The sequence below is a fragment of the Cervus elaphus genome, chromosome X (assembly GCF_910594005.1).
Source record: "Cervus elaphus chromosome X, mCerEla1.1, whole genome shotgun sequence".
NCBI classification, from domain to species: Eukaryota; Metazoa; Chordata; class Mammalia; order Artiodactyla; family Cervidae; genus Cervus; species Cervus elaphus.
Window position 1 is genome coordinate 27390584 of NC_057848.1, and position 136032 is coordinate 27526615.

Below are 136032 nucleotides of genomic sequence, written 5' to 3' on the forward strand. Positions count from 1 at the left end.
GGGGAGTTAGAGCCCCCCCCCCCGCCCCGATCAGACCCTGGTCCTCCCCCGGCCCTTCACCCTCCCACCTCCATCTCTAACCAAGCCATCCGAGAAATCAGATGTTCCCCTCTGGCCTCTTCAAGGAGATGTCCTGGCCATTGTGCTCTTGTAGGACATACAGAGCCTTCGAGATAATCGTGGCAGAACAAAGTTGCTTCCTGAGGCAAATGCTGCCCAGCAGGCCCCGCCTCGGGCCCAATTCCTGGGGAGAGGGGCAGAGGTGACAGTCCTCAGCTGGATCCTTCAGGTAACGACTTGGTTGAGACCCACCACCCACTGGGGATGTGCCAGCTGGGACAGAACATCCAGCACCAGGTATCTGGTTTCAAAAGCACCTCGGTAGTCATGGCAACGGTCCACCGGCCAGCCCTTGAGGCTCTAGGGACACTCAGGGGACACTGAACAGATGCATGTGGGCTGCCCATACCAAGGAGCCATTTGGCAGGGAAAGGGCGTCCTCTCCTCTCCACCCTCACCAGTGTCTTTAAAGACCAGACGCCTTTTAGGTGACAGGGGAATGAAACTGGTGTCTAAGGAACACGTTAACAAACAGGAGAGAGTGCAGAGAGAGTTAGTCTCCACAGGGCAACTCCAAAGCAGAGTCCTCAGCATTTGTCAGGGTCGCCCACCCCTGGGTGGGCCCGCTGGTTCAGACATCATCATCTGCATGAAAAGCGCACTTCAGGGCTGAAAGATGCCAACTCCAGGGCCCATGCACCTGAGATGCCATCAGGGGAATCATGGTTCCCAATGGCCCCAGGTTTCTCCATGGGTGACAGACACTTGACACTTCAGTAACCCTAGCTGCTAAGGACATCTAAGCCATCCCCTGGCTCTGAGGGAAGAGTCACTAACAACATTCTGTTGAGAACTCAACTTTTGTGTTTCTTGTGGGCGTTTCTTCACCTAGACGCACCTCGCCTTGTTCCACAGAGGATCTGAAGGGATGTGGCTTCCTGTGACCTGCTGTCAGCCTGGCAGTCACAGATGTCATGGTGAATTAGTGCTCTGGCCTTTGGATTTCCCCATCAGTCTGCTAGGTGTGTGTTTAATATGACTCTGTCTCCCTGAAGCCAGCTACCTCTGGGGATACTCACTGGTAACCCCAGTGCCTTGCCCGGCACACTGGTCAGAAGCTTGCCCTTTCTCCCAGTCGCCCGCCCATGCTTGGAGCCAACATCCCAAAGCAGACAACCATTCTCCAGCCAACTGTGAGTATGATGGATTTCTTGGGGGTCACTTCCCCCCAACATTTTATTTTGAAAAGTTTCAAACCACAGAAAAATTACAAGACTAGTACAATGACCCCTACATCCCCGGCCCCTAGATATTCGCTCCAAGCCTTTGAAAGTAAGTTGCAGAAAGCATAACATTGCATAAAATCGAATGCTCATATTCATAATACTGAAGCCTGTAACTTCAAAGGCAGGGACAGCCTTCTGTGTCATCACCCTGTCATCACACCCAGGACACTGAGCACTGATGACAGAATGCCATCGGTCAGTGCATGTAGATGTTGGGGAGGGGGTTGGTGGTCATAAGCCCCTTCTTCCCACACTTGAATGCATCTTCTCCATAGGCGGGCATCTTCGGCAGGTGTGTAAGTGGGTTAGGAACAGGAAGGCAAAGTGGAACTGAAGCACGTCACAGACTTTGGACCAGAAGTGGCCTGTGAGCTGCTGGAAGAGATGCCACTGCGCGAGCTCATGGTCATAAAGCTTGAGGACCACAAAGCCGAGGCAGGAGAGCACGCCCAGAGCCAAGTAAGTTCCCGAGGAAGTGTCGCCGTGGCACCCCTGGGTGTGCAGGGCCTGGCCCACGGCAGCTGCAATGTGCAGGCCCAGCGCCAACTCAAACCCACGGGAGTGCAGCAGGGCCAGGCTGTAACTGCACAGGGAGAGGCCCTCGACAGCCAGGAAAAGCCAGGGCTTCCAGCCCCTGTCCAGGCAGAGGCACCAGGCCACTGGCCATGCGAAGATAGGTAAGGTGAGCCACTGGTCCAGCACGGCAGTGGGCCGTGTCTGCATCCCGATGCGCAGCCACTGGACTGGGCCATAGACCAGGGCCATGCCTGCGAAGACGTCCTTCAGGTAGCGAGCCCTCTGCCTCTCTGTGAGGCCTCCCGGGGCACAGGCCTGGCTCCGCAGCCAGTACACCCCTAGGAAAACGTAGGCCATGTTAATGAGGGAGTTGAAGGGCATGGCCAGGAAGGCAGGGAGGCTGGTGACTGGGGCTTCTGCGTAGTGCTCATAGCCCACTTGGACAGAGACACGTTCAAAAATACCAGTGTGGACGGTGGCCACGCAGAGGCAGCTGGCCAGGGCCACGTGGAAGAGGGCCTGCCCCGACTCAGGCTTCATCTGGAACCCTAGGTGTGGCCCCAGGATGGAGAGCTTCACAAAGCAGCGCCTTGGCTGTTATTTCAGAATTCGGATAAACGGTTTCTTTTTTTTTTTCTTTTTTTGCAAAACACTCCTCAGCCTCCCAGCTGAGCCAGCAGGAAGAAGTCCCCGTGATTTCCGATGCAGATGCTGCGACCTTGCCCCAGTGGAGGTAGCGGCCCCGAAGAAGGCAGCGGTTCTGCTGATTGGTTGGCACCAGTGGAGGCCCGTTCTGCCTTCTTCCTTTGTGGTTACAAAAAAGAGAGTGGGTAGAAAGAAAACCATCCAAAAAAGCGCCTCCATCTTCCCAATTCTCAGCCTCAGGCTCTACCAAAGTTTTCTTTTTTTTTTTAGTTTTACCACTTTATTGCTACCAAGCCATCTCCCTCCACCCTCGTGCACACACGCTCAGTCATGTAATCCCATGGACTTCAGCCCGCCAGACTCCTCTGTCCATTGACTTTTCCAGGCAAGAATACTGGAGTGGGTTGCCATTTCCTTCTCCATCTACCAAAGTTTTCATCATGACCGTCTCTCCTGACACCTATGCTGTTCTTTCATCTGCATATTATGAAAAATCCTGCTCCTCATCTGTTCCCCTAGAGCCACTGCATTTAGAAACTTAAATCTTCCCTAGGTCTGTTGTTAAAACTCAGGATATGCTTTGTCACCTCTGTGGTACTACAAACGTGGAGTTTTCCAAGCCAGTCCCAAAGCACTTTGAACTAAACTCCCAGTTAAATTAGAGACATTAGCTGTGGTCCAGATTCTGGAATCTAAGGCAAGGGAATGGTGGGGCGGGTTGGGGGTGCAGACAGGAAGGAAGGGCTCGGCTGCTTAGTGGGTGTGAGGCCAGGTAGCAGAGGGAGCCATACCCCCAGGCCTGCCAACCTGGGTCACCCCCTCCCCCGCCCTCCCCTGAAGTGCCACACCTTCCAAAATCACCTTCTGTCCTTGGCTCACACGAAAACCTTCCATTTTCTGAAGTCTCGGAAGCAGACAGATAATTTAAAAACAATGTGGACTTTTCATGGACTGTCAACTGTTCCGGGGCCAGCTGTGGCATGAGTGGGCCTCGTTGCCAAGAAATGTATTAATATTAACAAGAGAAGAGGTTCGGTGCCCTGAAGATGACTCAAAGCCAAGCTGGCAGGCAAGCACATGGGTGTGGGGATGAGAAGAACCGTCTGTGGTCAAACCCTGGCTCCCCCACCTACTAACCCTGTGATCTTGGGCCTTAACCCTTCTGGGCCTTAGTTTGCATACCTGTAGAATGGGGATGTACATCCTAGCAGAGTTGTTGTGTGACCTACATGAGTCCTTAGGTATGCAGAGCACTGTTTATTTTTGAGGCCCCTTGTCCCCTCCTGCAGTTTCGGCCCTGAAAGGGCAGGGCCTGGTCTGATCCTGGGCCCTCCCTCCCATGCTTAGCAAAGACCTGCTAATTTCAGTTCAAGCACAAAATTAACACCTCTCCTCTGTCCTCATCCTGTTTGCCATTTCATTGCTCTGACTGGCCCTGGGGCCCACCTGTAAGATCCGGGAAGTGGCTGGCTGGGCCTCATGGTGACCCTCTCACTCCCCTCCCGCCTCCGGGGGGGCCTGTTGTTAAGGGGAACAGCATTTCCATGAAGGAACTGAAGCCCTTGTCCTGACCCTCATCTCAGCCCGTGCCACTGTCGTGCACCTCCCCGTTGCAGCCTCTGGTGAAGGAGGAGTCTTTAAGTCGGGGGGCTGTCCTTCCCCCAGGGTTCCCACTTCCAGGCTCGCCACCACTCACGTGGTCTGCACACAGCAGCCCCCAGCAGCCCCCTAGAGGACCGCCCCTGTTTAACACCCTTCAGTGGCTGGCTCTCGGCTCACACGTGATCATGCCCCAGCCTTTTGGCCAGACACCAAAGTGCCATGCTCATACAGTCCTGTGAGTTCCCAGGCATAAGTCTGTCTTCCTGCCCTCCTCTGCCTGGCCTGCTGAAGCCCTCAACTCAGCTCTCACTTCCTCTCCAGCACCAGCACTTCCCCACTCAGCTCCCGAGTCCAGCGGGGATACCAGCTGAGGCCTCACCTGGTGTCTCCAGGTCCTCCCCTGACCCCACCCAGGGTCTGAATCCCTGGTGTGAAGAGCCAGGCTTCTGGGGCCCCAGGCCACCAGCACTAGCCTGACCCTCCTGTCTACCAGCCAAGCATGGAGGAGAGCTGCGGACAGGCAGTCCAACACTGTCCGCTTGCTAGAGGAGGAGGTCCAGGAAGGGCGTTGAAAGGGACTCCTCTCCGGCCGCTGGGCAGAGGTTGCTTGAGCCCTTGTGCAAGCTGAAAGCGACATGTTAGCAAACCAACTTCCCAAGTCCACTAGGAAGGCCAGGGCAGGTCTCTTATGGCCTAAGTCCTAAGCTGCTGTGACCCTTGTGACATGACTCTCAAAGTTCTTCCCAGTTTACCCTGCCTGGCACATGAAGGTCCAAGGGCTCACCAGCATCACCCTTTCCCCTGGTCTGGTTCTGGGCTCGCTGTGGAGGGAAGTCCTGCAAAACCCAACAATCCCCGGGCTGAGGGGTTAAGATGCGTTCCTTAAACTCTTCTGCTTTCTCAGTCTGTATGCATTTAAGCAAGAGCCACTGTTGCCTGTCACAGTGGTGGCTTCTTTAACCTGTATCCCTTATGACAACTGCCTGTTGTGCCTGTGACTACCCTGACCACCGTTGTTCCCTTTCTGCAGGTAAGGGGATGCCAGTCTGAAGGCTGTACCACGGGACACCAGCAGGAGAGCTCAATCTGAGCCACCTGGATGCCCAAGGAGCTACCATAGTAATTCTTGAACTCTGAGAACAGAATCCTTGCATGTGGGCAAGGCTGCTGGGAACCTGCAGCTCAGTTTCCTTATTTGAGAGGGGAAGGACTTGGCCAGAGAGGTGACGTGAATGGCCAAGGTCACTTAGGACAGTTGGTGGCACAGAAACACAGGTGAGGGTTCTTGTCCCTTGACTGTGTCACAGGACTCGTTGGCCTGTCCTCAAACAAATGCTTCCAAATCCATAAACTAAAACAGAGAATTACAGCACAAACTTAATATGTTTAAAGATAGTTATTAAAATATTTTTGATAATGTATGATATAGTAATAAACGTGCTTCTTTACTAACATGTTAAATTACAGGATCTATGGGCAGGTTGAATAACTACAGTAATTTCAAATGAGTTATTCTGTACTAACTTGCAGTTTAGCTAACTTTCAGGCTGTCTAAAAGAAAAGCTATATGATCTCAAATATTGTCATTTCCCTTGGTGACACAATCACCAGGTTAACGCTCTGTGCTTTGTTACCTACACTTTAGTTGCGGGAAAAGCCAAATTTTGCCTAGAGGCTGATAAATGTAAAGATCAAATAAAAATGAGAGAAACTGGAAAAACCATCTGTTGTCATTCCAAGATCCCGGAAAGCAGCGCATTACAGCCTGCACCGTCTGGGAGTGAGCTTGGGGCGGCGACCAGACTGGCTCCTGCAAGATTTGGAACATCAGGATGATGTACCCACCTCTCAAGATTGTTGTGAGAACTTACAGTATTGGCGCGAAAAGGCCAGCGATCACCATCCGGGTATTTTGCCTCTCTTGCTTTGCTGGGGGAAATTCAAATCTCAAAAAAGGGCGGACCCTAAAGGCGGTTGTGCGCCTGCGCGCGGGGCGGGGCCCAGGGCTCTGGGAAGCAGGCGGGGCGGGGTGACGTGAGGCGACGCGGGGAGACGCGGACCTCTCCCGCGCCCGCCCGCTCGTCTCAAACACTGCCAGCCTGGCCGTCCGCCCGGCGGGCAAAGAGGCGGGGGCCGGCCCGGCGCGCGGTAGCCCGGTTAGTTTTCTTGGGGCGACGGCGGGGTCTCTGCGGCGCCCCCACTTGGGGGCGGGGCATGAGGCCTGGGAGCTTGGGAGGGCTCCGCCCCCAGCGTCGCGCGCCAGGCCGCGTTATCGCCCACGCTCGCCCCGCCCCCGGCTCCCCCCGTGGCGGGCTTCGGGCTGCTTCCCTGGAGCCAGCTGGGTGTGAGGAGGGAAAATGTCCGCTCTCCGATCCGAAGCCTGATATTAGTGTCTCCCGTCAGGCACTCTCTGCAACCTGTGTCCTGTCCCCACTGCTAGTTAAAACGATTCCTCTGGCAAGTGTCCCTTCAGCGACCCGGGGGGCAGTTCCCAAGGGGGCGGGGCCAACCGCGTCTGAGGCATTCTCATCCGGGCATTCCCCAGATGCCGCAGCCGCCATCTTTGTTTTGTGCTGAAAGTCGCTATTGACGCCCGCGGACGGCCGGGCGAAGGGAAGTGGCAAGATGGCGGCTCCCAGAACGGAGGCGTGGAGGCGCGCTTCGGCAGCAACAGAGCTGGGCACGCCTGTGCCTGACCCGAGCGCAGCCTGACCTCAAGCCTAGCGTGCAGCGGCCCCGGTCCCTTGCCGCGAAACAGCGCGGAGTTCTTTTAACGGGCCTTAGCCGGGAGGAGAAGCCTGCGAGGGCGGGGTGGGGTGGGTGAAAAACAGTGACGTCGTCCGACTCCGCCCCCTCGCCCGACCACCGCTGCCGCCATGTTTAGTTGTTACTTCTTCGCACAAGATGGCGGCTCCCAGGGAGGAGGCATGAGCGCCCTGCCGTTACCGCTCCTCCTGCCGTACAGTTGCCACTTCGGGGCCTAACTCTGCCTTTTTGAAGCGGCTCCTGTGGAAAGGAGTCATAAAGAGGAAAGCGAGGATCGGACGCTGCCTTGCGTTTGGTTTGCAGTGGAAGAACTGACCCGGGAGGAAGAGAATAGGGGGGAAGGGGGAGCTAGTTTCAAGATGGCGGCTCCCAGGGCGGCAGGCGCAGCCTGAGCAGCAGAGGCGGACTAAGGGTAGACGCTGGAGACCTCACGAGCCATACGGGGCGAGTATCTGAGCAGCCCTCAAGAACTCAAGCTCGTTTCACTGGCCTCTGGCGCGCCTCTATTCCTTACGAGTGTCGAGGCTGTGAAGGGAGCGGCCTCTACACTAAGCGCTGGGCGGGGAAGCGGGACGGTCTCAAGATGGCGGCTCCCACAATTGTGGTGTGAGCGCCGGCGGGGCTGAGACAACCGCTGCGCTTGTGGCTCCTTTCCACCCGCCCCGGAAGCCGGCCAGTGCAGGGGACTCGGGGGGTGTGGGAACCGGGCCGGGGCTCCGCCATTTCCGGCAGGGGAGGGCTACGACTGAGGAAGGGAGGAGAGAGAGGCGGCTCAAGATGGCGGCTCCCAGGGCCTCCCGCTCGAGCCTGTAAGTGGGAGCTCCCAGGCAAGTAGTCAGGGCGGCGGGACTCGACGGCCTCCAGCTTCTCGGGTCCAGTCGCTTGACAGTTTCAAGAGGCTCTTGACAAGACGCGGTAAGCGAGAAGAAGGGGAAGAGGAGAAGGGAAGGAGAAAATAGTTAAGATGGCGGCCTCCATGGAGCCGTCCACCGCTGTGTGAGGAACACTTTCTCAGTGAGAGCCACCTTAGACGAAAAGGGGTGTGTGTGAGTGGAATTGGGGGGCTCCCTTCCCACTTGGCGACTTTTCTCCACCGCGCCCTTTCCCGGAACTATGGCTTCGGCCGTGTCAGCCGCCAACTCGCCAGCGGTGCTCTTGCAGCCCCGCTGGAAGCGAGTGGTGGGCTGGTCGGGTCCAGTGCCCCGGCCCCGCCACGGCCACCGCGCCGTGGCCATCAAGGAGCTCATCGTGGTGTTTGGCGGCGGCAACGAGGGGATAGTGGACGAGCTGCACGTGTACAACACGGGTGAGTGTAAAGCCCGCTGGGTCCTCGAATCTTTCCCTCCCTCCATCTCCTCCCTCTCCCTCCTTTCCTCTCCTCCCTCCTCCTTCCCTCCTCCCTTTCTCTCTCTCCTTCCTCTCCTCCCTTCCCTGGCTGCCCTCTTCCCCCTCCTCCAGCCGCACGGGACTCCCCTCCGAGACCCTTTGCTCTGCATGGCTTGTCTGTTCTTCCCTGCTCTTGTCCCCATCCTGACACCTCTGCTTCTCCTGCCTTCGAAGGGGGTGTCTTTCAGTATTGGAGAGGAACCCTCTAGGCCAGCTGGTGAGGGAGCGGGGGCGGCGCCCGCGGTGGTGACTTCAGACAAGACACCGTTACCCCCGCCAACTAGGCGGGCGGATGCGTCCCTTTGGCGCAGAGTCCCACCCCCTTTCCCCCCCCCCCCCCCAATGCCTGCTAGGCTCTTCCTCATCTCTGGTGCGGTTTGGGGAGCAGTGACAACTTTTCGATGACAGATGAGGTCGCCGTCTCGAGAAAAGGGGCAGAGTTGAGCGGCCTCAATCCTGACCCAGGGATGGGGTGGGCGGGCGGTGTGCCACGCTGGGGAACTGTCGTCCTGGGACCCCACAAATCCGACGACGCTGCCGTTCCCCACTTGCAGTGTCGACGCCTGCAGTGTTTCCTTTCCCATGGCCTGTGGTCTGGATCTGGGGCCTTTGGCTGGAAGAGAGGGATTCGTTGTGGTCATCGTGCAGTGGACCGAGGAGGTTACCCTGCCCATTCCCAGGCCGCCCCTAAACCTGAGGCTGGGTTCATTGGGAGGAGTCAGGTGCAGTCAGAGTCGAAGACCGCGGTGTGTCCCTGCCTCCGGGTGTTGCCACCAGGCTGACTTGCTGTGGTCCTGTTGTCTGGTGCCCCTGCTTGGTCTCTAGAGCTTCGCCGCATTCTCGTGCAACCCCTCCCCCGTGGTGGCCAGTTGGTACACCTGGTGCCTTAGTGGGCCCCAGTTGCCTGTTGAATGGAGGCTGGTCCGGGGAGAGGGACTGAGCGTTCTCACTGGGGGCAGTGGGCCTGGGCGCGCTGCGTTCCGTTCCGTTCCAGAGCCTGAGAGGCGGAGGCGGGGCTGCTGCAAACCCCCTCCCGGCTCATAGTGTGCTTTTAGCAAGCTCTCCTCCACAGCTCCAGGTTGCCTTGGGGTCAGCCGCGGCCAGAGTCTGGCTTCTAACCCATTTCCCCCTGCCAGCTCATCTGTCAAACTACTTTGGCCACCTAGCCGTCCTGTCCCAGGGTTCTGGTGGGCCGGGGTCCTCGGGTCTGGGCACCCCGTGTTCTTCCCCCCCACCCCCGCTGCCGCCGCCCCCAGCTCCGAGGTTGCTCTGAGCTAGGCTGTTGGTCAGTGCGCTGAGGGTTGGACCCGAGCTTTCCCTCTGTTGAGTGCTCCCCGCCCGCGCCTCCCTTGAGGCACAGAGTTCAGTGTGATTGCGTCTTGTAAGTGGTTGACCCTACAAAGTTGACTTTCCGAGGCTGGTGGGTTGCTGGTGGCCCTTCACATTCTGGGTTGGAGCACCTGTTGCCTCCAGGGAGGCTGGGCTGGCTGCTGGAGCTTGGTGCCAGCTTGGACAGCTGCGGCGGCAGCGATTAGCCCAGTAAGGGAAGGCCGAGGGGCAGGGCTGTTTTTAGAGAGGCCGGTGTGCTCAGCAGAACCTCCTCAACCCCTTGGACCACCTTCCTTCTTGTAAGGCCTGGAGCAGGTTCCTTGGCACGGAACGCCAATTTTAGAAAGTAGGCCAGGGGCCTAATTACCATCAGCTCCAAAGGCCACTGCTTCTTGGGGCCTCTTTGTCGACATGCGTGTATTAAACTGAGTTGACCATTTCGGCATTCACTCATTCCCCCTCTGGAAGGGTAGTAGTGGTAGTGGTAGTGGGAGCCAGCCTTCCAAAGGGCTGCAGCCCTGGATTCCTCCAGGGTACCAGTTCAGAAAGTGCCCTGAGAACTCCCTTGGCGACTTCTCGCTGCTAGTGAATGCGGCTCTCCGGTCCTCACCGCATGTTAGTGTTTCCTGTTTGACGGAGCCTCGAGCTTCTGCTGTTCTCAGAGAGCCAGGCTTGGTGTGGCCTCTCTCCCACCAGCCGGGGCACAGATGCCCAGCATCCTTCTTAGGGCATCTTCAGTGCTGCCTTGACAGCCGGCCTCCTGCTTACCTTGTGTCTTGTGTCTTAAATGAGGTCAGAGCATATTCTCTAGCTTCTCCTGTAAGAGGAATGCACAGAGAGACTCATCATTCAGAGAGAGTTCCCAGTTGCTAAGACAAAAGACCCTAGGGGGGCATGTGCCTGCTTTGCCATCTCGGGCAGCTCAGAGATCGGGGGTGATGGGGCTGGGGGTGGCAGGTGTGCACTGAACTGGAAGGGGGTGCATGAGGAAGTGTGTGTCTTTCCGCCTCGGTGGCGGTGGAACACTTCCCCAGCCTTTGGGAGACCCATCCTCGACCTCAGGGAAGTTTCTGGCAACACCAAAGTGGATCACCCAGGGGCCCTGGCCCTGACACGGTGGGGTGAGCCCTGGTGTGGGGAGGCTGTGGCTGCTGGGCGAAGCAGCAGTCGAGGCGGGTCTGCCTCAGTGGTTCTCCAGCGTCCCCAGCTGATGACGCCAGAAGGAGCTTTGGAAAGCGGCTAGTGAAACTTCCTCGTTTTCGCACACGCGGACCCTGGGGTCTCAGGCGGGACGTGCTGGGTCCAGGGTCACCCTGTTGGCTATCTCGGCCTTCAGTTCGGTTATTAAGTGCAGGCCCCCGCTTTGGGGATACCTCCCGGGCGTGTTCTCCTTGGGGCTAAGTGGTTACTAAGTTGAGCTTATCTCCAACCTGTTCACTCTCTGTTCCCGGCCTTTCGCGTTCTCACAGGCACTTCCTGCCTGGCCCCGCCGGTTTCACTTGTTGGGAAGTCCTGTTCAGCCTTCAAGGCCCTGGCTCCCGTGTCACCTCTTCTGAGAATCATCTCCCCCACTCCGTGCCTCCTAGCACCTGCCACCGCCTGCACCATGCAGGAAGCAGGGCGGGGGGGGGTGGGGGGCGCTGGGCCACTTCCTCCAGGGTACAGACGTCTCTTCCTAGCCTCCCTCCCAGCCGAGAGTGGCGGCAAGCCAGAACTGAGGGGGGCGGAGGGACCTGCAGGGGTCGTGCACCACCCACCCCCCCTAGATGAGTGAGGGGTGATAGGATTAGGGGACAGCTGCCATCTCAGGGCAGAACCAGGCTTCAGCCCGGAACCCGCGCTGCCTGACAGCCTGCTCCTGCCTGGAGTGTTCTAGAACGAGGTCAGCCCCTCCTGGGTGCTGCAGAATGAGCTCTTGGGACGTCACTGGTCCCTTTCACCCAGCCCCTGAATTGGGTGGCAGGTGACCCGACACCTGTGGGCCCATCCCTTTCCCGTGTAGTCTCCCCCCGGCCCTCAGGGAGGCACCTGGTGGTCCCTTTTATTCAGGGACAGGGTTCTTGTCTCGTGTGTCTGTTTGACCCTGTGAGCTCTGGTCAGTTACTTCCCCTTTCGGCCTCTGTTCCTGTGTCCAGTTTTAAAAAGTTTGGTGGCTCAGATGGTCAAGCATCTACCTGCCATGTGGGAGACCCGGGTTCGATCCCTGGGTTGGGAAGATTCCCCTGGAGAAGGAAATGGCGACCTGCTCCCGTACCCTTGCCTGGAAAATCCCATGGACAGAGGAGCCTGGTAGGCTACAGTCCATGGGGTTGCAAAGAGTCAGGTGTGACTGAGCGACTTTATTTTCTTTCCCATGTCCACGGAGGGAGGTTCAGAGGTCTGTGTCGGCATTTATTGTGGGAACTTGAATGTAGCTCCTTTGGACGCTGTGTCAGCCATCTCCCCCCAGTTTGTGTAGGGCTGAGGGCTTAAGCCTGGAAAGCTGCTGCTCTTCTCAGTTTGTTTTTGCACCTTGAGGAAGGATAAGGCGGATCTCCGGACTCTGGGGCCAGGGTGCACGGAGCAGGCAGGGGAGACGGAGGGGAGTGCTGGGCGTCCCCAAGGCCCAGTGACTCCCCTGACCAAGGGTGGGACCCACAGCCCGTTCCAAACAGCTGTGTCCACCTGGGAAGTGGCCAGCCAGGGTGCCTTTATGCCGGGAGGTGCAGTGTGCTTTGGGATGAGGGGGCAGGTCTCTTCCTCCTTGAGGGTGAAGCTGTGGGAGTCCGGTTACCCAGCATGGAGAGGGTGGTAGGGACTGGCCCCTGTCATGCCCTGGGAGGGGCTCCATTGGCGCTCAGGTCCCTTCCCTGCCCACCGTCTCCTCAGTCCTGATTTGCTCGCCTGTGTTTGACCAAAACTGATGGAGGGGCGTGGAGTCAGGTTTGCAGCTGGCTGCTGGTTTGAGGTGTCTGGTGAGAGTGCAGTGTGTGTTTCAGGGGATGGCCCTTCAAATAATACAGGACAGGAGGAGTTCCTCCAAAGAGGGCAGTGTTTTCCCTGTGACTTTGCCAGGAAGCCCTGGCATGGCAGGCAAGGGATTGGTTGCCTGGTAGGTACGGGGGTGCCAGGCGGAACAGGGGCAGTTGGGGAGCTCCACCCTGGCTCGAGGCGGTGGACTTGAGGCAGCTTCCAGGGCTGGGAGGCTGCCCGCCACCGCCTCTGCCCGTATTCTGGAGGAGGGAGCTGTGGACCGTCGCCGGGGAAACCACAGCAGAGCTCGAGCATGCCCCCACGGCTCTCCTGGGCCTGTACTCGGGTTGCTGCCCCTGGCCTGCAGCATTCGCTCTTTCAGCCACTGAGACGTGCAGCCTGCTGTGGGCCTCCGGGAGGGTAGCTTGGGTATTAGCTGTTTCTTTCTTTCCAAGTCCCCATAGAGTGGCAGGAGGTGGCTCCATCTCCAGAAGCTGACAGATTCTCTTGTCAGTGACTTCCTGCTTATTAAGATGACTATGATGAGAAGCAGGGTGACTTTGGGGTGGTCTCTGAGACCAAAGGGTTTGGAAGATGGCTTAGAGGGTCAGCAGTTAGATGCTCAAAGGAAGAAGTCCCACATTCTTGGGAAAAGAGGCGCTGCCTTAGCCTGTCCTTTCTTGGACTGTATTTTGAAGGCTGGTGAGTTTAGGGAGGCAGAGGGGGGGTGGTTTTGGTTCTGGTGGCTCCCAGGGTGTTCTGACTTCTGCTAACTTTTGTCCCCCAGCGACCAACCAGTGGTTCATCCCGGCTGTGAGAGGGGACATCCCTCCTGGATGTGCAGCCTATGGCTTCGTGTGCGATGGGACACGCCTGCTTGTGTTCGGAGGGATGGTGGAATATGGGAAGTACAGCAACGACCTCTACGAGCTCCAGGTAGTGTCCTGCTTGTCAGAGCGTGGGCAGGCCCTGTGCCACCCAGACCTTCTTACCCTAGTCAGGTGCACCCTCCCACCCCCAGCAGCCCCTCCGTATGTGACAAACAACCCAGCTCACCCTTGAGTTAATCACTGAACCTTGATTTTGCAGGCAAGCCGGTGGGAATGGAAGAGACTGAAAGCAAAGACGCCCAAAAATGGGCCTCCTCCGTGTCCTCGACTTGGGCACAGTTTCTCCCTTGTGGGCAACAAATGTTACCTGTTTGGGGGTCTGGCCAATGATAGTGAGGACCCCAAGAACAACATTCCGAGGTGAGGCATTGTCCTGTTCGTGTGGAATCCCATGAAGGCTGGGGAGCTTGCCCACACAGCAGTCAATTTTGCTGTACCAGGTCCCTTTCATTTGTGAAACAGGAGAGTTTGGTTCCCCCAACCTTGCCTTGGGCTGGTTCCTGCTCCTCAGACCCAGTTTAGAGCTGGTCCTTCTTGGTGCCTGCAGGCTTCGTGATGGGTATTTTCCAAGGGCCTTTCTAAAGTCTGTAGGTAGTCCTGAGCTGGTGCTCCCTTTTCACCTCGGAGGTCCTCATGTCATGTCCAGCTTCGTGCAGGGCAGCTGAGCACACCCCATCCTGCTGCTCCCCTTCCACTCGCACCCCTCCTTAGGGGTGAGGACAGAGGTAGAAGGATTTGGAGTTCGTGTAGCGTTAGCCCCGCTTTGTCTCCTCAGGAGTCTGCCATTCCCTCGTCAAAGCGGGTGGCCTGCCCTAACCTGACCTTTCTTTTCCAGGTACCTGAATGACTTATACATCCTGGAACTGCGGCCGGGCTCTGGAGTGGTAGCCTGGGACATTCCCATCACTTATGGTGTCCTGCCCCCACCCCGAGAGTCTCACACTGCAGTGGTTTACACCGAGAAAGACAACAAGAAGTCCAAGCTGGTGATCTATGGAGGGATGAGTGGCTGCAGGCTGGGGGACCTCTGGACCCTGGATATCGGTATGACGTGGGTGTAGCTGCTCCTGTGGTCTAGGAGTGCAGCTGGGCAGCTGGCGTGGGGTGTTGTGGTGGGGCTGTCGCAGAGGGGGAGTGTCCTGCCTAGAACCCTACTTGTGACTGGGTCAGGATAGGACCTATCTGGGGCTGTCCTCTTTGCCCTGAGCTTGCAGTGTTTAAGAAAGCGCAAGGCTCTGTTGACCGAGTCGATCTGCTAGCTTGCAGTAGAGTGAGGGGAGAGGGAATGGCCTAGAATGACGTTGTGTGGGTGAGGTAGCATGAGTCCCTATCAACTCGTCAGTGGTCACGGTGTTCCGGGAGCAGGGCCCCCTGGTCTATCCCAGTCAGAGGGGCTGCCCAGACACGGTGAGACCCCTAGGGACTATTTGGGCAGGTCGACAGGCAAGGAATCAGGAGTTTAGGCTGAAAGGAGTTCAGGCTTTTGACCTGAAGAAGGTGGAGGAGAGAAGGTGACCGACTGCACAACTATAGAGGGTTAGGTGGTCCTGTAGCATTGCGTCAGCATTCTAAAGAGATCATTTTGGGCACAGAATTCCTAGCAGCCCTGGGTCTGTAGAGGGTGGAGCTGACGGTGGGTGAGTGCTTCTTGAGTGGGAGCTGTTATGGTTCGTCTGGAGGGTATGGCGATGGCTCCTACCCCCAGCCCCAGCCCTGGTTCATAGCAGGTGCTCGGGAAAGACTGCTTGGGAAGTGCCAGAGCTTGGTGATCAGGGGGGTTCTCAAGGCCTGTTGGGAGGACAGGTGTGCAGTTCTTGTGCTGTGTTAATACCTGCTTTCCAGAGCCTTCCCCATGTCTGGGACACAGCCTGTGGGCCAAAGGGCACGTGTCCAACCCGCTGTGAGTAACCTTCTCTTCCCACTGCTCCGCACAGAGACTTTGACGTGGAATAAGCCCAGCCTCAGCGGGGTGGCACCTCTTCCTCGAAGTCTCCACTCGGCCACGACCATAGGAAACAAGTGAGTAGCCAGCCGTGGCTTTTTTCTCTTTGTAGCCCCCACCTCCCACCCCCATGGGCTCACAGTTTCGTTCTAGCAATCCCTGAGGCCTGAGGAGACCTTTCTTTGGTTGGGCTGGCATTCAGCAGCCCTGTCTTCCCCTTATGACCCTGGGGGACCAAAAAAAAAAAAAAAGAGGGTAGAGGGACACAGATTGTTCTAGATCCTCTGCAGCAGCAGCTGAGTGTCTTTGTCAATGCCAAGGTCCCAGAGTGAACGTAAGGATGATGGGGACAGAGTGGAGCTTTGCGTGAGCTACACCGAAGCTCTGTGCGCTGGAGGTGACACAGTTCTTGTGAGGGCTGAGCCACCAAGGCAGAGAGGGCCACGTTCAGAGCTTTGTGCATCCCGGGGAGAACTAGAGGACCCAGGGTGTTCAGGACATTCTGGATGGAAGAGGTGGCCTCGAGCTTGGCACCTCGTCCACAACCGTCTCCTACTCTTCCCTCCCTCGTCCCAGAATGTACGTGTTTGGTGGCTGGGTGCCCCTCGTCATGGATGACGTCAAAGTGGCCACACACGAGAAGGAGTGGAAGTGTACCAACACCCTGGCTTGTCTCAACCTGGGTATGGCCTCCTCGGGCTCAGCGCGGCCTGCAGAGGGCTGCGGGAGGCTGGCCCACCTCAGCCTGCGGGCTGTGTTGGGGCCGCAGGGGGCCGAGCTGCTTCTAGGCCGTGCCTCTGGAACTCCGCGAGGCGTAGCCAGTGGTCTAAGCGCCCTGAGGGACGCTCCTTGGCGTGTTTTGAATAGGCTCTTCCTCACCGGCATAACCACGCAGTGCCTCCCTCTCATTTCCTGTTGGTGGTTTCTCACCCACCCTGCAGGGACCACGCTATAGATGTGAGCATTGCTTATAGGTTCCTTAAAAACGGAGCACACAGGACGGTGGCCTGCTCTACGCAGCGCAGTGCCTGGCCCTTGTGTTTTCTCTGTCCCGGAGACCATCCCATCCTCGCAGGGCAAGTGGCTCATTCTTTTGAATTGCGCTCGTGGTGTCAAAACTTGCACCGACGCTGCTCCGTGAGTATCCTTGCACCGTTCTCACCACGTTCAGGTGTATCCGAAGAGGGACAACCTAGAGGTAGCCTTGCTGGCAGGGGGATGTTACTGGACATGCAGATGTCCCTAGCGGTGCTCACCAGGCCGGCAAAGCCTACGCTCTTCACCAAGCCCAGTAGGTGCTTGACTTCCCACGGGCCAGCTCCCGGTCCCCTCCCCTGGCTCACCCTCAACCCTGGCTGCAGCAAAAGGAACATCAAGCTGCCAGGCACCTTCTGGGTTAAGTTTGCCTTTCTCTTATCTTGAGTGAGGGTATGTATTTTTCTTTTCTGAGATCTTCTGTCACTATTTCCGTAACTTGCGTTCCTCTTTGCCCATCTCTTTCTAGAGGCTTTTGTGTTGCTCCATGTGCAAGAAGGGGAACCTTTGACTGTGTCTCTCATGTAGTTTTCCCAGTTTATAGTTTGTGGTTTCTAATTTTGTACAATCTTTTTGCCATACAGAATTGTATTTTTTTTGTTTTTGTCTTCGTCTTACTTTAGTAATCTTGGATGACTTCCTGATTTTAATTCCCCATCCCTGACAGCAAAAGGCCAAAGAGCCCCTGAGGGTTGTCAGTTCCTCTGTGCCCTGCTGACTTTCACATCCTGTCCTCCCCAGATACCATGGCTTGGGAGACCATCCTGATGGATACGCTGGAAGACAATATTCCCCGGGCCCGTGCTGGCCACTGCGCAGTAGCCATCAATACCCGCCTTTACATTTGGAGTGGGCGTGACGGCTACCGAAAGGCCTGGAACAACCAGGTCTGCTGCAAGGACCTTTGGTACCTGGAAACAGGTAAGGCCAACTAGAGAAGAGCTTCCACACCTGTCCCCAAAGTGTCTGCCTCTCCCTCCTCACCAGTGATGCTCTCTTATAGAAAAGCCACCACCTCCAGCCCGGGTACAGCTGGTGCGAGCCAACACTAACTCCCTGGAGGTGAGCTGGGGGGCCGTGGCGACAGCCGACAGTTACCTTCTGCAGCTCCAGAAATATGACATTCCTGCCACGGCTGCCACTGCCACCTCCCCCACACCCAATCCAGTCCCGTCTGTGCCTGCCAACCCTCCCAAGAGCCCTGCCCCAGCAGCAGCCGCACCTGCCGTGCAGCCGCTGACCCAAGTAGGCATCACGCTCCTGCCCCAGGCTGCTGCCGCGCCCCCGACCACCACCACCATCCAGGTCTTGCCGACGGTGCCTGGCAGCTCAATCTCCGTGCCCGCCGCAGCCAGGACTCAAGGTGAGCCGGGCGCTCGAGGGCAGGAACTGGCTCACCCGGAGGTGGCATGCCTGAGCGGGGGCTGCTAGACCGCACGCCTGGAGGCCGTTAGTGCAGACCGGAGGCTGAGTGCTGTTGCGGAGGCCTGGTCCTGACCTGCAGAGACTGTCCCCGAGCGGTGCTGGAAGGGCGGGAGCTGAAGCCCAAGCAGATCCCGGAAGTTGCTCACTTCGGCCCCTTCTCTGAGCAGGTGTCCCGGCTGTGCTGAAAGTGACTGGTCCTCAGGCTACCACGGGAACCCCGTTAGTCACCATGCGACCTGCCAGCCAGGCTGGGAAAGCCCCCGTGACCGTGACCTCCCTTCCCGCAGGCGTGCGGATGGTTGTGCCTACACAGAGCGCCCAGGGGACGGTAAGGAGCCAGGGCAGGGCGTGGTGGGACGTTCTTGGTAGTGGCGCACTGGCAGGGTTTGACTCCCACCCTGCGCTAGCACCTTTCATCCAGGGCCTGGAAAGTGCTGATGAGGCGACCTCAGCACTAACTTCAGGATTAGTAAGCTGACACCTCAGAATGATCTCCTCGCCATCTGATCTCAAGGGCATGTTAAATGTGTATTTTCTGAGGGGAGAAGCTAGCCAGCTGGGGTTTGACATGGGCCTGGTCAGTGGTGGGAGTCCAGGTCTGGGGTCAGTAGAGCAGCACCTGGCTGTCCTCAAAGCCGAGAGGTGCTGCTCCAGGAAGCAGGGATTGGAGCCGCCTCGGGCCTGGTGTCCCCTGTGGGCTCACACTCCTTGTGTCCCTTGCAGGTCATTGGCAGCAGCCCACAGATGAGTGGTATGGCTGCGTTGGCAGCCGCGGCTGCTGCCACTCAGAAAATCCCTCCTTCCTCGGCACCCACGGTCCTGAGTGTCCCGGCTGGCACCACCATCGTCAAAACCGTGGCCGTAACGCCGGGCACCACCACGCTCCCAGCCACTGTGAAGGTGGCCTCCTCACCAGTCATGGTGAGTGTCCCTTGGAGCTGGTTCTGAGCTCACAGCCTTGGGGCTGGGGGTTTCTGGATATCGTCGTTACACAGTGGTCACTACTTCTGGCTTTTGGACCAACCATGGAGGATGGTGGTCCATGGTTGGTGCTTGGTGGGGGCTGGGGAATAAGCTGGCAGCCATGGGGGTGTGGCTGCCTTGTGGCCAGACCTGTGGCCCAGTGACCTCCCTTGTTTCACTAAAGGAGAGGTAAACGAAACTGAGCTTGGTGGACATACACAAATGCGCAGGGGCCAGCTCTTCCCCCCACCAGTTCTAGGTCGAGTCTGGGGTGCTTTGTGACCTACCCACCACTCTTCTCTGCGATCTCCAGGTGAGCAACCCAGCTACTCGCATGCTGAAGACTGCAGCTGCCCAGGTGGGGACCTCTGTCTCTTCTGCCGCCAACACGTCTACTCGTCCCATCATCACTGTACACAAGTCTGGGACTGTGACAGTGGCCCAGCAAGCCCAGGTGGTGACCACAGTGGTGGGTGGGGTCACCAAGACCATCACCCTGGTGAAGAGCCCCATTTCGGTCCCAGGAGGCAGTGCTCTGGTGAGTGACCACCACCAGGAGCGCCCACCCCAGGCCGTGCCCTTGACCAGTCTCTGGATCACTATTTTTGGTGCTCTGTCGTTTCGTTTTTAGATTTCCAATCTGGGCAAAGTGATGTCAGTGGTCCAGACCAAACCGGTTCAGACTTCGGCAGTCACAGGCCAGGCGTCTACAGGCCCAGTGACTCAGATCATCCAGGTGAGCTTGTGGACCCTAGACTGGGACCCTGCCTAGATGAGCTTGAGTGGCTCAGAAGGTCCTGTTGCTTGGTTCTGTCACTTGCAGTCTTCAGAATAGTCCAAGCTGCTTGGGCTGGCAGTGAATCCTGGCCAGACCAGACTCACCATTAAACTTGCAGTTCTTCTAAAAAATGACAGAGACACCTGAAGTTAGCATAGCATCATAGAGCAACCAGACTTCATTAAAATTCAACAATGACAACAAAGCCACACTTTGCATCCCAGCAGTGATGCCCATTCATCTCAGCCTTCCTCCCCCCATGCGTTTTCTCCTTACAGACTAAAGGACCCCTGCCAGCCGGGACCATCCTGAAGCTGGTGACGTCTGCAGATGGCAAGCCTACTACCATCATCACAACCACGCAGGCCAGCGGGGCAGGGACTAAGCCTACCATCCTGGGCATCAGCAGTGTGTCCCCCAGCACCACCAAACCCGGCACCACGACTATCATTAAGACCATCCCCATGTCGGCTATCATCACACAGGCGGGCGCCACGGGTAGGGGCCTTCCCCGGTGTGCTGGGGAGAAAGCAGGTGAGGGGGTAGCCAGTCTGCATCGTCTTTCCGTTGAGGTTTTCCTCTCTGCTCCACCCTCTCTTTGCCTCTTGTGTAAGATTTTCCCGTCTGCTCTGCCCTCTCCTTGCCTCTTGTTTACGATTTGTCAGGAGGTAGCAAGGGTACGGCTGCAGTTCGTACTAGGTTTTAATTGAGGGGCAACAGGCGTAACTGTTTGAAAAGAGGGCCCGAGAGAAGCGGGCCTGGGTGGGAGGCTGGCACTGTCGCCTGGCCCTTCCTAAAGCCAGGCTGCCCCCCTCTCCTCTAGGCGTGACTAGCAGTGCCGGCATCAAGTCGCCCATCACCATTATCACCACCAAGGTGATGACTTCTGGAACTGGAGCCCCCGCCAAAATCATCACAGCCGTTCCCAAAATCGCTACGGGCCACGGGCAGCAAGGAGTGACCCAGGTGAGGTGTGCCCGGCCCTGTCCTCCCCGAGGGTCTAGCCCGGGACCGCAGCAGACCACGAGGGGCCTGGGAGGGGCAGCAGAGGGTCTGCTTTGGCCAGCCCCCAAGTGACACGGGGGCCCTTTTCTCTGGTTTTCCAGGTGGTGCTGAAGGGCGCACCTGGCCAGCCAGGCACCATCCTCCGCACTGTGCCTATGGGGGGCGTCCGCCTGGTCACTCCCGTTACTGTCTCTGCTGTCAAGCCGGCTGTCACCACACTGGTTGTCAAGGGCACCACAGGTATGGAGGCCTCAGGGTACAGGGCCGTGAGGGCAGGGTCGGGGTGTGCCCCAGCCCCACTCACCTGGGGAGAACAGCCGCACCAGCCGTTGACCTCCTCCCACACCCGCCTCCTTCCCCGCCTCCAGGCGTCACGACCCTGGGCACAGTGACAGGCACCGTCTCCACCAGCCTGGCCGGAGCTGGGGGCCATAGCACCAGCGCCTCGCTGGCCACGCCCATCACCACATTGGGCACCATCGCCACCCTCTCAAGCCAGGTGATCAACCCCACTGCCATCACCGTGTCAGCAGCACAGACAACGCTGACAGCGGCCGCTGGGCTCACCACGCCCACCATCACCATGCAGGTAGGGCAGTCGGAGCTGCAGTGTGCCGGCGGGCCCTTGGTTCCCCTCCCGCATGTGGCACCCATAGGATGGTTACTCTGGAGGTACATAATCGCGATTCTTAGTCACTGCCTGCTAGTCTGTCAAGTTGAGATGATATATCTCAGCCATGTTTAGCGTTTGAGCACTAGGTTCTTTGTGCATCTTGAGCTGAATTCCTGGTGAAGTGGTGAAGCTGGCCTTGGCACAGCACAGGGTCAGCCAGGTTTTCCCCCCACCCCTGCCCGACCGAGGGCTTGCCCCAGCCTAGGCCCTGCTCCTCCACCCATTCCCGGTTCCTTTTCCCTGGTCCCTGAGCCAGTCAGTGTCTTGGAGTGAGGGTGAGCAGGTCCTAGACTTGCCAGGGCTTTTGCTTTAGGTGCCAAGCCACTGGTCCCAGGGGGTACTGCAGGTTGGTGGCAGGGGCAGATGCGGGAGGATGGGCAGCAGCACTAACTCCCCGTGTACCCTCTCCCCAGCCTGTCTCCCAGCCTACCCAGGTGACTCTGATCACAGCCCCAAGTGGAGTGGAGGCCCAGCCTGTGCACGACCTCCCAGTGTCCATTCTGGCCTCCCCTACTACGGAACAGCCCACGGCCACGGTCACCATCGCTGATTCGGGCCAGGGTGATGTGCAGCCCGGCACTGTGACCCTGGTGTGCTCCAACCCGCCGTGTGAGACCCACGAGACGGGCACCACCAACACAGCCACCACCACTGTCGTCGCTAATCTGGGGGGGCACCCCCAGCCCACCCAAGTGCAGTTCGTCTGCGACAGACAGGAGGCCACTGCTGCTCTTGTGACCTCCACGGTGGGCCAGCCGAATGGCAGCGTCGTTCGTGTCTGCTCCAACCCGCCATGCGAGACCCACGAGACCGGCACCACCAGCACAGCCACCACCGCCATGTCCGGCATCGGAGGCGGGCCACGGCGAGACATCCGGCTCGCCTGCGCGGCCACCACCATTCCCACTGTAGTCCGGGTCAGCGTGGCTGCTGGGGCGTCAGAGGGAGCCCAGGTTTCCATCAAGCCCGCATGCCAAACCCGTCAGACGAGCGCAACCAGCACCACCATGACTGTGATGGCCACCGGGGCCCCGTGCTCAGCCGGCCCGCTCCTCAGACCAAGCGTGGCCCTTGAGGCCGCTGGCCGTGGTGCCACTCTCTTACAGCTGGGGCCCCTGAGTGCCCAGGTCAGGCCCAGTGGCGAGGAAGGGTCCCTCGCCAGCCTGGGCCCACTGGTGTCCGTGGGGCGCCAGCTGGAGGTGCATCACACGCACACGACCAATACGGCCACTGTGGCCCGCTCTGCCATGGGTGCCGGGGAGCCCCACGAGCTGCTGGGGGCCCCCACACTGGTGTATGAAAGCTCAGCCAGCGCCTCTGTGACTGCCGCGGCTCTGGAGGCACTGCTGTGCCCCTCAGCCACCGTGACCCAGGTCTGCTCCAACCCCCCGTGTGAGACCCACGAGACGGGTACCACCCACACACCCACCACGGCCACGTCCGGAGGGGCTGCAGGCCAGCCAGAGGGTGGGCAGCAGCCTCCCACCAGCCGGCCCTGTGAGACGCACCAGACCGCTTCCACTGGCACGACCATGTCCGTCAGCTTGGGCGCCCTGCTCCCAGATGCCACCCCCTCCCACAGGACCCTGGAGTCCAGCCTGGAGGTGGCGGTGCCGCCCGCAGTCGCCCCCCAGCCCGGCGCTTCATTGCTCACTCCTTTCCCGACGCAAAGGGTGTGCTCCAACCCGCCCTGTGAGACGCACGAGACAGGCACCACACACACGGCCACCACTGTCACCTCCAACATGAGTTCCAATCAAGGTAGGTGGACACAACCAGCCAGGTCCCCGCAGGCTCCCAGGCCCAGGGCTCACCAAGAAGCCTGCAGTTCAGTTCTGTGCAGCCCGGTTGTATGGTACGGGCAGGTCTTCCAGGCAGCCATGTTTTCTGGTGGCAGAGCTGGGTGGTAGCCCTGCTGGAGGAGGGCCTGTCACCCCGTTCTCTGCTTGCCCCATCAGACCCCCCACCACCTGCCGGCGACCAGGGAGAGGTGGAGAGTACCCAGGGCGACAGTGTGAATATCGCCAGTTCCAGTCCCATCACGACAACAGTGTCCTCCACGCTGACACGGGCTGTGACCACCGTGACACAGTCCACGCCAGTCCCAGGCCCTTCGGTGCCGGTAAGAGCCCAGGAGGGTCCCTGTGACCTGGACTGCCTGGGCCCATGTTGTTCCTGAACTGGACACCAGGTGGCGCTGTTGCTCCAGGCATGCGCCGCTCCTGGCCCCGTTTCCAGACCATAAAAGGGCAGTTTCTCGCCTAACAGGGCAGGGCACAGGAGGCCCCAGTCCTTGGTGGGTGTCCTGTGGGTGATTTTATTGCTGTAGCTGGTTCCTGTGGCTCATCACTTGGCTATGGAGTAGCACAGGAGGAGTTGGTGGGCCCCTTTCATGAGACCAAGGGGTCTCTCTGGGGTTGGGTTAAAATGGGCCAGTGGGTCAGAAGTCTCGCCTTGCCATGCCTCCTGCCGCTCAGTGATGTACTGTCCCTGTCTGTCAGGCAGGGTTGTGGCAACCCATTGAGAATGCAGATCCCGACCCACAGGGAAAGATGAAGGTCTGCCTGGTTTCTGTCTTCCTCTCCTCCCCTCTGACAGGGCTTCTCTCCCTTTCTAGAAGATCTCATCTGTGACTGAGACTGCCCCAGGGGCTCTGACCACCGAAGTCCCCATCCCGGCCACGATTACAGTGACCATAGCCAACACAGAAACTTCTGACATGCCCTTCTCTGCTGTTGACATCCTGCAGCCCCCAGAGGAGCTCCAGGCCTCGCCAGGGCCGCGCCAGCAGCTTCCGCCACGGCAGCTCCTGCAGCCTGCCTCCGCGCCCCTGGTGGGGGACTCCGCCGAGGTCCTGTCAGCCTCCCAGAGCCCTGAGCTCCAGGCCGCCGTGGATCTGAGCAGTACAGGGGACCCGTCTTCAGGCCAGGAGCCTGCCAGCTCGGCTGTGGTGGCCACTGTGGTGGTCCAGCCACCGCCACCCACCCAGTCTGAAGTAGACCAGTTGTCCCTCCCCCAAGAGCTGATGGCTGAGGCCCAGGCGGGCACCACCACCCTCATGGTGACAGGGCTCACCCCAGAGGAGCTGGCAGTGACTGCTGCTGCTGAAGCGGCTGCACAGGCCGCAGCCACAGAGGAGGCCCAGGCCCTGGCCATCCAGGCCGTGCTCCAGGCTGCACAGCAGGCTGTCATGGGTAAGTCCTGCACGTAGGCCAGCTGGCTCAGCAGGCTATCCTTGCTTGAGGCCAGGGGGTAGCCCTGAGGGAGGGACAGGCCGCTCAGGGGTAACGAACCACGCTTCAGGCACCTCCCTCCAGGCGACCTGAGCAAAGGGAGCTTGTTTGCCACCAGGATGGCACAGTATGGCCTAACCGGAACCGAAGCTGACTTTGGTGCACAGACAGGAGGCGGGTCTTGCCAGGGGGAAGGCAGGGGAGAGGTCTGGGGGACAGGCTCTGAGGGCTGGTGTCCAAGGATCCTGCCCGTCGCTCTGAGAGGGCAGTGGTGGTGGGAAGCCGGGGCTAGCGTCCCTCCTAAGTTGTCGTCTTCTGCCTCTGGAGCAGGCACTGGGGAGCCAATGGATACTTCAGAGGCGGCCGCGGCAGTGACGCAGGCAGAGCTGAGCCACCTGTCAGCCGAGGGCCAGGAAGGCCAGGCAACCACCATCCCCATCGTGCTGACACAACAGGAGCTGGCCGCCCTGGTGCAGCAGCAACAGCTCCAGGAGGCGCAGGCCCAGCAGCAGCAGCACCACCTGCCCACAGAAGCGCTGGCCCCTGCCGACAGCCTCAATGACCCAACCATCGAGAGCAACTGCCTCAATGAGCTGGCCGGAGCTGTGCCCAGCACCGTGGGCCTGCTGCCCCCCACGGCCACCGAGAGTATGTGGGACCTTGCCTGGCCACGGGCGGGTTGGCCTGCAGCCTCGCTCCCCTGGGGAAGTCAGTTGACTGGGGAAGAAAGTCTTGTGAGTGGGGTCCCAGGTTCCTCGGGGTAGAGGGCCCTGTCGTGTAGCCCGAGGGAGGGGCTCCTGTGCAGAAGGCCCAGTCTCCGGGGCCTTTCCTGCTGATGCCTTTTTGTCCTTCCCAGGCCTGGCCCCGTCCAACACATTCGTGGCCCCCCAGCCGGTCGTTGTGGCCAGCCCTGCAAAGCTGCAGGCCGCGGCCACCCTGACGGAAGTGGCCAATGGCATTGAATCCCTGGGCGTGGTGAGTCTGGAGTGACAGGGTGTTGGGAGCGGGCTAATGAATCCGGACTCAGAGGGTGTCCTGATCACTTCTCCCTCTCTGCCTTCCAGAAGCCGGACCTGCCACCGCCACCTAGCAAAGCCCCTGTAAAGAAGGAGAACCAGTGGTTTGACGTGGGGGTCATTAAGGGTACCAATGTGATGGTGACACACTATTTCCTGCCACCCGAAGATGCTGTCCCAACTGATGTACGTATCCCTGGGAGCCAACACCCTCAGGTGGGCAGGGACTTGTGAATCTCCCAAGGGATGCTCTCTCCGTCTCAGGGCTGACCCCTCCTCACCCTATCCCCTTTGCAGCCTTTGAAGCAGTGGCAAAGCTCAGCCCTGGCCCCCCTCGCCCTGTCCCCCCTGGTCATGACGGGGCTGCCATGGCTGCCCTTTGCCCACCCCACTGTCGCCATGGTGGAAAAGTGCTCCACTGATTCCTGCAGCCCTCTCAGTGGTGGGCTTCACGTCACTCTCATCTCTCCTGTTCGCCTGATCTCTCCCTGTAGGATGACTCGGGCACCGTGCCCGACTACAACCAGCTAAAGAAGCAGGAGCTGCAGCCAGGCACCGCATATAAGTTCCGCGTCGCCGGGATCAATGCCTGCGGCCGGGGGCCCTTCAGTGAGATCTCAGCCTTTAAAACATGTCTGCCTGGCTTCCCGGGGGCCCCGTGTGCCATTAAAATCAGCAAAGTGAGTCTTGTGAGATCAGCCTCTGTCCTCAGCTAAGTCCGTGCTCATGGGGCTTTCTTCTTTGCTGCTCTGGGTGGGGGTAATTTGGGAGGGGCTCCTGAGATATAGGCAGAGTCCGGTGGGTCTGGGCTGAAGCTTCTTGGCCTCTCCCTCTCTGACACAGCGTGAGCCATGACTAATGTGCTCATTCACCTAATCCTCTAATGCCTAAACTCCCTGATGAGGTCTGGGCCTGTGACTCTCCATTTTTCTGATGGGGAGACTGAGGCACCAAGAGGCTAAATGACAAGCCATTTGTTAGGTGACAGAACAGGTCTAGGAAAGTGTTTGGAGTCCCGGTTCATTTTGCCATTGTGTCACGCTGCCTTCTAGGTGGGGGCAGACGAAGCCATCTCTTTGGAGCTCCTTGAGCTCTGCTGTGAAATAGGTTTGTTGTGTCAGGAGCGGGGTGAAGAAGGAGCTGTCAGCTCTGGAAGCTTCGACTCGGTCTAGGTTCTCTGTTCTCCGACAGGCAGGGGAGGAATAAGTCACAGAGGCTGAAGACGGCCCCCTTGGCCTCTGCTTCCTCTGTTTTAGAGTCCAGACGGTGCTCACCTCACTTGGGAGCCGCCCTCTGTGACCTCCGGCAAGATCATCGAGTACTCAGTGTACCTGGCCATCCAGAGTGCGCAGGCTGGCGGCGAGACCAAGAGCTCGACCCCGGCGCAGCTGGCCTTCATGCGGGTGTACTGTGGGCCCAGCCCCTCCTGCCTCGTGCAGTCCTCCAGCCTCTCCAACGCCCACATTGACTACACCACCAAGCCCGCCATCATCTTCCGCATTGCCGCCCGCAATGAGAAGGGCTATGGCCCAGCCACCCAAGTCAGGTGGTTGCAAGGTGGGTGTGTGTGGGGCTCACTCTGGGGAGGGAGAACTCTTGCCAGCCGCTGGCCTGGTGAGCTTGACCCTCTGGGGTGGGTGGATCCCACACCTCGCCTGGTGGAGAAAGCTCCTTGGGGGGCTGTTGGAGGGGGGTGGGCATGGGGAGGGCCAATAAGACCTGCAGCCAGAGGTGGGGGGTGGGCGCCCAGGCTTCGGGCTGCTCTGTCACTTGGGGGGGCAACAGCAGAGGCCTCTAAGCTGCGTCCAGAATGGCCCTGGGGGGTGGCATGCGGGTGGCCAGGACCCTGGGGCACATGCCCACTGGAGGGGCCGGCATACTCGGTGCCCGGCTGCGCTGTGCTGGGTGGCGTCAGGGCTGCCCGCCCACTCCCCCCCTCTGCTTTCAGAAACCAGTAAAGACAGCTCTGGCGCCAAGCCGGCCAGCAAGCGGCCCATGTCGTCTCCGGAAATGTAAGCAGGGGGTGCCTTTCCAAGAGCCTTCTGGGGCCGGGAGTAGGCAGACCCCGAGAGCAAGGAGCAGTGGGGACAGCTGGGCCCTGCTTCTCCTGAAACGTGGGGGGCCGCCCAGCCTGGGGGGCAGCTGGAGCTCTGGCCAAGTTCCGCTCGCTTCACCACGCAGACCCACGCTGACCCTGTCTTTTTTTGCCTTTGCCTCTCATCTTCCAAGGAAATCCGCGCCAAAGAAATCGAAGGCAGACGGTCAGTGAGAGGCAGCTGCCCGGCGCCTGGCTTCTTCTCCAGCCTCCCCTCTGCTTCAGGACCGCCGCCCGCCCCAACTGCCCGGCGCGCACTCCGCCCTCACGAGCCAGCGGCTGCCCTCCTCTCCCCCTCCTCTCTCTCTGTTTTTACAAGAATCTTGAGAAAGCACATTTTACCATGGCTGCGGGGCAGGGGGGAGCGGAAGGCAGATGCTAAAGAGCGAGTGAGGGAGTGGGTGCCCCCCCTTCCTCCAGGGAGCCCTCGAGGGAAAGACTGAAACGCACTGGAGCAGACGGAAAGCCTGCCTCCAAAGTCTACACGCCCCTTGCTGTTGCCCTTGGCTCCAGGGATCAGCTAAGGCCCGAGGAGTTGGGGGGGGCGGGGCGCTTGTAGAAGCACCCCCTGGCCCTCTTCCCTGCCTCTAGTCTCAGAGGCTTGGGGGGCATCCCCCCCCAAACCGGGTATCTGTCTGGTTCTATTTTCTTTTGTGACCTTAGCATTTCTTGCCATGTGATACCTGCCTGTCCTTTTGGCTTATCCAACCCTGCCCTGCCTGGCAGTCCCATGGGAAGCTGACCCGTTTTCTCAGAGGCCTTCGTCCTCCCATCCCGTCCTCCCTCCCCTCCTCTTACCCGTTCAGAGAAGAAAAAGCGAACGAAAAAGCAAGGGGTGGAGAAGGAGCCCCGGGGTGGCCTGAGCAGTGTTCTGTGAAAACCTCCTGACGCCCACCTGGGGCCTCGAGGAGCCCTCCCACTGAGCCTGGCTACGGCCTCTCTGGGGTCGGGGTTGGGGGCCACATCACCAACTGCTGCATTTGTTGTATTTTTTTTTTAAGTTGAAATGGGTGAAGTTAACAGTTTTATTGTAATTTTAGTCTTAGCGTGTGGGGTTTTGTCCCTTTTTTGTTGTTGTTAGTTGTGTACAGAATGTGTATCTTTTTCTGTTGTCTTTTTTTTTTTTTTTTTTTTTACCTTTTCTCCTTGGCAAAGCCTTGGCAGGGATCTTTCTGGACGAAAAAGTGAGGGGTGGCCAGGGCAGGAGGAGTATGGCATTTTCCCTGTGGGTCTGGTGTCTGCTGCCCAGTGCGATTTTCTTCTTTCTGGCCCCTGCCCTGTGCCCCTCTGCCTGTCCCCAGGCCTCTGGGATGACGGAGGGTGAGCGGTCAAATCTTGCCCCCCTCATGGGTTGTGGCTCCAACATCTAGAGGCTTGAGCTTTAGAGTCTACTAGAGCCCAGAGTCAGACTTCCTGAGGATGATGGTGCAAAGGCGTGGGCATGACCCGATACCCAGTCCTGGGTCTGTGGCCCTCTCCACAACTCCCAGGCTCCCTCCCTGGCATGAGCGCTTAGAGCATCCAACACCCACAGCTGCCGCTTTCCGTGGCCACCCTCTCTGGGCAGGGCTGGCACGCAATGGACAGGAACCCGGCCTCTGAAGCTGCCTGGGATGACAAGTCGTGCAGTACCATCAATGCTACAAAGTTGGGCTCTGGGTTCTGCTGGGAGTGGCTAGTCCAGTGTCAGCTCTGCCCCATGTCCAAGGTTTTTTGCAAGGAGTGAGACTTGGAAGCAAGTCGCACCGAAGGATTTGAACCGAACAGCCGATGTCTTCAAAGCCCCTTCCTCTGCCCTGGAGATGCAGCTGGGGCTGGGAAGACCCCAGCCTCTGCAGACCCCTGCCCCCAGCCCCCACCCTCTGGGGCCTCTGTTGTATTATAGTATATTTCGCTGTGGAAAACGTCACGTTTAGTCACCTTGGAGCCCACCGCCTGATCCCATTGTCTTCCCCCCAGCCCGATCCCTGAGCGCCCTCCGATCTCTCTGTTTCTGGAAACAGTACGCCCATTCATTATTGTAGAGTAACCCTTGTGACTCAATATTACCATAGTGCGATGTCGTTTTGTGCTATTTTGAACAATTAAAAGACTTTTTTTGAAATAACGACCTGCTGTGTTGCTGTGTCCGGGACTCCCACGGGAGGAGGCTGGAGGCGGGAAGCTGGGCCCTGTGGGGCTCACAAACCACCCTCCTCTGTCCAGGAGTGTTTTGCTCCCAGAATTCTGCCTCCCTATCGCCTCCCACGGCCCAAAGTTTGTGCTGCGAGCTGTGCCCTTGGCAGCGAGCTGATCTAGGACCTGGTTTCCCCCAGAAGATCCCACAATGGCAGCCGGAATGCAGGGCACAGGCCAGAGGGGCTAAAGGGGCCAAAGTTGCTGCTGACTCCCTGTGTGGAGGCATGTTACCTCCCTCTTCTCCCTCACCACAGGACAGGGGGCAACCACCACCCTCCTTGGACCGAGAGCTCACAGCCCCTAGGACAGACCAGCATCACCAGAGGGACGCCCCTGTGGTCAGAGGGCACTGCTGGAGTAACTCCTGGCCTTGCTCTTTGTGCACATGGGTCAGGGTCCCCAAATAAACAGTCCCACTGTTGGGTTGTGGTGCCAGGGCTAAGATGGTGGTGTAGCCAGGGGCAGGCAGGCAGCATCAGTCCTCAGTGCCAACCAGGACAAAGGCCCAGAGGGCCAAGTGGGGTCGCCAGGGCTTGGCACAGCCTCGGTGCCAGAGAGGACCAGTGAGGCTACTGCCCCACTGACATGGATGGGGCTCGGACACTCCTCTGGTACCAAAATCCAGCAGGTAGGGATGGAAAGTGGTCAACGCACAGTTTGGGAAAAAAAACTAGAGACAATTCAAGTTTTAAAGACAGGACTGGGGGACTCAAGACCTCGAATCAAGTGCCCTGTTCCTCGGAGCCACATCACATTTATTTAGTGTCTTGGCAAACAAAGTATTTGTTGTGCTCTGATGAAGTCAGCCTCCTGTGTCCCTGGTCACATCTCCCATTTTATTACCTTAAACTATCTCTTATTTTCTTGTACAAGGGGTGTCACCTAGCTGGAAGTCATAGACCTGCATAGGCCTTGGGAAAACATCTTGGTGTGTGCACAAGCAGTGTTCTGAACTTGTGCTGACCCAGCGTTCCAAGGTCCACACTATGTTTTTCCTTAGCTTAGCAGGGCATGACGACCCCAACTCATCAACCCGATGTACTTTTATTTGGGTTATGCTGTATTGCTATATTTTATTCTTTGCCCATGGGGTTTTTCTCATGGCTTAGAACAACAGGCAGCTGACTATTATCCCCTGCACCTCTCCACTCAGGGCACACCATGGCACCTCACCCCAGTGCATGCTCCTTTGTCCCTGGTACCCTCTCTGTTGGAATCATGGGGTCTTGTGAGCATGGGGTCCTGTTGGTCCCTCACCATGCCAACTCTGACCTGACTCAGAGCCCAGGCACCTCATGCCTCCGAGGGGCCCGGATGGGGGTGGTGGGGGCAGGCAGAGGCCCAGGGAGAGTGGTGGGCACATGTAATTCAGGCTACAGCAGGGGGGGCAATGTCCAGGGGTGGGAAGATGTGGGCCAACTGTGGGGCAGAGAGTCTACCTGAGGGACTCCAGAGAGAAGTCACGGGGTGAGGAGCACCGCCCGCTTTCACCTCGGGGTTGCCCCATGACCGACGGCCATGTCTGAGGCTGGAACTTCAGAACCCTCCCCGGAGCAAAGCTCATCCTTGGCTAGGCATGTTACAGGAAGGCAAGGGAAAGCTGGGTAGAAGGGATACACCAGGAATAATGATGGGCATCTGCAGCTGGGTGGCTGATACCAAGCCAGCTGCGACCCCAGCCGGGACCGCCCCCCAAGCACGAGGTCACATGGGGGGCACACAGCGGCCACAGGGTGTGCTGACCTGCAGGGCGCCCATGGTCTCATCGGGACAAGAACACGGCGCGCCAGGCTCCTGTCCCTGGGCTGCACGGATGAGGCAAGAGGCCCAGTTACATCTCCGGCAAACAGGGTGCCCCCCTCTGAAGCCCAAGCTTCCCCAAGCCCCCATAGGAGTCCAGGGTCCCGGAAACGGCCCCTCCACATAATTCTTCCATTGGCTGAGCAAGAGGAGGAAGTTTGACCCGCCTTCTTCAGAGCACCCAATGTAATCGGACAGTCCGGAGAGGCAGACTGGGTGCTGGAAGGTCTCCCTGGAGAACTCTGGCTCTGAGGACCCTGCTCTTCACTTGCACGTTTCCCGCCTGACTGTCGAGTGGCATCTCTGGGGTGAAGAGGTCAGGGGCTGTGGAGCGGATTCCACAGAGACAGGACTTGCCCGCCCTGTGGGGTCACAGGTCAGAGGGGTCTCAGCGTTCAGGCATTTCCAGCTGTCTCTTCTCTTGGACTTCCCTGGTGGTTCAGACGGTAAAGAGTCTGCCTGCGATGATGGAGACCTGGGTTCGATCCCTGGGTCAGGAATATCCCTGGAGAAGGGAATGGCACCCACTCCAGTGTTCTGGTCTGGAGATTCGCATGGACGTAGGAGCCTGGCGGGCTACAGTCCATGGGGTCGCCAAGAGTCAGAAGTGACTTCACTGTCACTTTTTCCTCTCCTGAGCACCTGGACTCATGCCCTGCCCCGGGGGGCCCCCCTCAGGCGGGGAGACGTGGCTGGAGGAGGGAAGACAGCCCTGAGTTCCCTCTTTACCCCACCTCCCACCCCAATCCCAGAATGTCCTGCCAACTCACCCAGCACTTCCCACCACTAGGGCATTAAGCGGAGGGCGCCCAGCAGAGGAGCTCCAGCGGCCTCAGCTTCCCTCGCGGGGGAGGGGGGGGGGCGGAGGGTCCGCCCGGGGGGCGTGGCCGGAGGGTGGGGGCATGGCCGTGAGCCAGCCAAGCCCCGCCCCCGCTGTGGGCTTGGCCCCCGGGCCAGGCGGAACCTAGCGGGGTAGAGGTGGGTGGTGCTAGGCTGGGTCAGCTGAGTGACAGTCACGCGACCTCACTCCGCTCCGTGTGGCTTCCTGGAGGAGAGGGAGTGATGAGCCGGGGTCTCCGAGTGTGGCAGGCCAGTGCTGGGCGGCCCGGGCAAGGGGTGAGGGCTGGGGGTGGTCGGTGTTGTCCTGGAGGAGGCCGTCCAGGACGGGGGGCGGGGACGGGGGGGGTTCAGTCCCAGGGCCCATCTTGGTCAGGAGGGCAGACCTGCCTCGGGGGGCGCGGGGGGGGAGCTTCCCGAGGCTCCGAGTCAGGCAGCCCTAGGGGGCCACTCGAGCCTGGGGTGACCTGCGGCCCCGGTGAGTCCACCGACGGGACGGGCACCCGAGAAGACGGGGCGGCCTGTAGGGGAGCCGTGTCTCCAAGTCTCTGTCCACAGGACATGGAGAAGGAACAAGAGACGCTGCGGGCCTGGAAAGAGCGCGTGGCGCGCGAGCTGGATCGCGTGGTGGCTTTCTGGCTGGAGCACTCCCACGACCAGGAACAGGGGTGCGCGCCTCGCCCTTCTGGGGGCCTTGGACTGGGTTCTTCGCACCTCTGGAGCCCCTGTACCTCACTCTGGACTGACTGCCATCTGTGGGGTGCCGCCCCCAGCCCCCGCCCCCACCCCCATCCCCGCGAACTCGGCTAATGTCAGCGTGTCCCGCAGGGGCTTCTTCACGTGCCTTGGTCGCGACGGGCGGGTGTACGATGACCTCAAGTACGTCTGGCTGCAGGGGAGGCAGGTACGGACGAGGCGTGCCCGGGGGCGCCCGGGACTGGAACCGGCGCGCTGGGTCCTGCCTGAGTTCGCACACCGGTCAGGGATCGCGGGCTCACCGCCCTCCTTCCCACGGCCCTGAGGACGGCGGCTCCCCACTTGAGCCACGACCCCTCCGCTCCCCCCCCCCGCCCCAACCCAGGTGTGGATGTACTGTCGCTTGTACCGCCAGTTTGAGCGCTTCCGCCGCCCGGAGCTTTTGAATGCAGCTAAAGCAGGTGCCCTCCCTCCCCGTCCCCGTCTCCCCAGAGGCCACTCTCGGTGATCCCCGCAGCCGCGCGGTACTCCCAGTTGCCTGCTTGCCAGCCGGCTCTGGAAGCCCCCCCTCAGGGCGCCCAGTGCCCACTGATGGGGAGGAAGGCACCGTCTGGGGCATCCCCAACGCGCCTTCCAGCGCACCACCTTCCTGACCACCAGGTGGCGAGTTTTTGCTGCGTTATGCCCAAGTGGCACCTCCTGCAAAGAAGTGTGCCTTTGTGCTGACCAGGGACGGCCGCCCAGTCAAGGTGCAGCGGACCATCTTCAGCGAGTGTTTCTACACCATGGCCATGAACGAGCTGTGGAGGGTGACGGGGGACGCGCGGTACCAGGTGTGGGGGAGGATGGGCACGCTGTACATCTCTGTCCCTCACCTTCGCTGGCTCCTGGCACCTGGGTGCGGGCCAGATCTGTCCTTAACATCAGTCCTTTCTCTGGGCCCACAGGGCGCAGGGCTGCCAGTCACGCCCACTGTTACTGCTGTTACTGTCACTTTGTGTCCTCCCTCCCCCAGAGGCCCTCCCTCAACAACCCCCACAGGGGCCCTGGGCACCGTTCAGTTCAGTTCAGTGGCTCAGTCGTGTCCGACTCTTTGCAACCCCATGGACTGCACCATGCCAGGCCTCCCTGTCCATCTCCAACTCCCGGAGTTTACTCAAACTCATGTCCATCGAGTTGGTGATGCCATCCAACCATCCACTCCTGTGTCTTCCCCCTCTCCTCCTGCCTTCAATCTTTCCCAGCATCAGGGTATTTTCTGAGTTGGTTCTTCGCATCAGGTGGCCAAAAGTACTGGAGTTTTAGCTTCAGGATCAGTCCTTCTAATAAATATTCAGGACTGATTTTCTTTAGGATGGGCACAGAGGTGTTACCAAACCAGACTTGGGCCCATGTGTGGTGAAGGCAGTCCACTGACACCAGGTGGTGGGGAAGGAAAGTACAGCATTTATTCCAAAGGGACAGGGTAGGTCCTGCTCAAAACACCTTTCAGAGAAGGGTTTAGGGCAAAATCAAGGAGGAGGTCGAAGGGCACCTGATCGGCTTAGGAACATTCTTCTGATTGGCTGGTGGTGAGATAACCAGGAGGGAGTTACATGATCCACTTTCTGGTACCAATGGTCTGTGCTCTATGTGCCACTGGGCATCATGTACTTAAGTTCTTCCCCCTGGTGGGTGTTTTAGTTATGTGCAAAACAGCTCAAGGATACAACTCAGGATTTTATTTATGGCTCTTGGGGAAGACTTTAGTCTAAACTCATTGTTTTGTCTTGCTTATCTGTTTTCCTTTGTTTCTGCATTTCCTCACTTCTCTGATTAAATATGCTCCTTGGAACTTGGAAAGGCCTAGGAGGCTAAAGCTTTTCAACAAACAAGAAGTGGGGGACCCTGGGAGATCAATTGCCTGCACCCCCCCCCCCAGGTTCTGCAGGGTCCTGCCCAGAGGGACCAGCCCTGCCCTGGCTAGGAGGGTGCTCCTCCCTGGCCCCATCATCTTTCAAAGCTGACCTCACTGCCTGGGCACGGTCTGCAACCCCCAGCCCAGGAGCCCTAGCACCCAGCCTGGGGCCAGGCCTTGGTAGGGGTGTCCTAGGAGCTCAGCCCAGGGGACCTGGGCGGAACAGACTGGATGGGCTGCAGCCTCAGCCTGGGTCTCCCCTCCCCCCTCCCCCCGCAGAGCGAAGCCATGGAGATGATGGATCAGATCGTGAGCTGGGTGCGGGAGGACCCCTCCGGGCTGGGCCGGCCCCAGCTCCCTGGGGCCCCAGCCTCAGAATCCATGGCGGTGCCCATGATGCTGCTCAACCTGGTGGAGCAACTCGGGGAGGCGGACGAGGAGCTGGCAGGCATCTCCGCGGAGCTGGGGGACTGGTGTGCTCAGAGGATTCTGCAACACGTGCAGGTGGGGGCAGGAGGTAGACACTGGTTGCCAGACCAGTCCTGGGGGGCTGGGGCACAGGGTGACCACCATTCCCCACCCCCAGGCCCACACTCACCCCCGAGCTCAGTCATCTCCAATTCTTTCTGACCCTATGGACTGTAGCCCACCAGGCTCCTTGGTCCATGGGGATTCTCCCAGGCCAGAATACTGGAGTGGGTTGCCATGCCCTCCTCCAGAGGATCTTCCCCACTCAGGGATTGAACCCAGGTCTGCCGCACATTGCAGGCAGATTCTTTACCATCTGAGCCACCAGGGAAGCCCACTCATGAGCTAGGGGTCTATTTTACAGATGGGGAGACACAGGGAGGTGTGGCCCAGAACCCTTGGAAAGGGTGGGGGAGGACCCCAGGGATCCAGGTGGGGGTGAGGGCAGGAGGGTGGGGTCCAGACCCCCAGGCCCATCAAGGAGCTCGAAACCCAGACCCAGCTTCCTCCCAGGCCTCTGGACAGCCAGGTCAGCCCAATCTCAGTCTCCCCATTCAGTGTCTTCTGGGGCCCAGGCCCAAAGCAAGTTCCAGACCCTTGGGAGGGAATCAGCTCCTCAAAGCCCCTCGCCCACCCCTGCCAGCCCACCCAAGCCTGCAGATGGGGAGGGAGGGGGCAGAGGGGGGTGCTGAATGCTGAACCCCCTTCTGCTCCTCCCTCTGCAGAGGGGTGGGCAGGCTGTGCTGGAGAATGTGTCAGAGGATGGTGAGGAACTCTCAGGCTGCTTGGGGAGACACCAGAACCCAGGTGAGGGGTTGGGTGGGCTTCAGATGTGGGAACTGCCTGCCTCCCTCCACACTGGGCACTGAGGACCTGGCAGAGAAGCAGGGATGGGCCTGCCATGCTGGGGGCACGGCTCAAAGCAGCCCCCACTGCTGGCAAGAGAGGAAGGGAGTCAGCATGCAGCGCAGGGGGCTGGAGCCCCCTACCTGGGGGAGACCACACTACCTGCCTTACCCTGAGCCCTTAACCAGGCCACGCGCTGGAGGCTGGCTGGTTCCTGCTCCGTTATGCCATCCGAAGAGGTGATGCCAAACTTCAAGCCCACGTGATCGACAAGTTCCTACTGTTGCCTTTCCACTCTGGATGGGACCCTGAGCATGGTGGCCTCTTCTACTTCCAGGATGCTGATGGCCTCTGCCCCACCCAGGTGGGAATGTGCCCAGGGCTGTCCTCAACCCATTTCACAGAGGAGGGGGGCCCAGGGAGACCCCAGTGGTCCTCAAGCTCACACACACAAGGAGACACATGTCCCTCCATTTTGGAAAGGCTCACTGGGTGATTCTAAGCCATCAGCAGTGGGGGCAGATTTGGTCCCTTATGTCTGTGTGATTATACCTTGATCCCACTGAGGTCCACAGAAGGTGGCTGAGTTGGCCACCGGCAGGAGCTGATTGTCCAAGGGGCTCTAGACAGACCAATGAGACAGCCAGGGTTTGGATTCCAGGGCTCAAGGGGAGCCTGGCCCAGACCTGCCCTTCCGGCTCAAGAAGCTAGTGCCAATCTGCTGGGCAGTCAAGGCCTCCATAGTCGTCCATGCCACAATGAAGCTCCAAGTGCCTGGGCCGGATGGAGTCTTAGCCAGGGCCTGAATGATGGGGGTGACCTTCCTGCTGAGAGGGGTGGCGGAGGGTGGTACCCAGGCTTCCAGATGCCTCCTCTCTGCTCCCAGCTGGAGTGGGCCATGAAGCTCTGGTGGCCACACAGTGAAGCCATGATCGCCTTCCTCATGGGCTACAGTGAGACTGGGGACCCCGCCTTGCTGCGCATCTTCTACCAGGTGGCTGAGTACACCTTCCGCCGGGTAAGTGCTGCTTCTTGGTCTCAGCAAAGGTGTGGAGACTGCAGACCGGGCGGGGAGGGCGAGTCTTCCTACACATCCCCCGCTTGCCCCTCAGCAGACATGGAGGTCCCGGCCCCAGTACCCTCTGTTGAGTCAACAGAGCAGCCCCTTCCCCACTGGAGCTCACATTTTGCTGGCACTGGGACTGACCATAAACAAGTAAACAAGCAAACAGAGATGGGGATGAGAGCTCTGGGAAATACAGCAAGGTCAGGGGGCTGGGGGGCTGCTGATGGGAAGGAAAAAAGCTGGAAGGGGTGCTCAGCAAAGAGGGGTCAACCTGACTCTGGGGTTCAAGGGTGCTGGGGCTTTGGGAGGGGAGGCCATAGGGCCCCAGGCCAAGGTAGGGAGATGGCGTGGTGGCTGTCATCCTGGCCAGTGAGCGGGGGCCTGACCTGGGGTGGAAGATGCAACAGGAGCAGGGCTCAGAGTCTGGTTGAATGGGAGGAGTCTGAACTGGCCACAAGTGTCTTGAGTGTCATAAGGATATAGATGATATATACTGAAAGCCACAAGGCAAGGTGAGCTTTGAGGACAGAAAGAAAAGAGAAGAGGGAATAGGAGGGCCCAGCAAAGGAGACAAGAATCAGTTGTGAGGCAGGAAGGAAGCCAGGGACACCCCCCACCACTAGAGGCCTGAGTGTAATGAGTGGAGTGATGACCTGTGCCAGCCATGGCTGAGAGGCACCTTGGGGGCTGAGCCTGAATGAAGGAAAATTCCCAATGTGTTTCGAAAGCCACAACTCACTCCATCAGTAAACCCTAGTACAGGAGGGATTACAACAGGGGGGTCTTACTTGGTGGTCTGTGGGTTTTGTGACCTGGGAGAAAACTCTATCTTTCTTTACGCTAACCTCTAACTGAAATCCGGTATTTGCTTCCATCATGAATGAAAGCACAGTGGTATTAGCAGTGTCTGACTTCATCACCAGTAGACATCCCAAATGTGTTCATGTTACATTGTAGTTCAAGGGGCATCTCCCAGTATTGCACACGCTCATCATTACTTCCAAACACAACAGTCACAAGACCCGGGGTGATGTATGTTAATACTGAATGCATTCAAAAGAACCTGTGTTCGAGGCCATCGGGGTTAACTGCATAAAGTGAAATTTAAGGAATAAATTGTCAAGAAAGAGAGATGGCCATCGAACAATCAGGAAACTTATAAACAGATCAGTCATTATGCACTGATCATCATAACAGAAGACAGGAAATTCAGACATCCACAGAAATGCTGGACAGGAAAACAGTTCAATCTGTCCGTGTCAGATCACATAGTTGAATAATAAGTGAGAACATGAGCAGTGTTACTGGAAAGATAGAATGAATAGATATAGAACTAGTGTTACCTGCTATGAAGAGGAGTAGACCTATTCACAGGTCGACATTTAAAAAGACATTTTTATAGTGTACTTCAGTGTCACTGACTTCTTCCACAGTCCTTCTGAGAAGGGATTCCACTCACGTCTCTATCTGGGGAGGAAAGAGAAGGGTCTAGGCCAGGGCTTTGGAGTCTACCCTGGAGCATCTGCAAGGAACTGTGGGCAAGAGAGAAGAAAGAAATTCGGAATGGGTCAACACAGCTGCTGGGCAGGGTCAGGCTTCAGGGGGCTCCAAGGGAGAGGGAGATGTGTTTGGGACCTGTGACAAGCAAGGCTGGAGTCAGCTCAGTGCTAGATATCTACAGTCTCATCAACTGGAAGACGGGCCTGTGAAGCGGAGAACAGGAACTCAAAGGGAATCATCTGTTAGAAAGTTACATGACAGGTCAGCACTTCTATTCTCTTTCTTTAAATCAATTCTGTTGAAGTGCAATGAATATTTTAAGTATCCATTTTAAGTATTCAGTTCACTGAGATATAGCAATGTATATATCTGTGTTTAGTACCTAAGTTGTATCTGACTCTTGTGGCCCAATGGACTGCAGCCTGCCAGGCTCCTCTGTTCATGGGATTTCCCAGGCAAGAATACTGGAATGGGTTGCGATTTCCTTCTCCAGGGGATTTTCCCGATACAGGGATCCAACCCAGGTGTCCTGCATTGGCAAGCAGGTTCTTTTGCACAGAGCCACCAGGGAAGTCCCATATATATCTGTATAACTTCCAGCATACTCAAGATACGGAACTGTTCCATCATACCCAAGCAGGGTTCTTTATTCCATCTTGCAAGGTTTCATCTCACAGTCAGCAGCCCCTTTCCAAAGTGGGGTATCTAGGTGCCCACTTCGGCTGCAGAAAAAGGAAAAGAGAAAGCCCTTTGTGTTCATATTTGTCCAGGACACGGGATCTAACAGCACTGGTTCTGTAGTTATGGTATCTGGGATCTGCCTGGGCTCTGATCCCGGGTAGCGCTTTAGTGGGACGGGTGAACACTTATTCCCCAGGCGTTTGGCATCTGGGTAGCTCCTGCCGGCGCTGCCTGTCACTGCCTTGTTATTGCAGTTTCGCGATCCAGAGTACGGGGAATGGTTTGGCTACCTGAACCGAGATGGGAAGGTCGCCCTCACTATCAAGGGGGGTCCTTTCAAAGGTGAGTGGGGGACAGGGCGGAGCTGCAGGGGCTCAGGGCACTTGGCTGTCCCTAGCCCTCCCAACCCGCTGTCCCGCCTCTCCCCGTAGGCTGCTTCCACGTGCCGCGGTGCCTGGCCATGTGCGAGGAGATGCTGAACGACCTGCTGAGCCGTCTCGCTCCTGCCTCGGCCCTCAGCGCCCGGCCTCCGCCCGCTGGTCCCGCCCGCCCGGGTGCAGAATAAAACGAAGCCTATTACACTGTCTGCGTGTGTGAGCTTCCGTGGGGTTGCGGGAGTGGGGGTAACGCCCGCCGCCTTTGGCTGGAGAGCACCTGCTCGCCCGGCCAGTGACCCACCCGGAGCTCTGGAACCTCCCACCTTGACAAGAGGCCCGCCCCGCGCCGGGGCTCGCCCGGCCATTGGCCCGCCCCGCATAGACGCCCCGCCCTGCTCTTGGAGCTCCCTGCACATTGGCCAAACACCCAGGAGGGTGGGTCCGACAGTGCGCCACTTCCGGCCGGTGGCCGGGCCAGGCGCGCACCGCCTCTTCCGCCGCCGCCCCCGCGATCCGGGACCTAGCTCCAGCCCTAGCCGTGGCCTGGCAGCCCCGGTGTTGCTCCGGAGCGTGGCGGCAGCTGACTGCGCGTTCACGACCCGCTGGGAACCGCGAGCCTCGCCGCCGTTATGAACATCCGCAATGCGAGGGTGAGGGGCCGGGTCCGGAGACAGTCCGCGCCGCGTGGGAGCGGGGCCTGGTGGCCGCGTGCGCATGCTCCTGAGGGGCCCGGCCGAGCCCCAGGGCCGGCCGCCTGGAGCGCCTGCGGCCGCCCGGCACGAAACAGTAAAGACCACCGTTCCCATGGGGTTGGCCCTCCCCACAGATGAGGCCAGGGGTTCAAGGCCGGGGTTGCGAACCCCTTCTTTCGGGGATGTCGGGGCTCCGTGGGGTGGTGTTGGGGAGCTTCCTGGCGCTCTCACGTCCGTTCCTGGAACCGTCAAGTTTTTGCCCGGCGGCCCTGGGCCAGGCATGTGCAGAGACAGATAGTCCCAGCTCCCGCCCAGATCTGGGGGTGGGGGTGGGGGTGGGGGGTCGGTAAGCAGACAGCGAGCAGGGCTCCAACAGAACCGAGGCCTACTTAGTGCAGCCCCAGGCCTGACCGCATTCCACTGCCCTCCCTCGCAGCCAGAGGACCTGATGAACATGCAACACTGCAACCTCCTGTGCCTGCCTGAGAACTACCAGATGAAATACTATTTCTACCATGGCCTCTCCTGGCCCCAGGTGGGGCGGCTGTTGAATTTGGGGACTGGGTCAAGGAGGCCAGGGAATTCCCACCCTGAGTTGGCTGAGACCATGAAGAGTCCAGGGCGGGGGGCGCCTGGGTGAAGGAGGCCCTGAGGGTTGGCTTCAGCTGGGGTGACTGGGGGTGGAAAGGAGGTGTCTGAAGACGGGAGATGAACAGGGCCAACCTAGAAGCAGAATTACCACCTGTCTGCCCACCTCTTCCTGGTTAAGAACAAGGGGCACTGTGTGGTATGGGAAAACAAGGCCACCTTGCCTGGAGGTCAGGAGCTGTCACTGAACTCCACCCTGGGCTGCTGTCCATCATGGCCAGGGCAAGAGACAGGCGGTTTGACCAGGTGTCTGCTAAGGGCTCCTCCAGCTCTGATAGAAACTTGTTTTCTGCCTCCTTTTTCCTCCTGTCTTCCAGCTCTCGTACATCGCCGAGGACGAGAATGGGAAGATCGTGGGGTACGTCCTGGCCAAAATGTGAGTCATCAGGGACAGAGAGACAAGACTGGCGCCTGACCTGCGGGTGGGGGAGAAGGGACACTGACATTTGCACATGTCTGATGGAGGCTGCCTGGGTTGGGTTTTTTTTTTTTTCTTTTTGAAATGAATAGACTGTTCTTTAGTTCAGTTTGAGCTTTAGAGGAAATGTGAGTGCAAGATACACACCCCTCTCACATAACTCCTCCCCTGTCTTCCCTGGTTGCCTCTCTTACTAATATTTCCTTGTACATCTGTTACAATATTGCTACATCATTATTAAAGTCCATAGTTCACAGTAAGTTTCATCCTTGGAGTCATATGGACAAATGTATAACAACATGTGTTCACTTCTATAGTATCACACAGAGTAGTCTCACTGCCTGCCGAGTTTTCCTTACGCCACCTGTTCATCCCTCCTCTCTCCCCAGGGAACCACTGATCTCTTTACTATATCCATAGTTTTGCCTTTTCCAGAACATCCCACAATTAGAACATACAGTGTGTGGGCTTCCCAGGTGGCTCAGTGGTAAGGAATCTGCCTGCCACTGCAGGAGACACAGGTTCGATCCCTTGGTGGGGAAGATCCCCTGGAGGAGGAAATGGCAACCCACTCCAGTACTCTTGCCTGGAGAATCTCCATGGACAAAGGAGCCTGGTGGGCTACTGTCCATGGGGTCACAAAGAGTCAGACACGACTGACTGCGCACGTACCTCAACATACAGTATAGCCATTTCAGACTGCCTCTCAGTCTTTTGTATTGAAGTTTCCTCCATGTCTTTTCCTGGCTTGATAACTCCCTTCTTTTTAGCACTGAATAGTGTTCCATTGATACTGCACTTGTCTTTTGTCTGCTGCCTGGGGTCTGGAGAGCCCTGACTCTCCCCTACTTGGGTCTGGGGGCACTGTGGGGTTTGCTCCTAGCCTCTCTTTTCTTCTTGCTCTAGGGAAGAAGACCCAGACGATGTGCCCCATGGACATATCACCTCACTGGTGCGTAGGACCGCCCCCCCCCCCGGCTCTGGTGGGCGTGGAAGTTAGTTGGAGCCACCTCTGAGGTCCCACTTTTCTGCCCCCAGGCTGTGAAGCGTTCCCACCGGCGTCTTGGTCTGGCTCAAAAGCTGATGGACCAGGCCTCCCGAGCCATGATCGAGAACTTCAATGCCAAATATGTCTCCCTGCATGTCCGGAAGAGGTGGAAGCCGGGGTCAAAGGAAGGGGCGTGGGGGCTACTGTCTTGATTCGGGTCCTGGGCAGCCTTGGCTTTTGGAGAAGACTGGGAGGTGGAATTCGTGGGGAGGGGGACTGGGAGGAGGGGCAGGACCTGGACATGCTGTCCCTGTCTGGCCTGGCCTGTAGAGCTCAGCACTGCCTTGTTCCCCTACAGTAACCGGGCAGCTCTGCACCTCTATTCCAACACGCTCAACTTTCAGTAAGTAGATCTAGATGTTTCTAATGGGAATGGGACAGTCCCCAGGTCTGGCTTGCCCAGGTGGCTGAGATGGGCTGAGCTACCTTCTAGGCATGAGGGTGGGCGGCAGCTGGAGCTAGGGACAGGCTGTGGCCTCCACTTGGAGACAGTGACACCTATCTGCCACCATCTGCTCGAGACGTGTTGTGGGTCTAGAGGACATTTAGTGTTTCTTGCTGGGCAGAAGACGACTACCTGCTGCTGGTGGGGGCCAGGTGAAGGGCAGCATGGTGAAGGCGTTCAGAAGTAGAGACAAGGACCCAGGACAGGAACAGGACTGAAAGTGACCAGGCACCTAGAAGCATCTCAGCAGAACCAGAAGAAAGGGTAAACCAAAGCACATTGGTGCAGGAAGGGTGCAGCAGAGGGGTCTAGAGCCCTGGGTGTCCCAGTGGGCGAGAGCAGTCCGCTCAGTGTGCCCAGCACAGGACACAGAGAGCCTGGCCAGGAACTGCCCTGCCCAAGGCGTTGTGGTGAAAGCCGCTGGGATGGGCTGTTTGTGGAGAGCCCACTGAGACAGCCTTAGCTTCAGCTCGCTTAAGGAAGGGAAGGACCTACAGGCTGGGCATCTGAGGATCTTTGACCTGGATGCAGACGCCCCTGCTGGTTGACAGTTCCCGGGTCTGAAGGCTGGCAGGGCCTTTCTGGGCCGTCCAAGAACACCAAGAACAGAGGCCACAGCACCCCCCCCCCCCATTTCCAACTGCTTGGCATGGGAGGCAGCCAGACATGCGTGCCCAGGAAGTGACAGGGAACTGGACAAGGAGGGGGAGGGTATTGCCACATTCAGGGGCGACGGTTCCCAGGAAACCACAGACACACATCCTTGGGAGCCAGGTTAGGGATGAGGGGTGGTGGCAGGATGCCAGGGGTGGGAGGGAGTCCAGCTTACTGTTGGAGAAAGCAGACGGAAGGCCACGTCAGAAACGTCTCCAAAGGGCCTTTGGGGGGGCACTGACACCCTGTCCCACTGGCAGATAGCAATAGAGGGTGGAGGAGAATTGCCCCCAACTCGGTTTCTCCTCCTCTCCACCCTCCCCCCGCCCCCAGGATCAGCGAAGTGGAGCCCAAATACTACGCTGACGGGGAAGATGCATACGCCATGAAGCGGGACCTTACCCAGATGGCCGATGAGGTGAGTCTGGTGGGGCCAAGGCCACCGGCCCCAAGCAGGCTGAGCGGGGTGGCCTGAGGGAGTTGGAGGTGTCCTGGTCCTCTTCACCTCAGCTGACAGGTGGGGAGCCGGACCTTGGCGGGGCTTTAAAGAAGGCTGTCATTGGGCCAAGGCTCCATTTTCTGAGGAGGAGGCCTGTCCTGCCCAGAGGCCGCTGTGACAGGACAGTGGGGAGGCATCTGGACGTGCTGAGGCGCGGGGCTGGGGATGGCTGCGGCCGGCTCCAAGGCTGAGGAGACAGTCAGGGTTCTGCCCAAGGCTCCACAGGGGCCAGGGCCATTCAGAGGGCTCCACAGAAGCCGCGTGAGGGCGTATGAACACCTCCACTTCATTGAAGAGGAAACAGGCCCAAAGGAGGCAGTTGCTGGGACTAGCCCTGGGTCTCCCAACGCAGTCCTGTGTTTCCTGCCCTGCCTGCCCCCCCAGCAAGGGACCAGAAACAGGCAGTGGGAGCAGACCCTTGTGGTCTAGAGACTTAGGCCCTGTCTCCTTCCTCCCGCCTCTCCCGGGCTTCCGGTGGCAGCTGAGGCGGCACCTGGAGCTGAAGGAGAAGGGCAGGCATGTGGTGCTGGGCTCCATCGAGAACAAGGTGGAAGGCAAGGGCAACTCGCTTCCGAGCTCAGGGGAGGCCTGTCGTGAGGAAAAGGGCCTGGTTGCGGAGGACAGCGGTGGTGACAGCAAGGACCTCAGCGAGGTCAGCGAGACCACAGAGAGCACCGACGTCAAGGACAGCTCAGAGGCCTCTGACTCGGCTTCCTAGAGCCCGCACCTGCTCCCCTCCCTGTCCTGGCCTGCCCATCCTATCCTCACCGCAAGAGGTTTCACAATAAACTTCACCCAGTGGCCTTGGGGAGTTCACGTGTGCGAGTGTGCACCTTTTGGGTGGTGTGTGGATGCCCCGCTCTGGCTCTTGTGTTCCTCTGGACGTGGACCTCACAGCCTTTTGGCACAGTGTGTCCTGCAAGCCCTCCTAGAAGGGAAGAGCTTTGTCAGGGCTTTGGAGAGGTCTGATGGCTTGGAGCCATCTTTGGGTCTGGGAGGGTGGGGGAAAGAGACCCTGGAGTTCTGGAAGCCTTCTGAGCCTTGCTGTGCTGCTGCCCTGCCAGGCTCCAGATGTGGGAGTTCAGCTGCTCATTGACCTTACCTACCATCTCAGTAGTGACCCAACCAGCTCCCCAGTTCCCCAAGCCCTGGCAAGTGTCCTTGATTCCTCCCTCCCCTGCAAACTAAAAGGTCTGCCAATTTTGTGTGTTTGATCACTGTGATACCTCTTGAATCTCCTTCCTAACGGTTTTAGATTCACAGAGGTGAGCAGATAGTACAGGGTTTCTGTGGATGCACGCCCCCCCCCAGTTTCCACTATTAATATTTTTACCTTTCTTCTATCTTTTTAATTGGAGGCTAATTACTTTATTATTAATAACATTTTGTATTCTTACATTTGACCCAATACTGATACATTATAACTATAGTTCAGGGTTTACATTTCCTTCTGCATTGTACACTCTGGGTTTTGACAAATAACATCATGTCATTTCATGCAGAATGCTGCTGCTGCTGCTGCTGCTAAGTCGCTTCAGTCGTGTCCGACTCTGTGCGACCCCATAGACGGCAGCCCACCAGGCTCCCCAGTCCCTGGGATTCTCCAGGCAAGAACACTGGAGTGGGTTGCCATTTCCTTCTCCAATGCATGAAAGTGAAAAGTGAAAGTGAAGTCGCTCAGTCCGACTCTTCGCGACCCCACGGACTGCAGCCCACCAGGCTCCTCCGTCCATGGGATTTTCCAGGCAAGAGTACTGGAGTGGGGTGCCATTGCCTTCTCCATTCATGCAGAATAGACGCCTAAAATTTGCTCCAGTACCTTTCATCCCTGCTATTCCCTCTGGCTGCAGCACCATTGTTTGCTGCCCCTCCTCCCTGGGCGGGCTGCCTGGGCCGCCCACCTCCCAGCGGAGCTCAACACTCCTTGCCTGTCACTACCTTATGCCCCTGCTACCGCAGATGGCACACTGCTCTCCTGCTACGCTGAATAATTCGCTACCAGAGGTTGGAGCTCCTGTCTCTCTCTGGCTGGCGCCTGCCACGTGATCAACAGGCAGCCTGGTAAGCGGAGACCAGTGGGCGGGTGGGGAATTGGAAAACGCGCCTGCGCGGGCCTGTGCGCCGCCGCCGGCTCCTGGGCCGGCGAGGGGGAGGGAGGCAGTGTTCTGATGGACTCAAATTTCTGCCTCGCTCCGCCTTTCGTGCCAGGCATCAGTCCCTTTCGATTCGCCTACGGAGCCGGCTTCGTTCCCAGGCTCTGATTGGTCCGGCGGCGGCTGGGCCGGGCTCCGCGCGGAGGGCGGGGCGGGGCGAGCGGCGGAGCATGCGCATTACCTCGGCCGCGCCCCAGCGCAGGCGGGCAGGAGCCGGCAGAGGCTCCCACGGCCCCTTGCGGGCCTCTCCTTCCTCTCTCGTCCGACCCGCGCTCTACCCCCACCCCCCGCGCCCTGCGGCCCAGGCGGGCCGGCTGAAGCTCGGCCGCCCCTAGGCGGTCGGGTTTCCTGAGCGGAGGCGGGAGCTGCGGCGAGGGCAGAGGGCAAAGAGGGGAAGCCGCAGGCCCGGGTGACCCTTGGGGCCCAGCACTTCCTCCGCCTCTGCAGGACTCGCCTCTGGAGCGGTCGCTTCAGGGCCATCGGGACCACCTGAGGCCGGAAAGCTGGGGGTGGAAAAGCAGGAATGCCTGCCCTCTAGCCGTGGGACTGTGGGTGGGTTCCGGGGAAGTTTTCCTTGGCATGAGCCTATACACCGAGGTGCACAACCTGACGTAGGCACCTGGTAACAGCCTCGCCACCGATCTCATCTCCCTCTGGTCCATTCTCCGCGTAGCAGACCTGACCCCGCCTCCTCCCGGACCAAGTATTCACTCGCCAACCGGTTTAGCAGATCTGGTCCTGCACGGATGTGGTCCTGCCCTTCTGAGCAGTTTAGATCCTCCGAAGTGGAACAATAGAGCTGAGGATAGAGCGGGCAGTACGGCCTTAAATGCCAAAGAAGCGTTTGGCCAGTACTAGTGACTCAAAATTTTACACCAGTGGCCGAATGGGGCATCACGTGAATATTTCTGGAGGGATAAAGCAAAAGGACAGAAGGAGAGTAGGGGCCGAGGCCAGTTCAGCAGCCGTTTCTTGCGGGCTTGAGCCCTGTGCCTGGCTCTGCTGAATGGGGGAGGGACTTCGGGGACCAGTCAGGGCTCAGATAGAGGGGAAGGGGCAAGATGTGTTCCATCCAGCTCCTAGGCCCAAAAGCCCCAGTCCCTGATGCACACACTGCACCTTAGAGAAGGGCCTAGACACTGGGGGTGGGGGGCAGGGAGCTGAGAAGGTATGTTTTCCCCTTCTGGGCAAGAGAACTGTGCACAGTTGAAAGCCAGGAAGTACCTGTGCAAAGTCTCCTCCCTTGCAGAGCTGCAGGTCAGGGTCATGTGTGCCCACATCTGCACAGAGCCTGACTTTGAAGTCCATGCAAACACATGCCTGGACCCCTTGCACAAGTGCCCACAGGCTCCCCTTCCCTGGGCACCACCCCAAAGCCTAAATACTTCTGCTACCCTTGTCACCATCTGTGTACCCCAGGGATTTCTCTAACACAGTTGTCTGCTCCGCTTTGTCACTTGCTAACTGCATCCTGCCTTAGTATACCAGAGAAACACTGTTGCCCTCTGACTTTGAGTTGCTAGAGAGACGTGAAGCATCCCTAGATAAGAGAAGCTCCAAGCTGCCCCCCAGGCTCAGTAAAGCCCTGTTCTGAGGGTTCAGGAAGAGAGCTACCCCTCCCCAGCCCCCCAGGCCTAAGACAGAGCAGGTGTGAGATGCAGGGGAAAGGAGACAGAAGAGTGTCTTCCGGTAGCAGGAAGTGGTAACCACCTATGGGGAAACAAGGCTGGTTCCTCTCTATGGGGCTAAACAGAAGGGGAACCTTAGCCTAGCCCTACCCTCTGCCCCTGCCCCCACCCCACCATGTGGCCTGGAGGGACCAAGGGCAGGTTCTGGTCTCCCCTGCTGACCTTCCTTCCCCCCTGGCTCTCCTAGTGTTGGGAAGGGTGGGCCCCATCGAATGTCCTGGGGGTCTGGGGAAGGCAGCTGACCCATGGGAGCCCAGTGGTCAGGAGCAGCTTATGGTGTTGCTGCACACTGGCACTGATGGCTAATGGCCATGATGTGAGGGGTGCAGTCTGGCAACGGGGACGACAAAGCCCTCTGGAGTCTGGGAGGGAGCGGCAGCCAGAGGATGCCAGCTTGTCAGGCACCTTGGGGCTCTCACAGCCACCCTGGCTGCTTAGCAGCCGAACCTGGGGCACAAGGCTGCCCGAGGGCATGCCCTGTGTGTCCAGGGGGCGGGGGAGGGGGGGCGGGGGGCGGGGGAAGCAAGGTCCAGCCGCAGTGAGAACCACACCAGGCCGAGACCCTCGTGGGCAGTGCCAGGCCCAGGGCGCCCCGCCCCAGGAGCTGCGTTGGGGACGGGATGGGGCGGGGCGGGACGGGGCGGGGCTGGCGCAGGGTGCTGGCTGCCGGGGCCCACGGGTCCCCGCGCCTGGCCCGCTCGCGGCCGCGTGGGAGCAGCTGGGTTTGACGGCACGGCCACTAGGCGACCATGGCTACGCACGGGAAGCTACGCCGAGAGCGAGGGCCGCAGGCTGACTATGAGGCACAGGTCAAAGGTGAGAGGGAGTTAGGTGCTCCTGGCCCGTTTCCCCACGGAGACCCCAAAGGTCGTGGGAGAGCCCGCAATGTGCTGGCCGCTGGCCCGGGACTCGCGGCCCACCCGCAACAACCTCCGGAGCGGGCTGAGGGAGGGAACCCAAGCCCCCTGCCTGCCTCCTCACGCCCCTTTGGCCCCAACTGCCGCTGGTCCCGCTTCCTTCCTCCTTCCCTCCATTCCTGCCCTGGTGGCTCTGCTCTCCTAGGTTCTCCCTGCCCCTCAGGAGCCCGAGGAGGAAAGGGGGGCCACCTGTTGGCCCTCAAAAAGTGGCATTCTAGCCACCAGAAAGTGGAACACCTTGACTTTGCTGAAGGGGGCTGGGTAGGGGTGTCCGGGGGCTTCAGTGGGTGAATTAGTGATGGGTTTACCCTAAGACCACTCCAGTCCTGTAACCCAGTCCCGATTGCCCTTCTTTGGGCCCTGAGGTGGCTCTGAGTTGAAGGCCACTGTCTCTGGGTCCAGCTGGCACAGCGAAGGTGGACTGCAGAGCAGACCTCTTTGGGTTCTGATAAACACTCTGTGCAAATCGCATGCAAATGAGCCTTGCAAACTTAGTCGACAGCTTGTCTCCGGGTCTTATTCAGGGTGTGGTGGCTCTTGCAAAGGGAAGAAAGCCACATCCAAGCACCAGCAGTTTCCTGGTGTCTCAATCACTTGATTTTACCGACGAGGGAGACGCAGCTCAGAGCGTGCTCATGGTCACACAGCACCATAGGTCCTAGGAGGTGTAAGGAAATGAACCTCGAATGTTCTTCCAGTCCAGAGGTGGAAAGTCCAATGTAATTCTGCGATACAAGCAAATTGCACTAAAGCGTGCGCAAGTCCTTCCCGTCTGGTAAAGGTGGGCTGCTGTCCAGACCCAGCTTGATGTGACTGTGCATGGCAAGCCCGCTCTCCAGGCCTTGCTGCATCATCCCTCAGATGGAGAGAGCGATCCCAGCCTGTATCCCCCAAACGTCATGAAGCTGAAGGACTTTGGAAACCCTTCAATCAGCAGATATGTGCCAGTTCATTCACACTGAAAAGATTGGGCTTTGAGCAAGGCTGTCTTTAGATGTTCCTCGCCTGCTGTGGGCGTCTAATGACTTGAGCTTCTGTTTCCCATCTCCTCCGCCCTCCAGCCCCCGCCAAAGAAACTTCCTACTATGCTACAAAAAGAGGATCAGTATCTTGACACCCGAAATTCTGAAAGGTCAGCACAGTCATGGTTTGGGAGGCTGTCTTTTCTGCTTTGCTTGTCAGCAGAAGTGAGACTGAATGCCTCACTCACAGGAAGTGTTGTTGGGGCCCAGTCCCGGCTCAGCAATGCAAGCAGACATGGATTCCATCCTTTTGACAGATGTTTTGTACGCATCGGTTCTCTGCCAGGCTCTGAAGATAGAGCAAGGAGCACATGAGAAGCCATCCTTGCTCTCATATGGCTCACAGTGGAGGAGACATATAGTAAACAACTTATCACACAACTTGTTTCAATTATGATGAAAACCACTGTAAAGAAAAAGCTCAGATGTCCAGAAAGTGGATGGGAAGACGGCTAGACCTAGTTTATGGGGAGATCCGGAAGGGTTCCCTGATGAGTACACCTCAGCTAAGATATGAGAGCTGGATGCTGCTGCGGCCTAGAGCCTGGGGATTTAGGTAGGTGCCAGCTGTGCTCAGACCCTGCCGAATCACGTCTGCTTGACACCAGGTCTGCTGGATCTCAACCAAGGCTTGGTTGCACTGAAAAAGAAATGAACACTTGGCTGTGCTGGCCTGTCGAGCACTACTCACTTGTGATAGGTCCCCAGGGAACTGTTGTTCCAGGAGGGCAAACAGAAGCCAGTGGACAGCGAGGCAAGCCAGGACATCTCAGCTCTTTCTTGGAATGAAGTGAAATTGACTTTTATCCGAAAAAATGTTACCATGATTCAGTGAAGAGTCTCATGATCGCAGGTGGCTGAGAGCCCACTCCAGTTGGCCCATGGAATTCAGTCTGCCCCTCGGACTAGGCCTCAGACAGTGTAAGGAGACGGCGTTGGTTTCAGCATCAGGAAGCAGTCCCACCCCCCCAGGCTTCCATTAACCCAGCTTGACTATTCCTTGGAAAGAGAGTGCTCCCATTCAGTGTTTGCAGTGAAAGCATGGGCTTGGTGGCCCTTGGGCCTTTCACTGAGCTAGTCCCAGCGGTGGAGGGGGGTGAAGGGGCCACATCTGGGGTGCCTGGAGCCAGGGAGACGGACCCAGGGGCTGAGAGTAGGAAAGGGACCTTCTCCAATGGGAAATCAGAGGAGATGGGAGTGCTGGGCAGGCAGGACCCATGGAGGTTGCTGCAGGCCCCACAGACCCCCCTGGAATGGCACTGATGGGACAGAAGTCCCAAGTGTACCAGTACCGAGTCCTTATCCACAGCCACCCTGGGTCCTGCTGCTTCCTGCCTCCTCTCATTCTGGCTCCTGGTTGAAACCCCCAATTTTCTATTGCCTAGACGGGTACACTGGTGGCCACTGGGGCTGGGCACTTTTCCTTTGTCACCTGATCCCTGCCCAGGCTCTTCACGGCAGCCCGTGTGGGCCCTGAGAGCAAAGCAGGACCCTATAGCTCCACTGCTGTGGCTGCTCTCTCCCTCTGTCTTCCCCCTGCCGCCCCCCACTGGCGTGGCTCTCTTCAGCCATGCTGCCTGCAACAGCCTTCACAGTGCCGTCTGCCTGAACATTCCTCCCCCGGATGTCTCCACAGCCCCTCTGTCACTTCCTTCAGCTCTTGTGTTCCAAAGCTGCTTGTTCCTGACCACCTTCCTCTAAAAGAACCCCTCCCTGCCACCACCTCCCGCTCTGCGTTGTCACCCCTTGTTCCCCTGCTGTCCACCCCCCCACCCACACTGTTCCCATCCCAGCTCCAGGAGGGCAGGAAGTGTGTCTCCGAGTCTAGACCCACTGAGTGTATAAGCAACATGCTGCTGAATGAAGACATCAGTTAATGCCCCTCCCCCGCCTGGCATCTGGACAGCTGTTAGTACAGGGGTGACCCACCTGCCAGAAGCCAAGATACAGGGCTTCTGTCCCTGGGATGCCCAGGGCTTACCAGTGGCTTACTTAAGCTCGTCATTCTCATTGAGGCGGTTCTTTGCTTTGGGTCTGTGTGGGGAAAGCGGCATTGCCAAATCAAACCAGCGATAAGGTGTCACAAGCCAGCAGTGTGGGGACCCTGGGTGTGGCTCTCTGCCGAGAGGTGGTATTAGGGTGCCCTGGAGGTTGGTCATCGGGAGTTGGTACTGGGAACAGAAACCAGCCCCGTTGCCTCAGTCCTGTCACTGGTCAGCCCCCACTGGCCAGCCTGGCCCTTGCGGTGGGGCCACCCTTTCTCCTGGGGGCGAGGGCTGGGTTTCCAGCCCCCGAGGCCACAAGTTCATGGCAAGTTTGGCAAGAGTGCCATGGCTGCCCCAGCCCTGTGCAGCCCCGTGCGTCCATGTGTTTGTCGAGGAGGCTGCCCTGCCTGGAGTCCTGGGCACCCCAGGGGCCGTAAGTGGCAGGGGAAGCCACTGGGGGCTTTCTGGGAAGCAGGGAATCATGAGACGGCCACGTGACTGGTGCCTGGCAGGGATGGACCCCACTCCGTCTCAGCCCTGGCCCATGGTCCCGGGAACGGCCTTTCTGTTCCTCGGGTCCTGGCCCACCTGGCTGGTTCCCGTTAGCTTCTGCTTGGAGGTCCGTTTCCTCAGGCCCACCCGGAGCCCAGCCAGACTGCCAAGCCTGGAACTGGCCCCTCTCCCCACGGGGCCAGCATCACCTTCCTGGACTCAGGGGGCCCACAGCCCTGGCCTGAGCTGCCCTCCCGCCCTGCAGAGATGCGCTGGCAGCTGGGTGAGCAACTGCGCTGCCTGGAGCTGCAGGGCGAGCTGCGGCGGGAGCTGCTGCAGGAGCTGGCTGAGTTCATGAGGCGCCGTGCCGAGGTTGAGCTTGAGTACTCGCGGGGCCTCGACAAGCTGGTGGAGCGCTTCTCCGGCCGTGGAGGCCGCCTCGGGGGCGGCAGTCGGGAGCACCAGAGCTTCCGGTGGGTCCTGGGGCCGGGCAGCTGGGATGGCCGAGCCCGAGGCCCACTCCCGGTTGGTCTGAGCCCCCACCTCCACCCCCCCCCATCCCCAGGAAGGAGCCGTCCCTGCTTTCGCCCTTGCACTGCTGGGCCGTGTTGTTGCAGCAGACACGGCAGCAGAGCCGGGAGAGCACAGCCCTCAGTGAGGTGCTGGGTGGGCCTCTGGCCCAGCGCCTGAGCTACATTGCCGAGGATGTGGGGCGCCTGGTCAAGAAGGCAAGACTTCTGCCCTGGGCCTGGGAGGCGGGTAGACCCCAGGATCCAGCGAGGGCAGCCTGTGGGTGCTCAAAGCCCAAGTGTCAGGGACGGGAAGGCCCTGGAGGCTGGGGGGAGCTGGTGGGAGCCTGGAGTGCTGAGCTGAGGGCTGGTGGGATGGACGTGGGTGTTGCCCTGGAGCAGGGTGGCACTCAGCTCGCCTCCTCCCCAGAGTAAGGATCTGGAGCAACAGCTGCAAGAGGAGCTCCTGGAGGTGGTGTCAGAGCTTCAGATGGTGAGAGCCCGTGATCACAGGGAGGCCGTCACCTCACCTCTCCTGGGGCCAGGCTCAGGGAGGAGGATCAGGTGCCTGGGAGAGACCTGGGTTTCAGGGATCGAAAGCCGGGCCCTCTCTCCCTGCCCTGGGCGCTGAGTGCTTGGACCAAATGCTCAAGGCCCGAGTCCGAGACAGGCTGGGAGGAGGATGGGGTGGGCTGGCTGTGGCCACGGCCTTGAGCAGGGCTGCCTGGCCTTGGGCCTCCTTGCAGGCCAAGAAAACCTATCAGGTCTACCACACGGAGAGCCTGAGTGCTGAGGCCAAACTCCGCGAAGCCGAGCGGCAGGAGGAGAAGCGGGCAGGCCGAAGTGCTACCGCCACCACCACCAGCACCGAGTCCGGGCCACTCCGCAAGGGCTCCATCAAGAAGGGAGGGCGGCTGGTGGAGAAGGTGGGCCTGGGGGGCACCTGTCTGTGTCCAAAGGCTCTGGCTCCTGGCCTTTGTCTTTTCACGTCCTCAACCCTCACTGGGCCTTGTAGGGAGGTGGTGTGTGGGTCAGTAAAGCAGGGCTGGCTCTGAGGGGGGCTGTGGGGGGGGGCTCCCTAGGCTCAGTTGGTAGACACAGGGGGCAGGAGAACAGTCTCTAGGCCCAGGACAGCCTGCATTCTCCCCTCCCTGCAAACCCAGCTGGCCAAAGAGCAATCCCAAGCCTGGGGGTCCTGCCTCCCACCCATTCTCGCCTCACACAGTGCTGGGAGATAGAGGAGTGAGGAGACACGTTGGATGGGGGGCTGAGTGATCAGCGGGGAGGATGCGTGTTCGAGATGGTCCCCGAAGGAAGGATGGGGAAGTGGAGGCTGTCAGGGTTTAGGAATGAAGAACCTTTCAACTTCTGGGCTATATAGTTTGAGGGGCCCGGTGGGATAGTGGGGGAGCTGTCCAAATGGGGAAGGGAGGGGTGGGGAGTGTGTGTCGAGGGTGAGGGGTACATGGAAGGCAGGGCTGGGGCATTCGGCCACATGGATGACCCGGGGACTCATGTGATCCTGAGCAGCGTCACGCCAAGTTCTTGGAGCACAAACTCAAGTGCACAAAGGCTCGCAATGAGTACCTACTAAGCCTGGCCAGTGTCAATGCCGCCGTCAGCAACTACTACCTGCGGGACGTCATGGACCTGATGGATGTGAGTGTGGGGTGTGGGGAGGGTGCCGGGGGGGCCGGGCACCTGCGCCCCGAGCCCTCCCAAGCCGTGTCCTCGCTCGTCCCCTAGTGTTGTGACACAGGATTCCACCTGGCCCTGGGCCAAGTGCTCCGGAGCTACACAGCTGCAGAGAGCCGCATCCAGGCCTCCCAGATGCAGGGCCTGGGCAGCCTGGAGGAGGCTGTGGATGCCCTGGATCCCGTAGGTGACAAGGCCAAGGTGCTGGAGGTGCATGCTGTCGCCTTCTGTCCCCCGCTACGTTTCGACTACCAGCCCCACGAAGGGGATGAGGTGAGGGTCTCTGCCCAGCCTTCAGGAAAATGGCTTTTTGTGTTCTGATCTTCACTGTGGTGGTAGCTGAGTGGAATGGATTTCCTTCCCTTTGCCAAGACCTCAAACCTCCTGAATGCCACTTACTTCTCAGACCCTCGTGCAGTGGCCTCAAGGCAAATGGGGCTCTGGAGTTTCTGCACTTGCATTGTAACTAGCAGACCTCCCTAACCCACTTCTGCGGTACAGCCAGTGAACACAGCACCTCCCCCCCCCACGAGGGCAAACATAGCCAGGATGGCAGCAATTTTGAGGCCGGCTGGTTGGTGGTAGACAGCTGCCCGTATACTGTTCTTTTGGTGGTTCTGTGTGCTTTAGATATTTCACAATGCAAACTTGGGAGAGAAAGAAACCATGCAAACACTAGCATATAACTAGACATCTTCTTTTTTGGCTGCACCGTGTGGCATGGGGGACCCTAGTTCCCCCACCAGGGATAGAACCTGTGCCCCCTGCAGTGGACCTCCAGGGAATTGCTCACTAGGGCATTTTATGCATCTCTGAGCTGTACTGTCCTTTACCAGTTTATCCTCATGAGCATGGACTGGGATTACACTGGATTGTGCATGGACTGGGGTTCCACTGACCTTTTTCTTTTTTTGCTTATTTCATTTGTATTTTGACCAAAGTCATATCTGATTAAGTCAAACGTTACTCAAGGCGTTCAAGGGCACACTGCCCTTCTCTGACCCACCCTTCCTGTTCCTGATTCCCACTCCCCAGATGCAGCCACTTCCCAGTCTTCTAGCTGCTGCTGCAGACAATGCATCAGGTGCTGCTTGTGCTTTGCAGCTTGCCAGAGGCCCTATGATCCCCTTCTATGGACGATTAGGGCTCCAGCCCACATCACCATCTGTCTCCACCACACCAGGCAATCTCTTCTCTTCAGAGCCCTGCTATGGAGCCATGCAGTCCCAGCTTGTAGGCCTCAATTGACTTCTAGGCCGGCACAGTCCAGGACCTTTCTTTCCCTGTTGTCCTGAGCATCCCTGCTTTAGACCCTCTGCATCCCAGATTGCGTGTCTTTCTCTGTTTTGGTTTATTACCTTGTTTGCACGGAGATCTTCCCCCGTACTTTCCTGACTTAGACTGTCAAAAAAAAACTGCCTGTATTCTGTTCTTGAAATTGGTTGGTAGTTTACCTGGGGGTAGAAGTCAAGGTTGAAAAGCATTTTCTTTTTGGACTGTTCAAAGTATCCCTCCAAGCTTTCAGTAGTATTGTGGGTGAGAAGTTCAGCCACCGTTCTGATTTCTGCACTGTTGTCTGTCACCTGTAATTTTTCCCGTTGAAGCTTTTAGGATAGTCCCTTCTCCTCATGTACAATTTTATAATGATATGCCTTGGGGATCCTTTTGCCTTCATGGTGCTGGGCCACCTGTGGGCTTTGTCAGTACAGAAACTTAAGTCTTAAGGTTTTGAGCTCGTATTGTTCCTTTGGTAATTCCTGTCCCTTAATTTTCTTTGTGCTTGCTTTCAAGAATTCTTGTAATTGGATATTGAACCTCATGGGTTGTCTTAATTTCGTTATCTTTTATCTTTCCTATTTCTCATCACTACACCTTTTATGTTTATTAATACTATTTAGGTATATTTAAAAATTTTATTTATTTGGCTGCATTGTGTATTTAGTTGTGGCATGACAGATCTTTCTCTACTTGCGGCATGTGGACTCCAGAGCATGAGGACTCAGCACTGTGGTGCACAGCATACATGTGAGATCTTAGTTCCTAGACCAGAGATCGAACCCAAATCCTCTGCATTGGAAGGCAGATTCTTAGCCACTGGGCCACCAGGGAAGTCCCATCACTATACCTTTTAATTCTGTTCTCTGAGAGATCTTTTTGACTTATCTCTGCCCACCCCTTTTTAATTTTTCTTAAAAATTTACTTTGGTAAGTTTTTTTTTTAACAGTTTTGGTTTGTTTTACATGTTCTTATTTAAAATAGCCCTTTGTTCTCGTTTCTTGATACAGTATATTCTCAAATTTTTCTGAAATGTTTATCGTGTTTCTTGGTATTCCCATGTCCCTTACATTTTTTCTGTTTGCTTGCGTTGATCTCTGTCTTCCACTTTATTTAAAAAAAAAATTTTTTGTGGACCATTTTTAAAGTCTTTATGGAATTTGTTAGAGTATTGCTTCTGTTTTGTATTTTGTTTGTTGACCTTGAGGCATGTGGGATCTTAGCCCCCTGACCAGAGATCGAACCTGCATCCTGTGCATTGGAAGGCAAAATCTTAATCACTGGACCACCAGGGAAGTCCCTATGTCTTCTTTTTTTTTTTTTTTTTTATGTCTTCTACTTTAGAGCTCTGTCTCAAATTGCTGCCAGTTCTTGGCTGTCAGTTCCTATTCCTGAGGAGGCACTGAGAGATGGATTAGGTATTTGGTGTGTGTGAGAAGAGCTTGTCAACAGTGGCTTTCCCCACAGGGTGGCTGGGTAGGGAGTTGGAATGTTCTGTGATGCTCGCCTTCAGCACGGGGAACTGGAGGTGTCTCAGCTGCTGGAAAGAACTTCAAGGACTTGGGGGAGGGGCTCGGCTCTCGCTTGGATGCTGTCAGGAGGCAGGGGTGACTCTGATTCTGTGTCTTAATAAATCTTCTCAAGAAGACGGGGCGGAGGTGGGTAGAAGGAAGCTAGAGTGGTCATTAGCAAGGAGGGAAATGCCTGGCATGCTAGCCAGGCCAGCAGGAGGTTTGGTCATTTTTGTGGCTTGGACAAAGTTCTTGTTCTGGTCCGTGCTCAGACGTGCTGATGAGGTGATATTGTTTTTATCTTCAGCCGCCATGGCCAGAGAGTGGCTTTGTGTGATGCTGATGCTCTGTGACGTCCCTTATGTCTGACAGGTCCACGCCGAGACACAGATGGCGGTGGCTGCTGTGCCTGCTCATCAGGACTAGTCTCTGATTTATCCTTTCCAAAGAGTCAATTTCTCGTGATCTGCCTGTTATGTGGGCTTGAGGGCGGTGGGTCTTCTCATGTCAGCGTTTCCTAGAGCCTGGATAGAAATTTTATAATTGTGGGCAAACATACATGGGATTTACCGTTTGGACCTTCACATGGTTGGGCAGCCACCCCCACCAGCCATTCCCCCAACGTTTTCCATCTTCGCTAATAGAAACTCTGTCCCTGTTAGACATTTTAACTCCCCATTCGCCCTGCCCTAGCCCGGGGCCCCCACCATCTGATTTTCTGTCTCTATGAACTTGACTGCTCTAGGCACCTCATATAAGTAGAATCTTATACTATTTGTCCCATTTTGTTTGTTTGTTTTGTTTTGTTTTTTTACAGAAGGCTTATTTCACTGAGTATTCCTCAGGGTTCACCCATGTTGAAACATGTATGAGAATTTCCTCCCTTTTACTGCTGAATAATATTCCACTCTATATAGACACCACCCTTTGCTTATTCACCCATCAGCTGCTGGACACTTGGGGTGCTTCCACCTTTGGGCTATTACGAGCAGCGCTGCAAGGACATCCGTGCATAAGTCTCAGTGCTCATGAGTGTACACCACCTTCCTCTCGGAAGGGGTCCATGCTTCCGATCTGGCTGGACCGGGTGTCAAGGCTGGTGACCCTCTGCAGTGGCCCCCAAGGCAGTGAAAATCAGCCCCAGAAACCTCTGTGCCTGCTACACAGCCCACCCGTGTCTCAAGTGCAGCCCTAACCCCCTCTACCTGATGCTGCACCCTGCAGGTTGCTGAGATCCGGGTTGAGATGGAGTTGCGAGATGAGATTCTGCCCAGAGCCCAGAATATCCAGAGCCGCCTGGACCGCCAGACCATCGAGACAGAGGAGGTACGGGGTAGCCTGGCCCCAGGGTGGGGACAGGGACCTGGACACATGGAGCTGGATGGCCGTGACCTCCCCTTCTCCTTCCTTCTGACTCGACCTCCCTGTTCTTCGCCTGTCCCCCATTTCTTCCTGCCCGGGTACCATCCCCTCCCAAGGTGAACAAGACACTGAAGGCCACACTGCAGGCCCTGCTGGAGGTGGTGGCATCAGAAGATGGAGATATGCTCGACTCCTTCCAGGCCAGTCCATCCACTGAGTCCCTCAAGTCCACCAGCTCGGACCCAGGGGCTCGACAGGCTGGCCGGCGGCGGGGCCAACAGCAGGAGACTGAGACCTTCTACATCACGGTGGGGAGGTGGTGCTGGACCGGGAGGGCAGGTGGGCAGCAGGGGCCAGGGAGGGCTGGGGCCAGGACTAAAGCCTTGGGCTCTTCCGGGGGCTTGGCAGAAACTCCAGGAGTACCTGAGTGGACGGAGTATCCTTGCCAAGCTGCAGGCCAAGCATGAGAAACTGCAGGACGCCATCCAGAGAGGTGGGCCCCCCTGCCTCGCCACCCCCAGGGCCGGGAGCAGCCCAGCCACGGTGTGGCTCTCCTCCTGCGGCTTCTTCCTGGCCAGAGAGTGTGCTGGGCACGCAGGAAGGAAGCCAGCCAGGGTCCCGGCCCCTATCCTGCCCTTTGTCCTGCGGCCGCCCTCACCTGTAGGCTGCCCCGTTCCTCTGCCATGCGCCGAGAAACCTCCCGGCCCAAGAGGCACACCAACCCTTTCTCCTTGCCAGGTGACAAGGAAGACCGGGAGGTGACTTGGTGAGTCCTTCGAGAGGGACCAGTTTGTCCTGAGGACCCGTGGTATCCCCACCTCCCTTGTTCCTCGGTGTCCTTAGTTTTCTACTTATTTTGCCCAGAGGGTTCTGGAATAACTTGCGAGCCCCAATGTCCAGTTGGGCTGGGCTGGGGGGGTCTGAGCAGCCTAGTGTCCAGGTCTGCTCCCCTCAGAGGCAGCTCCTGTTCACTGCGACAGGACCCAGTACACACAGAGAAAACTCCAGAAGAGCCGCGCCCCCCGCCCCAGCTCCCAGTATAACCAGAAACTCTTCGGGGGAGACATGGAGAAGTTTATCCAGGTACTTGCCTTTCCCTTCAACCGAGTGCAGGCCCCTCCCTGCTCCAGCCGTGCCTCCAGCCCTGGGGCCCCTGTGGGCCCGAACGAGTTACCAAGAGCTGAGGACTTACCAGGAGCACGGGTACCCGCAAGCCCCTCTTCTGGGATGCTTGCTAGGGAGGGAAGTCAGGAAAGCACCAGAGATCAGAAAAGAACACTATTGTTTGCAGTGATGTGATTTAGTCTCTCACCGTTCAGAAGAGTCAGCAGGTTATTGAAGTGAACAAACCCAAGGTTCATGATGTTGCTTGATTCGAGGTCAGCAGAGAGAGGTGGGTGGTATTTCCACTCTGTAGCAGGAAACAGATAAAATGTCAGGCATGGCACCAGGGATCAGAAACCCGCCCCCCCAACCAGGCATACATCTCCCTGGCCTTGTTGGTGACTGCGGAATGCATTAAGACAAAATGAAAATGAGCGAGTGACAAGGTGGGCTGTGTCATACCCACTGTGGAGGGCACTCTCTTTGTCTTTGTCTGCAGAGTTCAGGCCAGCCCGTGCCCCTGGTGGTGGAGAGCTGTGTCCGCTTCATTAACCTCAATGGTGAGTGAGATCTGGACCCTCCTGCCCCTGGCCTGCCCCACCCCACCAAGATTGGAGGGGCGGGGGTGGGAAGGAGGCTTGGTGCACACCAGTTTTCTGTCCTCCCACAGGCCTGCAGCATGAGGGCATCTTCCGGGTGTCAGGTGCCCAGCCCCGGATCTCGGAGATCCGTGATGCTTTTGAGAGAGGTGGGGATGGGCGAGGTTGGGCAGGGGGTGGGGGGGCTGGGAGAGCTGATGTCATGAGCCTTGCTCCTTGCTCCCTCCCAGGAGAGGACCCGCTGGTGGAGGGCTGCACCGCCCATGACCTGGACTCGGTGGCAGGTGTGCTAAAACTTTACTTCCGGAGCTTGCAGCCCCCCATATTCCCACCAGACCTGTTTGGAGAGCTGCTGGCTTCTGCGGGTGAGCCAGGGGCCTGGGGGTAGGGTGGGGGTGGGGGGCTCCTTACTCCCTAGTGGCCACCTTGCCCGGGCTCATGGCTTCTCCCTGGGGTGATGGCCTTGTTTGCAGAGCTGGAGGCTGTGGCCGAGCGGGTGGAGCACGTAGCTGGCCTCCTGTCCCGGCTGCCCGGACCCGTGCTGGTGGTCTTGCGGTACCTCTTCACCTTCCTCAACCAGTGAGTGCTTCTGGGGGGCAGGGGGGAGCTCAGGGGCAGCCCAGTTGGGGGAGTGGGGATGCCGAGCCAGGAGCTCCGTGCCTGTGACCTGCCTGTATCCTCAGCCTGGCCCAGTACAGCGACGAGAACATGATGGACCCCTACAACCTGGCCGTGTGCTTTGGGCCGACGCTGCTGCCCGTCCCTGCTGGGCAGGACCCGGTGGCTTTGCAGGGCCGTGTCAACCAGCTGGTGCAGACCCTCATCATCCAGCCTGTACGGGTCTTCCCGGCCCCAGCCCAGCTGCCTGGCCCCATCTATGAGAAGTGCATGGCCCCACCTTCTGCCAGCTGCTTGGGGTAGGCTCTTGGCGCCGCCAGGAGAGAGAGGCTGGCCGCAGGGGGCACCCTGAGGACGCTCAGCCACCTCGCTCTTCTCTGGACTACAGGGATGCCCAGTTGGAGGGCCCGACGGGGGACAACGAGTTGGAGCTGGAGCCAGGGACCTCAGCCCAGGAGGAGGGTGAGGGTGGGGAAGGACAGCCCCACCAGGTCCCTGGCCAGGGCGTCTACGCCACCCCCACCCCACCTCACTTGCATCTCCTCTCCTCCCAGACCTGGAGGGTGTCGTGGAGGCCGTGGCTTGCTTTGCCTACACGGGCCGCACGGCCCAGGAGCTGACCTTCCAGCGTGGGGACGTCTTGCGGCTACACGAGCGGGCCTCAGGCGACTGGTGGCGGGGCGAGCACGCGGGGGCACGGGGGCTCATCCCCCACAAGTATATCACTCTACCTGCGGGGTGAGTTTGGAGGCTCTAGAAGGAGAGCCTCCTTCTAGCTCCCCCTCCACCCCCGGGTTTCCAATCCTTCCCATACACAGAGTCCCAGGTCCTGCGGTCCCAGGCTGTGCCTTGCTGACTGCTGGCCTGCACCATGCCTTCTGCCCTGCAGACCCCAAACCCAGAGTGAGCATTCCAAATGTCTTGTCTTTCCATCCCCAGAGCAGAGAAGCTCGCGGTGGGCCAGGGGCTGCTGCCCGGTGGGGACCTGCTGAGCAGCTCAGAGGGGCTCCCTGTGGTGGAGCTTGTCCAGAGGTGAGCAGGAGTGGGGAAGACCCCTTCTGGGCCTTGCTCGCCCAACCCAGGCTGGAGGCAGAGTGGCCAGGGACCAGCCTTGCTGTTTCTTTCCCTTTCCTGTGCCCCAGGCTGGGAGAAGCCCCTGCCTGGGAGCATGGGGCCTCCCCAGGGCCCCCTCTAGGCTCCCTGTCTGTGCCCTGCAGGCCAGAGCCATGCACCCCACCCGAGATCCCTCTTGGCATCCCCGGGGGTCACTCCGGGCACCGACGGCCCTGCATGGTCCCAGCATCCCCGGAACGACACGTGGAGGTGGATAAGGTGAGCGCTGGGAGTGGTCACGTGGCAAGAGGGGTGCACCTGCCCAGGTGTGGGTTCTCTGCTTCCCCTTATGAGCCACTCTTCCCGCCTGAGGTTCAAGTCTGACATTCCTGATCGCAGGCACACTGGCTGAGCCCAGCCTAGAGAGGGGCAGGCCGGTAAGGGAGTGAGCTTGGTGGGGAGGGACCGGCCTGGAGGCAAGGTAGTGGGAGACCTGGGGGAGGGCGGTCACACATTTATGCCTCATGTTTGGTTCCTGAGTGGGAAACAGCGCACGGGACAGGCTTTAAGGCTGGCATCTAGAGCCAGGCTAGGTGACAGGTGGTAACATGGCAGGCGCTTTGTGAGCCAAAGAAGATGAAAGGGGCAGATGGAAAAGCAGCTGAGTGAGGTGGTGAACTGGGGAGCCTGGCGGGGTCATGGTTCTTACAGGGGGGCAGAGAGCGGGTGCCAGATGGGGCCCTGGCGTGGAGTGCAGCCTGGGGAGACACCCAGCTGCCTTCTGTGCCCACTGGCCCCAGCACACCCCTCCATGGGCTCCTGGTGGGCACTGCCAGAAGCCGTGGGGGACAATGTGAACCTGGGGACAGAGAGTAAGAGAGCCCGCCGTGACCCAGGTGTGGCCTGGTGACCGGGTCTGGGCACCAGGGACAGAGGGGTGATTGGGGACACACATGTGAGGTGGCCGGGGGAGTATGGGCCAGGGGTGAGGGGCAGGGCATCCATGAGACCCCAGGGCAGGTGGCCAGTAGGCTGGGCCAGGCGGGCTGTTGGGGAGCCCTGGCCTGGGAGGTCGGGGCCTGCTGGGGGCCCCCCAAGCCAGGGGGTGGTGGCTGTGATCTCTGCCAGGGAGAGAGTGGGGAGAGGATGGGTACCCAGGGCCCAGCCCGAGGGGCTCCCATTTGAAGGCTGAGCTAATCACCGCAGTCCACAGAGGCAGTGGCTGAGGACTTTGTTTCAGGGGGCAGAGGAGTTCAGAGGGTCAGAGGGCCTGACTCCTGAGTCAGGTCACTGTTTTGGGGGCAGGGGACCGGCTGGGCAGGTGGGGCCCACTTGTGCCAACATCCTGCCTTTCTCTCCTCTCCGCCAGGCTGTGGCACAGACCATGGACTCTGTGTTTAAGGAGCTCTTGGGGAAGACCGCCCTCCGTCAGGGCCTTGGACCGGGCACCAACAACTCCCCAAGCCCCGGGCCTCGCAGCCCGAAGCCTCCAGGCTGTGGGCGCCTGGGCAAGAACAAAGGCTTCTCGCGGGGCCCTGGTGCCCCGGCCTCACCCTCGACCTCCCATCCCCAGGGCCTGGACTCACTCTTCAAGTCACACTGAAGGCCCACCTCATCCTCTGCAGGCCCTGCCCCAGCCCAGGGCAAGACTGGCCGGGTGCCCCCAACCCTTTGCTTCTCCCTGGCCCTGTCCAGCATACCTGCTCGTGACCCTCTGCAGAGAGGAGGAAGTGGCCTCTCCAGCTCCCCGCTGCCTTCCCCGCTCTGGTTTGGGCCCCTCTGGGAGGCCGCCGCGGAGGGAGGCAGGGGGCAGGTCCCTCCTGGCCCTGGGTGTGAGGGCTCGTGGCTGGTTGTCACCCTTGACAGCCAGCAGGTGGCGGGTGCCTTTGCTCAGCTGAGGGTGCCAGCCTGGTGGGGGTTGACAGGCATTGGCAACCATTCATAAAATCCTGTGCATGGACTCCCAGATGCAAGCCAGTTCTCTGTCTGGCTGGGGGGGTGGTGGTTGGAAGGTGGGTACAGGGCCAGCCTCTTGGCACCCTCAGCACTTGAGGCCAGGGTGCCCAGCTTCTGCAGCTACTTGGCACAGGGCTTTGTGGTTTGGGGACCTGTACCTTGGAAGTCCCGTCTCCTATGTGGTAGGTTACAGAACCTTGCACGCGTCTGTGGGTGTGGGAGAGGCCTGAAAATCTCTCTGCACTTCCCCCACATTTAATGCAATTAAACATGCATGAATTTTTTTAAATACCATCCTTGTAGAGAAGGGGAACAAAAAGAAGCAAATATAGAAAAATATGGGAAATCTATTGAAAATGTGTTCATTTCTCCAGTACCCCAGTATTCAAAGAGACTCACCAGGTGGAAAATGAGCCAGAATTTTTATGAGGGCAAAGTCAGAGGGAGGGCCAAGGGGGACAAGACAGTGGGGGCAAGGATGGTCCCTGGCCCAACCTCCTTTTTCCGCCCCCTGGGCCCTCGGGACCTCTACTGGCCAGCCACATGTCTCGGCCAGGCTCCTGCGGAGCCAGTTTGTAGGTGGTCAGCTGAGTTCCGTGGAGCCTCTAGAAGGAGAGCAGCTCCATGCCCCGCCCCCCGCCCCCACTGCTGCCCCGATTTCTCAGGAGGGGTTGTCCTTGGCCAGGAAAGAGCTGGCTGTGGCGCATGACTCTTCTTGGGGCCCCGGGCTGGGCGGGGCACGCCTCCAGGTGCAACAGAGCAGGCTTCGCAGCTCGGAAGAGACGCTGCTGCTGAAGGAGGCGTAGATCCAGGGGTTGGTACAGCTGTTGAGGCTGGCCAGCAGCATGAGCAACACGAAGGGCGGCCCTGTGTGGGGCGGGAATCAGGGCTGGGGCTGAGGGGCCCTCGAGGTCAGTGCACCTAGGCTCGGAGGCCGAGCTGGCTGGGTTGGGGGGGTGGAGAGGGGTGAAGGTGCATGTGCACCAAGATTGGGCGGCCCCCTGCAGCCCCAGCCACCGCCACGCACCTTCCCGTGGTGCCTCCGGGTCCCACGCGGCCCACAGCTGCACAAGGAAGAAGGGCGCCCAGCACAGCACGTACACTATAACGATCACCAGAGTCATCCTCACAGTCTTGGCCACGGCCGCCGACACCCGGGCTCCCTCTGCAGGGCCGCCCGGCCGGCACTCTCGATGGGGCCCGCCGGCCCTTGGCGCCGGCCCCGGCCCCAGGCTGGCATGAATCTCCCGGAAGATGAGCACCTGACAGGCAGCGATGCCCAGGGCAGGCGCCACAAACACCATCAGGGCGATCCAGGTGACATAGGCGCGGAGGCCCCAGGGCTCGGCAAAGTGGGCCCAGCAGTCGAGGACCCCGCTGCCATCCACGTCACGCTGGGCAAAGATGAAGAGCTGGGGCAGGCTGAGGAGCAGCGAGAAGGCCCAGGCCAGCAGCACTGGCCGGTTCCAGTGAGTGCCACCCCCGTGGCGGTGTGCCAACATGGGGCGGCAGATGGCACGGTGGCGGTCCAGCGTCATGGCCAGGATCATGTAGGAGGAGGCATACATGCCCACCATCTGCAGGTACTTGACTGCCCGGCACAGGGCATCAGGCCCACGGAAGCGGTCGGTGGCATCCCAGGCCAGCTGGGGCAGCACTTGGAACAGAGCTACGGCCAGGTCGGCCAGGCACAGGTGGCCGATGAAGACGTGCATGGGTGCCCAGCGGCCCCGCCGGCCCCGCCGCACCAGGGCCCCCAAAACCAGGCCGTTGCTCAGGGCCACGGCCACAAAGACGGTGGAGAGCAGTGCCAGCTCTGCCTGGGCTAGCAGCGGGTCCCGGGCAGTCCACAGCTCCCCTTCGCTGCCATTGCCTGCTGCGGTAGATTGAGAGAGGTGCCGGGGCACAGCTGGGCAGAAGTGGGGACAGAGGGCCAAGTCAGTGAGTCTATTCTGCCCGGGCACTGGGCCGCTGTCACCCTGGGCCCTCTGTTTCCCTCCAGCCTCCTCTTTCCTGGCTCCTGGCCTTCCAGCACAACACACATCGTCCAACCCGCCCGTCTCAAACCGCATGTGGTGGGGAGGAAAGGGCAGCCTCAGGCCCCGGTGAACCAGAGGGCTGGCTCTTTCCAGTGAGGGAGGCGGGCTGAATGGGGGGCGCCCAGGGACAGGAAGCTTACCTGAGGTGGTGGATGCCAAGAACATAGCGGGGCAGGCAGGAGTCCTGAGCGCCTGGGGGAGACAAGGTTGTGAGCTCAGCCTCCCACCCAAGGGGCCAGCCATGCTGCCCAGAGTCTCTGGATAGGGGTCCTTAGAGCCTTGGCCAGGGTGGTGGGGTGGGGGTCTCGCCTGTGCGTGCGACTCTGTGTGTGTGTCTGTGAGACTGTGTGTGTGACTCATGTGTGTCTGTGTGTGAGACAGACTGTGTGTGTGTGTGACTGTGTGTGTGTGTGTGTGACTCTGTGTATGTGTGTGTGTGTTCATTCCCATGGCCGGGCCCTGGGGGGTATGTCTTAGCTTAATCGACGTTGGTGAAGTCTGGCCACTGAGGCAGACACGGACCTTGGCGCCCAGGACCGGACAGGGGAAGATGGTGCCAGGGGTCGTCAGACAGATGGACGAACCCAGCCTAAGACCCACCCATGAGAAGTGAGGCAGACACACAGACGCCCCCACCCCCCACCCTGACAGAGGCCCAGAGAGGGAACCGTTGGAGGGCTGGGGTCAGGGTGCGAGGGCTGCTATGTCCCCCTTACCTGGCTGGACTCCCGGGCTCCTGGGCAGCTGGGCGGCAGCAGGCGTAAAGGTGGCCCCAGAGCTCAGATCGGCTTTCCATGGGCAGCCCCGCCCCAGCCAGTCCTCTGGGAGTGACCAGCTCAGGAGGGGACTTCCTCCCCGCCTCCACGAGCCTCCCTGCCTCTGGTACCGGGAAGTAGGCTCCTGGCCTTCTCTGCTTCCCTTCCCAGCCTGCCCGAGCCATCCCAGGTCCGTCCCCGGGGCCCCAGGCTGCCCCTGAGAAGACCCGAGCCCTCCTGAGCTGGGCCTGGCTACCCCCTAACGCTCCCCACACATACCACCTTATGACAATGTCGGGTCTGGGGAGCTCTGGGCCATCCCCGAGTTCACAGGGTCTTATTTTCAAAGTGGGGCAGCTGTGAGCAGAGATGCACTGGCTCAGCACCACACAGCTTTCTCCTGGCAAAGCCTGACTCCCCTTCACCGGGACAGGCTCCTCTGGCCCCTCTCTGGGCCTGGGCGAAGCGCCCGAGGCCCCGACTAGGCAGAGGGAGGGCTTGTCCCCAGCCAGTCAAGGCCCCACCCGTCCTCAATTAGGCCTCCCGGAGATGAGGGCCGGAGATGAGGTCCTGCCAGCTCCCTCCCCTGAGGTTCTGTGGGAGCCTGGACACCCCACCCCCCCTCACAGTTACCTGTCCGTCTCTGTACCCCACATCCTGTCTCCCCCTCCTTGTGCTTCCTCAGCCTCCAGGACCCCCTCCCCTCCAGTCTATCGTTTCCCCGCCTCGCCAACCCTCTCTTGCCACCGGCCCAGCCCAGCCCCAGGCCATGCCCCGTGCACTGCACAGAGCCTGGCTCCAGGCTGACGTTGGCCCTGTCTTCCTGTTTGTCCGTCTTCCCTGTTGATCTGCGAGGTTAGAGACCAAAACGGCCTCTCCCAGAACAGACCCGGGTACAGCCCAGGTCAGGCCTCCTCCTCCTAGCCGGACTCTGGCAGCACCAGTAGGGGGACATTAGGACAGGGGTCTATGCGACCTTATGCACCACACATAGCACACAGCATGCACACGTACACATCACACATAGCACACACCATATGCCACACACACCACACATCCACACACCACACACACCCCTTCACACCCACACACACCACACACACCCCCACACACCCACACACACCACACACACCACACAGTGTAAACAGTACACAGCACACATCCACACAGCACGCACACACACACACCACACACACACACACACCACACAAACCACACCCACACACATCCACACCACATACCCACACCACGCACCCACACCATACACCCACACACAGCACACACTCACACACCACACAAACCACACACCCACACCACACACCCACACACAGCATACCATACTTGCATCATGTTCAGTATTCATACAGCACACAGTACACACACACACTGCTTGTACACATGCTCTGCCTCACACCCCTGCAGTACACATGGGTATTTATAATGGTTTTTCCTATTTGGAAGTCAGTTATAGAATACCAGCGCCACACGTCTGAATACATCAGCCACACCTCCTGACAACAAGAGCGTCCTCACTTTCTGCCTGTAACCACATGAGTGTTATTAACCCAGAAGCATAGAAACAACTTTTCCAGCTGCCATCTAGATCAAATAAAAAGGTAGAAAGCAGAGTTTCCAGGTAAGTTTATAGAACAGATTTTTCAAAGGAAAACCGTAAGCCACTGGGAAAAATTCACATCACATCACACTGACTCAATGGACATGAGTTTGAGCAAACCCCAGGAGAGAGTGGAGGGTAGAGGAGCCTGGCATGTTGCAGTCCTCAGGGTCACAAAGTTGGACACGACTTAGTGACTAAAACACCACCACTACCCAGTATGTCTTTCTTCTTGCCTTGTGTTCCCATGTGCCTCACAGGACCTCAGTCCCCAGGACTCCCCCATCGGCCTGGGAACCTGAGATACCTGCTTTGCCACTCCCCCACTGTGTGACTCTGGAAGGCTGTGACCAGCTCTCTGTGACTCAGCTTGCCCCTCTGTAAAATGGGAATCCAGTGACTGAAAGTTGAGCCCTGGCTCTAGGATAGGCAGAGACCTGAGCTGGCTGGTGATGAAGTGCCAACCCCATCACCTCCTTATGGGGTTCTCTGCCCAGACCCAAATGGGGCCCGGCAGGGCTGGATTCCAGCAGCGAGCTGGCACAGGGCCGGGGACCATCTTTGCTCCCCGTGTTCCTTGTTTCCTGTTGTCGAGAGTCCAGGGAAAGTCACAGGGAAGGCCCCTCCCTGCGGCTTTCTCTGGGTTCCAAGAAGCAAAGGGAGGGATTTGTGTCTACACCAAAGCCAGGGTGTAAAGGGAAGCAAGTGCTGGGGACCTCTGGAAGGGACAGAGAGACCCCAAGGCCAGTGGCTGTGCCTGGAGAGAGACTCTGGCTTCCCCCGGCCCCTGAGAACACCCCCCGCCACAGAACCCCGGTGCACGTGCAGGTGCTGTGCCCCTTGAGAGCCTGGGCCGAGTCCTGCTGCCTGCAGCAGAGACCTGTGAGAGAGAGAGACGCCCCAGGAGGCCCCTGCCCCAGCCACCAAGAAAGACTTAGCCATGGAGCTATGCTGATTAGCCTCAGGTGGCCTCAGGCATGGGGCAGAGCTGAGTAGACACCCTCCCCACTCCCTCAAGCCCCTTCCCCAGCACAGCCCCCTCTGCCCTGCCCAGGACTGCATTTGCAGATAGGTTCTATGTGTGGCCAAGGAGTGTGCCCTGAGCTCCCCTGGCCCAGTGTCTGAGCAGAAGGCTAAAGAAGGCCGTCCCCCAGGTACTGGGTGCCAGGGTGGAGGTCGGGGGAGCAGGACCCAGATCCTCCCTGGGGAGTGCAGTCCTGTGCCAAGTGGTGTGCAGGCAGGCAACAGGTGATGGTGGTTGTTTTTCAGTCCTTCACTCGTGTTCGACTCTTTGTGACCCCATGGACTGCAGCACGCCAGGCCTCCCTGTCCATCACCAATTCCCGGAGCCTACTCAAACTCATGTCCATCGAGTCAGTGATGCCATCCAACCATCCAACCATTTCATCTTCTGTCCTCCCCGTCTCCTCCTGCCTTCAATCTTTCCCAGCATCAGGCTCTTTTCCGATGAGTTGACTCTTTGCATCAGGTGGCCAAAGTATTGGAGCTTCAGTATCAGTCCTTCCAATGAATATTCAGAACTGATTTCCTTTAGGATTGACTGATTGGATCGCCTTGCAATCCAGGGGACTAGCAAGAGTCTTCCCCAACACCACAGTTCAGAAGCATCCATTCTTCGGTGCTCAGCTTTTTTTATGGTCCAACTCTCACTTCCATATGTGACAATTGGAAAAACCATAGCTTTGGCTAGATGCACCTTTGCTGGTAAAGTGATGTCTCTGCTTTTTAATATGCTGTCTAGGTTGGTCATAGCTTTTCTTCCAAGGTGCAAGCGTCTTTTCATTTCATGGCTGCAGTCACCATCTGCAGTGATTTTGGAGCCCAGCAGGAATGGAGACAAAAGGCATTTCTCAGGCCTTTGGGAAGACCCTGGAAGGCTATTTTAGGCATGAGCAAGAAAGAGGAGCCAGCCCAGGACACAAGGAAAGAGTGACAAAAAGCCTGGAGAAAAACCAGGGGAGCAGAGTTTCCCAAGGTTGGGAGGGGAGACAGGTACTGTGAGGGAAGGAAAGACAGGAGCCAAGCCGAGGGGAGGCCATACCTCGAGTCAACTGGAAAAAATGTACACCTGAAAAGTGAAGTATGTTTTATTCAGCAGACTTTCGGAGGACTGCATCCCGGGGGACCAGCCTCTCGGAAAGCTCTGAGGGACAGTCCCCAACAGGTAAGGGAGGAGCCAGGATGTATGGGAGTTTTTGCAATTAAAATCAGGTCATGGGAACATCCAAAGATTAGCATTGGCTAAAGAAAGCTAGACAACTCAAGTGACTGCATCAAGTACTTTTCTGTGTGTGGAAGATGCAGGGGTGCAGGTGACATTCTTTGTCCACACCAGACATGGAGAGAGGGCCCATAACTGGGCATCCCTCCAGAGGCAGGCGTTGCAACCCGCAGCTCCTGCCTGCCATGGGAGGAATGCGTGATGTCCCAGCGAGTGAACTGATATGACAGGGACAAAGCAGGGCCTGGAGGCAGGCTGCGGACACAGATGCCCTGAATCCAAACATGCGCATGTGCTTTTGGGCAAGTGTGTGCTGGGACAATGGAAAGACAGGGTGACCACTCGCCTGAGGTCTGAATGAAAGTGAACAGGGATTTTGAAAGTGAGACAAGCCCTGTACTTGGGGGAGGCCGGGCAATGGAATTTGATGGCTTAGGAGCCCTGTAGGCTCTGAGCTCTCTCCGGGTCCTGGATGAATTTTCAAACATTAAGTCATGAAGGCTTCCCTGGTGGCTCAGGGGTACAGAATCCACCTGCCCATGAAGGAGACATGTGTTCCATCCCTGATCTGGGAAGATCCCACATGCCTCAGAGCACTCAAGACTGTGCACCACAGCTAGTGATCCCATGTTCTAGAACCCATGCTCTGCAACAAGAGAAGCCACCACGATGAGAAGCCTGTACACCCCAACTAGAGAAAAGCCCGTGCAGCAATGAAGACCCAGCACAGCCATAAATACATAAATAAATGCATAGTTTTTAAAAATTCATTAAATAATCATTTCAGTCTCACCTCTGCTGGTGGGATCTTAGTTCCCTGACTAGGGATTGAACCTTCACCCTCGACACTGAAAGCACCGAGTCCTACCCAATTGATGGCCAGGGAATTCCCCAGGAATGACTCTGTAAAATCAGCTCTATTTAAAGCAATTAGAGAAGGAAGAAATGAAGAACCCCAGAGTTAGCAGAAGGAAAGAAATCTTAAAAATTAAGGCAGAAATAAATGCAATAGAAACTAAAGAGACCATAGCAAAAATTAACAAAGCTAAAAGCTGGTTTTTTGAAAAAATAAACAAAATTGACAAACCATTAGCAAGACTCATTAAGAAACAAAGAGAGAAGAACCAAATTAACAAAATTAGAAATGAAAATGGAGAGATCACAACAGACAACACTGAAATACAAAGGATCATAAGAGACTACTACCAGCAGCTCTATGCCAATAAAATGGACAACTTGGATGAAATGGACAAATTCTTGGAAAAGTATAACTTTCCAAAACTGAACCAGGAAGAAATAGAAGATCTTAACAGACCCATCACAGGCAAGGAAATCGAAACTGTAATCAAAAATCTTCCAGCAAACAAAAGCCCAGGACCAGATGGCTTCACAGCTGAATTCTACCAAAAATTTAGAGAAGAGCTAACACCTACCTTACTCAAACTCTTCCAGAAAATTGCAGAAGAAGGTAAACTTCCAAACTCATTCTATGAGGCCACCATCACCCTAATTCCAAAACCTGACAAAGATGCCACAAAAAAAGAAAACTACAGGCCAATATCACTGATGAACATAGATGCAAAAATCCTTAACAAAATTCTAGCAAACAGAATCCAACAACATATTAAAAAAATCATACACCACGATCAAGTGGGCTTTATCCCAGGAATGCAAGGATTCTTCAATATCCGCAAATCAATCAATGTAATACACCACATTAACAAATTGAAAGATAAAAATCATATGATTATCTCAATAGATGCAGAGAAAGCCTTTGACAAAATTCAACACTCATTTATGATTAAAACTCTCCAAAAAGCAGGAATAGAAGGAACATACCTCAACATAATAAAAGCTATATATGACAAACCCACAGCAAGCATCACCCTCAATGGTGAAAAATTGAAAGCATTTCCCCTGAAATCAGGAACAAGACAAGGGTGCCCACTCTCACCACTACTGTTCAACATAGTGTTGGAAGTTTTGGCCACAGCAATCAGAGCAGAAAAAGAAGTAAAAGGAATCCAGATAGGAAAAGAAGAAGTGAAACTCTCACTGTTTGCAGATGACATGATCCTCTACATAGAAAACCCTAAAGACTCTACGAGAAAATTACTAGAACTAATCAATGAATATAGTAAAGTTGCAGGATATAAAATTAACACACAGAAATCCCTTGCATTCCTATATACTAACAATGAAAAAACAGAAAGAGAAATTAAGGAAACAATACCATTCACCATTGCAACAAAAAGAATAAAATACTTAGGAGTATATCTACCTAAAGAAACAAAAGACCTATACATAGAAAACTATAAAACACTGATGAAAGAAATCAAAGAGGACACAAACAGATGGAGAAACATACCGTGTTCATGGATTGGAAGAATCAATATTGTCAAAATGGCTATTCTACCCAAAGCAATCTATAGATTCAATGCAATCCCTATCAAGCTACCAACGGTATTTTTCACAGAACTAGACCAAAGAATTTCACAATTTGCATGGAAATACAAAAAACCTCGAATAGCCAAAGTAATCTTGAGAAAGAAGAATGGAACTGGAGGAATCAACCTGCCTGACTTCAGACTCTACTACAAAGCCACAGTCATCAAGACAGTGTGGTACTGGCACAAAGACAGAAATATAGATCAATGGAACAGAATAGAAAGCCCAGAGATAAATCCACGAACCTATGGACACCTTATCTTTGACAAAGGAGGCAAGGATATACAATGGAAAAAAGACAACCTCTTTAACAAGTGGTGCTGGGAAAACTGGTCAACCACTTGCAAAAGAATGAAACTAGAACACTTTCTAACACCATACACAAAAATAAACTCAAAATGGATTAAAGATCTAAATGTAAGACCAGAAACTATAAAACTCCTAGAGGAGAACATAGGCAAAACACTCTCCGACATAAATCACAGCAAGATCCTCTATGACCCACCTCCCAGAATATTGGAAATAAAAGCAAAACTAAACAAATGGGATCTAATGAAACTTAAAAGCTTTTGCACTACAAAAGAAACTATAAGTAAGGTGAAAAGACAGCCGTCAGATTGGGAGAAAATAATAGCAAATGAAGAAACAGACAAAGGATTAATCTCAAAAATATACAAGCAACTCCTGCAGCTCAATTCCAGAAAAATAAATGACCCAATCAAAAAGTGGGCCAAAGAACTAAACAGACATTTCTCCAAAGAAGACATACAGATGGCTAACAAACACATGAAAAGGTGCTCAACATCACTCATTATTAGAGAAATGCAAATCAAAACCACAATGAGGTACCATTACACACCAGTCAGGATGGCTGCTATCCAAAAGTCTACAAGCAATAAATGCTGGAGAGGCTGTGGAGAAAAGGGAACCCTCTTACACTGTTGGTGGGAATGCAAACTAGTACAGCCACTATGGAAAACAGTGTGGAGATTCCTTAAAAAACTGGAAATAGAACTGCCATATGACCCAGCAATACCACTTCTGGGCATACACACTGAGGAAACCAGATCTGAAAGAGACACATGCACCCCAATGTTCATCGCAGCACTGTTTATAATAGCCAGGACATGGAAGCAACCTAGATGCCCATCAGCAGATGAATGGATAAGGAAGCTGTGGTACATATACACCATGGAATTTTACTCAGCCGTCAAAAGGAATTCATTTGAACCAGTCCTAATGAGATGGATGAAACTGGAGCCCCTTATACAGAGTGAAGTAAGCCAGAAAGATAAAGAACATTACAGCATACTAACACATATATATGGAATTTAGAAAGATGGTAACGATAACCCTATATGCAAAACAGAAAAAGAGACACAGAAATACAGAACAGACTTTTGAACTCTGTGGGAGAAGGTGAGGGTGGGATGTTTCAAAAGAACAGCATGTATACTATCTATGGTGAAACAGATCACCAGCCCAGGTGGGATGCATGAGACAAGTGCTCCGGCCTGGTGCACTGGGAAGACCCAGAGGAATCGGGTGGAGAGGGAGGTGGGAGGGGGGATCGGGATGGGGAATAAGTGTAAATCTATGGCTGATTCATATCAATGTATGACAAAACCCACTGAAATGTTGTGAAGTAATTAGCCTCCAACTAATAAAAAAATTAAAAAAAAAAAAATGAAAAAAAAAAAACACATAAAGTAAACATTACTGAGAAAAAAAAAAAATCAGCTCTATTGAGGGATGATTAGCATACAGTAAAATTCACGACTTGTTTCACAAGATCTGACACAATACAGTCGTGTAAGTGAAAGTGAAAGTTGCTCATTCGCGTCTGACTCTTTGCAACCCCATGAACTCGTCCATGGAATTCTCCAGGCCAGAATACTGGAGTGGGTAGCCTTTCCCTTCCCCAGGGGATCTTCCCAACCCAGGGATCAAACCCAGGTCTCCCATATTGTGGGCAGATTCTTTACCAGCTGAGCCATAAGGGAAGTCCAATACAGTCATGTAAGCACCGTTACAATTATGATACAGAACTGTTGCATCACTGCAGAAAGCTTCCTCATGACTCTTTGTGGTCTCCTTCCCCTACCCAGAGCCTGGCATTTTCCTATCCCTATAACTGTGTCTTCCCTAGAACTGTCTACACATAGAATCCAAGCATGTGCAATATTCCAAGTCTGGCTTTTCTCACTCAACAAGATGCCTTTGAGTTCATCTCTATGGCTGTTTGTATCAGGACTTTGTTTGTTCTTCTTGCTAAGAAGCATTCTGTTGTCCAGATGGACCCCAGGCAGCTTCTTCCATTAGCAGTGGATGGACAGGTAGGTCGCTTCCGGTTCTGGGCTTTCATGAATGAGGTGACTCTGAGCCCCGGAGTGCCAGCATTTCCAGGCTTTAGCTTCTCTAGCCGGCGCCTTGGCCCTGGGACCGCCAGCCCCTGTGATAAGTAGGTTTCATTCCATAAGAAACCAGCAGGTTGTTTTCCACACGCCTCGGATAGCTTTGTATTCCCACAAGCACAGTTCCATTTGCTCTGCATCTTCACCAGCCCTTGCTATGATTGGTCTGTCATTTTTCTTGAGCCTCTTTCAATTTTCACCATTTCAGTAGTATTTTCTTCAGGTTTTATTTTGCATTTCCTTTTGACTGATGATGGTGAAATCTTTTCATATACTTACTTGCCAGTTGTCTATATTCTTTGGTGAAGAATATACAATATACAATTCTTTGGTCCAATCTCTGGCACTTTTTAAAAGTTTTCTCTCTCATTTTTTTTTCCATTTTGTGTGTATTTTGGTTACAAGTCCTCCAGCAGAAAGGCTTTGCAAATAGTTTCTCCCACCCTGTGGCAAATGGTTTTCTAAGTTTGACAAAGTCTAATTTTATATATTTTTTTCTATTATGGTTTGTGTTTTTTTGTGTCCTCTCCAAAAAGTCTTTGAGTAATTCACTGTTGCAGAGATATTCTCCTATGATTTCTTCTAGGTGTATATTTCTAGCTCCTACAGTTAGCTCTACGATTCATTTCAAGTTAAATCTTGTGCATAGTATGAGGTAAAAGTCTGGGTTCCTTGTTTTCTGTGTGTTTTCTGTGCTAGAAGCAGTGGTTCAGAAGACTGTTCTTTTCGTCTTGAATTATCTTGCACCTTTCCTGAAAATTGATCGTTATGTGTGTAGGTCTTATTTTTTCTGGGCTTACAATTCTGTTCCTTTGATTTCTATGCCTACCCTTATGCCTTATACCAAGGCTGGCTACACTGCCTATTTTTTAGAAAAAAATTATGTATGTCTTTGTTTACTGTGTGGCTGTGCTGGGTTTTGGTTGCTGCTTGGGCTTTTTTCTAGTTGCAGAGAACGGGGGCTACTTTCCAGTTGCTGTGCATAGTCTTCTCATTGTGGTCATTTCTCTAGTTGGGTAGCATGGGCTCTAGGGTGTGAGGGCTTCAGTAGTTGCAGGTCCCGGTCTCTAGACCACAGGCTCAATAGATACGGCAGAAGTGTTTAGATGCTCCTAGACAAGCATGATCCTCTTGGACCAGGGATCGAACGCACGCCTCCTGCACTGGCAGACACTCTACCACTGAGCCACTAGGGAAACCCAAGGCTACGCTATCTTGATTACTCTAGAGTGATAGTAATTTATTTTTTTGGATCGTGCCAAACAGCTTGTGGGGACCTTACTTCCCTGATAAAGGATCGAACCCATGCCCTCTGTGGTGAAAGCTGAGTCCTAACCCATGGACTGCCAGAAAATTCCCTATTGTAAGTCTTCAAATCAGATAGCATAAATCTTGTGAATTTGTTCTTTCTCAAAATCCTTTTGGCTAGTCTAGGTAATTTGCATTTCCATGTAAATTTTAAAATCAGCTTGTCTGTTTCTACCAAAAAATAAAAAAAGCTTGCCAGGATTTTAATTGCTATTACATTGAATCTGTAGATAAATCTGGGGAGAATTGGCATCGTAACAGTAACAAGTCTTTCAACCCAAGAATGTGGTGTTTCTTTCCATTTATTTAAGTTTCTTTAATTTCTCTCAGCAATATTTTGTCGTTTTTGATATACAGGTTTTACACATATGTTAAGTTATCCCTAAGTGTTCACATTTTTGATGCTATTGTAAATGGTAGTTTTAAACTTCAATTTCTGATTGCTGTTAGTTTATAAAAATACTAACAATTTTTGAATATTGACTGTTTATCCTGCAACTTTGCTAAACACTTATTGGTTCTACTGGTTTTTGCAGATTTCTTAGAATTTTTTCTTACATAGGCAATCATATTCTTTCTGAATCAAGACACTCTTACTCTTTTTTTTTTTTCCTGATCCGTATGCCTTTTATTCCTTTTTCGTGCCTTACTGCACTTGCTAGGACCTCCAGTGCAGCAAAGGGTGAAAGTGATAAGAGCAGACAGCCTTGCCTTGTTCCTGATCATAAGGGAAAAGCAATCTGTCACCATTAAATATGACAGTAACTGTGGGTTTTTCATAGACACCCTTTATCAGGCTGAGGCAGTTTTCCTCTATTCCTAGTTTACTGAAAGCTTTTATTGTGAGTGGGTGTGAAATTTTATCAAATGTTTTCTTGCAGCTATTGAGATGATCACTTGATTTTCTTTTTTTAATTGTTGCCTTGTTAATATGGTCAATTACACTGACTGATTTTCAGCTATTGAAGCAAACTGGAACCTTATTTGGTCATGATGTGTTATCTTTTTACATATTGCTGACACGATTTGCTAAATTGTAAAAAAAAAAAAAAAATTGCACTTCACAGCTTGTAAGATCTTAGTTCCCTGACCAGGGATTGAACCTAGGACTTTGACAATGAGAGCATGAGTCCTAACCACTGGAACGCCAGGGAATTCCCTGAGTTGCTAAAATTTTGATTCGTACTTTTACATCACGTGTGTTCATGAGCGATACTGCTCTGTAGTTTGCTGTTCATGTAATGTTTTCAGTTTTTGTGTAAAGATAATGCTTACCTTGTAAACTGAGTTAGGAAGTGTTCCCTCCTCTTCTATTTTCTGAAAGAGTTTGTGTTGAGTTGGTATTATTTCTTCCATAACATTTAGTACAATTTGCCAGGGAACCCATACAAGCTTGGAGTTTTCTTTGTGAGAATGTTTTTTTGCTACAAACTCAACTCCTCTAATGACTATAGGGTTAGTCAGGTTATTTATTTCTTCTTTAATGACATTTGATAGTTTGTATATTTCACAGAATCCCTCCATTTCATCTAATTATTGCCATATGTTTTTTACAACATTCTGTTAATATCCTTTTAATATTTGTAAGATCTGCATTGATGGCCCCTCCTTCATTTTTGATATTGGTAATTTGTATCTTGTCTCCATTTTTCCTGATCAGACTGGCTACAGGTTTATCAATTTCATTAATCTTTTCAAAGATCAGCTTTTGGTTTCATATATTTACTATATTATTTTTCTGTTTTCTAGTCTACTGATTTCTGATCTTTATTATTTTCTCCCTTCTACCTAATTTTTATTTAATTTACTCTCGTTGCTAGAGGGAATGCTGCCCAATTCATCAATTGCCTAATAAAGCCAATTAGATCTTCAAATTCACTTTCTGAATTTTTTTAACAGTATGCACATAGATCAATGAAACAAAATTAAAAACCTAAGACTATATCTACGTGAAATGTTATATATAATTTATATACATACAATTATTATAAAGATAGTATTATAAATCAGTTGGGAAAATATGAATTATTGAATGAAGGATATTAGTACTTTTACATCATGTAAACTGGAAAGTGATTTGGAAAAAAAATTTATTTGGGTCACTACCTCACACTTTATAGCAGAAGAAATTCCAGACAGAGGAAAGGTTGGAATGTGACAGCAAGTAGATCATATGAGTCAACCCTACCGGAAATCAATCCCGAATATTCACTGGAAGGACTGATGCTGAAGCTGAAACTCCAATACTTTGCCCACCTGATGTGAAGAGCCGACTCATTAGAAAAGACCCTGATGCTGGGAAAAATTGAAGACAGGAGGAGAAGCAGGCTACCGAGGATGAGACGGTTGGATGGCATCACTGACTCAATGAACATGGGTTTGAGCAAACTCCAGGAGATACTGGAGGACAGGGAAGCCTGGCGTGCTTTAATCGATGGGATTGCAAAGAGTCAGATGCTGAACAACACTAGAAGAAAACATGGGAGAATTTTTCTCTCTTGCTGTGGACAAGCCATCCTCATTATAGTAAAACAAACACACAGATGGATAAAATGAGAAACTATAAAAGGAAATAAAAATAAATTCCAGTTTTTCCCCCAGTTTTATTTTCTTGAAATTGTATATATTTAGGTATACTGAAATTTTTTTTTTTTGATGGTGGTGAGAACCCTTGAGATCTACTCTCTTAGCAGAGTTCGAGTATACTATCATGCCATACATTAGGTCTCTAGAACTTATTGAGTTCTAGAAAACTTATAACTGAAACTATGTACCCTTTTCCAACATCTTCCCATTTCAGCTGCCCCACAGTCTTTAGTACTCACCATTCTCTGTTACTACGCGTTCCACTTGTTTGGATTCTATGTATAAGTGAGATCATTTGTCTCTCTGTATTATTTCACTTAAATTCATTAAGTTCAACTATTTAACAATTTTTAAAAATTCCTGTACAGAGAATAAGTCATAAGAGAAAGAACAAAATTGATTTGGGACTTTTCTCCTTTTCTAATATAAATAGTTAATGTTGCACATTTTCCCCTAATCACTTATTTAATTGAATTCCCAATTTATGATATGTCATGTCTTTAGTTTTATTCAATTACAAATATTTTCTACTTTAACTTGTGATTTCTCCTTCAATCCATGGGTTACTTAGAAGCATATATTTTTTTCATTTCCAAATAGAAATTTCCTTGTATTCAGAAATCCTGCTTTGTGTGATTTCTATCCTGTGTGATTTATTGAGGCTTGCTCTATTGCTCAGCAAGTTGTCTATGTGGGTGAATGTTACATATGTACTTGGGAAGAATGTATATACTCTTGTCGTCGGGTGTAGTCATCCATAAACATCAGTTAGGTCACTCTGGTTGATGGTGTTGTTCAAATCTTCTTTAGCTTAACAATTTTTTTGATATTTATTTTGTCAGTTACTGAGAAAGGAATAGGAAAGTCTCCAACTATGTTTTTAGATTTGTCTATTTTCAGATCAGTTTGGTGCTGTCAATTTTTTTTCATGTACTTGGTAACTCTGTTATTGGGTGCTTACATATTTTAAATGATTATATCTTCTTGATGATTTGACCTTTTTCCATTATGAAATATTCCTCTTTACCTCAGGTAATATTCCTTGTCGTGAAGTCTACTCTATCTGATGTTAATGTAGCTATACCGACTTTTTTATGTTCAGTATTTTGCATGGTGTATCTTTTCCTGTCTTTTTACTTGCAACTTCTCTGTGTCTTTGTGCATGTAAATAGGACAGCTATTTTATCTAGCCTGATGCTCCCTGCCTTTTAACTGGTGTGTGTGGCAGATTGTGTTTTTCAAAGGTAGACGCAACAATATTTCCCATCCCACATGCTCTTCTGGAACCTTTCCATTTTCCCATCAAGAGGTGGGATTTAACCCTCTCCCTATAATCTGGACAGACTTGTGACTTACTTCTAATCAAGATGATAAGGTAAAAGTGGTGCTGCTTGATTTCCGAGGCTAGATCAGGAAAGGCAATGCAGCCTTTAGCTACTACGTGATCAGTCCAAGTGCCCTGAGGTTGCCATGCTATGAAGAGGCCCAAGGTAGCCCTTGACAGAGAGACCACATGAAAACGCTCTGAGACAACATGAAGATGGAGAGAAAGGTAACTGACCAGCTCTAAGCTGCCGCAGCTCCAGCCACTGTCTGATGATAACTGCATGAAAGACCTTCAGTCAGAACTGCCCAGTTGAGCCCTTCCCAAATCCTTTAAAAAGAAAAAAACTGTGGTATCACTGGATAATATGGTCCTCCTATGTTTAGCTTTTCGAGGAATGCCTATCCCGTATACTTGACTCACAGAAAGCATGCACAATAAGAAAATTATTTTAATATTTAAAAACACTAGGGAAAAAATAAATAAATAAAAACACTAGGAGAGGGAGGTGGGAGGGGGGTTCAGGATGGAGAACACATGTACACCCATGGCTGATTCATGTCAATGTATGGCAAAAACCACTACAATATTGTAAAGTAATTAGCCTCCAATTAAAATAAATAAATTAATTAAAAAAATAGAAACACTAGATTTTGGAGCGATTTGTTACACAACAGCAGTAACAGGAATAGTTTTAGTACATTTGGTCCATTGATATTTTACCAAAATTATTGATATCTTTGGGTCGATCATCTCAATGTTTGATTTCTATTTGTTCCATCCTTTTTTCTTCTTTTCCTCCTTTTCTCCCCCCCCTTCTTCAAGGGGAGAGGACAAACTGGATTTTGTCAGTATTTCATCTTCTTTATTGCCTTGGTAGTTCTAAATCTTTGGTGTTATTTTAAAAATTATTGCTCTAGAGACTAACGTTTGTTTCTTTGGTTTAGCACACTCTACCCTCAAAAAAAAAATATTCTACTACTTTATAAATAATGTAAGACTGTTACAACAGTATTCCAATTCCTTCAGTCCCAACTTTTGTGTTCTGGTTGTTATATAATTATTTTCACACACAGCATACAAAAAGATAACTCTACCTTCCATTGTTATTATTTTTACTTCAAAGAGTAAATAGTCATATTTTAACTCTTTCTGGTCTTTTTCATTCCTTTCTTCAGTCTGATATCATTTATCTTCTATTTGGGGATGCAACTTTATTTTGTCTTAATTTTTGTAGGATATATTCGCTGGATATAGAATTCCAGATTAAAATTTTTTATTTTCCCCCTAGCATTTGAAGGTGTTGTTTCATTACTCTCTGGCCTCCATTTGTTTTTGGATTAGGAGTCTGCCGTCACTCTCAGTATTCCTCTGGATATAGCATGTCTTTTCTTCTCTGACTGCTTTCAAGGTTTTAAAGAAATTTTGTTTTTTTTAGCAGTTTCACTATGAAGTGCCTAGAGGGTATTGGAATTATGATAAATACATTATTATATTAAAGTCTCTGTCTGGTAATTATAACCTCTGGGTCATCTATGAGTCTGGTTTCATTGATTCTTTTCTTTTGATGATGGATCCTGTTTCCTTGCTTTTCCACATGTATCTTTTTAAAAAAAAAAAAAAATTGAATGCCAGACATCGTATGTAATAGAACAGTAGGGAGTATAATAAATAACATTTAGCCCTATATCCTGAGAAAACCATAATTCAAAAGGACACATGCTCCCCAGTGTTCATTGCAGCACTATTGACAATAGCCGGGACATAGAAGGGCTTCCCAGGTGGCTCAGATGGTAAAGAACCTGCCTGCAATGCAGGAAACCCAGGTTCAATCTCTGGGTCAGGAAGATGCCCTGGAGAAGGGAATGGCTACCTACTCCAGTATTCTTGCTTGGAGAATTCCATGGACAGAGGAGCCTGGCAGGACATAGAAATAATCTAAATGTTTATTGAGAGATGAATGGATAAAGAAGATGTAGTACATATAGACAGTGGAATATTAGCCATAAAAAGGAACAACTTTGGGTCATTTGTGGAGATGTGGATGGACCTAGAGTCTGTCATACAGAATGAGGTAAGTCTGAAAGAGAAAAACAAATATCATGTATTAACACATACATATGGAATCTAGAAAAATGCTACTGATGAACCTATTTGCAGGGCACAGGTAGAGACACAGATGTAGACATGTGGACACAGGGGGAGACAGGGAGGGTGGGATGAATTGGGAGATTGGGATTAACATATATACACTACCATGTAGAAACAGACAGCTCTGGGAAGCCTCTGTACAACACAGGGAGCTCAGCTCACTGCTCTGTGATGACCTAGAGGGGTGGGATGGGGGTGGGGTAGGAGGGAGATCCTAGAGGGAGGGGATTTATGCACACATATAGCTGACCGAATGGAAACCACAATTACTGAAAACTAACCTGATCACTTAGATCACAACCTTGTCTAACTCAGTGAAACTATGAGCCATGTTTCATAAGGCCACCCAAGATGGACGGGTCATGGTGGAGAGTTCTGACAAAATATGCTACACTGGAGAAGGGAATGGCAAACCACTTCAGTATTCTTGCCTTGAGAATCCCATGAATAGTATGAAAAGGCAAAAAGATAGGACACTAAAAGATGAACTCCCCAGGTCAGTAGGTGCCCAATATGCTACTGGAGATCAGTGGAGAAATAACTCCAGAAAGAATGAAGAGGCTGAGCCAAAGAGAAAACAACACCCAGTTGTGGATGTGACTGGTGATGGAAGTAAAGTTCGATGCTGTAAAGAGCAATATTGCATAGGAACCTGGAATGATAGGTGCATGAATCAGAGTAAATTGGAAGTGATCAAACAGGAGATGGCAAGAGTGAACATTGACATTTTAGGAATCAGTGAACTAAAAAGGACCAGAATGGGTGAATTTAATTCAGATGATCATTGTATCTACTACTGTGGGCAAGAATCCCTTAGAAGAGATGCAGTAGCCCTCATAGTCAACAAAAGAGTCCAAAATGCAGTACTTGGATGGAATCCCAAAAACGACAGAATGATCTCTGTTCGTTTCCAAGGCAAACCCCATTCAATATCACGGTAATCCAAGTCTATGCCCCGACCAGTAACGCTGAAGAAGCTGAAGTTGAATGGTTCTATGAAGACATACAACACTTTCTAGAACTAACACACCAAAAAAGATATCCTTTTCATCATAGGGGACTGGAATGCAAAAGGAAGAAGTCAAGAGATACCTGGAGTAAGAGGCAAGTTTGGCCTTGGAGTACAAAATGAAGCAGGGCAAAGGCTAACAGAGTTTTGCAAAGAGAACACACTGGTCATAGCAAACGCCCTCTTCCAACAACACAAAAGATGACTCTACACATGGACATCACCAGATGACCAATACCAAAATCTGATTGATTATATTCTTTGCAGCCAAAGATGGAGAAGCTCTATACAGTCAGTAAAAACAGGACTGGGATCTGACTGTGGCTCAGATCATGAACTCCTTATTGCAAAATCCAGACATAAATTGAAGAAAGTAGGGAAAACCACTAGACCATTCAGAAAGAAAGTAAAGAAGTAAGTGAAGTCACTCAGTCGAGTCTGACTCTTTGCAACCCCATGGAATGTAGCCTGCCAGGTTCCTCTGTCCTGGAATTTTCCAGGCAAGGATACTGGAGTGGGTTGCCATTTTCTCCTCCAGGGGATCTTCCCGACCCAGGGATTGAACCAGTGTTTCCCGCACTGCAGGCAGCCTCTTTACTGTCTGAGCCACCAAGGAAGCAGGTATGACCTAAATCAAATCCCTTATGATAATACAGTGGAAGTAACAAATAGATTCAAGGGATTAGATCTGATAGACAGAGTGCCTGATGAACTATGGACAGTTTGCAACATTGTACAGGAGGCAGTGATCAAGACCCCCAAGAAAAAGAAATGCAAAAAGGCAAAATGGTTGTCTGAGGAGGCCTTACAAATAGCTGAGAATAGAAGAAAAACAAAAGGCAAAGGAGAAAAGGAAAGATATAAATGCAGACTTCCAAAGAATAGCAAGGAGAGATAAGAAAGGTTTCCTAAGTTAGCAATGTAAAGAAATATAGAGGACAATAGAATGGGAAGGACTAGAAATCTCTTCAAGAAAATTAGAGAGAATCAAGGGAACATTTCATGCAAAGATGGGCACAATAAAGGACAGAAATGGTATGGGCCTAACAGAAGCAGAAGATATTAAGAAGAGGTGGCAAGAATACACAGAACTATACAAAAAAAGATCTTAATGACCCAGATAACCACAATGGTGTAACCACTCACCTAGAGCCAGATATCCTGGAGTGCGAAGTCAAGTGGGCCTTAGGAAGCATCACTAAGAACACAGCTAGAGGCTGATTCATATCAATGTATGACAAAAAATAAAAATAATAAATAAATAAATAAATAAATAAAAATTAAAAGATCAAAGCTAAAAAAAAAAAAAAAAAGAACACAGCTAGAGGTCATGGAATTCCAGTTGAGCTATTTCAAATCCTAAAAGATGATGCTGTGAATGTGCTCCACTCAATGTGCCAGCAAATTTGGAAAACTCGGCAATGGCTGCAGGAGTGCAAAAGTTCAGTTTTCATTCCAATCCCAAAGAAAGGCAATGTCAAAGAATGTTCAAACTACTGCACGATTTTACTCATCTCACATGCTAACAAAGTAATGCTCAAAATTCTCCAAGCCAGGCTTCAACAGTACGTGAACTGAGAACTTCAAGATGTTCAAGATGGATTTAGAAAAGGCAGAGGAACCAGAGATCAGATTGAAAAACATACACTTCTGCTTTGTTGACTATGCCAAAGCCTTTGACTGTGTGGATCACAATAAACTGTGGAAAATTCTTCAAGAGATGGGAATACCAGACCACCTTACCTGCCTCCTGAGAAATCTGTATGCAGTTCAAGAAGCAACAGTTAGAACCAGACATGGGTCAATGGACTGGTTCAAAATTGGGAAAAGAGTATGTCAAGGCTGTATATTGTCACCCTGCTTATTTAACTTATACGCAGAGTTCATCATGAGAAATGCTGGGCTGGATGAAGCACAAGCGGGAATCAAGATTGCAGGGAGAAATATCAATAACTTTAGATATGCAGAAGACATCACCCTTATGGCAGAAAGTGAAGACAAACTAAAAAGCCTCTTGATAAAAGTGAAAGAGGAGAGTGAAAAAGCTGGCTTAAAATTCAATATTTCAGAAAGGAAGATCATGGCATCCGGTCCCATCACTTCATGGCAAATAGATGGGGAAACAATGAAAACAGTGACAGGCTTTATTTTCTTGGGCTCCAAAATCACTGCAGATGGTGACTGCAGCCATGAAATTAAAAGATGCTTTCTCCTTGGAAGAAAAGCTATGACAAATCTAGACAGCATATTAAAAAGCAGAGACTACTTTGCCAACAAAGGTCTGTCTAGTCAAAGCTATGGTTTTTCCAACAGTCCTGTGTGGATGTGAGAGTTGGACCATAAAGAATGCTGAGTGCTGAAGAATGGATGCTTTTGAGCAGTGGTGTTGGAGAAGACTCTTGAGATTCCCTTGGACTGCAAGGAGATCCAACCAGTCAATCCTAAAGGAAATCAGTCCGGAATATTCATTGGAAGCTGAAGCTCCTATACTTTGCCCACCTGATGCGAAGAACTGACTCATTGGAAAAGACCCTGATGCTGGGAAAGACTGAAGGCAGTAGGAGAAGGGGATGACAGAGGATGAGATGGTTGGATGGCATCACCAACTCAATGGACATGAGTTTGAGCAAGCTCCAGGAGTTGATGAAGGACAGAGAAGCCTGGCATGCTGCAGTCCATGGGGTCGCAAGGGGTCAGACATGACTGAGCGACTGAACTGAACTGAACTGAACTGAATAGCTGATTTACTTTGTTGTACAGCAGAAACTAGCACAACATTGTAAAGCAATTATATTCCAATTAAAAAACAAAGCAGAAACATATTTATGCCCTCCAAAAGACATGTCTCTTCTTCTGTTAGACTATTTGTGTGTGTGGGGGGGGGGGGTTGGATGTTGGTTCTGAGTCAATTTGCTCTGTAGTTGAGCTACATCTGCAATTTCCTGTTGATTTAGGTAGATTCTATTCTCCGCGAGCTTCAAAGATTTCAAGTAAGGACTTCCCTGGTGGTCCAGTGGTTAAGACTCCGAGCTCCCAGTGCCTCAGGGCATAGCCAAAAAGGAAAAAAAAATGATTTCAAGGTAGGATCAGAACCTTCTCTCTAGCAGGACTTGTGATCCCAGACTCCAGTAGGTCCATGAACACGTGCTTCCAGTCTTCTGCCATAGCAGCCTTCTGCTTTGGGTTTTTATTCACCCTAAGTCTCAGTGGGAGACTTAGTCGGTGGCCTGGAAGTTGTCTCTCAGTCCTCCTTATCCTGACTTATGACCTCACCATCCTTGTCCCTTCGACCTGGGGAGGCTCTCTCTTAGCTCTTTTGCCCCTTCCCAGCCACCAACTAGCACTGGAAGTTCTGGAGTGTGGTTTCCCTCAGCCCAGCTGCCCTGTCTGCAAATTTTGTTGAAGGCCCATAGCAAAGGGTTGGTGGGTGAATGCAAACTCTATGTCTAAGGTTTCTAGGGATTCAAACTGTCACGTCATCCCATACTCAACGTTTAAAAAATTTATCAAAAGTTCCTCTGTTTTCTGCTCACACTAGTGTCTGGCAGCTTCCTTCTCCTCCTGCTGCAGCTGCCGTCCAGGATAAAAGCAGCGATGGGTCTTTTTCCTGGGAAGGACTTGTCATTTTTCAGATTTTGGCCCACTTTTGTTGTTGCAATTTCAGATCCCTGATAGGCTTCAAAGAAAAAAACCTATGACTCTGTTCCCAGACAGCAGCAAAATAGCCATCTATTGACTTTGGAATTTCTGCAACTGCAGAAAGCTCTCTTTGGTTCTCTGAATGTTCCTTTTTATGGCTCCTCTTCTTCTTTCATGGATATTCATTTTATTATCTCCTTGAGGAAGTTAAGGAGTTTTAAAGAAAATATTTCTTATCCCTCACAGTCCTGTTTCCCATCAGTTGTTTTCCTCTTCGTTTTGATCTTTATTTTTCCTGCTTTCATGTTGGAGGCATTCTCAGATGTCTAGTGCATCTTGATTGTCGTCTCATATTTAAGGATGGGATACTAAAGAGCTTATTGCAAGAGGCGGGCTTGTCAATATGAGCCTCATGGTAGGGTGAAGTACCTGGGCTGTTTTCGAGGGGAATCCCAACGTTACCCTCTGGGGTCCCTTCCTTGTGAAATGTTCAAATGGTCCAGAGAAAGACCTTTAGTCTGATGGCTGTGGCTGGTTGTCAGCACTTGAAGAACTGAGTCAGTGAGAAGGCCCAGAAGACCCCATGTTCAGTAAGTAAATAAACAGTCTCTTTGTTTTCAACATGGTAACCGCTCAGCTGTTCCTGGTGTTTTCTAATTGAGACACTCATGCTTTCATCATCCCCAAAGAATGAAGTTATTTTTCTTCTGGGATGGACGATGGCATCCAATTGCTTCTTGTACAGTTTCATTCCCCTCCCCACTGCCATTTCTACTGAGTTCCAAGCCTTGCGTGAGCTCTGCCTTGTGAATTCAGCTGGTGCTCCGTCGTCCCCACTGCCTTGGCTTTCTTTGACCTGCTACAGCGGTTACTGCTCTGTTGTCATAACCTTGTTGCTGCTATTTCATCTCCTATTATTTTTGTCCTTGAGAATTTTTGCTTTTAAAAAATCATTTACTGTCATTGTCATGGGGCTTCCGGGGGGTGGGGTGGGCGGGGAGAGATAGTAAATACATGTGTTTATCTGTCCCCTTTGTTTCCAAGTCAACAGTATGTGGAAAAAGTCTGGAGAAGCCACTGAATGGAAACAGAGGGAGGCTGGCAGGGGGTGTGTGACAGGGCTATGGTGCCCACCAGCCAGCTTGTTTGGAGCCCGTGAGTCCCTAGTGATCTGTCTACACACTGACTTGGTTTCTTCCAGCAGCACTCTCTGCAGCCTGTTGGGGGAAGCAAAGTCAAATAGGCAATTCCATTCAAAACCTGGGGGTTTATAGGGAAAACAAGAGAATAGGTGACTTAGGTATGGTTAGACTGGACAGGCCCAGCAAAATGCCACCAAAGACATAGCTCCCTGCTGCAGGAGCACCTCCAGCCAGTGATTTACATGTAGCTGCTGTTTTTGTCAACTCTCTTCCTGGCTTGTAGATGGTTGTCTTCTCACTGAGTCCTCACATAGCAGAGAGAGAGAGAGAGGGCACAGGGACAGTTGACTGTGGGGTCTGGTGTGACTTCTTATAAGGACACTAATCCTATCAGCTCAGGGCCCCACCCCTATGACCTCATTCAAATTTAATTATTTTCTCAGAGGCCCGATCCCCAAATATAGTCACATGGGAGGCTGGAGTTTCAACATATGAATTGTGGGGGGAGGGGGACACAAAATTCAGTCCACAGCAGATGACCAGACTATATATCAAATAGTCTGCCCCAACTTTAATCTTAGCTGCTTGGATCAGGAGCAAGCACTGGCCAAGAACAACCAGTCTATATAGACTAGTTAGTTGCCTATCAGGTTACCTGGGATGAAGGCTCTTCCCAAATAAGGATGGTGAGGATTTGGGCCAATAAGCTCCTTTCTTGTAGGTACTTGAACTGCAGTGAGATTAGAAGCCAAAAGACATGCAGGGGAAAGGTCACATGTGACTTTCATGAAGCAGTCGAAGCCAATGGGGAGCAGAAACCAAGATTAGGGAGAAGCAAAGGGATGAATAAAAGACAGCCATAGAGCAGAGGTGATATTGTTGGCTGGTGGTGGTGGGAGCTGCAGGTGCTGAGTCACCATAATAGCAGCTCAGGGGTGGGAGGCTGGGCATATAGATCAGAAAACCTGGTCCACAGACCTGCTCAAAAATCTGGTTCAGGTTCCCCAAAGCTCAGGTGTCGGGTTTTGCCAGGGACCTGTCCATATGTCTGAGGTCAACCTTGTCATGGTTAATTTTATGTGTCAACTTGACTGGGCAACAGGATGCCCAGACATGTGGTCGAACATCATTCTGGGCATGTTGGTGAGGGTGTTTGTGCATGAAATCCATATCTGAATAAGTAGATTGAGTGAGGTCGATTGCCCTCCATAAGGTGAGTGGACCTCATCCAATCAATTGAAGATCAGAATAGAACAAAGAGGCTGAGTGAGGGGGACTCTCTGGCCAGACTGCAGGAGCTGGGACACGGGTATTTTCCTGCACATGGGCTGGAATTTACACGGTCAGGCCTCCAGCTTGTCAACTGTAGATTTTGGAATTTCTCAGGCTCCATACTTACAGGAACTGATTCCTTCTAATAAATCTCTTTACACACACACACACACACACACACACACACACACACACACACACTCAGACACATCCTATTGGTTCTGTTTCTCTAGAAAACCTCTGACTGACACAACGGCCTTCCTCATTCTTACAGGAACCCTCCCTCAAGGCAGAAACTTGAGCGTGAAGAGATCTACTATCGAGCTGAGGTGGGATACGGAAGGGAGAAGAAAGTCAAGTGGGATCCGATAGATTGAGTGCAGGGGTCAAGGAACTGAAAAGCTTGGAGCTCAGTTCAAATGCAGGGGTGGTAGAAGGGTGAGAGCTAGAGAACGAGAAGGGAAAATTGAAGGTCATGCCCAGAGAGGTGGCATTTGGAACTTAACACCTCAGAGCAATTCTGTGGGTGGTGACGAGGCACAACTGTGAGAGGGAGAGGCTGAGGTGAGGCCAAGAAGGTCTTTAGAGATAAGGTCAAGGAACTGAGAGGTGGGGATGTCATATGGGTGAAGGGCAGGTTGGCAGAGTGATAGCACAAGAAGGAGCAGAGGGTGGCCAGGCCTGATGAGGAGAACCTCAAACAACATGGCGTCTGACTTTCAGACAGAGCAACCCTGGAAGAGAACAGGAAGCAAGAAGCAGTGCCTTTTATGACCTGCTCCCCAAAGTTGCCTGTTGTCCCTTCTGTCTCTCTCTATTCATTAGAAATGAGTCACCAAGTCCAGCCCACACCCGAGAGGATGCACCTCTTGAAGAGAAGAGCATCAAAGAGCTTGTGGCCACAGGTTAAAATCACCAGAATAACTTTAGACTTTGTTAAGGAGGCATGTTGAAATGGGAACTACAGTGCTTCTAAACAAATAAGAGGGGAGAATGAAAAAAGAGAGCACATTCAGTCTGTCTAAAAGATGGCCCAGAGCTGAGGGAACTGCTGGGACAGTCGCTGGAGCTCAGCTTTCAGGCCCACCTCTTTTTCTTTTTCAGTTCAGTGCAGTTCAGTTGCTCAGTCATGTCTGACTCTTTGCAATCCCATCGACTGCAGCACGCCAGGCCTCCCTGTTCATTGCCAACTCCTGGAGCTTGCTCGAACTCATGTCCATCGAATCAGTGATGCCATCCAACCATCTCATTCTCTGGCATCCCCTTCTCCTGCCCTCAATCTTTCCCAGCATCAGGATCTTTTCCAATGACTCAGTTCTTTGCATCAGGTGGCCAAAATATTGGAGTTTCAGCCTCAGCATCAGTCCTTCCAATGAACATTCAGGACTGATTTCCTTTAGGATGGACTGGTTTGATCTCCTTGCAGTCCAAGGGACTCTCAAGAGTCTTCCCCAACCCCAGGGTTCAAAAGCATCCATTCGTCAATGCTCAGCTTTCTTTATAGTCTAACTCTCACATCCATACATGACTACTGGAAAAACCATAGCTTTGACTAGACAGACCTTTGTTGTCAAAATAATGTCTCTGCTTTTAATATGCTGTCTAGGTTGGTCATAACTTTTCTTCCAAGGAGCAAGTGTCTTTTAATTTCATTTCCCTTGTGGCTCAGCTGGTAAAGAATCCACCTGCCATGCAGGAAACCTGGGTTGGGAAGATCCCCTGGAGAATACCCACTCCAGTATTCTGGCCTGGAGAATTCCATGGACTGTGTAGCTCATAGCGTCACAAAGAGTCAGACACGACTGAGCAACTTTCACTTCTTTTTTAAAAAGTAATTTATATTGGAGGATTGTTGACTTGGGGCTTCCCTGGTGGCTTGGAGGTAAAGAATCTGCCTGCCAATGCTTCCCCTGGGAAGCCCAGATTCCTCTCTTATTCCTCCATTTCTGCATATGGCAGTCATACAGAAGCAAGTGCAAATCCCAGCTCTACCATTCACCTTCTGGGTGATCTTGGGTCAGTCACTTGACCAGTGTGAAGCTCAGTTTTTTCATCTGGGAAATGGGAGTAATACTGGTGCTGACATAGTGTGATGTGCTGAAGAACAGGTGGGTGAATGCAGGCGAATTGCTCCATACATCACCCCTGGTTGCTCGATTGCCCCCCTGCCCCTTGCACCCCTCTCTTGGAGAGGGGGGGTAACTTGTGGACACAATGAGCTAAAGAGACAAAGACACTCTTCCCAGCTTTGCTTCCTGGACACGTTCCTTGAGCTGGTTGATGTGGTTCATGGTTGACCTCACTGGTTGGTGTGAAAAGTAAATGTGCCAAGACTCGACATGTGCTGAGAACAGTGGCAGGTCTGAGGCAATGGTCAGTAAATGGGATGTAGTGGAATAATAGTAATGAATATAGTATGAGAAATGGAGACTGAGCCCATGACTCTGCGCTTAGCAGGAGCACACGAAATGGCTCTATCATCTTCTTACTTCAATGTGGTCATTCTCATCCCAGGGATAAGCATGGAACCCTAGGGTCCTTAAAAGACTTGTGGAAATTGGAGCTGGGAACTTGGCGGGGGGGAGGGTGCTGAGTGAAGGCATAGGCCAGGCCTATCAGAGGTCAGATCAGAGCCGGCAGGAAGCCAACCGCAGCTCAGTGCCTCATGGAAAATACCCCCTCTTGGGCGCCCATGCCCGCCCTCTGCCCAGCTTCCTCCACGCGCAGCTCCCAGCCTACCGGCCTGGTGCCCCCGCTAGCCCCAGCTTCCTCACGGCTCCTGAAGGGGCTGGATGGGTGGCACAAAGGCCCAGGCAGCTCTCCTGCCCTGGGTCTGTTGGAATCGAAGAGTGGGGGGCCACTGGCCGCCCTGGGACACACCCTGCACCTGGCTCCCTTGGTTCTCCCTGCCCCAGCCCCCCCCTCCCCCTGCTTCACTCAAGATTCTGAAGACGCCTGGACCTTGCATCCAAACCTTCCCTGGGGGCACATGGGACCACTCAAAGATTCCCCTTCCAAGGATTGTGGGATGGAATGGCAAATCGAGGCCCCCTCCCACGGGGGCCCCTTGCACAACTCAGAGGGTCTCAGGAGGCCCAGCTGAGGGCCTGAGTATGCTTCACTGGGCCACAGGCATGCCCATAAAAATACCATGGCCACCAGGGCCGCAATCTACCATCTGGGCCCTAGGCCTTCCTTGCCCTGCGGCTGGGCTCGGCTGGCTCCGGAATAGCTCTGCCCTCCTCCTGGCCTCGGAGGTCACGGCCGCCAGCACTGGTTGGGGGCGCTGGGGAGGGGATGGTCCCCGGGGACTTTCCAGGGAAGGGAAGGGCTGGGCCACCGGGAGAGGTCGGGATGAGGCCATTTCCCAGGACAAAGAAATCAGACGCCAGGAAAAGGGACGGGGCGGGGAGGGGGGTAGTTCTGGGAATGGGTAATGGCAGCTCGACGGGGGTCCCTCTCAGCCACCTCCACGCGCCCCGCATCCCGGGGCTCTGTGCTGCTCAGGAGCGCGCGCCCCGTTGTGCCTCCCTGACTAGCTGAGATCCCTGCCCTAGCGAACAGAGCTCCTAGGAGTGGTTCCAGGAAGAGCTGAGAAACTCGGGAATCCTGCTGGAGGTGGGGGGCGGGGGGCCATCCAAACATCCCCCAGCCAGGGCGCGGCCGAGCCCGCTTGGCGCGTGGGTCTCCGCCGCTCGCCAGCGCCCTCGAAGGCCGGGTGGAGTCTGGGGGGCATTTCTTTCTCCCCCACCTCGACCCCCGATTCCTCTCTCCGCCGCCCGGCACCACGATCCGGGGGGCGCCCCAGCCTCGAGACTCCTGCCCGGGGCCTCCACTGCGGCGTGGATGTTCGGCTGCGGGGCGCCGCCAGGCCAGGGACTCCAGGGCTACGGGCGCGGGTCTGGCGGGACCCGGCGGCCGGGATGCCACTGAGCTCCGGAGGGGGGGGTCACCGGGGTTCCCCAGCCTGCGCTGGCCTCGGTCTCCGGGTCCCGCCGGGACGAGGGGCACTACGGGGCGGGGCGGGCGGCGGGGAGGTGATCTCACTCCCCCCGCCCTCACGTCCCCCGCCCTCCCCGCCCCCTCCCCGCGCGCACGCCCGCCCCGCCCCGCCCCCGCCCCGCCGCCTCGGCCGCCGCAGCATCAGCATCGCAGTCTCGCTCGGGCGGCGGGTCCGAGGCCGGCGCGTGCGGAGGCTGGGCGGGCAGCCCGAGAGGCAGCCACAGCGCAGGTAAGGCGGCCAGGCCAGCCCTCGGGCAGGGGCCGCGCGGGCAGCGCCCCGAGCCTCCTGTCCCAGCCCTTCCCGGAGGGGTTGGAGTGGTAGGCGGGTGGGCGAGAGCGGGGTGCCCCACCCGGACCAGCCCGCGACCACCGGCGGAGCGGCCAGAGCTCCACCCTGGCCGGGCGCTCGGCTCCGGGCCCCGCAGAGCGCAGCGGGGCAGGGAAGGAGCATCCCCGACAGGTGAAGACTACCTGGGCGGCGCCCCCAATGCCGACTCTCCGGGAGGAGTCGGGCAGGGTCGGTGCGGGCCGATGGGGGGCCGAAGTTGACACGTCTCGCCGGGTGTGCGCGCGCGGGTGAGAAGGCAAGAGGGATGGGACCCAGGGACCCCCACCCACGCGTCCCCATCAGCCGCCGTGGGGTGTGGCCCTGGGCGTGGCTGCCCCCCTTCCCCCGTTCAGGATCCTGTTTGGTGGAATATTAAGCTTCCCCGTGTGCTTGGGGGGCAGGTTGGACAAGGCCGCCCAGCAGTTGGGGGGCAGGGGAGGGAACTGGGCTGGGCGCTGCCCGGCTCTCTGCCCCAAGGTAGGAGAGGGGGGCTTTGTTCTCCTGGTTTCTAAACCCCAACCTGGCCTCCCCAGGGTTCCCCTCCCCCCTTGTGCCAAAGACCAGAGTCTCCCGCCTTGGAGCCCGCAGGTTCTGCAGGCTCTCGGGACCCAAAGAGGGCACCCCAAGTGAGGTGGGCCTGGACACCCACTAGGGTGCCACTGGGCACATGGATGTAGACTGTGGCCCATCAGGTAGGGGAGGTGCAGGAAGGGGGGGCCGCGTTGGTCTAGTCGTGACTCGGCCCTGCCCACTGCAGGGCTTGTGCTCATGGCCATCTTCCTTCTGGCTGTCTAGTTATGGGAGGAGATGGCATTTCCTCTTGCCGCTTCCTAGGGTAAATTTTGGGAGACTCTTGGTTGGCATGCCCAGGGCCATCCGCCCCCCCCCCAAGAAGTGGGGGGCCTGACACCCCCTTCCAAGGAGGTGCCCTACTTCCAGTTAACTCCACCCAGAGAGCAGGGGCTTCTGGGCAACCCGGTGCCATCTCTGCTGACTCACGTGGCCCTGAGGGTGAATAAGCCAGTAACGCTTCCCTCCCATAAAATGCCCCCGAGTCCCACCTTCCTGGTCCCCTGTGGGGTGGCTGGGGTGGGGTGGGGGGGCCTCTCGCCTCTGACCAACGCCTTGCTGCAGGTGATGGGGCTCAGCCCAGCCTGGCCAATCACAGGGCCTCCATGCAACACCCACAGGTGCACCCATGGGCTCCTTAGCTCTCCTGGGGGGCTCTTGGCTAATCTATGGCCACATGGCAAGCCCTTATCAGTGCTGAGGTTGCGACACCCCTCCACCTGATGTTTGTCTTTGCTACATCCTTTCTTTTCATGTGTGTCTCTTTCTCTTCATGTGTGTGTGTGTGATCCCCAAAGTAATACATCTTATTGTGCTAGGCTTGAAATATACAAAAAAAAAAAAAAAAAGAACAAAAGAAATTAGGGATCTTTGGGGATCTGATCACAGAGAGAGACCCCCGCTCAGCACACCCCAGCCTCAGTCTCCCTGCTTGGTTACAAACCACTCCCAAGAGTCTCCTCCCCCAGCGCCCAGCCCCCTGCCACCGGGCAGTCAGGAGCTCCTCCCAGCTCAGGAGCTCCGGGGCCCACAGGGCGCGCAGTCATTCACAGGGCAGCATGCCCTGCTGGGTGCCTGCCTGTGCCAGGTTCAGGGCTGCCCATGGAAAAGCCAGGGACACACTGGACCCTCACCTTCTTTGTCTCCAGATGGGTTTTCTGTTTTCCTTTGTGACTCCCCACAGGGTAAGAGGAGACAAGAATTGAGGCAGGGCCTTGTCCTGGGCCTACTCCAGTGGGCAGATGTGCCCAGGCTGTGTGCCCCCATCAGCCTCTTCCTGTGCCAGGGTGGGTAGCTTCCATGGCACGCACTTGGGCGAGGCCAGCTGGGGAGGCGCCCCTGTGCCACACCCGCCATTGCATGGCCCAGAGACGCAGGCCCTTCTGCCCTTTCCCCTCTGAATCATGGCATTCTTGGCTGTCACGTGGGGTGTGGACCCCTTCTTCTGCAAAGTCCCTTTCAAGGCAGACTGTCCCTGGTGCCCCTCTTGATGGACAGAATGTCTCCTGCGACACTCTTTCTGTCCAGGGGGCAAGCAGCCTTGCCGTGCCTGCCCTGGCGAGCCAGGGCGAAGGTGTGATGGAAGCCTTTCTCCAACCCCTTCTTGGGGGTGACACAGGAGTGGGTGGGAGCAGCTTCCCAGGGGGTGCCCTGGGCTGAGCAGGGGTCTGTTCTGGGGGAGAATGGAATAACGGAGCCCACTTCCCTCTTCCACCAGGCCCCCCCGCCACGTGGCATCAGTGGCCATCCAGAGTGCTGTCCCCCCCAGAGCTGTGCCCCACCCTGGGATGTGGACCGTGAGGGAGAGAAAGGATCTGAACCCCCGCTCTAGGGTCCCAGGTGGGCTGCTGGCTTGGCCCTATTCCTCCTCCCCTAATTGGGAAGGCTGGGTTGAGGTCCCTGGGTGGGGCCTTACACCCCCCACCAGTTTTCTCCCTCCTGCTAGCTCTGACCTGGCCATTACTGGATGCTCCCCCACTACCCTGCTCTCAGCTGCCTCCTTATACCCTCACCCCCCACCTGTTAGCTTCCTTCTCCCTCTGCTCGCTTCCTGCCCCATCGCTGTGGGGGGGCACGCCACTGTCCCCCTCTCTTTGGTCCCCACACACCCTTGTCCCTTGTCTCCCCATTTCCCCTTTTGTCTGTCTCCCATCTCAGAGTGACCACCTCCTAGCCTGCGTCCACTGGGTTGGGCCCCGGCCTCCCGTGGAGCTTTGTCTGACCTGCAGGGTGGCCAGGGCGGGGGTGGGGGGTGCCTGGTGGCCGCCAGCCAAGGACTGGGGGCAGTCAGCAGAGGCTGGCCCACCTTCTCCCCAGACATCAACAGGATCTTTGTGGCTTCCTAGAGGCTGTGGTCTGCGAGCGGGAGGGGCCGGAGGGTGGTGAGTTCCTATGCAGGGGGAGGGTCTGGATGGACTGCTGGTCTTTCCAGAAGCTTTTCTTTGTCCAGTGCCCCCCACCCGAGGCCTGGGCCTACGTCCCCACCCCCCGCCATGTTCTCCCCAGGTCACAGAGCTGGGGGAGGGGGTCGCAGACCCACCCTCTCCCCTGCAACGGGGCAGCCACTGCCAGCCTCTGGCCCTCAACCTAGTAGGGCCAACTGGGATAACCTCGGGTTGAGAGGAGCAGGAGGGCTGCGGTGTCCTAGGCCTGGCCCTTCCTGCCCTTCTGGTGTGTCCCAGGAGCCAGGCTTCCCTCGGAAGTGTTCAGAGCCAGGCAGCTGGTCTGGAGGTTTGCACCAGGGCAGCTTTCTGTATGTGTGTGTGTGTGTGTGTGTGCGTGTGTGTGTGTGCATGGCTTCCCCATATTCCTGTTTGCATGCATGAGCATTAGCCATCTCATTGCAAGTGTGCAACCGTGTGTGTGTCCTTGTGCTTGGGAGAGTGTGTGCACACAGATTGTCCTGTGCCGCGTGGATCCTGTGCTAGGAAGGGGCGGGGCTGATGCTGGTGGCGGCTTCAGAGGCCGTGTGTGTATGTGTGTGTGTGTGTGTGTGTGTTTCCCTGTGCGCTGTGGGGGCTTCCTGCTTGGGATGGGGGGTGCCCTCTGGCCCCTCCCCTGGCCGCCTGCATTCATGCCTTAGGAATGCTGAGGCCCAGGGGACAACAGAGCCTCCATTGTCCATCTCCAGGCTTCCGGTGCCCCCTCTGCCCTTTAACCCTTTGGAACAGGGAGCCCTGAGGCAACCAGAGAGGCCCAGCTGTGTCTGAGCTGTTTCCAGGAGGCCCCTTCTCGCTTGGGCCAGGTGTCCCGGGGCCAGCGGGGCTGCGCAGTTCGGGGTGGGCCTTGGGCCGGGCCCCTCTTGCCTCTCCCGTTGTCCGGGCACCCTTCATCTCCCATAGGGCCTGCCACCTTCTCTCCTCTGGGGTCCTGGAGCAGATATATGTCGCCCCCTCTTGCCCGGTCCCCAAAGCCCCCAGCCCCCTCTGGTGCCAGGTTCATTTCTCAGGATGCGGGCTTGCGACCTTATCCTGAGCCCACTTTCCAGACCTAGAGGGAGGGCTTAAAGGGGATGAGGGGGCCCCATTTTTAGGCCGTGGGCATCAGTTTTCCCAACTGGCCACACATCCTGGGAACCTCTCTGCTGCCCAGGAAGGGAGTCCATGCCACCCCTAAGCTGAATCTGGAAAGAGGGGCCCTCTAGGTAGCCAGGTCTTTGTGAGAGGGGCCCTGGAGCCTTTGGTTTACAGAAAGAGGTCAGAGCATCCCAAGGTTCTGCATGGCCAGGAAGAGAGGAGCCAGAAACCAAGAGCTGTCTGCCTTCTCTTGTGCAGAGTCCTGGGTGGGGGGGGAGGGGTTGAGGGGTAGGGTGGTTTCTGCTCTGTGCTGAGACGGGATGTGGGTCACCTTCTACTTCCGCATGGCCCGCTCCCAAGAGTTCCCTCCCGGTTGCCCACATTTGCCTGCCATCTGCCTAGCAAATAGGCCCTTCCCCAGGGGGCAGGCTGGCTTGGAGCGCATCCCTGTCCAGGCCCCTGACCCTCTGTGAACACAGGCAGGTGTACACACAAGGATGCCTGAGACGCCCAGAGGCAAGCTGATCCCCCTGGAGTCGTCTTTGGCGGCTTTGGGGGCCTCCATGGCATCTAGAACCCCATACCTGGTGAGCATGGTGCTCCAGTTCTCTGAACCTCAGTTACCTCAATGTATACAATGGAGATAATGATAGTACTGCTCCCCCCAGGGTCATTTTCGGGATTCAATGAGTGATGCATGTAAGGCTATTTAGAAGCGTTCCTGGCATGTGGGACGTGCTGGCCACAAATTCAGTTAATAAAATAAGAAAGGTGGGAATGTCCAACTGCCGTTGGGGAGGTTTCCACCCCCCTTCCTTTCTCAGTGGAGACCGTCTGCTCTCCCCTCTCTCCCACAAAGGGTTAACCTCTGCCCCACCCCTTCCTTACCCTGTAAGGAGAATGGTCCATTACAGGTGAGCTGGTGTTGCCTTGGAGACCGCAGCCTTGTAGGGGCTGAGGGCGTGCTCTCCCTGAGGGTGGGGCGAGGCTGGGACTCAGCAGCTTCCTCTAAGACTTCTGGCCGCCCCCCCACCCCCCCACCACGGTACCTGTGGGGGCTCCCACCCAGGAGCCTCTTTTCTGTAGTATCTAAATTACCCATTAGGCTGCGGCAAGCTTTCCTCCCTTCTTCCCCCATCTTTGCCAGTGGAGGGAGCTGGCTCCCATCTCCATGGAAACCCGCCAGCCACGGCCTGGTGGGGAGGGTGAGGAGGAGCCTTAAAGAAACACAGTGCCTGGGGTGGAGGTGACACCCACCCCACCCCATTTGTATACCCACCGACAGCCTGGAAAATTCCCCACCAGCCCTGCTGAGCAGACAGCCCAGATGTAGGTGGCCCCAAGCGCCCCTTCAGGCCTACCAGATCATGGCCCTGGCACTGCCACTCTGGACTATCTTATATACCCAGGCTGAGCCCCCAGCCCTGCCCCCTGCTCGGAACAGACCAGCGGGGGCACCTTCCTGTGGCAGGGGAATTTCTGTCCATGGGAAGGGGCCGGGAGGAGGCCAGCTAGGAGGTTCCCAGAGTGTGTGCAAGGAGAAAAGCAGCCCTCCCAGATCTCAGCCTGGCTTCACGACCTCCCAAGTGTGCCCCCCCACCACCCCGCCCTGTCCCCACTTAAAGGATGGAGGCCAGAGGAGAGGATTGGCCTGAGGATTCGGGCTGTGGCCGGGGTGGGGCTCCTCCAGGGTCTCACTGAGGTGCTCCCTGCTGGCTCTTGCACCTCGGAGCCTGCCACGCCCTTTCTCCCTCCCTGCCTGCCCCTGTTGAGCTGGCCCGTGGATGCATGGGCACCCCCTCTGCCCTGGGGCAGCTCGCTGAATGCCAGCAGAAATCTTGGAGGGAGGTCCTCTGAGTGCTTGTCCCTCCTCCCTTGTGGGACTCCCCACCTGCTTCCTAAGGGTCTGCCAGCAGCAGCTTGTTTCATCTGTAACCGCCCCCCATCCTATGGCCACAAGTGGCCAGGGCCCTGCCGCTCTGTATCTGTTGTTGCAGGCTTTGTTTGTCTCTGCCTTCTGTTGGTCTCTCCACCGTCCAGCCTGACTTCCGAACCCAAGAAGCCCCATTCCTGTGACTCGGGTCCATCTCCTCTCCCCCCCCAACCCTGGCCCTTGCCTGGCACACCCCTGTCTACAAGGATGTGGAAAATGTGCCCCTGGGCTTGCGCCTGGGCACACACTCACACACACACTCGAGTGCACACGCACATACACACCCCTCACTCATCTTGCTCTTTCGGCCATTTCTCATCAGTTGCTTTTTGCTTTTTGTCTCGTCCTTTGTGCTCCTCGCCCTTCTCCTCTCCCTTTCCCCGCTGCCCGGGTCTCTGTTTCTGGGTTTCTCCACGTGGGTTACTGTGGTGGTCCAGCATCTGTCTTTGTCTCCCATTCCCTGCCCCCCCAGCCCTCCTGCTCTGTCTCTCCTGTTCCCTCCTGCCTCTTTCTCGCCCTGTCTGTCACCTTTCAGTCTTCCCCAGCCTGCCCCCCAGCGCCACCCCCCCCCCCGCGCCTTTGCAGACGTGGCCTTGGCTCCATCTGTACACCAGCTTGTGGAACACTCCCCCGCCTCCTTTGCCCCTGGAGGTGCTGATAGGGGGTGGGGGGCCTGCTGCACTGACAACCTGAGCTGCTTGCTCTGTAATTGCCTGAGGAATGGGGAGAGATCAGAGACCCAGCCACAGCTGTCAGGGGCGTCCCCAACTTCTGGCTCCTGCCTGGACTCCGGGGGCCTGGGAAGGTGGTGAGCTGGGTGGCAAAGACCAGGAGACTAAAAGAGGTTGAATGTGAGACTGTGGGGTGTCAGGATGGGGCAGTGAGTGGAGCCCATGGGGATTGGGGCTATCCTGTATCCCCTGCATATACACCAGGGTACACATGCCAAACCCCATTCTGGGGACAAACAGCCATCCTCTTTCCAGCAAAAGGGAGTGCTCCAGCCTCACAGGCCAGAAGGATGGCGTTGAAGATTCTTGCTTGTCTCCCTCCCCTCCCCCTCTGAAGACCAGAGCACTCAGAGCTCCCAAGGCGGCTGTTTGATTGCCTGCCCTCTGATCTGAGTCTCCTACTGCTTCCTACAGGCCTTGAAGCTGAGGCCAAGGCCGCGTGAGGCCCACCCGGCTTGCGTTGACTTGGTGGACCTCCTCCTTTCTGGGACCCAGTTTGGCTCTTGCCCTCAGGAAGTGACCAAGCCATTGCCACTTCCTTACTCTCCTGGTCACTCTCTCGGCCATCAGCCTGTCCATGTTGACCCACCCAGGTGCTTCCTTCCCTGCCTCCCCCTCCAGCTTTGGGTCTGGGAGTCTGAGAGCTCTAGGCTGACAGCTATTCGCCACTGTCCATTTTGCCTGCCGGGTCCCAGGGCAGTCTGCTGAATTCACCATGCTTCTTGGGTCACCTTCTACAAAACCAAGTTGTGGCTTCTGGCTGCCTCCTGATTGACTGAGTCTGAATGTCTTGGCATGGCATTCCAGGCCTCCCCACCCACTGCTCCAGCCTTCTGGATGAGGCTGGTCCCCATTTTGATCAGGTCCTGGCTGGGAGGGAGTTTGCCTGGGATGGACTTGGTGAGCTCAGGCATGACATCCAGGCTCCAGCCCCCAAGCTCTCGGTCACTTTTACTTTTGTCTTTTTCTCACACCTCTTCCTGTTTGGGGGTCACAACTCTCTTCTTGGGAGTGTCTCTTTTTCTCATCGTTGGCAGAGAAGTGCCCTCCACTGGGCCCTCGGTCACTGGGGCTTCTTGCATGCAGAGGTGGCCTGTGCATATAGCTGGCAGACTTGGGCTTGGGGTGGACACATCTATCAGTTGAGCCCTGAAGACTCAGAAAAAAAAATCCAGAAGGTGGGCCTGGAAGACACTCTAGATGTAAGAAATGCTGTCCCAGAGCTTTCCCTGAGCCCTGATCTGAGCCTGGCTTGCAGCATCTGGAAGGGGGGAGGCCACAGTTGCCTCTGTTGACCCCCTAGGAGCCCGAGGGACAGCTGAGAGGTGCTTTCCTCGACTCTCTCCTGCCACTCCTTGAGGGCAGGCTTCCTTTCCCATTCTTTCTTCTTTTTTCCTCAACCTGTTCTATGAAATGCAGCCTTCTTGGTTCCCTTCTCTTCTTGTCCTGTTCCCACTTCCCAAGTCTCCCTGTCCCCCACCAGGTTTTTAGGTCTGAACAGCACCCGGGGATCAGTTGGTTCCGAAACCACCAGCAATGAGACTGTGACAAGGGTTCTTCTCTACATATGTGTGCATGCATGCTGTGTGTGCACACAGAGATAGCAGACAGGAGTCATGCCCCAGAGACACAGATGCGCAGGAGCAGACGCCTATACTTCTGCGTGCCTGCAGTCATACACACACCCACTCATGAGTGCCTCCCGGTTCCAGAGAAAAGGGACATGTCCTCCTGCATGTATGCACATAGCCACACAGCTACTGCACACCCACATCCACACTCATGCCCACAGGCCCCTGCTTATGGGCCCTTGAGTCACACATCAGGAGGACGGGCACAGAGAAGCCTGTGCCAGGCCCAGGGGAGCGGATGGGGCAACAAGTTGGTGGTGCCGGAGAGGCAGCTGGTGAAGGAGGCACGGCCATTAGGAAGGGAATGAAAGGCGAACTGGAGGCCCAGACTCTGCTGGTCTCTTCCAGGTTTTCTTCTTCAAAATGGGGGGGTAGGGGGAGGGAAGAGTGGAGGGGGCGGGGCCGGGGGAGGGGCCAGGAGCCCAGGCTCGCCCAGATGTTAGTCACTAACATCCGTCCGTTCTCTCTCCTCCCTTACCTTGCCCTTCCCTTCCTCCCCTCTCGCATTCCCCCCACCCCCGGCTCCCTCCCGCAGCCACCCACCAGCCACCCTTCCCTCCGGCCTGAGCTTTAGCCGAGCCCGGCCGGCTTTGCCGCGCCGAGCCGCCGGCGCCGCCGGGAAGATGGCCATGGCGCTGCGGTACTTGTGGCCTCTCCTCCTCTGCAGCCCTTGCGTGCTCATCCAGATCCCCGAGGAATGTGAGTAATCGGAGGGCGCCGCGGCGCCTCCCTTCTCCGCCGCGCTGGGCTTTTCTTTATTTTCTGCTTCCTCACTTTCTCTGGGTTCCAGACCCCCCGCCCTTCCCTTCCTGGGGACCCGGAGTGCGCAAGAGGTACCCGGACTTTGGATCCCCCCTGTAAAGTACAGGGTAGAAGACTTGGGCTATATCAGTACCACGGACAGGGACCAGAGACGCGGGAGGGAGGGTGCTGTTTCAGCACCAGGGACAGCGGGCCTGGCGCCTGACCCGCCCCCTCGGGCCTCAGTGCCGGCCCCACCCCGCCAAGGATGGGGCAAGCGCGAGAATGTCTTCAGCTAGCTAGACCAAGCCTCACTCCGGCTTCTGACTTGAGTAATCCTATCTGGGGCCCTTGGTAGCTCTTTCCATGAACTGAGACAGGAAAAGACCCCTTGCGAAGATCCAGCAGCCTTCTGGATCCTTAAAATGTGATGTGTAGTTGCTTAGTGGGGGGTTGGAGGTGGGGCTGTTGGAGTAATCCTTTCGAGGGGGGTTCCTGGGGAGGGTGACTACAGGGCTGTGACTGAACGCGAGTATTTGTGTATGCTTTCGAGCTGGACAGACTGTGTAATTTGTCTGGATATATTTTTAGATGTGTGTGGTGTGATACATTGACTAAGTAGGGTGATACATTGACTAAATGGGGATATTCCCGAGTGTGATTTTGATGTCCTGTGTAGGTAAGTTTGTGAGTCACTCTAACCGCTTCTTACTGGTCACATTTGTGAAGCTCTGTAGGTATTTGACTGTTGACATTGGATTGTACTAGTGAGTCATACGGGCCTGTGAGTACCTGTGTGTGGACCGTATGTTACTGTGGGTGTTTTCTCCTGAGTGTGAGAAGGAGATATAAACACACTGCTATAAGCGGCTTTGGGGCTTGTGTGAGGGACAGTTGACATGGTAGATTTGTGTATCTTAAATCTGTTCCTTGTTCGCTCCAGTAGCTTTCCCCCTCACCTTTCCACCTTTGTCTCTGAGCCTGCACCTGTTGGAGGCCAGCATCACTGAGAGATGAGCTGTGTGCTGAGGCTGGGGGAGGCTGTCCAAGCCAGGAATGGGTCAGGGGCTGAGAGAGGTGACCATGACTGGCCCCTGACATTGAGGGGCCTTGAGGGTTTGCAGGAGGTGGGGAGGGTCTGATGGGAAGAAAGGTTGGGGCTGTCTCCCTAGATATACACATGGAGCTCCAGGCAGTCACACCCGAAACCCTACCCCAGCTGCAGAAGCACACGGACCAGCCACCTGTATCCAGCCAGGCACAGAGACCCCCCCAAGAGGACACACGGGGGCACACAGGCACACACAAGTGAGAGGCTGAGGTACAAAGGAACACAGCCACCTGCATGAACACAGGAGCGGGTAGGCCACAGAGTCGTACAGTAAATGCAGGCAGGCACTCACAGCCTCCCAAGGTGCTCTGGCCAGACACGTCCGTATAGAGGCACACGGGCAGATGCTCACAACGTCACTGCAGCACTGCCTGGGGCATGCCCACATGTGCCCAGACTCATATTTTGGCACATTCCCACACATGTGCTCGTCTGCCTCCCCCTTCATCTCCCCCCAGCAGCCTTCAGGCCTTACCCTGCTATGCCTGTGTGTGGAGGGGCATCGGAGACCCACGGCGGGTCTAAGGGGGCCCTGGGCACTGACTGGCACCTGTTATTGACCCTGATGCAACATGGCAAGCAACCTAGTGCCTCCCAGTTGGAAGCTCTCCTCCAGCTCTCTCCCTCCCCGGCCGCTCCAGGCCCCTTTGTCTCCTTCCCCGCTTGCCCCATCCTGTGGTCCCTCTCACTGTCTCTGCCTCTCAGGCTGCCTTCACTGGCCCCTCCCCAGCACAGAACCCTCTCTGCAGTGTCCCCAGGGAGCCCCATCATCTCTCCTGGGGGCCCCTACCCTGAGGTTTTCTGCAGAAACAAAAGCTTTCAGAGGCAGCCCACTGCTGTCAGCCACCCTGGCCAGTGCTCTGCTGAAGCCTGGTGGCACTGGGGGCAGAAGCCCCGGCCTCAGCTCCACGGAGCTTGGCGGCAGGCTGGGAGGAAGGAGGGGGAGAAATTGAAGCCTGGTGCCGGACTGGCAGGCCCTGGAAACTCAGATTCAGCAGGGCCTTGGGGAGGATTTGGAGGAGAGGGGGCCGCTGGGCTCCGAAGGCTGGGTCCCGGGTAATTGAAAATACTGAGCTGTGCTAATTGGATTAGGAGGGATACGAGCTGGAGCAGGAGGGGAGTGTGCCCTGGCTGCTATAGGCGGGCTGTCTGCCTCTCTGGCTCCCGAGGCATCCTGGGTGGAGGGCGGGGGGTCAGTTCTGCAGGCCCTGCCAGGAGGAGGCAAGGATCTGGCCACAGCGCAGTCTTTGTTAAAGTCACAGATTTCTTTCTCCCTGCCGCTGGAGCTGAGGCCTACTGGCCCTGGCCATTGCCCGAGCCCAGGACTGGCGATCAGGCTGTGTCCTGGAGGTCTTGACCTTGCCATAGCTGTAGCGTGGCGTGTGTCCCCTTCTTACACCCTCTCCCAGCCTCCCCCTCCCCCAGGGTTTTCTGTACTTCTTTCTGCCCAAGTCATCGGGAGACTTGTCAGCCTTTCTCTCATTCTCTCCCTTGCTGCATGGATCTCTCAGATGAAGGACACCATGGTAAGTTGGGGGGAGGGTGGAAATGTTTCCCAGGAGGCCCTGTATGCCTTGTGCCTCATGCAGGCTGCAGTCTTTGCTGGTTCTTGGGTCCTGTGGCACCTGAGGGGGGCGGCCTTGTTCTGTCTCCAGCAGGTGGGTTTCCTCCCTGGCTCTCCACCTGTCTCTGGTGGTCCACCCTTCCCTCTGGTCCTCCTCTCTCCCCGTGAGGGGTTTGCCCTGGTTGGTGCCTCTGTCTTTGACTTCCCCTGTCTCTCTTTTCTTTCTTTCACATGCTTTGTCTTTCTGTTTGGCTTCTTCTCTCTCTTCTGGTTTCTTTCTCTGTAACTTTTGGTGCCATCCTGTCTCTGTTCTGGTCCCATCCACCTTTGCCCAGATGCTTTGGGCTCAACTTGCTTCTCCCCGCCCCGAAACCCCATGGCCATGTGGCCTGTCAGGCTCCAGACCCGGCTTCCGTCCCCAGGGGACAAGGGTGAGGGCTGAAGTGCTCACCACATCTGTCCCCCCTCCCCACCCAGTGATGGAACCCCCCATCATCACGGAGCAGTCTCCCCGGCGTGTGGTCGTCTTCCCCACAGATGACGTCAGCCTCAAGTGTGAGGCCAGTGGCAAACCCGAAGTGAAGTGAGTGACCATCACCTTCTAAGCCCTGGGGCTGACCACTGACTTGACCCCCAAGCCCTTGTGGTCCCCGGGGCCTTCCCCCTCCTGGGCATCCCTCGCCAGTCAGGGTCGTCACCCTGGCCCAGCCCCTGGCCCAGCTGCCCGGCTTCAGGCCTCCTCTGAGCCTTTTTCTGCCCTACAGGTTTCGCTGGACTCGGGATGGCATCCTCTTCAAACCCAGAGAGGAACTGGGCGTGACCGTGAACCAGGCGCCCCATTCTGGCTCCTTCAGCATCACGGGCAACAGCAGCAACTTCGCCCAGAGCTTCCAGGGCACCTATCGCTGCTTTGCCAGCAACAAGCTGGGCACTGCCATGTCCCATGAGATCCAGCTCATGGCTGAGGGTGCGAGGCGCTGTGGGGACTGGGGAGGGTCTGGGGCATGTGAGCGGGTCCCCAAAACCGATCCGCCGAGCACATGTGAGGCTCCAACCTGAAAGCCGAGCTCTCTCAGCTGGTTGTTAAGAGTGCCAAGGGACCGGGCACCCTGCTGGCCCGCAGCCACCTCTTCCCTCCTCGCCCTGTTCTTTTGCCACTCTTTCTGGTCAGCTCCATCCCCCCTTCCCTCTCTTCTGTGCTTTGCCCTTCTTGGCCTTGGGGCTTGCTGCCTGGGGGGTGCCCTGGGAGGGCTTGTTGACTGAAGGAGGGCAGGACTGAGCCTTTCTGAGCCTGGGCTTCGGCTTCTACCCCATCCATCCCTGAGTTGCTGTCTGCTGTCCACCACCCTCCGGTCATCTCCTCCCACGTCCCCTCCATCACTGTGTCTCCTCTCCCCTCCGTTGTGCACCTCTCACCTGACCCCTCTGGCTTCCCTTCTTACCGCTGTCTGCCTCTGTCTTTATCTGTGTCGCCCTCTCCCTGGGGTTTTCCCCCCCAGCATTCCATCCTCCTCTGTGAGCTTTCTGCCTCCCGAGCTTGCACTCATCTCTTTTCCTCTGCCCCTCCAGTTACCTTGGGAACCGTTGCCATGGTTTCTGTGTCAGGATGATGGAAGGGGCTGTGACTCCAGCATCCCACCACGGCTCCCCTCCCCCCATCGCTGCACCTCAGCCTTCCCCCACCCGCCCTCATCCCTTCCTCCTGGTGGGAGCTGAGAGTTGTAGAGAGTTAACCCTTCATGGCCATCTGGCCTCTGGCCCATCCTCTCATCTGCGCACTGCGCTGGTCTTGGCCTTGAGCCCAGAGAGGATCCAGAGTCCTCTGCCTCCCTCATGTGCTGCCTCACCAACCTGCGCCCTCGGGTAGCCCTCCTCCTCTCCCTCTGCCCTGCCTTCACCAGGAAGAGACTAGAGACTCCATGGGGCCAGCCTCTCTGTCCCTTCCAGGTACCCCCAAGTGGCCAAAGGAGACAGTGAAACCTGTTGAGGTCGAGGAAGGGGAGTCGGTGATTCTCCCTTGCCACCCGCCCCCCAGTGCAGAGCCGCTCCGGATCTACTGGATGAACAGCAGTGGGTGCCCATGAGGGGCTGCCGCCAGGGGCAGGGGACGGGTCAGTGGGTGTATGTTCCCAGGGGAGGGCTCCTGACCTCTGACCTCTGCCTCCTTCCTTCCCCCCACCCCCCCTCCCTCCCACAGAGATCTTGCACATCAAACAGGATGAGCGGGTGACCATGGGCCAGAATGGCAACCTCTACTTTGCCAACGTGCTCACCTCAGACAACCACTCAGACTACATCTGCCACGCCCACTTCCCTGGCACTCGAACCATCATTCAAAAGGAACCCATTGACCTCCGGGTCAAAGCCAGTGAGTCCCAAAGGCTCTGATACACTGCCCTACTCTTCTCCTACCCTCATGGTGCATCCCATCAGTCTTCTTCGAAGACAGCATGCCCCACATGCCTTCCCTGGGTGGTGAGGGCAGAGATGGGGCCCTCTCTTTAAGAAGACGAAGAGAAGGAAATGGCAACCCACTCCAGTATTCTTGCCTGGAAAAGTCCATGGACAGAGGAGCCTGTCGGGCTGCAGTCCATGGGGTTACATGACTGAGTATGTGTGCATGAGGGTGGAGGGAGATAGGCTGGTAGCAATAAACTGGTAGAACTAAAAAAAAAGAAAAAGACGATGATGAAACTGAGGCTCGGAGGGCTCCCTGGGGTGTCCAGAGTCACCCAGCCTGGGAACATCGTGGGTGGGGGTGGAAGAGTGCGCCATGCTGCCCGCTCTGTCTCCTCACAGCCAACAGCATGATGGACAGAAAACCACGCCTGCTCTTCCCCACCAACTCCAGCAGCCACCTGGTGGCCCTGCAGGGGCAGCCCTTAGTCTTGGAGTGCATCGCTGAGGGCTTGTGAGTCTGGGTCCCCTGGGAGGTGCGGGGCAGGGGTGGAGTCTCTGTTGTGGGGCGGGGCAGGGGTGGAGCCTCTTGTGGGGCGGGGTGTGGGCGGAGCCTCTGCCATGGGGCAGGGCTGAGCGGCCGGGTCCTCTCTCCTCTCTGCTGTCTCCCTTGGCCTCTGTGTGCGGTGGCCCCGGGCAGCCCCACGCCCACCATCAAGTGGCTGCGCCCAAGCGGCCCCATGCCAGCCGACCGGGTCACCTACCAGAACCACAACAAGACGCTGCAGTTGCTGAACGTGGTCGAGGAGGACGACGGCGAGTACCGCTGCCTGGCTGAGAACTCGCTGGGCAGTGACCGCCACGCCTACTACGTCACCGTGGAGGGTATGGCGCCACTGCGGGCATTCAGGCAGCCAGAATGCCATGCCCATAGTCACGGGGGGTGGGGGTGGGCAGAGTCAGGGCCGGCCCGGGAGCTGGCCGCCTGCTGTGAGCTCAGATCGGTTCTCCCCTTCCTGGCAGCTGCACCATACTGGCTACACAAGCCCCAGAGCCATCTGTACGGGCCAGGGGAGACTGCCCGCCTGGAATGTCAAGTGCAGGGCAGGCCCCAACCGGAGGTCACCTGGAGAATCAACGGGATCCCTGTGGAGGGTAAGCAGGGCTTTGAGCAGTGATAGGGAGCGAAGCTGGGGGGCCCAGGGGGTAGTGACTCACTTCCCTGCCCCGGGCCCACGGCCCATCTGCCGTCCGCGCAGAGCTGGGCAAGGACCAGAAGTACCGGATCCACCATGGAGCCCTGGTCCTGAGCAACCTGCAGCCCAGTGACACTATGGTGACCCAGTGTGAGGCCCGCAACCGCCATGGGCTCCTGCTGGCCAATGCCTACATCTATGTTGTGGGTGAGTGTCAGCCATCTGCCTTAGAGCCCCCTGGTCCATCCCTGTAGCCCTGCCCCGGGCAAGGCCACCAGGCCAACTCAGCCACAAGCTGGTCTGTGTGCAGTGGCTGCCCTGCTCCTGTCTGGAGCCTTCCCCACGTCTCCCGCCCATCCTGCCAACAGCGGGGCAGGTCTTGCTGGTATTTCCAGACGAAAAAGCAGCCCCTGAGCCTGGTCCCTGAGCAGAGGCTCACCCTGGCCAGGATGCTTCTGTCCCCAAGCCTCGGGGAAGGTGGGCTTGGGGAGACCCAGAGAGCTTTCAGGAAGAGGCAGGCTGTCAGCGGGTGAGGGGGAACCTCACATAATTGATAGGACGTGGGAGACTGAGACAAGAGGCCAAGAGAGGCTCAGCCTGGCAGGGGCTGTAGCCGGGCACAGGGAAGCAAGATGGGCAGGGCTCACGGGGCCTGGTGGAGTCACTGTCAGCTTCCAGAGGCTGCCAGCTCTCCTGGGAGAAGCTGCCCTGGTGATCCCTGCATCTGCCTGCTGACTGCATGTGGGTGCTCGCCAAGCCCTGAATTCGGCCCTGTCTCCCATGACTGCTCCTCGCTCAGAGCTGCCGGCCAAGATCCTGACCCCAGACAATGAGACATACATGGCAGTCCAGGGCAGCACCGCCTACCTTCTGTGCAAGGCCTTCGGAGCCCCTGTGCCCAGTGTCCAATGGTGCGTGCCCTGACCCTGGTGGCAGGGGGTGGGGGACACCTGGAAGCCATCTTCCAGACCAGGCAAACAGGGAGGGCCAGGGGTCCCAGCCCACTGGGGTCTGAGTGAGGCCTTCCTTGCTTGTCCCAGGCTGGACAAGGACGGAAAGACAGTGCTGCAGGATGAGCGCTTCTTCCCCTATGCCAACGGGACCCTGGGCATCCGAGACCTCCAGGCCAATGACACTGGGCACTACTTCTGCCAGGCTGCTAACGACCAAAGCAACATGACCATTGTGGCTAACCTGCAGGTCAAAGGTCCGATGCCCCTCCCTGCTGCTGCTGATTGTAGCTAGCAGCCCCTCCCTGAGGGAGGGTCAGGGTCTCTGGGGGACCCTGGAATGACCTTCCCCTTCTCATCCTCATCCTCAGATGCCACTCGGATCATGCAGGGGCCCCGCAGTGCAATCGAGAAGAGAGGCTCCCGAGTGATGTTCACGTGCCGGGCCTCCTTTGACCCCTCCCTGCAGCACAGCACCACCTGGCGCAGGGATGCTCTCGACCTGCAGGAGCTGGGGGACAGTGACAAGTGCGGGCCCAGCCCTAACCTGGCCTTGGCAGATGCGGGGGGCAGAGGGGGGGAAAAGCAGGATGCCCAGACCTCCTGGCCTCATCCATGGGGGCAGGGGCGTGACCCAGTGTTGAGCGGGAGGACCTGGAAGGAGAGGGAGGAGGGAGGAGTGGCATGTGGGGGGGGGCAGGGAGTCGTGGGTCCCCTGGGGGGACTGGAAGGACAAGTGTGCCCCCACCCCCCACCCCCCACCAGGTACTTCATAGAAGAGGAGCGCCTGGTCATCCACAGCCTGGACTACAGCGACCAGGGCAACTATAGCTGTGTGGCCAGTACCAAGCTGGACATGGTGGAGAGCCGGGCAGAGCTGCTGGTGGTGGGTGAGTCCCCAGAGGGTATCTGCCTCTTGGCGCAGAGGCGAGGGAGACATGAGAGCCCAGGCATCCGTCGCAGGGGAAGTGGGCCAGCTTGGTTGTGAGTGGGCCAGAGATCCAACTCCTGTGGCCCCTAGGGAGCCCCGGACCCGTGCCCCAGCTGGAGCTGTCTGATCGCCACCTGCTGAAGCAGAGCCAGGTGCGCCTGTCTTGGAGCCCGGCTGATGACCACAATGCCCCCATTGAGAGTAAGAAGACAGCAGTATGGTACTCTGTTCGCCCTCCCACCTGGCTCCCTGTCCCTTCCTCTGGGAGAGTCAGACTTTGCACACCCCCCCGACTCGCCACCCACCAATGACTCCACCACCGGTTCACTTCTTGGTAGAGTATGACATTGAATTTGAGGACAAGGAGATGGCGCCCGAGAAGTGGTACAGCCTGGGCAAGGTGCCCGGGAACCAGACCTCCACCACCCTCAAGCTGTCGCCTTATGTCCACTATACCTTTCGAGTCACTGCCATCAACAAATACGGCCCTGGGGAGCCCAGCCCGGCCTCTGAGACTGTGGTCACGCCGGAGGCAGGTGAGCGCCAGGGAAAGTCAGGAAAAGGGACAGTGCCCAAGCTCCCTTACTGCCAGGGGTTCTCCTGGGGCGGCTGCTGCCTCCTGACGTCTAGGGTCACAACAGGTCATTTCTTTCTTGGTCTTCGGCCTTCATGGCCTTAGTGGGCGCCCACAGCATTGATGTGTCCACATTACTTTGCAGCCCCGGAGAAGAACCCCATGGACGTGAAGGGGGAAGGAAACGAGACCAACAACATGGTCATCACTTGGAAGGTGAGAGCCCTGGGCCAAGCTCACCCCTGGACCTCAGATCAGGACTCAGGGGTTTGCTACCCCCTCAAAAAGCTGGCTGTCCTAAGGACCAGGGACCTTAGGAGCTTCTTTTTCGCTCTCCCCCTCTAGCCGCTACGGTGGATGGACTGGAATGCCCCCCAGATTCAGTATCGAGTGCAGTGGCGCCCCCAGAAGATGCAGGGGGCCTGGCAGGAACAGATAGTCAGTGACCCCTTCCTGGTGGTGTCCAATACATCTACTTTTGTGCCATATGAGATCAAAGTCCAGGCCGTCAACAGCCAGGGCAAGGGCCCTGAGCCCCAGATCACCATCGGCTACTCTGGGGAGGACTGTGAGTATCCTGCCCATATGCGGCCGGCGGGGGGGGTGGAGCCCGCATGTGCCTCCCTGGCCCACTCTCCGCCCCCCACTCAGGGATCCGGCCCAGTGCCAGCTCCTACCTCTTAATATAGTGCATTCCCTAAGAGTAAGGCTATTTGCTTACATAACTGAAGAGCTGTCTTGCAAATCCAGAAAGACACTGACCATCCATAAGTTGGCATCTATAACTTAACTGTCTGTTTTGATGGCAGCCGATACCCCCAATGTGGGACCCAGGACTGTCTTTCCTGCAGTCCATGGTCCAAGTCAGGATCTCCCACATGGCGTCCACTTATCCTGCTTCTTCCCTTGCCTCGAATCTAGAACATGACCAAATGTTTAGTTTGATTATGCAGTCGAGATCTTTTCTAGTTCCTCTGTCACAGTTACTATTTTCTCTCTCTTTGAGGAGAGACCCTGAGACCATGTGAATGCCCTTGCTCATTAAACTGCCCACCTGTCACATCACATCCAAATCCATCTTCCCGCTGTGGGTGGTCAGAGTCCTGGGCTGGCCTCATCCATGTCACCGGCCCTTTGCAGACCCCGAGGCAAGCCCTCTGCTGGAACCCGTCGAGGCCCTCAATTCGAGCACTGTGCTGGTCAGGTGGCAGTCTGTGGACCCAGCCCTGGTCAAGGGCCACCTCCGGGGATACAATGTAAGAGTCCATCGTGTGGGGGCTGGAGAAATCCCTGGGGTGACGGGTGGGGCAAAGGAGTGACAGTACTGGGGCTGGGTTTCTGCCAGCTGCTCCCTTGGGAGGGCCGTGAGGAACACATGCTTCTCACCCCACCCTACCCCGACCTGGGTCACTGCCAGACCCTTTCTGTCCTTCTGGGGTCTCCTATCCACCTGCAGGTGACATACTGGTGGGAAGGCAGTCAGAGGAAGCACAGCAAGAGGCATGTCCACAAAGGCCACGTGGTGGTGCCAGCCAATGCCACCAGCGCCATCCTGGGAGGCCTGCGGCCCTACAGCTCCTACCAGCTGGAGGTTCAGGCCTTTAATGGGCGGGGACTGGGGCCTGCCAGTAGGGTGACCTTCAACACCCCTGAGGGAGGTGAGCTCTGTGCCCTGCACCCCTGCCTCCACGCCCCCCATCCCTTCCCACCTGGGGTGACCGGGGCAAGGACTTGCCACTGGTCTCTGTGCCCTGCAGTGCCTGGACACCCCGAGTCGTTGCACCTGGAGTGCCAGTCGGACACCAGCCTCCTGCTGCACTGGCAGCCTCCGCTCAGCCATAACGGCGTGCTCACTGGCTACGTGCTCTCCTACCAACCTCGTACGTGTGTTGTGGGCCCGGCCAGGGGGTGGAGGGGGGAGCCGGGGAGTGGGCCGCACTGGGGGCCAAAGCCCACTGCTCACCTGTCCTCGCAGTGAACGACGGGAGCAAGGAGCAGTTGTCCTTTGACCTTCCGGACCCTGAGCTGCGGACACACAACCTGACCAATCTCAGCCCCCGCTTGCGGTACCGATTCCAGCTGCAGGCCACCACGAAGGAGGGCCCGGGGGAGGCGATCGTGCGGGAAGGAGGCACCATGGCCTTATCCGGTGAGCTGGCGGGGGCTCCAAGCAGGCGGCGAGGGCAGGCCTTGGGGCAGCCTCCAGGTCCTGTGACCCTTCTCTCCATTACCAGGGACGCCGGACTTTGGCAACATCTCTGCCATGGCTGGCGAGAATTACAGCGTGGTCTCCTGGGTCCCCAAGGAGGGCCAGTGCAACTTCGGGTTCCAGATCTGGTTCAAAGCCCTGGGGGGTGAGCCTCAAAAGGGGGTTCAGGGCCCAGAGGGGCTGGGGCTGGCATGGACCCAGGGTGCTGCCAGGCCCTCCCTGCTCAGTCGGATTGCCCTCGCCCCCTACAGATGAGAAGCTGGTGGCTCGTCTCCCACCACAATACGTCAGCTATAACCAGAGCTCCTACACGCAGTGGGACCTTCAGCCTGACACTGACTATGAGATCCAGCTGCTCAAGGAGCAGGTGCTCCTGCACCAGATGGCAGTGAAGACCAACGGCACTGGTGCGGGGGCCGCGGGCAGGCCTAGTCAGCTTCCCTCCATCCCTGGACTGCCCACTGCCCCACCAGAACCTCTGTGCCCCTAAGCCCGTGATGGAGAAAAGACCGGGTCCCTGAAAATAGCCCTTTTTTTTCATATCCTCCACTGGTCCTGTTGCCAGGGAAGCCATTTCTACTGAAGGTCTTCCTCCCTGTTCCCCCAGAGGGCCCCCCGACTTTCCCTTCCCCGATCAGCTCACCCCTCCCTCCAGCTGTCTGAAGTCCTCAGACATCCTCAGCTGCTCCTGTGAAGTCCCTGGCGTGGGGGGTCCCTGGCATGGGGGCTTGGCAGGGTTGGGGGTTGGCAGGGGACAGAGCCAGAGGCTTAGAGGGAGGCCCTTGCCCAAGGCCGGGGACTGATGGGGCAGGCTCAGGTCCTGCAACTGCAGTGCCCCTGGGGGCCCCCCGCATTCAACCCTGGCCTTGGCCTCAGTCTCCTGCCTCCTCTCCCCTCCCCAGGCCGAGTGAGACTGCCTCCCACTGGCTTTGCCACCGAGGGCTGGTTCATTGGCTTTGTCAGCGCCATCGTTGTCCTGCTTCTTGTTTTACTCATCCTGTGCTTCATTAAGCGCAGCAAGGGTGGCAAGTACTCGGGTACATCCCGGCCGTGCCCCCCCCTCGCTCGGTCCCTGAGCCCGGGCAAGACAGCATGGGCATGCTGGGGGCGGCGGGCAGGTGGCCCGAGGGGAGTTGTCGGCATTGAGTGTGCGAAGGACTGGGCCCATGTGCCTGGGGCCGGGCTGGGTGATGGGGCAGGGTGAGCAGCTGGGCCTGTTCTGTGTCTGCAGTGAAGGACAAGGAGGATATCCAGGTGGACTCGGAGGCCCGGCCCATGAAGGACGAAACTTTCGGCGAGTACAGGTGAGCTGGGGGTGGAGCCCATGCCCCCAGGCCGCCCAGCGGCACGCTTTGTGTGCGTGACTGCATCTCTTTGTCTCTCCTTTGTGCTGCGGGGTTGATGGCAGGTCCCTGGAGAGGTAAGGCTGGGCTGTCACACTCGGGGGGCAGGGACCCTCCTGTGGGTGCTTTGTGCCAGGCCAGTGCACTCCCCATGCCGCCCGATCCTACAGGTTCCTGGTTCAGGGACCAGCCAACAACACTGACACTCAGCTCCCAAGCCTCCCTGTCCCTGTCCCTGTCTCCAGGGACGGGCTGGATGGGCACCCTTGCTCAGCCCGTCTGGAGACGGGCGCCCACACACCCCCAGGGTGCAGGCATGTAAGCTGCACATGTCCAGAGTGAGGCCTTGTCCCCAGTGTGCTCAGAACACACAGAAGGGGGGTCGAACCCAGGCCTACCATCTCAGGCCAGAGGCTGCCTGCTCCTGCTGGGTACCATCGGGTCATCTCCCATGGTCCCCGCCCTCCCCTTGCAGTGACAACGAGGAGAAGGCCTTTGGCAGCAGCCAGCCATCACTCAACGGAGACATCAAGCCCCTGGGCAGTGATGACAGCCTGGCTGACTACGGAGGCAGCGTGGACGTCCAGTTCAATGAGGATGGCTCCTTCATCGGCCAGTACAGCGGAAAGAAGGAGAAGGAGGCAGCAGGGGGCAACGACAGCTCTGGGGCCGCATCCCCCGTCAACCCCGCCGGGACCCTGGAGTAGCGGGGTCTGGCCAGGCCAGGCAGAGCACCGCCCAGGTTGCGGGGCTGTCAGAGGTCACCATGATGGCCCAGCCCGAGACCTGTGCTGGGTCCCTGACCCTGGGACTGAGGCCCGTCCTTCTCTCCAGTGAGTTGGGGGGCCAAGGAGGGTATCTCGCTGCCTCAACGCCCCCTTCTGACTCCCTGGTCCCCACTTGATTGCCAAAACCCAGCTGCTCTGCTTCTTGGGCACACACTGCTTTTTCACTCCAGCTCGGGGGCCACTCACATGCCAGGAGCTTTCAGGTGCTGCCTTGCCGGCCTTTGGGCAGGGTGAGGCTGTGGTTGGGGCAAGGAGGCAGGCACAGCTGTGGAGGGGCTCTCCCCAGGACCAGGGTTGGCACCTCCAGCCCCAGCCACTCGTTGGCCAGTCAGACTGGGACAGGGGACCAAAGTCGGTGTCCCCGCCTTCTGCCCCATCTTCTCGGCCATCTCTGCTCCAACTGGGATGGGAACTGAACAAGCTGGCCACGGGTATGGAGGGGGCCATCTAAACAGACCAGAGTCCCCCTCCCCGACTGCCTGTGTCAACTTGGCCCACCCCACCCTGCAGCTGGCTTTCAGGAGTTCCAGACACACGCTGCCTTCGGTGCCCACCACACAACATCCAAGTGGGCTCCGCTGTCCCTGCCCAGGCCCACCTCCTCCCCTGGCCCCAGGACCCCTTACCAACCCATGCCCCCAACCCCAGTCTGAACTTGTTCAGCCCCTTGCTCAGCGATCCCCCCCAGCCCTGCCCCCCCCACCTTGGAAATGTAAATACACCGCGACTTTGCAAGTTTGTGCTCTCACCCTTTCCCCATATGCCACTAGTGTGTAGGCAGATGTCTGAGTCTCTAGGTGGTTTCTAGGTTTTCTAGCAATTAGCTTTGATGATCCCATCCCAGGAAAAAAGAAAAACAGACAAAAAAAAAAAAGGAAAGATCAGTTCTCCCAGCAGCCACCATCGCCCCGAATGCCTTTGCTTGGTCTGTCAATGAGCCCTTTACAAAAAACAGAAGTATATATATATATGTACATAAATATCAGAATTATAAAAGGCAAATAAAAACCTGGAAACAAAGAGGCACTCTTGTCATTTTACCCAGCACCAGGTCCTGCACTGTGGTTCCACCTGGCCTGTTCCCCTTAACCCGCTGGACTTCCAGGGGCAATCTGGGCTCTCAACCACTGTTGGGCACCTTGTTCCTGCAGCTTCAGGCCCCGGGGGGTAGAGCACCCTGGGCTGCCTGGCCCTCCCAGGCAGTAAAACCCCCCCTCATATAAATGACAGAGACCTCAAGTGGACCCGCTGGTACAGACGGCCAGCCGGTCCTGCTGATCTGCATCTCTTTGCCCTACTCCCATGCTCAGCAGAGGTCTTGGTGTCTGTCCTCTTTAGCTGAGTCACTACAAAACACCAGTAGAAGGCATCTTTGCCCCCATTCTCACCATCAAATCTGCCCCCTCCACCCCAGCCCCAGCCCAGAACCCTCAGTGAGGTGAGCTGAAATCCGAGGTCGCCCTCTCCACCCAGGTCCCAGGTCCCACCCCACTGCGACTCATCAAGGATTATTCTCTTGCTGTATCTTCCTTGTCTTTTCTGCATCTCTCATTTTTGGCTCCTGTTGGTTAGTTCCGGGAGCAAACATGCAATAACCACCTTTCATCCCTAAAAACACCAGCTAGTAACACTACATGCCTCTGTGGCTCTTGCCCTGCTATTCTGCTCCTATTAATGGATCACCCCTCAAGACTTGTCTGCCCTAATCATCCCCTTTTAAATCTCCACCTAAAACAGCATCTGCTTCTTGGTCCCAAAACATGTCTTCTTGTTCTTGCAACAATAGAATGTCTTCACTCAGCTGAAGATGCATTTCCCAGACTCCTTTGCACCTAGGTGGGGCCACTGGGACGGAAGTGCGGGGCTGTGCCCTGAAAGAAGCACAGCGTGTCTTTCCCTGCCTGGCTCCATCTCCTGGCCAGCCTGGGAGAGTGGAAGTTGGCTGTTGATGATGACAGAGCAGCAACATAGAAAGAGCCCACGGTCCTGGTGAGATGGAGCTGCCATGTCAACCCTGGGCTGCCTCTCTGGATGGTAAAAAAAAAAGAAAAAAAATTACAGACTTTGTTTTCTAGAACAATTTTAGGTTTACAGAAACATTGAGTGGCGAGTAGAGAATTTCTGTGTAGATTTCAGTTCCTCACCAGTTTCCCTCTTTATTCCCCTCTTCCATCTCTTGCAACTGATGATCCAAAATTTGTTAGCATTAACTGAAGTCCACAGCTGCCATTAGCGTTCACTCTCGGTGTTGTATGTTCTGTGGATTTGGATAAATGTATGGTATCATACAGAGTAATTTCACTGCCCTAACATCCCCCCAAAATGTCATCACTGGGACTTAGCATGCATGACATAAAGTGCTCACCTGAAGTTGGCACTTTTGAATCCACCACTCACAACACTGGCAACACAGAAAGCCCTATATGCCCCTACCCACTACTTGTTCCAGACACAGCCCCGCTTATGGCATCTTCCCTCCCATGCCCTGCTGGGGAATGGTGCAGATGTACCACAGTTTACACATCCATGTGCCTGTTGGTGGACACTTGGGTTGTTTCCAAGCTCTGGCTGTTCTGGGTAAAGCAGATCTACGCAGTCCTTTCTTTAAAGCGCATGCCCCAGGACGAGCGTGACTGGGCCAGGTATTAAGCTCTTGTCTCTTGAGTGCTCTTGCTCTCCTCTGCCTCTTGATGCTAGAGTGGAGACTCTGCAAATCCCATTCCTGCTTGGCCTGCTGGCCCTATCCTAAGCTCTGCTCTCAGAGGCTGTTAGAGGGAGACTGCAAGGCCCGAGGAGGAAGAAAGGGTATGCTTTTGTGGAAGCATCACCCTCACAAGTCCTTCACTCCTCCTCTGGCCTTGAAGACAAGAGGGGCTGTGCTTTGTTGCATCCCCAAACTGAGGCACCAATGCCAGGTGACAAATGCCCCTTCTCCTGGGGTCCCCCCTGGGGCTCTTTTCTGAGCTTGGAATCCCCAGCACTGGCTAGGCTCTGCCCCTACCTTAACACTGAGTGTCACCTCTCAGGGCCCCCATCAGTGTGGCTAAGTTTGAGGAGTTGCAGTCCTGCTTTTCATTCCAGCCTTAGGGGCTGTATGAGTTTGTGAAGGTGGCTGTGACCAAGGACTACAAGCTGAGGGGCTGCAACAGCAGAAACGCATCGTCTCGCAGATATGGAGGCTGGATGTGTAGGATTGAGGAGTTGGCAAGGCCCTATTCCCTCTGTAGCTCAGCTGGTAAAGAATCTGCTTGCAATGCGGGAGACCTGGGTTCGATCCGTAGGTTGGGAAGATCCCCTGGAGAAGGGAAAGGCTACCCACTCCAGTATTCTGTCCTGGAGAATTCCCTGGGCTGTATACTTCATGGGGTCACAAAGAGTCGGACTCGACTGAGTGACTTTTTATTTATTTATTATTATTATCCCCTCTCAAGAAGCCGGGGAAGGACCTGCCTTTGCTTCTCCTTCCTGATTGGTTGGATCTAGACCGATGGATAAACTGGTAACAAGGGTAGCGTCTGGAATCTCATCTTCCAGTTCAAAGGTACCATTTGCTTCTCACCACTCACAGCTCCACCTCTCACATGAGAAACCAAGAGAGGCTGGGAATTAAGTTAACACGGATTCTTCAACCTGCACAATGAAACGCTGTGCTTGACTTGCAGCACATTTCAGCTCCATGGCTACAAAAAGTAAGAGAACTTTTAGGGTTGTCGTGGAAGCCCTCTGATACTTTGCAAAGGGACACCCATTCTCCATGAGACCCGTTGCCATTAGATCCATGAGGAGGGCCCAGTCTCAGCATTCTCTGGGGGCGTGGGCACAGGAAAGACTTAAGAGGAAACAGCTGTAACCCCAAAAGAATAGTAAGATTTTTGCAGGTTATTACTGACAGACGCCTGGGAGCATTTATGTGAGAGTGGATCCTAAGGATGTTATACCAAGAGGGTGGAATGTAATGTTGGGTTAGACACAATTTATTGAGCTGGGTGCGTTTACCGGAGAGTCTATATTCATGTTAACCCATGTAGCTGGCAGGGATTCTAACTGACAACTTGTTTGGATGACTTCAACTTGGACTCCACTGTGGCCTATGTTCAATGAGATCAAGATGCCAACACAACCTTGGCTGCTGCGGGGGCAGGAATGCAAAGATGTAATTGCTAGTGGGAATTGCAGGTGTTTGTGCCTTGACTTGAAAGTTACAGTTGGGATGACATGGCTCATATCCCCATTTATTTATTTGAGTCTGTGCAGAAGGTGGATGGATCTTGGAGAAAGACTACAGACTGATTTCAACTTCATCAGGTGGTGACTACAATGATAGCTGCTATTCCAGATAGAGTCTCTTTCCCGAAGCAGTCAGCACACAACCCCTGGTCCCTGCTATGTAGCTATTGGCCTATTGACTATTTTACTCCATACCAATATGCAAAGGGATTCCCCGGTGGCTCAGATGGTAAAGCATTGGCTCGCAATGCGGGAGACCCAGGTTCGATCCCTGGGTCAGGAAGATCCCCTGGAGAATGAAATGGAAACTCACTCTAGTACTCTTGCCTAGAAAATACCATGGATGGAGGAGCCTGGTGGGCTACAGTCCATGGGGTTGCAAAGAGACATGACTGAGCGACTTTACTTTTTCTTTTCTTTTCTAATACACAAAGTCCACCAGAAGCATTTTGTTTATACTTGGCAGGGCCAATAGCACACTTAAGGGATCAAGTCACCTCTCCTCCTCTCTGACATAATGTACTGCTCAGAGACTCAGACTATCTCACCATTTCTCACAAAATCTACTGGTCCACTGCACTGATGACATCATCCTGATTGAATCTGATAAGCAAGAAGCAGAGAGTACTAGAGATGCTTTGTAAGACATATACAGACCAGAAGGTGGAAGATTTACTCCATGAAAATCTAGGGACGTAAAACCTCACTGAAATTTCTGGAAGCTCAGTGCTGTACAGAATGTAAAGTTACCGTCTTCAAGGTGAAAGACAGGTGCACCTACATCAACCACCTCTAAAAATAATGTCTGGTTGTACTCTTTGGGATCATGGAATATATATCACAGGCAAGTGTGCCACATTGACCCATTGACTGTGTAACTCATGAGGCTGCCTGTTTTGTGTGGGGATCCTGGCAGGAAATAACTCTGCAGTGAATCCGGGCTGCTCTCTCACTTCCAACTGGGCCTGTGACCCAGCAGATCCAATAATGCTCAAAATGTCTGTGGGAATTGGTGAGGCTGTGTGGATCCTCTGGCCAGCACTGATAGGGGATCACTGTGCAGAGCTCTAGGGTTTTATAGAAAGGCCAGGCCCTCTTCTTTCTGATAACCAATCTCCTCTGGAGAGGCAGCAAAGGAAAATTCTCCAAGTAGGCAGAGTTTGGAGTGGCACAGCTAATTTTTCACAAATTTTTTCCCAACTTTATTGAGAAATCATTGTGTAAGTTGAAGGTGTACAGCATGATTTGGTACACGTATGTGTTGCAAAATGTTGACCACAATAAAGTTAGAGAACACATTCTCCACCTCACAGAATTTTCATTTTGTTGTTGTTATGGTGAGAACATTTAAAATCTACTCATAGCAACTTTCAAGTGTACACTACGGTAGTATTAACTCTAGTCACTGTGCTTTACCTTAGATCTGAGAACTTATTCATCTTCTAACCGAAGTCTGTGCTCTTGATCACCAGGTCTTTTTTTACCTCAGCCCCTGAAAACCACCATCCTTTCTATTCTATCTCTTCAGCTTTTTTTGAGTCTACACAGAAATGAAATTACACAGTATTTGTCTTTCTCAGTTTGATTTATTTCACTGAGCATAGTGCCCTCAAGGTATATCCACATTGTCCTAAGTGGCAAGATTTCATTCTTTTTCATAGCTGAGTAATATTCCATTATATATATATGTGCGTGTGTGTGTGTGTATTATATACTATATCTTCTTTATCCATTCATCCACCGAAGGACACTCAGCTTGTTTCCATGTCTTGGTTATTGTGAGTAATGCTGCTGTGACATGGATGTGCAGAAAACTCATCAAGATAGTGATTTGATTTCCTTCCAGTATATACCCAGAAATGGAACTGCTGGATCCTATGGTAATTATATCTTTTTAAAATTCATTTTAAAAAAACTTTTGGCCACATCATGGGGCTTTCCTGATGGCTCAGATGGTAGAGAATCTGCCTGCAAAGCAAGACACCCAGGTTTGATCCTGGGTTGAAAAGATTCCCTGGAGAAGGGAATGGCAACCCACTCCAGTATTCTTGCCTGGAGAAATCCAAGGACAGAGGAGACTGGAAGGCTACAGTCCCTGGGGTTGCAAAGAGTTGGACATGACTGAGCACCTAATGCTGTCACTGTCACTCGGGCATTCAAGATCATAGTTCCCCAACCAAGCTTAGAGCCTTAACCACTGGACCACAAGGGAAGTCCTGGCAACTCTATTTTTAATTTCTGGAGGAACTTCCATACTGTTTTCCAAAGTAGTTGCACCAATTTACATTCCCACCAGCAGTGCAGAAGTCTTCCCTTTTCTCCACATCTTCGCTAGCACCTGTTATCTCTTGTCTCTTTGGTGATGGCCTTTATGACAGGCATGAGGTGATCTTTCATGGTGGCTTTGATTTGCATTTCTCTGATGATTAGTGGTGTGCATCTTTCCATGAACCTGTTGGCTATCTGGATGTCTTCTTTGGAAAAATGTCTATTTGGGTCTTTTGCCCATACTGAAATCGAATTAAATTTTCTGCTTCCTCTCCCTCCCTCTTATTACTTTTTATAGCAATCCTTTTGATGCATAACTTTACAATTTAGTCTCTGGATCACAGACTATTCAAGTGGGACTATGACATTTAGAGGAGAAATTAACATTATCAGCACTGTGGCTGTCATCAGAGATGATTAAAAAGGCTTTGAGGGGAATTCCCTGGCAGTCCAGTGGTTGGAGTTTGGCACTCTCACTGCTGGAGCCCAGGTTCAATCCCTGGTCAGGGAACTCAGATTAAAAAAAAAAAAAAAGGCTCTTGGGGATTGGCCTCTCTCTTCCTTGGGTAGAGGGTGGAGCATATTTTTATGGAGGATGCTGGCATTTGGTCCGGCAGAAACATACAGTCGTCACCATCACTGATGGAAGTCCAAATACATGTAGAAGGGTTTGGACTGAGATTGAGAAGCTGAAAGACATAAAAACCCAGAGCTCAGCCACATTGGGCTTTCAACACTTCCTCCTCTTCTGGCTGTCTGTCTGTTGGCTTCCACCAGTAGGCGCCCTAGAGGAAGACTGAAAAGCTGGAGTCTTGTCTGCTTTTGGTTCCTCCGGCTGACCTGACCCTTCCCCCAAGCCTTGGCAATAGCCACTTGGCAACAGCTTGGTGACACCCTCTCCTTGGGCTCTGATTTCCAACTCTGCAGGGCTCCTCCTCTGAGCTTTGAGACCCATATCCAAGCTCTTCCTTGAGTTCTCCCAGCCCTGAAGGTGGCACAGGCTCCCTGTGGCCATTGCCTCCTGCTGTCTGGTTAATCAGTTCTCTGTATTACATCCTAAGTTAAACCCCCAATGCTAAGAAGCATCAAAAGAAGATGCTCAAGCCCAGCGATTATCAGAGAAATGTAAATTACATGAAAACAACAGTGAGATACCATTTCTACCCATTAGACTGGCAAACACACACAAGCACAGATAATATGAAATAAATGCTGGCAGAGATATAGGGCTACAGGAGCCTTTGTGTACTGCTGCTGGAATACAGACTGGCATGGTCGTTGTGGAGAAGAATTTGTCAGTATCTAGTTCAATTAAGTATGTATACAACTGACCTAAGACCCTATAATGCTGTGTCACCTAAGATCCAAGGTATATGCTGTCATGTGAGACAAAGCTTGCTGTAACTTTATTTTCGGTGACAGGGGGAAACAGGTAGGACACTAGGGAGCACTGTGGGCCCAGGGGTTGGGACTCTGTGCTTTTGCTGGGTTCAGTCCCTGGTGGGAGAACTAAGATCCCACAGGCTATAGGGCACAAGCAAAAACAAACAAACAAAAAACAAAAGATTTACATGTAGACACAGTGCCGTAAAGAGAACCTCAAAGCATGATGCTGAGTGACTTCTGTGGCCAGCAAGGACAGAGTACGCAATCTGAACCCCAGCTTTCACTGAGAACAACTAGGCAAGCTCAACAACGCATGAAAACATTTGCTGGAAAACATGCAAGTGATAACAGGTAGTGAAGACTCATGAGGCCAATGTATGGAAGAGGCAGCAAAGTGAGAGAGACATGAACTCAGCATTTAAGGAGGTTTAATCCTCTAAGGCCACCTGCTTGGGTCCTGCAGGGTCAGAGAAGCCGAGCAGAGCTGTGGACAGACTTACAAGGCAGAGGGTCCAAACCTGGAGTTCAGGGCCCACCGAAGGTCTAAGAGTGAGTGTAAGGTGGAACTAGAATAGCCCTTGAAAAGATTGCAGCCCTGTCCCCTAAGGGACTATACTTAAGATCTGAGCTATTTCAATCCCCAGAAACTAGATTAAGGAAATCCGGGATTTCTCATGTCCCAGCTGTCCACCAGATGCAAGTATAGATTGCCTCTGGAGGAAAGTGTGGAGTCCTAACCACAGGACCACCAGGGAATTCCCTATTTGTAGATTTGTTGATGAAGGCCATTCTGACCTATGAGAGATGATACCTCGTCCCAGTTTAGATTTGCATCTCTCAAAGATTCTTTAAATTGGACTACAACTTTCCAAGATAATTGGAACTGGCTCTTGATGAAAGATCAAAGAGGAATTTCAAAAATACAGCATCATTTGCTTCTTTTTAGATCAAAGAGCAAAATGAGTATCTTGACTTTGTGACAATTCCTTTAAAAACCCTTCCTCCACTCTTAAAAAAAAAAGAAAAAAGAAAAAAAAAAAAAACCCTTCCTCCACTCTTGACAATATACCGTTGCTCTCTACCATGAGCTTTATTAACATAAAATGTTAAAACAGTTGATATATACATTGTGCCCAGCAAGTAAATTGGCAATCTGACCTAAATTCAACAAGATAAACCAGAAGCAAGATAATTTACCAAATTAAAGCCCTTTAAATATTAGTGCGAAAAAAAAAATATTAGTGCGTATGGTATTCATTCCATGATGCAAGGGGCAGCATTTTGTCCTTACTGGAATGGACAGTCAGTGTGGCCTCCTCTGCCCATGGAATTGACTGGTGTTACCCTCCAGCGTGAAGCAGCTGGCTTGGTGGGTAGAAGGGTGGCAGGCCCTCTTTCAGACTCAATTGTCATGCCAGCTGGGTGGCGACACCTCTGAGGCAGGGCCAGAGTCTCCAGAAGGCTGTGTACACAAGGCTGTGTATGCTCTGATTCAGCGTTCGTTGTACGGAGCTGTTTCTCTTGCAGCCAGGATTCGAGGGTGTGGGCATGAGGGGCTGGAAATGGGAGTGGCTTTGCTTCCTAATCCCTTGACTTTGTGCTCTGCTGGGCACAGAAAATTAACCATCAGAGCCACCAACAATAGATGAGAGCTCCAATCTCTCCACAGCCTCTCCAACAATTGTTTTTATCCTGGCCATTCTGGTGAGTGTAAAGTGGCATCTCATTCTGGTTTTCAGTGGTGTTTCCTGGGACTTCCCTGGTGGTCTAGTGGCTAAGTTACTCCACACTCCCAATGCAAGGGATCTGGGTTCAGTCCCCGGTTGGGGAACTATATCTCAAATGCTGCAGCTAAAGATTCTGCATGCCACAACTAAGACCCAGGGCAGCCAAAGAAATAAAAATTGGGTTGCCTAAGGGATAAATAAGATACACTGTTTTTCATATGCTTATTATCCACTTGTATGTTTTCTTTGGTAAACTGCCCATTTAAATCTTTTGTCTGTTTTTTATATTGTGATTTCACAAATAGGTAGTGACATTGATCCAGTCAAGATACTGAAGGAGGAAACAGACAGAACAGGCTCCATCTTGAAAGCAGGACTCAGTCTTGGGCTGGACTGTGGACTTTGAGCTATATGCCCAGTATCTATGGAAACAACATACCAACTGGAAAACCAGGTCCCTGGAAGGAAGAGCCCCAGGGCTCGTACCTAAACTCTCCATTGCCTAAAAGAATACCTTAATTATCTGTGTAACCAAATAGAATCATACATTCTATTATGCTTATTGGGGTATGACCACAGGCCTATTGATAATTGTCCACTGTTATCTACCTAGGCTTAAGGCATACGAATCACAAGTTAACTTTGATTGTATCTTTCTTTTCCTTTGTTCAGATTAGCTTCAGGGAATTTGGGGAGGTGGGTTTGAGCACAAACACTTAGGGTATATAAAGTTTTCACAAAAACTGGTCGGGGTCCTTGGCTAAGAGGAGACTCTGCCTTGGGCCCACGGGTGTAATAAACTGCACTCCACTATCTGCGTTGTCCTTCTGAGTTTGTTTGTTTCCCGGAATGCGTGGCTACAACACTACCTTCCCATCACCTCGAGATTCCCTCCTGTCCCTTTTATAATCACACCCCATTTCCTCTTCCTCCAGCCCTTCCATATTCCTTGGTAATCAAGATCTGTTTGGTTTTGTTTTTAGCTGTGCAGCACGCAGAATCTTATTTCTTTAACTAGGACCCCATGCTTACTGCAGTAGACGCCAGGAATCTTAACCAATGGCCTGCCAGGGAAGTCCTGGGATTGCTTTGCAACACTGAGCACAATTCTCTGGAGATTCTTCCAAATTATTGAGCCTACCACTAGTTCCTTCCTTTGTATTGCTGAGGGCTTCATAGTGTAGATGGACCACAGTTCTTTAACCATCCATTATTGAAAGACATTGGAGTTCTTCACAATTCTGGGCTATTACAAAGGAGCTACATACTGCTATAAACATTCATGTACAGATTTTTGTGTGAAAGTAAATCTATGTTCTCTAGGATAAATGCCCAGGACTACAATTGCTAGGTCATACAGTAGTTGCATGTTTACTTTTATAAGAAACCTGCCAAACTGTTCTCCATAGAGGCTGTACCATTTTGCATTCCCATCAGCACATAGGAGTGATTCAGTTCTCTGTACCCTCACTGACATTTGGTGTTGTCATGATTTTTTATTTTACTATTCTGACAGGCATGTATAGTGATAATCTCATTATGATTTTAGTTTGCCTTCTCCTAGTGGACAATGATGTTGAACATCTTTTCATGCCCTTAGTGGCCATCAGTGTACGCTCTCTGGTGAAAGATCTTTTCATGTCTTTTGCTCATTTTCTAATTGGATTGATTTACTGTTGGGTTTTGAGTTCTAAATATATTTAAGATACTAATCCTTTCTCAGATATGTGGTTTGTAAGTATGTTCTCTCAGTCGGTAGTTGGTCTTTTCATGCTCTCACTTAATAGTCTTTCAGAAAGCAAAAGCTTTTAAATTCTAATGAAGCCTGTTTTCTTATATGGATGGGCTTCCCAGGTGGCACGGATCATTCTTTTGGTGTCAAATTAAGAACTCTTAGCCTAGCCCTAAATCCCAAAGGTTTTCTCTTTTTTTTCCCCTTGAAAGTTTTACACTTATGTCCATGATCCATTTTGAGTTAATTTTGAGAATATAGTGTGAAGCTTAGAGACTTAGGTCAAGGTTTATTTTTTTAAACTACTCTGAACTGTTAAGTTTTGTTTGTTTGTTTTGGCTGTGCTGGGTCCTGGTTGCATCATGTGGGATCTTTCATTGCATCACACGGACTCCCTAGTTGTGGTGCTTGGGCTTAGTTGCCCAGTGGCATGTGGGATCTTAGTTCCCTGACCAGGGATCAAACCTGTGTCCCCTGCAGTGGAAGCAGAGAGTCGTAACCACTGGACTGCCAGGAAAGTCCCTAAATGATATTGTATTGTAAATTTTGGTGTCCACATGTTTATATTTTTTATATAGAAATACAACTGATTTTTGCTGTATTCTACAGCCTCGTTAAATTTCCTGTATTAATTCTAGGAGCTTCTTGGTACACTCTTTGATATTTTTCACATAGACAACTATGTCACCTATAAATTGGGATGACTGTATTTCTTCCTTTCTGATCTGTATGCCTTTTATTTCCTTTTCTTACCTTAATGCACTAGCTAGAACTTCTAGCACTATCTTGAATAAGGGTAGTGAGAGCAGACATCCATGCTTTGTTCCCTCTAGATCTTAAGGGAAAAATAGTGTTTCATCTTTAAGTATAATGTTAACTGTAGGATTTTTGTTGTTCAGTTGCTCAGTAATGTCCGACTCTTTGCGACTCCATGGACCACAGCACGCCAGGCTTCCCTGTCCTTCACCATCTACTGGAGGTGATTTTTATAGATGCTCTTAATCAAATTCAGGAAATTCCTCCTCTATTCCTATTTTTCTGAGAGTTCTGAATCATGAATAGGTGCTGAATTTTGCCAAATGCTTTTTCTGTATCCACTAACATAATCATGTGACTTTTTCTTCTTTAGGCTGTTAATATGAACTGCACTAATTCTCAAATATTGGACCAGCCTGCATCTCCAGAATAAGATTCTCCTTGGCCATGATATATGTCTTTCCATATTTTGCTGAATTCCATTCACCAATATTTTGTGAAGCTTTCTTTGTGTCTAGGTTCTTGAGGAATATGGGTTTATAGTTTTCTCTTTTAAAATTTTCTTTGCCTGGTTTTGGTGTCAAGGTAATACTAGTCTCATAAAATAAATTAAGAAATACTTCTTCTTCTTCTATTTTCTGAAAGAGATTGTGAATAGATATTAATTCTTCTTTAAATGTTTGCTGGAATTCTCCACTGAGAACATCTGTGACTAGAAGTTTCTATTTGGAGGAATTTTTTTTTTTGAAAGAGGTCCCTCTCAGAAGGTGAGAGCAGCCCTGGGGTATGGGGCTGTTAGAGGGTTTTTTTTTTTTTTTTGCTTTTATTTATTTATTCATATTTATTTGGCTATACTGGGTCTTCACTGCAACATGTACGATCTTTATTTGTGGCATGTGGGATCGAGTTCCATGATCAAGGATTGAACTTGAGCCTGCTGCATTGGGAGCACAGAATCTTAGCCACTGGACCACCAGGGGAGATTTTAAATCATCAATTCAATTCCTTAATAGTTACAGAATTATCCAAAGTATTTATTTTATATTGGGTGAGCCTTGGTAGTTCGTGGGTTTGGTTTTGTTTTGCTGAGCCAGGTCTTAGTTGTGGCACGTGGGATCTAGTTCCCCAACCAGGGATAGAACCCCGGCCCATGAACTGGGATGGTGGAGATAGAGTCTTGGCTATTGGACCACCAGGCGAGTCCCAGGAGTTCGTGTTTTTTGAAGAATTGGTCCATTTCCATTTCATTTTTTGATTTTAACTTTTGGCCTTGCAGCACATCTCGGACGATCTTAGTTCCCACACCAGGAATCAAACCAGGGCCCCCTGGTGGAGGTGCAGAGTCCTAACCACTGGACCACCAGGGAAGTCCCTGTCCATTTCCATTTAAATTGTCATATTCATGTAAGTTACTGGTAGAATTCCTTATGATCCTTTTGATGCCTGAAGGGTCTGGGGTGATATCCCTTATTTCATTCCTGATACTCACATCATGTTTCTTCTCCCTTTTTTCTGTCAGTCTTCTAAAGGTTTGTTGGTATGATTTACTGATCTTTTCTTCCATTAACTTTTTAATTGGTTTTTCTGCTTCCTCCTTGATTTCTGGTCCCACGTGTATTGTTTCCTGCCTTTGACTTGCTTTAGGTTCATTTTGTGTTTCTTTTTCTACTTTCTGGAGGTGGGAGTTCAGGTTATTGATTTGAGACTTCTCTTCTCTGAGGTATGTATTTAGTGCTATAAATTTCCCTCACAGCACTGCTTTAGCTGTGTCCCACACATTTTGCTATGCTGTATTTTCATTTTGCTGACAAAGGTCTGTCTAGTCAAAGCTATGGTTTTTCCAGTAGTCATGTGTGGATGTGAGAGTTGGACCGTAAAGAAGGCTGAGGACCAAAGAATTCATGCTTTTGAACTGTGGTGCTGGAGAAGACTTATTTTGTTTTTGGAGAAGACTCTTAAGAGTCCCTTGGACTGCAAGCAGATCAAACCAGTCCATCCTAAAGGAAATCAACCCTGAATATTCATTGGAAAGACTGATGCTGAAGCTGAAGCGCCAATCCTTTGGCCACTTGATGCGAAGAGCTGATTCACTGGTAAAGACCCTGGTGCTGGGAAAGATTGAGGGAAAAGGGAGGAGGGAGTGGGAGAGGATGAGATGGTGAGATAGCATAATTGAGTCAACGGACATGAATTTGAGCAAACACTGGGAGATAGTGAGGTACACAGAAGCCTGGTGTGCTGCAGTCCATGGGTTTGCAAAGAGTCGCACACAACTGAGTGACTGAACAACAACCACAACAGACCAGTGATCAGTGACAAGGCCCTGGCCCTTTGACTTTGCAGAAAAGAATTCCCACAAAGATGGAAAGCAGTGAAACAAGTAAAGAGTTTATTACAAGGAAGAGAGTATAATACATGTAGACCGACACACTGAAGAGGAAGAGTTAAAATTTTACATGACCTCCTTCTTGTCTGCCTCTGTAACTCAACTTGCTCCTTGCAAAGTCTTGATCACATAGGTCATGCAGTCTCAGAAAGTGGGGACTTAAAATAGTAGGAAATGGAGATTATCTCACTCACCTTTGTCCTGCTGTTTGCAACTGCCAGGCCCCTGCAAACCTGCTTAATCATGCCTGTCTGTGTAAAGGTCAGACATCCCCCTCCCCATCTTAACTGCTGTTCCCTCATGCGTGAAACCCCTTAGTTTAAACCAGCCTATTAACAGCCAGTGTTGCCCACTACAGTCTGTCTATAAAAACTCTGTAACCCCTTTGGTTGGGGGCTCAGAGCTTGGAGTGCTAACTCTTCTGGGCCCGCTGGCATAATAAACCTGAATTCTCCAACTCTGAGTGTGGTGCTTGGTTTCTCAAGTACTGGTTTCACAACACGGTGCACTCAGTCTTGCCTTCGTGGTAGTTTAAATCACCTTTATGGATTATTTCTTCTGGATTTCCTTTGGCTGATCATCTTGATTTGCCTGGTTCTGAGTCTGTATTTGGCTTACCTCAAGATCCTCCCACATGTGCGTGCATCTTTCAACCAAGATGGAATCCAGCAAAGAGGACTGTAAATAGTCCTAGCATCACTCCCCTTTTGACCTCCAAGGAGCTTTCTAGTTGGGAAAGTGTCCTTGACTTTGAGACTGAGAAATGTGTGGTCTCTTCTCCCTTATCTGGGCAAGGCTCAGCCTCCTCTCTTAATTATCCTGTTATTGATATTTTAGAGTTTCTGTCTGCAGGGTATGAAGTCAAATTGCTCACCCTGGGGGTGGGGGGCATCTATGTCCTGGTTCACTATGACTATTGATTTGGACTGATGCAAGAAAATGGCCCAAGGGACTGGTTTGTACTAAGACTGGAAACAAATCTGGCCATGGATTTCAAACACTGGAAGTTCCATCTGTGCCCTTGAATTGGTGCCTCCTAAGACTTGGATGCTAGATGATGGCCATGGGTGTGTTTGTATTTCATATCCGAGATATGGTATTTGAGAAGATAGAACAATTACAGAAGAGCCTCAGTTATCATGTAAATGTGATGTTACTTATATATTTGATGAAAATTTGGGAGAAATGTATTGGGCTTTATAAGAACACTCTTATACAACCCCAGAGTTAAGCTACTCTAGACTTGGATTGGAGAAGACTTTGTAAGGAACTTCAAAATAACACTCAAATAGTTAACTATTTGAAACCTCAGGTAATAGAGAGGTCTCAACAGCTAGCAAAATTAATGGAAGACAGGAAAAAATGTGCATTGCTTCCCAAGAATCTGATTTAACCCTTCCCCATTGGTATATTTAAAGTTTCTTCTCTTCCAAGGCAAATATCAGACTGCATTGTGAAATTCATCCTATTGTAATTCTGATCATTGTTTTGCTTTGCATTTTCCTTGCTGGCTCTTCAGGCGTCTTCAATTTGCCCCTCACCCAGAAAAAGTTAAAAGGACAGTGGAGATAATGAAGTATTGTAATGTGACGAATTCTTAAGAACACAAGGAGGTGGTCCTTGGAAATATTCAAATGAAGAGTAGGAGCCTTCCTTCTCCCTGGAGAAGATAAGATGAGAGACTCCCCCTCCTGGACCTTTTCTTTCAGAATTTCCTCCTCATTCCTTTTAAATACATGCAAATCTTCTCACGGCTCAGGAATGTTCCCCCCCCCTCCAGGGTCAGGGAGCATCGTTTTGCATTGTAATCAAGCTGCAGCCCCCACAGACCTCCTGGCTTCCTGGGAGAGGTCTCACTATAGCCAACTGGACTCCAAATGGCCAAAGCTATCAGTTAGGGGCCCAGGGACAAGGGGTGTCCCCCACCCCTTTGGAGAAGCTCCTGGCATCCGCATCCCTCAGGTGGGGCGCCTGGGTTTGCACAGATTATTCTGATTTTTATCTTTTCTGCCTTTGTGGCCAGGTATTCCCAGTTGGGAGATTTTGTTTTCAGTTCTGTGTCTCCAACACACTTCACAGCCATGGAGAAAGGACACAACTTCTTCAGTGGAGATGTGTTCATTAAATATCCATCTAAAGGGGGAAAAAAACAACAACAACAACACTTCTTTCCTCAAGTGTCACCATCAGGCAGAAAAGGGAAAAGTCATCAACGCACTGAATCTTTTTCCGCTGTGAAAGTGCTTCCCTGCGCCAGGGCCGGGCGCGGGGGCTGGAAGACTGTATCATAAGTCTCACTGTGGCATGCCAAGTGGTTCCTATGCCACCTGTCATCTGAGCCCAAACCTCTGTGTCTTATCAATGCTTCACAAATCCAACAGGCCTTTGTCTAAAAGGTAGAAAAGCTTCCCGTTCTGGTCACTTCTTGGGGTCTTCCTGTCTTGTGAAGGTGGCCAGGTTCACGTAAAACGTTAATCAAGTGTTTGCATTTCTCTTGTGAATGTGTCTTGTGTTAGTTTCATTTCCGGGCCCAGCCGGTGACCCAAATATGGTAAAGGAACATTTACCCTCCATGTCCCTTTGGGTCACCCCTGCTTCCCCCAGAGATGCATGTTCAAAGGCTTCTCCAGCAGTGGTGGGAAAGCGAGGGTGCTGAAGGGACTTGGAAAGAAGGGGGGGCCCGAGGAAGAAAGGAGAGAAATGGGCAATTGGAGAAGGGTCCGAGCGAGAGACCCCACACCAGCCCTTCCCCCAGGAACTCAAAAGGTGCATTTCCTCCAGGAAGCAATGGTGATCAGGCCCGGAGAATTTCCACCGGCCCCCTTACAATTTAAAAATGGTCAAGCCCTGATAGGGATAAGTCAATGCCTCCTCCCTCAGAAGGACTTGCATTTCAATGCCCTTGAGTTCCTAGAGGCACGGAGAGCCTTCCAAGTGTGTGAACCCACAGTGGCCCCTCCCCACTGGAGAGGCCTTTATTCCTGGAGGCCATTGTGAGCAGACCTGATGAATTTCCCAGGACTTCCCTTAAAACTTAAAAGTGCCCCAAGACCCAAGCTTAGAGAAGCAAATGTCCTGCCAGCAAAGGGACTTGCATCTCAATGCTGTGTCCTTTGAAAGGAAAAAAAGGACATTGGCCAGCTTTCTGGAGTTCTTCAAAACAAAGATCTTGAAAACCAACCTGGATCTCAGGATTAGACCTTACAGAACATCTGCAAACTGGAAGTCTTTTTTTTCCTCTTTTAAGAAAAAAAATAGATCTTGACTGCTGCCAGACACCATGGACAAAAATCAATTCCAGTTGTACCGGAAATCTAAAAGCAAAAGGCAAAATAGCAAAACTTGTAGAAGACAACAGGAGAACACTTTCATGATGTTTGCAGTTGAGAAAGACTTTCTTAAGTTGGATACAAAAAGTACTAACCGAAGGAAATGTTGATAAATGAGTGTTTTCTGAGCTCCGGGAGCACTGGGTTAGTTTTGTCAGGCGAGTGTATTCTCCTCAGTTTTTGTCTCGTCACAACAAAGATTTGGAGTGATGGACAGTAAAGCCCCCTAGGCGTGTCACAGCTCTCAGGTCTCGAATGGACCATGTTATAGCTCTTAGACAAATCAGTGTTACAGCTCAATTTTATTTAGAAGATAGCAGGAAAATCCATCTTCGAGGCATGAGGGCATGTCGATCCAAAGAGAAGAGCGCCCCATCATGTGGGAGAAAGAGAGAGAAACCGTGCACGCACGTGTGGGGGAGAGAGAGCCCTTTGGCTCCTCTTTTTACCTCATAGCAGTGTCCGTCTAAGGGTGAGTGATATTTTCCATGGTCGGCTGTAGTTTTGTATCTTTGTTGAACTGGCACCGCATGTTGACCTGAGCAGAGACAAAACAGGTTAGACAATTGACAATGTATGGAACGATCATAAGCAGCATCAGTATGGTGTAACAAGGACTAGTAGGGGCATTCAGTTCAGTCAGTTCAGTCGCTCAGTCATTTCCGACTCTTTGCAACCCATGAATCGCAGTATGCCAGGCCTCCCTGTCCATCACGAACTCCCAGAGTTTACTCAAACTCATGTCCATCGAGTCGGTGATGCCATCCAGCCATCTCATCCTCTGTCGTCCCCTTCTCCTCCTGCCCCCAATCCCTCCCAGCATCAGGGTCTTTTCCAATGAGTCAGCTCTTTGCATGAGGTGGCCAAAGTATTGGAGTTTCAGCTTCAGCATCAGTCCTTCCAATGAACATCCAGGACTGATCTCCTTGAGGATGGACTGGTTGGATCTCCTTGCAGTCCAAGAGACTCTCAAGAGTCTTCTCCAACACCACAGTTCAAATGCATCAATGTTTTGGCGCTCAGCTTTCTTCACAGTCCAACTCTCATATCCACACATGACCACTGGAAAAACCATAGCCTTGACCAGATGGACCTTTGTTGGCAAAGTAATGTCTCTGCTTTTTAATATGCTATCTAGGTTGGTCATAACTTTCCTTCCAAGGAGTAAGCATCTTTTAATTTCATGGCAGCAGTCACCATCTGCAGTGATTTTGGAGCCCAAAAAAATAAAGTCTGACACTGTTTCCACTGTCTACCCATCTATTTCCCATGAGGTGATGGGACCAGATGCTATGATCTTAGTTTTCTGAATGTTGAGCTTTAAGCCAACTTTTTCACTCCCCTCTTTTACTTTCATCAAGAGGCTTTTTAGTTCGTCTTCACTTTCTGCCATAAGGGTGGTGTCACCTGCATATCTGAGGTTATTGATATTTCTCCCGGCAATCTTGATTCCAGCTTGTGCTTCTTCCAGCCCAG

The 136032-nt window shown here is 54.3% G+C and overlaps 7 protein-coding genes across 24 annotated transcripts; 5 read left to right on the top strand and 2 right to left on the bottom strand.

Moving 5' to 3' along the window:
* Positions 1-1252: 1252 nt before the first annotated feature.
* Positions 1253-6125, bottom strand: TMEM187 (transmembrane protein 187). 4 transcript variants are annotated; one of them, XM_043895497.1, is made up of 2 exons: positions 5981-6125; positions 1253-2662 (listed from the first exon to the last, which is right to left on the bottom strand). In XM_043895497.1, the coding sequence occupies exon 2, from the start codon at positions 2400-2402 to the stop codon at positions 1578-1580; it is 825 nt and encodes a 274-aa protein (XP_043751432.1). In that variant the 5' UTR covers positions 2403-2662; positions 5981-6125; the 3' UTR covers positions 1253-1577. The 4 variants fall into 4 exon arrangements, with proteins under 4 accessions (XP_043751432.1, XP_043751429.1, XP_043751431.1 ...); XM_043895494.1 differs by having other exon boundaries at positions 1253-2666; XM_043895496.1 differs by having other exon boundaries at positions 5955-6125.
* A 156-nt stretch (positions 6126-6281) lies between these two features.
* Positions 6282-29704, top strand: HCFC1 (host cell factor C1). Of its 6 annotated transcripts, none has more exons than XM_043895488.1 (26): positions 6282-8181; positions 13330-13478; positions 13632-13792; positions 14268-14476; positions 15367-15451; positions 15951-16057; positions 17151-17330; positions 17413-17772; positions 18002-18162; positions 18558-18755; positions 19111-19335; positions 19429-19533; positions 19854-20109; positions 20399-20541; positions 20682-20820; positions 20949-21169; positions 21667-23014; positions 23212-23375; positions 23871-24447; positions 24814-25134; positions 25343-25461; positions 25551-25688; positions 25997-26182; positions 26759-27059; positions 27451-27514; positions 27732-29704. In XM_043895488.1, exons 1-26 carry the CDS (start codon positions 7989-7991, stop codon positions 27769-27771), a joined length of 6150 nt encoding a protein of 2049 aa, XP_043751423.1. In that variant the 5' UTR covers positions 6282-7988; the 3' UTR covers positions 27772-29704. The 6 variants fall into 6 exon arrangements, with proteins under 6 accessions (XP_043751423.1, XP_043751424.1, XP_043751425.1 ...); XM_043895489.1 differs by having other exon boundaries at positions 24817-25134; XM_043895490.1 differs by having other exon boundaries at positions 23874-24447.
* Positions 29705-32538: 2834 nt separating this feature from the next.
* LOC122689942 (renin binding protein) lies at positions 32539-40145 on the top strand. Of its 2 annotated transcripts, none has more exons than XM_043896790.1 (11): positions 32539-32664; positions 32971-33080; positions 33241-33316; positions 33494-33569; positions 33769-33941; positions 35285-35509; positions 36199-36280; positions 36508-36683; positions 37206-37337; positions 39821-39908; positions 39998-40145. In XM_043896790.1, exons 1-11 carry the CDS (start codon positions 32638-32640, stop codon positions 40129-40131), a joined length of 1299 nt encoding a protein of 432 aa, XP_043752725.1. In that variant the 5' UTR covers positions 32539-32637; the 3' UTR covers positions 40132-40145. The 2 variants fall into 2 exon arrangements, with proteins under 2 accessions (XP_043752725.1, XP_043752724.1); XM_043896789.1 differs by having other exon boundaries at positions 32551-32691.
* A 232-nt stretch (positions 40146-40377) lies between these two features.
* NAA10 (N-alpha-acetyltransferase 10, NatA catalytic subunit) lies at positions 40378-45158 on the top strand. Its single transcript, XM_043896791.1, has 8 exons — positions 40378-40593; positions 41072-41170; positions 41601-41659; positions 42608-42653; positions 42740-42855; positions 43048-43092; positions 44182-44266; positions 44829-45158. The coding sequence occupies exons 1-8, from the start codon at positions 40573-40575 to the stop codon at positions 45063-45065; spliced, it is 708 nt and encodes a 235-aa protein (XP_043752726.1). The 5' UTR covers positions 40378-40572; the 3' UTR covers positions 45066-45158.
* Positions 45159-46017: 859 nt separating this feature from the next.
* ARHGAP4 (Rho GTPase activating protein 4) lies at positions 46018-64572 on the top strand. 2 transcript variants are annotated; one of them, XM_043896940.1, is made up of 22 exons: positions 46018-46408; positions 52870-53077; positions 53170-53332; positions 53544-53606; positions 53860-54039; positions 54644-54772; positions 54860-55081; positions 58820-58921; positions 59074-59265; positions 59366-59450; positions 59696-59723; positions 59938-60040; positions 60561-60621; positions 60732-60809; positions 60891-61025; positions 61134-61239; positions 61344-61577; positions 61667-61740; positions 61833-62016; positions 62218-62310; positions 62496-62610; positions 63701-64572. In XM_043896940.1, exons 2-22 carry the CDS (start codon positions 52872-52874, stop codon positions 63932-63934), a joined length of 2787 nt encoding a protein of 928 aa, XP_043752875.1. In that variant the 5' UTR covers positions 46018-46408; positions 52870-52871; the 3' UTR covers positions 63935-64572. The 2 variants fall into 2 exon arrangements, with proteins under 2 accessions (XP_043752875.1, XP_043752874.1); XM_043896939.1 differs by lacking the exon at positions 46018-46408 and adding an exon at positions 48812-49004.
* A 118-nt stretch (positions 64573-64690) lies between these two features.
* On the bottom strand, positions 64691-67690 carry AVPR2 (arginine vasopressin receptor 2). The gene is made up of 4 exons (XM_043896941.1): positions 67043-67690; positions 66467-66518; positions 65315-66196; positions 64691-65154 (listed from the first exon to the last, which is right to left on the bottom strand). Exons 2-4 carry the CDS (start codon positions 66489-66491, stop codon positions 64949-64951), a joined length of 1113 nt encoding a protein of 370 aa, XP_043752876.1. The 5' UTR covers positions 66492-66518; positions 67043-67690; the 3' UTR covers positions 64691-64948.
* A 26633-nt stretch (positions 67691-94323) lies between these two features.
* On the top strand, positions 94324-117765 carry L1CAM (L1 cell adhesion molecule). 8 transcript variants are annotated; one of them, XM_043897026.1, is made up of 29 exons: positions 94324-94462; positions 103477-103640; positions 106305-106319; positions 106835-106940; positions 107122-107324; positions 108305-108427; positions 108555-108725; positions 109157-109268; positions 109455-109639; positions 109778-109909; positions 110014-110157; positions 110750-110861; positions 110991-111157; positions 111272-111428; positions 111666-111790; positions 111922-112032; positions 112170-112367; positions 112551-112621; positions 112751-112973; positions 113546-113661; positions 113862-114063; positions 114163-114285; positions 114381-114554; positions 114640-114759; positions 114866-115021; positions 115517-115651; positions 115846-115918; positions 116023-116034; positions 116433-117765. In XM_043897026.1, the coding sequence occupies exons 2-29, from the start codon at positions 103565-103567 to the stop codon at positions 116662-116664; spliced, it is 3774 nt and encodes a 1257-aa protein (XP_043752961.1). In that variant the 5' UTR covers positions 94324-94462; positions 103477-103564; the 3' UTR covers positions 116665-117765. The 8 variants fall into 8 exon arrangements, with proteins under 8 accessions (XP_043752961.1, XP_043752963.1, XP_043752962.1 ...); XM_043897028.1 differs by having other exon boundaries at positions 115517-115639; XM_043897027.1 differs by lacking the exon at positions 116023-116034.
* Positions 117766-136032: the final 18267 nt, after the last annotated feature.

What these genes read in the sequence shown, in the direction of transcription:
- TMEM187 (XM_043895497.1), bottom strand. Translation starts at nt 2,402, where the DNA reads ATGAAGCCTGAGTCGGGGCAGGCCCTCTTCCACGTGGCCCTGGCCAGC.
- HCFC1 (XM_043895488.1), top strand. Translation starts at nt 7,989, where the DNA reads ATGGCTTCGGCCGTGTCAGCCGCCAACTCGCCAGCGGTGCTCTTGCAG. An exon ending in TGGCCTCCTCACCAGTCATG is followed by an intron (nt 18,756 to 19,110) that starts GTGAGTGTCCCT and finishes TGCGATCTCCAG; the next exon opens with GTGAGCAACCCAGCTACTCG. An exon ending in GGCAGCAAGGAGTGACCCAG is followed by an intron (nt 20,542 to 20,681) that starts GTGAGGTGTGCC and finishes CTGGTTTTCCAG; the next exon opens with GTGGTGCTGAAGGGCGCACC.
- LOC122689942 (XM_043896789.1), top strand. Translation starts at nt 32,638, where the DNA reads ATGAGCCGGGGTCTCCGAGTGTGGCAGGCCAGTGCTGGGCGGCCCGGG. An exon ending in ATGGCCTCTGCCCCACCCAG is followed by an intron (nt 36,684 to 37,205) that starts GTGGGAATGTGC and finishes CTCTGCTCCCAG; the next exon opens with CTGGAGTGGGCCATGAAGCT. An exon ending in CTGAGTACACCTTCCGCCGG is followed by an intron (nt 37,338 to 39,820) that starts GTAAGTGCTGCT and finishes TTGTTATTGCAG; the next exon opens with TTTCGCGATCCAGAGTACGG.
- NAA10 (XM_043896791.1), top strand. Translation starts at nt 40,573, where the DNA reads ATGAACATCCGCAATGCGAGG. An exon ending in ATGGCCTCTCCTGGCCCCAG is followed by an intron (nt 41,171 to 41,600) that starts GTGGGGCGGCTG and finishes CCTGTCTTCCAG; the next exon opens with CTCTCGTACATCGCCGAGGA. An exon ending in TCCAACACGCTCAACTTTCA is followed by an intron (nt 43,093 to 44,181) that starts GTAAGTAGATCT and finishes CCCCGCCCCCAG; the next exon opens with GATCAGCGAAGTGGAGCCCA.
- ARHGAP4 (XM_043896939.1), top strand. Translation starts at nt 48,938, where the DNA reads ATGGCTACGCACGGGAAGCTACGCCGAGAGCGAGGGCCGCAGGCTGAC. An exon ending in TATATCACTCTACCTGCGGG is followed by an intron (nt 62,017 to 62,217) that starts GTGAGTTTGGAG and finishes TTCCATCCCCAG; the next exon opens with AGCAGAGAAGCTCGCGGTGG. An exon ending in GTGGTGGAGCTTGTCCAGAG is followed by an intron (nt 62,311 to 62,495) that starts GTGAGCAGGAGT and finishes TGTGCCCTGCAG; the next exon opens with GCCAGAGCCATGCACCCCAC.
- AVPR2 (XM_043896941.1), bottom strand. Translation starts at nt 66,491, where the DNA reads ATGTTCTTGGCATCCACCACCTCAG. An exon ending in CTTGGCATCCACCACCTCAG is followed by an intron (nt 66,197 to 66,466) that starts GTAAGCTTCCTG and finishes ACTTCTGCCCAG; the next exon opens with CTGTGCCCCGGCACCTCTCT. An exon ending in CCCGGAGGCACCACGGGAAG is followed by an intron (nt 65,155 to 65,314) that starts GTGCGTGGCGGT and finishes CGCCCCACACAG; the next exon opens with GGCCGCCCTTCGTGTTGCTC.
- L1CAM (XM_043897026.1), top strand. Translation starts at nt 103,565, where the DNA reads ATGGCCATGGCGCTGCGGTACTTGTGGCCTCTCCTCCTCTGCAGCCCT. An exon ending in AGTGGCAAACCCGAAGTGAA is followed by an intron (nt 106,941 to 107,121) that starts GTGAGTGACCAT and finishes TCTGCCCTACAG; the next exon opens with GTTTCGCTGGACTCGGGATG. An exon ending in CTGGTTCAAAGCCCTGGGGG is followed by an intron (nt 114,760 to 114,865) that starts GTGAGCCTCAAA and finishes CGCCCCCTACAG; the next exon opens with ATGAGAAGCTGGTGGCTCGT.